Raw genomic sequence first — 121,896 nt, 5'->3', positions numbered from 1 at the left:
TATCATTATTATCATCAAAATGAGGATGAAGCCTGTGAGCCCCAGCTGGGACAACCTGATGACCTTGTATCTCCCCCAGTGCTTAGAACAGTGCTAGGCACATAGTGAGCGCTTAACAAATACCATCATTATTATTATAGTAACTGCTTAGCAAATGGCATTATTATTATTATTATTATCAAAATGAGGATGAAGACTATGAACCCCAGGTGGGACAACCTGATGACCTTGTATCTCCCCCAGCACTTAGAACAGTGCTGGGCACATAGTAAGCGCTTAATAAATGCCATTATTATTATTATTATCAAAATGAGGATGAAGCCTGTGGGCCCCAGGTGGGACAACCTGATGACTCTGTATGTCCCGCAGCACTTAGAACAGTTCTTGGCACATAGTAAGTGCTTAATAAGTGCCATTGTTATTATTATTAAAATGAGGATGAAGACTGTGAGCCCCCCGTGGGGCAACCTGATGACTTTGTATCTCCCCCAGCGCATAGAACAGTGCTGGGCACATAATAAGCGCTTAACAAATACCATCATCATTATTATTATAGTAAGTGCTTAACAAATGCCATTATTATTATTATTATTATTATTATCAAAATGAGGATGAAGACTGTGAGCCCCACGTGGGACAACCTGATGACCTTGTATCTCCCCCAGCGCTTAGAACAGTGCTTGGCACATAGTAAGGGCTTAATAAATGCCATTATTATTATCATTATTATCATCAAAATGAGGATGAAGCCTGTGAGCCCCAGATGGGACAACCTGATGACCTTGTATATCCCCCAGCGCTTAGAACAGTGCTGGGCACATAGTAAGCGCTTAATAAATGCCATTATTATTATTATTATCAAAATGAGGATGAAGCCTGTGAGCCCCAGGTGGGACAACCTGATGACTCTGTATGTCCGCAGCGCTTAGAACAGTTCTTGGCACATAGTAAGCGCTTAATAAGTGCCATTGTTATTATTATCAAAATGAGGATGAAGACTGTGAGCCCCCCGTGGGGCAACCTGATGACTTTGTATCTCCCCCAGCGCATAGAACAGTGCTGGGCACATAATAAGCGCTTAACAAATACCAAATACCATCATTATTATTATTATAGTAAGTGTTTAGCAAATGCCATTATTATTATTATTATTATCAAAATGAGGATGAAGACTATGAACCCCAGGTGGGACAACCTGATGACCTTGTATCTCCCCCAGCGCTTAGAACAGTGCTGGGCACATAGTAAGCGCTTAATAAAATGGCATTATTATTATTATTATTATTATTATTATCAAAATGAGGATGAAGCCTGTGAGCCCCAGGTGGGACAACCTGATGACCTTGCATCTCCCCCAGCGCTTAGAACAGTGCTGGGCACATAGTAAGCGCTTAATAAATGCCATTGTTATTATCATTAAAATGACCTTGTATCTCCCCCCAGCGCTTAGAACAGTGTTGGGCACCTAGTAGGCGCTTAACAAATACCGTTATTATTATTTTTATCATTATTTTATTTCTAGGTGGAGGGGCGGGATTCGAACCCACGCCCCGGGCCTCCCAAGGCCGGGCTGTTCCCACCAGGCCAGGCGGCTCCTCCAAAAAAAAAAAAAAAAAAAAAAAGAGGCGGAGCGCGGTGCGCATGCGCCCACCCAGGCTCCTGATTGGCTGAGCGCTTCGCGCCCTCCGCGGGCCCGCATCCGCTTCCGGGGCGGGCGCGCTCACTTCCGCTTCCGGGTCGCCATGAAGGTGAAGCGGCAGAAGCACGCCAAGAAGCACCTGGCCTTCTACCGCCACAACTTCGGCTTCCGGGAGCCCTACCAGCTGCTGCTGGACGGCACCTTCTGCCAGGCCGCCCTGAGGGGGCGGGTCCTGCTCCGGGAGCAGCTGCCACGCTACCTCCTGGGGCAGGTTCAGCTCTGCACTACACGGTCCGCCGACGCCGCCATCGCCGCCGGGGGGCGCGCATGCGCGCGGGGCGGTGGGAGGGGCGGGGGGGCGCATGCGCGCGGGGCGGCGGGGGGCGCATGCGCGCGAGGGCAAGGGGAGGGGGGCGGGAAGCGGGGAGGAGACGCTGCGCATGCGCGGGCAACGTTGCGTGGGGGGGGCGGTGGGGGGGAGTGTTCGTCTAATAATAATGGTGTTTATTAAGGAGGCGACTGTTATCATAGTAATGGGGCTTATCAGGAGCAGGATTATAATAATAATAATGGCGTTAGGGAGGGAAATGCTAGTATAGTCATAATTATGGTATTCATTAGGAAGAGGAGGAGAATCATAATTGTGGTGTTCATTAGGGTGAGGAGTAGAATAATGGTTTTAGGGAGGGGAGTGGTAGTAGAATCATGATTATGGGATTCATTAGGAAGAGGAGTAGAATCGTGATTATGGTACTCAGGAAGAGGAGTAGAATAATAATTGTGGTATTCATTAGGAAGAGGAGTAGAATAATAATAATAATGATGGTATTTATTAGGAAGAGGGGTATGATGGTTTTAGGGAGGGGAGTATTAGTATAGTAATAATTATGGTACCCATTAGGAAGAGGAGTATAATAATTATGGTATTAGGAAGAGGAGTATAATGATAATTATGGTATTCATTAGGAAGAGGAGTATAAACATAATTATGGTACTCGTTAGGAAGAGGAATAGAATAATAATTGTGGTATTCATCAGGAAGAGGAGTAGAATAATAAGTATGGTATTCATTAGGAAGAGGAATATAATAATAATAATAATGGTATTTATTAGGAAGAGGGGTATGATGGTTTTAGGGAGGGGAGTATTAGTATAATAATAATTATGGTGTCCATTAGGAAGAGGAGTATAATGATAATTATGGCATTCCTTAGGAAGAGGAGTATGGGTATGATAATAATTATGGTATTCATTAGGAAGAGGAGTATAATAATAATTATGGCATTCCTTAGGAAGAGGAGTATAATAATAATTATGGCATTCCTTAGGAAGAGGAGTATGGGTATGATAATAATTATGGTATTCATTAGGAAGAGGAGTATAATAATAATGGTATTCGTCAGGAAGAGGAAGTATAATAATAATGGTATTTATTAGGAAGAGGAATATAATAATGGTTTTAGGGAGGGGAGTATTAGTATGATAATAGTTATGGTATTCATTAGGAAGAGGAGTGTAATAATGATTATGGCATTCAGTAGGAAGAGGAGTATAATAATAATAATTATGGTATTCACTAGGAAGAGGAATATAATAATTATGGTATTCATTAGGAAGAGGAGTATAATATAATTATGATATTCATTAGGAAGAGGAGTATAATAATGGTTTTAGGGAGGGGAGTATTAGTATAATAATGATTATGGTATTCATTAGAAAGAGTATAATGATTATGGTATTCATTCAGAAGAGGAGCATAATAATAATTATGGTATTCATTAGAAAGAGTATAATAATAAAAATGGTATTTATTAGGAAGAGGAATATAATAATAATGGTTTTAGGGAGGGGAGTATTAGTATAATAATAATCATGGTATTCATTAGGAAGAGGAGTATAATCATAATTATGGTATTCATTAGGAAGAGGAATATAATTAATGGCTTTAGGGAGGGGAGTGTTAGTATAATAATAATTATGGCATTCATTAGGAAGAGAAGTATAATCATAATTATGGTATTAGGAAGAGGAGTATAATAATAATGGCATTAGGGAGGGTAGTATTAGTATAGTAATAATTATGGTATTCATTAGGAAGAGGAGTATAATAATAATGGTATTTATTAGGAAGAGATTACGGAGGGGAGTATTAGTATAGTGAAAATTATGGCATTCAGTAGGAAGAGCAGTACAATAATGTATTTATTAGGAAGAGGAATATAATCATAATAATGGTATCAGGGAATAATTATGATATTCACTAGGAAGAGCAGTATAATAATAATAATGGTATTTATTAGGAAGAGGAATATAATCCTAATAATGGTATCAGGGAGGGGAGTATCAGTAAAGTAATAATTTCCCAGTGGCCTGGGAGTCGGAAGGACCCGATTTTTAATTTTGCCGTACCCCGTGCTTGCCGTTTGACCTCGGTCAGTTGACTTTCCCTCCCTGTGCCCCGGCTCCCCCATCTGTAGAAGGGGGACGAAGACCGTGAGTGGCACGTGGGACCGTCCCGGGACCTCACAGCTCCCTCCGGTTAGCGCCCTGTCATCTCCCTCCCACCATTCCTCTCCAAACTCCTTGAAGGACTCCTCTACACCCAGCGCCTCAAATTCCCCGTCCTCCAGTTCCCTCCTCCTCGGCTCCCCTCCGGTCCGGCTTCCGTCCCCTTCGGTCCACGGAAACCGCCCTCTCCGAAGTCACCGGCGATCTCCTCCTCGCCCAGCCGAAAGCCTTCTGCTCCATCCTCATCCTCCTCGGCTTCTCAGCTGCCTCTGACCCTGCGGTCCCTTCTCGGGAGTCGGGATTTGAACCCACGACCTCTGACTCCAAAGCCCGGGCTCTTCCCACTGAGCCATGCTGCTTCTGTATATTCGTACAGATTTATTACTCTATTTTACTTGTACAAATTCACTATTCTATTTATTTTGTTAATGAGGTGCCTAGAGCTATAGCTGTTGAAGCAGCATGGCTCAGTGGAAAGAGCCCGGGCTTTGGAGGCAGAGGTCATGAGTTCGAATCCCGGCTCCACCCCAAGGTCTGCTGTGTGACCTTGGGCAAGTCACTTCACTTCTCCGAGCCTCAGTTCCCTCATCTGTAAAAATGGGGAGTAAGACTGAGCCCCACGTGGGACAACTTGATCACATTATATCCTCCCCCCCAGCGCTTAGAACAGTGCTTTGCACATAGTAAGCGCTTAACAAATGCCATTATTATTACTATTATAGCTGTAATTCTATTTATTCTGACGATTAAGACACCTGTCTACCTGCTTCGTTTTGTTGTCTGTCTCCCCCTTCTAGACTGTGAGCCCGTCGTCGGGTAGGGACCGTCTCTATATGTTGCCGACTTGTACTTCCCAAGTGCTTAGCACAGTGCTCTGCACACAGTAAGTGCTCAATAAATACGATTGAATGAATGAACCAATGTGCCGCAGTGACCTCATCTGTAAAATGGGGATTAAGATCACGAGCCCCATGTGGGGGAGGGACTGTGTCCAACCTGATTACCTTGTATTTCCCCCCAGTGCTTACTTAGTACAGTGCCTGACATATAGTAAGCGCTTAACAAATGCCACAATTATCAGTATTATTATAATTACCGAGTTACATTATAACTATTATGTTACAGTGTACTCTCCCAAGGGCTCTGCACTCAGTAAACGATCAATAAATACTACTGACAAACTAGCCGATCAGGCTAGACTGTGAGCCCGTTGTTGGGTAGGGACCGTCTCTATATGTTGCCGACTTGTACATCCCAAGCGCTTAGTCCAGTGCTCTGCACACAGTAAGCGCCCAATAAATACAACTGTGAAATGAGTGAACGAATGGACACAATCCATATCCCACAGTGGGGTCACGATCTCAATCCCCAGTAGAGAAGCAGCGTGGCTCAGTGGAAAGAGCCCGGGCTTTGGAGTCGGAGGTCGTGGGTTCGAATCCCGGCTCCGCCACTCAGCTGTGTGACTTTGGGCGAGCCACTTCACTTCTCTGGGCCTCAGTTCCCTCATCTGGAAAATGGGGGTGAAGACTGTGAGCCCCCTCATCACCTTGTAACCTCCCCAGTGCTCAGAACAAGTGCTCTGCACATAGTAAGCGCTTAACAAATGCCGTCATTATTATTATTATTATAGAGAAGCAGCGTGGCTCAGTGGAAAGAGCCCGGGCTTTGGAGTCAGAGTAAGCGCTTAATACATGCCATCCTTATTATTACTATTTACCCGTATATCTCTTGGGGTCGGCAGGCCATCACCGCGCTTGAGAATCACATCGCGTCGAGTGCCAGATTCTTCATTTCTGAAATAGGCACGGATCAGTTCGCCTCTCTCCTGGAAATCTCTGGGTTCTGGCGTCCACCCAACAGATTCACATTTGGGTGGAGATTATTGTAGTCCACATCACCCAATCCTCTTTAAAAGCCCATTCGAGAAGGCTTGACGATCCTTGCCGCGTTGCGGCAGAGGCACTGCCGATTTCAGATACCATATTCTTGCAAATTTGGATGAAACGTAACGATAGAGTGAAAGAAATTTCCTCGGATCCCACATCAAATTGTCTTCTTTCAAACAGTGTCTCAGAGTAGGCGGAATGGAGGGTACAGCCGTCGACGTAAATATTTACGATTTCATTTTCAATTTGCAAAGCCATCAGTCATGCTGCAGCGAGACCCAGGACATTGAGGCTCCCATCACAAATAGATGAATAGTTTGAACTGGTAATTGTGGTGTTTATTTCAATTGGCAAAGCCATCAGTCATGTTGCAGTGAGACCCAGGACATTGAGACTCCTATCATCATCATCATCGATCGTATTTATTGAGCGCTTACTATGTGCAGAGCACTGTACTAAGCGCTTGGGAAGTACAAATTGGCAACATATAGAGACCGTCCCTACCCAACAGTGGGCTCACAGTCTAAAAGACTGTCACAATCTATCACAAATAGATGAATAGTTTGAACTGGTAATTGTGGTGTTTATTAAGTGCTTTCTATGTATGAAGTGCTAGGGTCGATATCAGATAATCAGGCCGGGAACAGCTTCTGTTCCCACACGGGGTTCACAGTCTAAATAGGATGGGGAAGTAACAGTTAACTTGGATTTTTCCATCAATCTGCCCATTTTCCAGGATTTTTTATATTCTGGAATAAAGTAGAAAATGCCCACTTTGAGGCCCCCGCTTGGGAAATCTGAGACAAGGTAGATTGCGAGTACTATCGTGAAAGTATGTTGTATTCTTGTCCCAATCAGCCTAAGTTACAAGTAAAATATCCTATAAAAGTGCTTACAACTTCTGTTCTTTTTTTTTCTTCCAGATGCGTATTGAAAGAATTAGAATCTCTGGGGAAGGAGCTATATGGTGCAAAATTAATTGCCCAGAGATTTCAAGTTCGAAGTTGTTCCCATTTTAAGAATGCAGTGGGTGGATCAGAATGCCTTTTATCCATGATTGAAGCGGGAAACCCTCATCGTTATTTTGTTGCCACCCAGGTAATCCTTTTTAAAGCATCAGTAGTCTCGTTTTAATTTTCGTGCGTTGTGCCAACCGTGAAAGTGCTGCGTAAAATTAGGTGACGCTCAATCAATCAATCAATCGTATTTATTGAGCGCTTACTGTGTGCAGAGCACTGTACTAAGCGCTCGTCGGTTTTAACGTATGATGAAAAAAAGAGATTAGGTTCCCCGTTTCCTCCTCCGTCGAAATTCCCACTCAGGTATCAGTCCGTGTAAAAATCAGGTGGTGCAAGGGAGCTGCCGGACTTCATTTTACCGTCTGCAAAAAAAGGAAGTTCTGCAAGCCAAAAACATCAGGGGCAAGAAGGGTTTGGATCAGTTCACGGCCGAGCGCTCCATAATGCGTTCCCAAAGGTTTGGAGTGGGAATGGGAAAGTTAGGGGCGTTAAATGATCCGTCTGTAACGATGAAGCGCCTAAAGGTAGGATATTAAATTAGATGGACCTTGGAAATGCTATTTTTAACGTTCTGCCCGGGACGCTGGGACTCTGAAGACGATGCCGATCGTGACTTCAGTTTTGGTTGTATAGACTTAATTTCTCTCACGGAGGATCATCATCAAATCATATTTATTGAGCGCTTACTATGTGCAGAGCGCTGTACTAAGCGCTTGGGAAGTACAAATTGGCAACATATAGAGACGGTCCCTACCCAACAGTGGGCTCACAGTCTAAAAGGGAGGATAAGATGGTCAAGAGCCAGGCCTCAAGGAGACTTCCGCCTCTCTCTCATCCGGGGGAGAGGTCCCAAACCGTCATGATGATAATGATGATGATGATGATGGCATTTATTGAGCGCTTACTATGTGCAGAGCACTGTACTAAGCGCTTGGGAAGTACAAATTGGCAACATATAGAGTCCGTCCCTACCCAACAGTGGGCTCACAGTCTAAAAGGGAGGATAAGATGGTCAGGAGCCAGGCCTCAAGGAGACTTCCGCCGCTCATCCGGGGGAAGAGATCCCAAACCGTCATGATGATGATGATGATGGCATTTATTAAGCGCTTACTATGTGCAAAGCACTGTTCTAAGCGCTGGGGAAGTTACAGGGTAACTTCGTGTCTCTTAAGGGCACAAAATGTTTCAGCCTCGTCAATTAAAGAAGGAGTTTCATTTCTTTTTGTGGTAACGGCTAGTGAACAAAAGAACTCCGTTGCCTGATTCCTGTACGCTCCCGAACGTTTAGTACAGCGCACATAGTAAGCATTCATTAAGTGCCATTTATCGACTGACTGACCAAAATCCCAGACCTTTTTGTTCCTACGCGAGACTCTGTCCTCGATTGTGGGGTCTGATGAGCTGGGAGTCTGACCGATTGAAACCGCCGACTGGGGAGCCTTAGGTTTGCTCTCCGATATTCGTAATTATCAACATCATCCTCATCAATCGTATTTATTGAGTGCTTACTGTGCGCAGAGCGCTGTACTAAGCGCTTGGGAAGTACAAGTTGGCAATTATGGGTTGTAGACCCCCTACGAGAGCTTTACTGAGCTTCTAGACTGTGAGCCCGTTGTTGGGTAGGGACCGTCTCTATATGTTGCCAACTTGGACTCCCCAAGCGCTTAGTACAGTGCTCTGCACCCAGTAAGCGCTCAATAAAATACGATTGATTGATTACTGAGCACTGGGGTAGCGTGTAGACAGTTCAAGGCGGGTCATCCGCAAACCCTTGTGAGGTTTACGGTGGAAGGGAGGGAAAGAACGGGTAGCAGATCCCCATTTTGCGGGCAAGAGAAGTTAAATAATAATAATGGCATTTGCTAAGCACTTACTATGTGCGGAGCACTGTTCTAAGTGCTGGAGGGAATACAAGGTGATCAAGTTGTCCCACGTGGGGCTCACAGTCTTAATCCCCATTTTACAGATGAGATAACTGAGGCTCAGAAGTTAAGTGACTTGCCCAAGGTCACACAGCAGACATGTGGCGGAGCTGGGATTCGAACCCATGACCTCTGACTCCAAAGCCCATGCTCTTTCCACTGAGCCACGATGACTTGACCTCCGCCACTTGTCAGCTGTGTGACTCTGGCCGAGTCACTTCACTTCTCTGTGCCTCAGTTCCCTCATCCGTCAAATGGGGATTAAAACCGTGAGCCACCCCCCGTGGGACAACCCGATCACCTTGTAACCTCCCCAGCGCGCTTTGCACATAGTAAGCGCTTAATAAATGCCACTATTATTATTGACCACGGTCCATAGCAGGCAAGGAACAGAGATGGGATTAGAGCCCGGTTCCCCTAACTTCCAGGGCCATCTTGGATGCTTTTCCCGCTGCCTTAAATACTGATTTTCCCGTATCTACTCACCAGCTGGAAATAGCCAGGTGGAGAAGCTTTTCATACTCCCTCAGCCCCGGGAAGTATTAAATGACAGTAGGCGGGCTGTAATTCCTTTTCTCTGCATGTACCGTTGTCCATTGGATAGGATTTCCGTTTTCTCAGAGCTTCCCAGGATGGTGGCAGGATCCGGGAATGGGCCCGGAGGTGGTGGTTAAACCCGGCCTCCCTCCCGTCGGCTGGGCTAGTGTACGTATCGACGTGAGGGGCCATGGGATGTCCTTTTGCTATATTCTTCTTAGCCGAATATGCCAATATTATTATAAACACCCTCACGGTAATCCTATTCTTTGGTACGTATCACCTTATTCTTTTCCCTGAGTTGTCCACAATTAATTTTATAATTAAAACTACACTCCTAACGTCCTTATTTTTATGAATCCGAGCATCCTACCCACGCTTCCGCTACGATCAATTAATGCATTTATTATGAAAAAGCTTCTTACCCGTTGCACTCGTCACATGTCTTTGATTTATTACGCTCCCAACCGTACTATCAGGAACTCCCCACAAATATAAAGACATATGTCTGATAAAAGAGTTACATTGATAGCGTAAATAGTGGAGGTTAAAATCTTCTTATTTCTAGAATAAGATGGGGTCGGCAGTCCAGGCCTCCGTAAACACTCGCTCCATATAATAATAATAATAATAATAATAATAATGGCATTTGTTAAGTGCTTGCAATAATAATAATACTACTAATGATGATGGCATTTGTTAAGCGCTTGCAATAATAATAATAATGATGATGGAATTTGTTAAGCGCAATAATAATGATGATGGCATTTGTTAAGCACTTGCAATAATAAGAATAATAATGATAATGATTGATAATAATAATAATAATAATAATAATAATAATAATGATGGCATTTAAGCGCTGGGGAGGATACAAGGTGATCAGGTTGTCCCTCATGGGGTTCACGGTCTTCATCCCCATTTTACAGATGAGGGAACTGAGGCCCAGAGAAGTTAAGTGACTTGCCCTAGGTCACCCAGCTGACAATGGGTGGAGTCGGGATTTGAACCCATGACCCCTGACTCCCAAGCCCGGGCTCTTTCCATTAAGCCACGGTGGGCAGCCTCCGCGGATGAGCGTTTGATCCGTTGAAGACCCTGGGAAAAACGCCGAACGGCCCCTGTTGGGTAGGGACCGTCTCTATATGTTGCCAACTTGTACTTCCCAAGCGCTTAGTACAGTGCTCTGCCCACAGCAAGCGCTCAATAAATACGATTGAATGAATGAAATCGTCCCGTTCTGTATCGGCCTTTGATACCGTGCTGTCGTGCCGATTCCTCGTGCCGGGCCAGGGCATTCAGTCAATCAATCAATCGTATTTATTGAGCGCTTACTGTGTGCAGAGCACTGTACTAAGCGCTTGGGAAGTACAAACTGGCAACATATAGAGACAGTCCAAAAGATGCCAGCGACTCCGTCTTCCACCCGAGCCACTCAACACCCGATACGAATTTTTGTTTTGAGAGACGCGCTCGGCCGGGAAAGATTCAGTTTTGAGAAACGCATCCAGGCTGGGAAAGATTCAGTTTTGAGAAACGCATCCAAGCCGGGAAAGATTCAGTTTTTAGAAATCAATCAATGCTATGTATTTTATTGAGCGCTTACTGTGTGCAGAGCACTGTACTAAGCGCTTATCGATGATCAATAAAATACACAATCATAGCCTTAGTCAAACAAGAGAACAAAGCTACTTATCTTGGGGTCATGTCAGAATTAGCTGTCATTTACAGCCTGGTACAGGTCAACAAATCGCTTTTCAGTAAGAGTCCCTCTTACTACCAGTAAGACACTCCAAATTTTGCGTCCATTATCCTCATCATCAATCGTATTTACTGAGCGCTTACCGTGTGCAGAGCACTGTACTAAGCGCTTGGGAAGTACAAGTTGGCAACATATAGAGGCGGTCCAAAAGATGCCAGCGACTCCGTCTTCCCCGAGGACGGCAAGCCACTCAACACCCGATACGCGTTTCTGTTTCGAGGGACGCGCTCGGCCGGGAAAGAGTCAGTTTTGAGAAACGCATCCAAGCCGGGAAACGTTCAGTTTTGAGAAACGCATCCGAGCCGGGAAAGATTCAGTTTTTAGCAGTCAATCAGTGGTATTTATTTATTGAGCGCTGACTGTGTGCAGAGCACTGTACTAAGCGCTTATAGATGATCAAATAAAGTGCACAGTTATAGCCTTAGTCAAACCAGAGAACAAAGCTACTTAGCCTTCCCAGACTGAGCCCCTTCCTTCCTCTCCCCCTCGTCCCCCTCTCCATCCCCCCCATCTTACCTCCTTCCCTTCCCCACAGCACCTGTATATATGTATATATGGTTGTACATATTTATTACTCTATTTATTTTACTTCTACATATCTATTCTATTTATTTTAGTTTGTTAGTATGTTTGGTTTTGTTCTTTGTCTCCCCCTTTTAGACTGTGAGCCCACTGTTGGGTAGGGACCGTCTCTATATGTTGCCAATTTGTACTTCCCAAGCGCTTAGTACAGTGCTCTGCACATAGTAAGTGCTCAATAAATACGATTGATGATGATTACTCTATTTATTTTACTTGTACATATCTATCCTATTTATTTTATTTTGTTAGTCTGTTTGGTTTTGTTCTCTGTCTCCCCCTTTTAGACCGTGAGCCCACTGTCGGGTAGGGACTGTCTCTATATGTTGCCGATTTGTACTTCCCAAGCGCTTAGTACAGTGCTCTGCACACAGTAAGCGCTCAATAAATACGATTGATGATGATGATCTTGGGGTCGTGTCAGAATTAGCTGTCATTTACAGCCCGGTACAGGTCAACAAATCGTTTTTCAATAGGAGTCCCTCTTACTACCAGTAAGACACCCCCAATTTTGTATCCACTATCCTCATCATCAGTCGTATTTATTGAGCGCGTACCGTGTGCAGAGCACTGTACTAAGCGCTTGGGAAGTCCAAGTCGGCAACGTGTAGAGGCAGTCCCTACCCAACTGTGGGCTCACAGTCTAGAAGACGGTTCCATTAGCAACGGAACACTCCATAAACCTTAAAAAAAAAAAGAGATTTGATTTACCCACTCAACATAATCCATCTCTAGTTACTGTGTTTGAAAAAGAGGAGGTGGGTCCGAAAAAACCAGGCACGATATTCTACTTTACTGACCTGAGTTTCAATCAGACGGTAGGCCTGGGGTGAAAGTCGCGTGTAAATCCAGCTTTAAAATCACCACGGTAGGCCTGGGGTGAAAGTCGCGTGCAAATCCAACTTGAAAATCACCACCCTGTCCATTTCCCTTCGTCGTAAATTCATCCCACCGCTTAAAACGCACAAGGGAAGAACTTGGGGTTCCTTCACGGGGGTAAGGTTTGTCCCCTCGGGGTTTTGAGACGCGTCGGTTCGGGGGTGTTTTGTCGGAAGCGGCCCGCCGCGATCGCGGACGGTGACGCGCGTTGTTTTTCGCCTCGCCCAGGATCACGGCGTGTCCGCCAAAGTGAAGAGGACGCCCGGCGTCCCCCTCCTGTTTATCATCCAGAACACCATCGTCCTCGACAAGCCCTCGCCCGACTCCACGGCCTTCGTGAAGGCCGCGGCCTCGACCGGCCTGGTCTCGGACCACCAGAAGCAGATCATCGAGCGGCTGAAGGAAGAGCAGGGCCTGGGCACGGGCACCGAGCCGAAGAAGAGAAAGCGTAAAAGGGCGGGCGGCCCCAACCCCCTCAGCTGTCTGAAGAAGAAGAAGAAGAAAGCGCCGGACGCAAGCCAGCCCGCCGCCCGGAAAAATAAAAGGAAGAGAAACAGGATCCGTAATAGGGGGAAGACCCCGGCCGTACAGCCGGAGAGGCCGGCTACAGAAGCGTAATCCAGAACAAGCTGGGCTGGAACCCTTTTTGACTCTCTGTTGTAAATAAATGACATTTCTATCTGAATTCTGGCGTGAACGAGCCGGACCGGAACCCTTTTGACTCTCCGTTATAAATAAATGACATTCCCATCTGAGTTCTGGCGTGAACGAGCCGGACCGGAACCCTTTTGACTCTCCGTTGTAGATAAATGACATTTCTATCTGAATTCTGGCGTGAACGAGCCGGACCGGAACCCTTTTGACTCTCTGTTGTAAATAAATGACATTTCTATCTGAATTCTGGCATGAACAAGCCGGACCGGAACCCTTTTGACTCTCTGTTTAAATGACATTTCTATCTGAATTCTGGCATGAACGAGCCGGACCGGAACCCTTTTGACTCTCTGTTGTAAATAAATGACATTTCTATCTGAATTCTGGCGTGAACAGGCCGGACCGGAACCCTTTTGACTCTCTGTTATAAATAAATGACATTTCCATCTGAATTCTGGCGTGAACAAGCCGGACCGGAACCCTTTTGACTCTCTGTTGTAAGTAAATGACATTTCTATTTGAATTCTGGCATGAACAAGCCGGACCGGAACACTTTAGACTCTCTGTTGTAAGTAAATGACATTTCTATCTGAATTCTGGCGTGAACGAGCCGGACCGGAACCCTTTTGAGGCTGTGGCACTGTGCTTTACTCTCTGTTGTAAATAAATGACATTTCTGTTTGAATTCTGGGGTGGTACGGTGGTATTTGAGTGCTAACCGGCTGCAGGGCGCTGTGAGAGAGTGCAATACGACAGGGTTGGATGGTTTGAGTCTGTGTAACATCCAATCAATCAATTGTATTTATTGAGCGCTTACTGTGTGCAGAGCGCTGTACTAAGCGCGTGGGAAGTACAAGTTGGAATCGTGCCTCAGTCGGTGGTGTTTATTGAGTGCTTACTGTCCGCGGGGCGTCATCATCATCAATCGTATTTATTGAGCACTTACTGTGTGCAGAGCACTGTACTAAGCGCTTGGGAAGTACAAATTGGCAACATATAGAGACAGTCCCTACCCAACAGTGGGCTCACAGTCTAAAAGACTGTGTTAGGCTCCCGGGAGGGTGCGACCTATCAGGGTCGGTGGACGCGTTCCCTGCCCACGAGGAGCTTACAGTCTAGTCCAACTCGCCCGGCAATGGAAGCAAGGTAGACGCCTCAGACCGCCAGCCCGGAGCCACGGACTCGGAGTCTGAAAAGAAAATGGGGGAGGTGAGTTAGAGGCGGGGAAAGGATGAAATTAAAGTTCCGACCTGCGCCTCAGGGAACTGAGGCCCGGAGAAGTTAAGTGACTTAATAATAATGATGATGATGGCATTCATTAAGCGCTTACTATGTGCCCAGCACTGTTAATAATAATAGTAATGGCATTTATTGAGCACTTACTCTGTGCAAAGCACTGTTCTAAGCGCTGGAGAGGTTACAAGGTGATCAGGTTGTCCCACGGGGGGCTCACAGTCTTAATCCCCATTTGACAGATGAGGTCACTGAGGCCCACAGAAGTGACTTGCCCAAATAATGATGGCATTTATTAAGCGCTTACTGTGTGAAAATCACCGTTCTAAGCGCTGGAGAGGCTACCGAGTGATCAGGTTGTCCCACTGGGGGGGCTCAAAGTCCTCATCCTCATTTTACAGATGAGGGAACTGAGGCCCAGAGAAGTGAAGTGACTTGCCCAAAGTCACACAGCTGACGGTCGGCGGAGCCGGGATTTGAATCCATGACCTCTGACTCTTTCCACTGAGCCACGCTGCTTCTCTAAGTGACTCGCTGTCCCAAGGCAACCTCGGGGTACTCACCCTCTGGAGGTCAAATGCAACTTTCTAGACCGTGAGCCCGCTGTTGGGTAGGGACCGTCTCTGTATGTTGCCGACTTGGACTTCCCAAGCGCTTAGTACAGTGCTCTGCACACGGTAAGTGCTCAATAAATACGATTGAACGAATGAATGAATCTCATGACCGCCCGAGCCGGCGGGCAGAATCTAGCACGACCCAAACGGCTAGATTGACGGCCCAGGCCGGGCGTGCAGAAGGTGTCCCTCGCCCCCGTGCCGATCAAATCAGGTATGGAGGAGGGGGGGAGATTGGGTAAACTGAGGCCAGAGGCTGGAACGGCCTCGGAGCACAGGTGGTGATAAATACCCGCGGCCTCTGACCTCTGGGCAGCGGATGGACACTCGCAGCAGCTGACCGCGGCTCATCTCAGCCCGGAGGGTGAGAAGCCCACTCTGCCTGCACCAAGCGAGGAGCCGTGGGATGGGGGACTGCCCCAGCCCGGCGCTTAGAACAGTGCTCTGCACATAGTAAGCGCTTAATAAATGCCGTCATCATCATTATTATTATTATTATTATTATCCCACTGAGCGCTCGTGGGAGCCGGGCGCTTTGGCGCGGGTGTGGATCGCGGTCGTGGGTTCCTCCCACGTGGGAAATGCTCATTTCATTCATTCAGTCGTATTTATTGAGCGCCTACGGTGTGCACGGCACTGTACTAAGCGCTTGGGAAGTCCATGTTGGCAGCATATAGAGACGGTCCCTACCCAACGACGGGCTCACAGTCTAGGAGGGGGAGACGGACAGCAAAACAAAGCGCGCAGACGGGCGTCAAAATCGTCAGAACAAATAACAATGGCATTTATTAAGCGCTTACTATGTCTCAAGCACCGTTCTAAGCGCTGGGGAGGTGATCAGGTTGTCCCACGGTGGGCTCGCAGTCTTCATCCCCATTTGACAGATGAGGGAACTGAGGCCCAGAGAAGGGAAGTGACTTGCCCACAGTCACACAGCTGACAATTGGCCGAGTCGGGATTTGAACCCATGACCAGCGACTCCAAATCCCCTGCCTTTTCCACTGAGCCACGCTGCTTCTCTAGAATTAAAGCTCACGGGTGGGAAGCCAGCCGCCTCAGCACGGGCCAACAGACCCCCCCTTTTAGACTGTGAGCCCACTGTGGGGTAGGGACCGTCTCTATATGTTGCCAACTTGGACTTCCCAAGCGCTTAGTACAGTGCTCTGCACACAGTAAGCGCTCAATAAATACAATTGATTGACTGAATTAATTCCTCCTGAACGGGACCTGCACAAGTCACACATAAATATATTCCTCCCGATAGGGAAGCTCTAATATCATTAAATGATCATATTCCTCCTGAAAGGCCAGTTCGATTCGCTGTGTCCAAAATAATCAAATAATTCAATTTGCCGCGCAGAATAAATCTTCTATAGAATTCCGCCTTTCTATCCCCAATCTCTCTCACTCTGTCTTTCGCCGCGCCGATTACCAAATAAACGCCACAGGGCAGATAAGTGTCCGAGCCAGGATTAGAAACCCTGGCCTTCTGTTCAGTCCATTATTACACCATGTACTCCGATACGATCGATTGATTGATAAGCGGCGTGGCTCGGTGGAAAGAGCGCGGGCTTTGGAGTCCGAGGTCATGGGTTCAAATCCCGGCTCTGCCACTTGTCAGCTGGGTGACTTTGGGCAACTCCACTTCTCTGGGCCTCAGTTCCCTCATCTGTAAAATGGGGATGAAGACTGTGAGCCCCACGTGGGACAACCTGAGCACCTTGTAACCTCCCCAGCGCTTAGAACGGTGCTTTGCACATAGTAAGTGCTTATTAATGCTATTATTATTATTATTCTCTGGGCCTCAGTTCCCTCATCTGTACAATGGGGATGAAGACTGAGAGCCCCCCGTGGGACAACCTGATCACCTTGTAACCTCCCCAGCGCTTAGAATGGTGCTTTGCACATAATAAGTGCTTAATAAATGCCATTATTATTATTATTATTCTCTGGGCCTCAGTTCCCTCATCTGTACAATGGGGATGAAGACTGTGAGCCCCCCGTGGGACAACCTCATCACCTTGTAACCTCCCCGGCACTTAGAATGGTGCTTTGCACATAATAAGTGCTTAATAAATGCCATTATTATTATTCTTCTCTGGGCCTCAGTCCCTCATCTGTACAATGGGGATGAAGACTGTGAGCCCCCCATGGGACAACCTGATCACCTTGTAACCTCCCCAGTGCTTAGAACAGTGCTTTGCACCTGTATATACGTTTGTACATATTTATTACTCTATTTTACTTGTACATATTTATTCTATTTATTTTATTTGGCTTATATGTTTTGTTTTCCGTCTCCCCCTTCTAGACTGTGAACCCGCTGTTGGGTAGGGACCATCTCTATATGTTGCCAACTTGGACTTCCCAAGCGCTCAGCCCAGTGCTCTGCACACAGTAAGCGCTCAATAAATACGATTGAGTGAACGAACTAATCAATCAGTGCTATTTTTGCACCCAGAATAAAGGGATTTTGTTCCAACAAAGTTACCACTGCAGTTAGGAAAAGTAAGCCTTCTGTGACACTAAGTCTGGGTCAATTTGGTCTTTCCTAAAGGGCAGTGGAAGGTTGAGAAGCAGCGTGGCTCAGTGGAAAGAGCCCGGGCTTGGGAGCCAGAGGTCGTGGGTTCAAATCCCGGCTCCACCACTCGTCAGCTGTGTGACTTTGGGCAAGTGGCTTCACTTCTCTCAGTTCCCTCAACTGGAAAATGGGGATTAAGACTGAGAACCCCATGTGGGACAACCTGATCACCTTGTATCCCCCCCAGTGCTTAGAATAATAATACCATTATTATTATTATTATTCTAGACTGTGAGCCCACTGTTGGGTAGGGACCGTCTCTGTATGTTGCCAACTTGTAATAATAATAATAATAATGATGGTATTTGTTAAGCGCTTACTATGTGCAAAGCACCGTTCTAAGCGCTGGGGGGATACAAGGTGATCAGGTTGTCCCACGGGGGGCTCACAGTCTTCATCCCCGTTTTCCAGATGAGGGAACTGAGGCCCAGAGAAGTGAAGTGGCTTGCCAAGGGTCACACAGCTAAGTGGCAGAGCCGCGGTTCAAGCCCACGACCTAGTCCAGTGCTCTGCACATAGTAAGCGCTCAATAAATACGATTGATGATGATGACCTCTGACTCCCCAAGCCCGAGCTCTTCTCCCTGAGCCACGCTGCTCCTCTAGAAAATCAGGTGCCACGCGGGGCTGCGGTCTAATTAGGAGGGCGAACAAATATTTACTCCCCACTTTGCAGATGAGGGAACTGAAAGCACAGAGAAAGTGAGGTGACCTGCCCAAATGGTAGAGCCCCAGGATTAGAATCGAGGTCTCCTGACTTCCAGGCCAGCACTCTTTCCACTAGCCCCATTATTCTTCTGTCTGTTGCGCGGGCATTATGAGTTCTCTTAATAAGTAACTTTTTCAGACCCTTCAATTTCTTTTCTGAACTTCCTTTTTTTTTGCTTCAGCTGTACCTTACTCTAAGTCTTTCAGCCCATTTCCCAGCTTGGCCCTTCCTCCCACCACACACCAGAGACACCGCAGCTCTTCCCACATTCCAAGCCCTCCTAAAATCCCACCTCTTCCAAGAAGCTCTCCAGGACTGACTTCCCAGCACCCTGAGCCTCATCATCCCTTCATCCAACTGTAGCACTGGTTAACACATCTCCTGTGAGACTGTGAGCCCACTGTTGGGTAGGGACTGTCTCTATGTGTTGCCAATTTGTACTTCCCAAGCGCTTAGTACAGTGCTCTGCACATAGTAAGCGCTCAATAAATACGACTGATTGATTGATTGATCCCTTCATCCAACTGTAGCACTGGTTAACTTATCTCCTCCTCGGCACCGGTGCGTATATGCGCACACGAATATTTACTTTGGCCACTCTAGTTGTCCATATTTCTATATACTAAAATATACTGAAGTGTAAGATCTACATATGGACGGTCACTTTATTCTGTACTTCCCAGGTGCCTAGTACAGTGCACCACACCACGTGGGGCACTCAATAAAAGCTACCGCTACGAAGACTATTATGACGACTACCGTTGCGGCTACTACTATTAATGCCGCTGCTAATGCCACGACGACATCTCATTTTCTTCTCTGCCTCCTCCCTGGCTTCTTAGGTCAAGGCATCCAGGTGTCTCACAAGCTCTTTGAGGTTTTGGGAAAATTAAATTCATCTGCTGGGGTAAAAGAGTGTTCAAAAATCACCCTTTGGCCTGCCTGCCCGCAGAGACTTCCAGGGCTAATCCCGAACAAGAGAGGCGGCCATCTGAATTCTTGGGGAAGGGGTCTGGAAATCAGCAAGAGCCCTGGTCTGAACCAATTTCAATGCTAAGGTCGGACAGGGTCCTTCCCCACAGGCAAAGAGAAAGAAAAAGGAGAATAAAATGCAATTGACACGCAGGGGGAAAGATGGCAAACACGGATCACACGACCATGTTTTTTAAATGGGGGCAAAGGTAGGATAGAGAATATTCAACACGGATGGACAAAACCAAAAGTATGCAGAAAACCTGGTTACCAGAGCCGTCCCCCGCATATTACGCTGTGTCTTGGCCGGCCGAGCGGCTTCGTTGCCATTTGTAGTCAATTTTATATTCTGGTTTCTCACGATTAACAAACACTTTCCCTCCATTACAAAAAGGGGATATAGGGATGGGTTATTCTAACTCAGTCCCATCAACAAGGTACAGACGGAAAAGCAATAATCACGTTAGCAAAATGGAACCTGGAGCATGGTGGTTTCTACCGAGTTTTTTTCCCCCCTTCAGCCACATCCAATTAGGAGAAATAGCGCTTCCCAAGCGCTTAGTACGGTGCTCTGCACACAGTAAGCGCTCAATAAATACGATTGAATGAATGAATGAATGAATGGTATATAGGCCTCCACTTGATGGTACTGCCTTTTTTATTACGGGGTTTAAGCGCTTACTATACGTCAAACACTGTTCTAAGCCCTGGGCTATATATGAGTGAATTAGGTTGGACCCAATCAAGGTCCCGCTTGGGGCTCACAGTCCCAGCGCTAGAGAAGCAGCGTGGCTCAGTGGAAAGAGCCCGGGCTTTGGCGTCAGAGGTCACGGGTTCAAATCCCGGCTCCGCCAACTGTCAGCCGTGTGACTTTGGGCGAGTCACTTCACTTCTCCGGGCCTCAGTTCCCTCGTCTGGAAAATGGGGATGAAGACTGGGAGCCTCCTGGGGGACAACCTGATCACCCTCTAACCTCCCCAGCGCTTAGAACAGTGCACATAGTAAGTGCTTAATAAAAATGCCATCATTAGAACAGTGCTTTGCACATACTAAGCGCTTAATTGGTTGTACATATTATGGTTGTACATATTTATTACTCTATTTATTTTACTTGTACATATCTATCCTATTTATTTTATTTTGTTGGTATGTTTGGTTTTGTTCTCTGTCTCCCCCTTTTAGACTGTGAGCCCACTGTTGGGTAGGGACTGTCTCTATGTGTTGCCAATTTGTACTTCCCAAGCGCTTAGTACAGTGCTCTGCACATAGTAAGCGCTCAATAAATACGATTGATCGATTAATAAATGCCATCATTATTAGTATTAAGCAGGAGGGAGAACGGGAGGACTGTACTTCCCAACTTGTACTTCCTAAGCGCTTAGTACAGTGCTCTGCACACAGTAAGTGCTCAATAAATATGATTGAATGAATGAATGACCGAGGCCCAGAGAAATTAAGGGCTTTAGCCCAAGGTCAAGTGGTTGAGTCAAGATTAGAATCCAGGGCCGCTGGTTGCCGCATTTAAGCCAGATGTGAGTGTCAAACGTCCCTGGTGACTCTGCCTGGCAATGAAGTCACACCACCCTCTCCCTGTTCCCTTTATAATAATAATACTGATGGTATTTGTTAATAATAATGGCATTTGTTAATAATAATAATGGTATCTATTAAGCACTTACTATGTGCAAAGCACTGGGGAGGATACAGGGTGATCAGGTTGTCCCACGGGGGGCTCGCAGTCTTCATCCCCATTTTACAGATGAAGGAACTGAGTCCCGGAGAAGCGAAGTGACCTGCCCAAAGTCACACAGCTGACAATTGGCGGAGCCGGGATTTGAACCCATGACCTCTGACTCCAAAGCCCGGGCTCTTTCCACTGGGCCACACTGCTTTCCCAAGCGCTTACTATGTGCAAAGCACTGTTCTAATCAATCAATCGATCGTATTTATTGAGCGCTTACTGTGTGCAGAGCACTGTACTAAGTGCTTGGGAAGTACAAGTTGGCAGCATATTGAGACGGTCCCTACCCAACAATGGGCTCACAGTCTAAAAGGTGATGAGATTGTCCCACGTGGGGCTCACGGTTTTAATCCCCATTTTACAGATGAGGGAACTGATTATTATTTATTTTATTTGTACATGTTTATTCTATTTATTTTATTTTGTTAATATGTTTTGTTTCGCTCCCTGTCTCCCCCTTCTAGACCGTGAGCCCGCTGTTGGGTAGGGACCGTCTCTAGATGTTGCCAACTTGTATTTCCCAAGCGCTTAGCACAGCGCTCTGCACACAGTAAGCGATTGAATGAACTGAATGAATGAGGCACATCAATAAATACGATTGAATGAATTGAATGATGCACAGAGAAGTTAAGTGGCTTGCCCGAGGTCACACAGCTGACAAGTGGCGGAGCTGTGAAATAGGAATTTTAACAGTTAATTTTAACTTCAGGCCCCCCTCCCTTACCCGCCAAGGCCAGATTTGGCGGCACATAGGAGCCACAGACACCCGTGGACACAATTTTAATTATCAGGTGATGCGGGGGATGACCGGGGGGAAGAGGTTGCCTGGTGGCTAAGGAGAAGCGAAAATCTAAGAGATGAACGCCGACAAATTAATGGTGGAAACTGACAATGTACACTGTCAATTTATATTGATAATAGAAAAATATTCACGAAACTACTCTCTTGGAGTACACAACTGTGGTGGCCAGGGAGAAGTGAAAATCTAAGAGATGAACGCCGACAAATTAATGGTGGAATATGACAATGTACACTGTCAAATTATATTGATAATAGAAAAATATTCACAAAACTACTCTCGGAGTACACAACTGGTGGCCAGGGAGAAGCGAAAATCTAAGAGATGAACGCCGACAAATTAATGGTGGAATCTGACAATGTACACTGTCAATTTATATTGATAATAGAAAACTATTCACGAAACCACTCTCTCTCTCGGAGTACACAACTCTGGTGGCCAGGGAGAAGCGAAAATCTAAGATATGAATTGAACGCCAGCTAATTAATGGTGGAATCTGACAATGTACACTGTCAATTTATATTGACAATAGAAAAATATTCACGAAACTTCTCTCTGAGTACACAACTGGTGGCCAGGGAGAAGTGAAAATCTAAGAGATGAAGTGAACGCCGACGAATTAATCATGGAATATGACAATGTACACTGTCAATTTATACTGATAATAGAAAAATATTCACGAAACTACTCTCTCGGAGTACACAACTCTGGTGACCAGGGAGAAGTGAAAATCTAAGATATGAAGTGAATGCCGCCTAATTAATGGTGGAATCTGACAACGTACACTGTCAATTTATATTGATAATAGAAAAATATTCACGAAACTTCTTTCTGAGTACACAACTGGTGGCCAGGGAGAAGTGAAAATCTAAGAGATGAAGTGAACGCCGAAGAATTAATCATGGAATATGACAATGTACACTGTCAATTTATATTGATAATAGAAAAATATTCACGAAACTACTCTCTCGGAGTACACAACTCTGGTGACCAGGGAGAAGTGAAAATCTAAGATATGAAGTGAATGCCGCCTAATTAATGGTGGAATCTGACAACGTACACTGTCAATTTATATTGATAATAGAAAAATATTCACGAAACTTCTTTCTGAGTACACAACTGGTGGCCAGGGAGAAGTGAAAATCTAAGAGATGAAGTGAACGCCGACGAATTAATCATGGAATATGACAATGTACACTGTCAATTTATATTGATAATAGAAAAATATTCACGAAACTACTCTCTCGGAGTACACAACTCTGGTGGCCAGAGAGAAGTGAAAATCTAAGATATGAAGTGAACGCCGCCTAATTAATGGTGGAATCTGACAATGTATACTGTCAATTTATATTGATATTAGAAAAATATTCACGAAACTTCTGAGTACACAACTCTGGTGACCAGGGAGAAGCAAAAATCTAAGAGATGAAGTGAATGCCGACAAATTAATGGTGGAATCTGACAATGTATACTGTCAATTTGTATTGGTAATAGAAAAACATTCATGAAACTACTCTCTCTCTTGGAGTACACAACTCTGGTGACCAGGAAGAAGCAAAAATCTAAGAGATGAAGTGAACACCGACAAATTAATGGTGAAATCTGACAATGTACACTGTCAATTTATATTAATAGAAAAATATTCACGAAACTACTCTCTCGGAGTACACAACTGTGGTGGCCAGGGAGAAGCGAAAATCTAAGTGATGAATGCTGACAAATTAATGGTGGAATCTGACAATGTACACTGCCAACTTATATTGATAATAGAAAAATATTCACAAAACTACTCTCTCTCTCTCGGAGTACACAACTCTGGTGGCCAGGGAGAAGCGAAAATCTAAGAGATGAAGTGAACGCCGACAAATTAATGGTGGAATCTGACAATGTACACTGTTAATTTATATTGATAATAGAAAAATATTCACGAAACTACTCTCTCTCTCTCTCTCTCTCTCTCTCTCTCTCTCGGAGTACACAACTCTGGTGGCCAGGGAGAAGCGAAAATCTAAGAGATGAAGTGAACGCCGACAAATTAATGGTGGAATCTGACAATGTACACTGTCAATTTATATTGATAATAGAAAAATATTCATGAAACTACTCTCTCTCTCGGAGTACACAACTCTGAGTAATGATCAGATAATCCACATCGTATTAATACTGTTCTCAGAAAACTGGGTGAGCTCGTGGGTAGGGACCGTCTCTGCATGTTGCCGATCTGTACTTCCCAAGCGCTTAGTACAGTGCTCTGCACCCAGTAAGCGCTCAATGAATACGATCGAAGGAATGAATGTTGTATTGTACTTTGCCAAGCGCTTAGTACAGTGCTATGCACACAGTAAGCACTTAATACGATCGAATGAACGACCGGTTGCGTTGCGTTTCGATGGTATTTTCAGAAACCGCCAAGCCTGAGGACTGGCCGTCCTTTGACCAACTGTACAGATCAGGATGTCCAGTTAAAACAGAGGCTCTCCCCACGTGCACCACCGAGAATACTTCTACTTTTCCAAACTATCTTAAAAACTACGATCGGCTTAACAAAAAATAAAAAATAAAAGGAGCCATGAAAATGCCAGGAAGTTTTCAACAGCAGCTACAGCAAAACACGATCTGAGAACCACCGATTTAGCCCACGGCACGGATTTGACCCCTGCGTGAGTTTTCAAACCACAGAGAATAAAAGTTAAGAGTTGAGGTGGGTGAGTTACGCGGAACTGTATCCGGAAATCCCCAAACTGTTACATTCCCATTTCTCACTGTCATATTTCCATCTCTGCACACAGAGTAACTCAGTAAATACGACAATGAATGACACGACGGCACCATGCTTATATTCCTAATTTAGCGACAGGGAAGGCAAAGTCAGCACTTTCGTACAGCTCTTTAAATCATCATCAATCGTATTTATTGAGCGCTATGTGCAGAGCACTGTACTAAGCGCTTAAATGATACATCACAAGTTATTTATTCGTATTACTGTCTGTCTACCCCTCTAGACTGTAAGCGCGTTACGGGCAGGGGACGTCTGCTAACTGCTGCGTTGTTCCCCGCCAAGAACTTAGTACAGTGCCCTGCAAATAGTACGGGCTCAACGCCACTGATTTATTGAATTGTCTTTATGCTTTCTCTGTTTCGACCCTTCATCCGAGTTTAGAGCTGTCGATTCTGTCCAATTACGCTGAAACCCTATCCCAAATAAGAGCAAATAAAAAAATAAGGCAAGCCACTTGGCCGTTTCTCCGATTTTTCTTCCCGTTCCTTCCGTCAGCACCTCAGAGGAAAAACCAGAACGATCCCCACGGCGTTAATAACAGCTTATAACACAACTTTTATTAGAAAAGTTATACATAACACGGCATCAACTATTTTCAAGAACAATATTAAACCTGATAAGCAACAGAAACCAGACTGACAAAATGGGTAACAAGACCTAATGGCCTTTCTATAATTAAACATTCAAATTATCTACAGTGTCTTTTTACAGAGGGGAAAGACATGGTTTTACGGGCACCTCATGTTGAAAGTAAAGCTGCGGTAATGATTTGATACAATTACCTCTCATGAGATTCAATCATAACATGGTAATTACGTAGCCTCACGAATTTTTTAAAACATCTGCATGTGATTTGACAAGACTGGGTATATACTCGAGTCCCATTCTCCGAAGAGGATCGCCCACAAAAGCGCCAACAATTAAGCCGGGGCTTTTCGTGCGGATAATTCTACCCTAAAAAAGTTAAGACGTGGTTTAATAGATCAATATATTCACGTGATTTCGGGTGCTCTCTGCGCTGTTAAAAATAAGCCTTTATTTGGATTTTTCACAGGATTCCAGGTGCAGGATTTCTCTTGCAAAGCCATATTTCAAACACAGGAGTGTGCAGTATTGGGGGGGGAGAAAAGATCAATTCTAAAACCCATAATAAATATTAGAAAAGTCATAATACATTTTACACGGGGTCTTGTAATTAGGTATGACCTGGTGTGTGTAGTTCTCATCAGTTTGTCCTTTTGGTACACTTAGAGGGGAATTCTATCTTCTGATTTGCTTTTACTGCTAGGATCTGAAGGCGTACTTAAATCTTTTAAAAAAGGTGTACGGAAATCTTTAAAAAAACTGCAGTTGGGAGCTCGAGTGCAGGCTAACCCACCCAAACGAAGTAGCTGAACAAGTCTGACAGCCAAGGTAGCGGTTGAGACCGTTCGGCGTGGCCGGCCCGCAATTACCCGCTATCCAAGGCAACTCCGACGTGACGTCCCGCGGACTTACCGGGGGCATCCGAGATCCACCTGCTCGCCTCTCTTACTTAAATCCGTTCTTCTCCGGGGCTGAAACCCTGTTACTGCACTACGACTAGAAGCGCCTAAATTCCACGGTTAAGAAGAGAGTGAAAAAGACTGCAGGAGGGAAAAGAAAAAACGTTTTAGACGCCGACCGCGTTTTACGACAAAACTGACGGGCTCTTTTCTTTCCCCCCGGCGGGCCGGCCATTCGTACGCCGCGGTGGATAATGAAAGAGAATCCTTGACTTTCCAATGCTCCGCAACATGACGTGCTCCAGCACTGCACACGTCTGCTCTTGAACGGTTAAAACGGTCTGGCGTTTAACCCGGAGGTACCTGCATCTTCACCGGAACACGACAGCCCACCCCAGCAAGTTTCCCTAAAAATGACGACGGCAAATTTAAAAATATCAAAAAGTGGCGGGCGGTGGGGGGGGGGAGGAGTGGAGAAGGGGAAGAGAGAGAGACTTTGTACAGCCGATAAGATTTCAATTTCTGCAATGGCCTGGCGTGCCCTACACACGGGGGCAATACGCAATACGCCCTAGTGAAATTAACACTAGCTCCGCTGTCACCAGCCATTCAGATGATATGGAATCTGGGTCCCGGGGTGGCGATGATGTCACTGTAGGGTTCCTCCTGCGTCAGCTCGATAGCCTGCTGCTTTTTCAGTACCAAGAAGCTGTAGAATTTCGCCGCCGCCTGCTTTCTGTTCGTATTTCTGCACAAGTCAAGCAGGCTGATGGACTCCGCTCCGGTCTTAGCGAGCGCTCTCTGGAAACACAAATGAAATCCGGATTTAAGGGACCGGGTGGTCGGAGAAATCTTCCGGGAACGTCTGAGGACGGAAGCGTGACGCGGCTTATGCGGGACAAGCCGTCAGTGGTATTTCTTGAGCGTGCAAAGAACACTTTTTCTTTGGGAGAAAGGAAAAAAGAAAAAAGAAAAAGAAAAAAGAAAAAAAGGAAGAAAAAAAAGAAAAAGAAAAAAGAAAAAGAAAAAAGAAAAGAAAAGAAAAAAGTGGTATTTCTTTGAGCGTGGGAGAGAGCAACAGAGTTAGCCTCCGGTAGTTCACAGGATAGACGGGAGCAATGGAGAAACACGCGGTGTGTATGTACCCAAGTGGTCTGCCAGATTTGAAGGGGGAGGGTGGATGTGTGCATTAGGTTGGTGGTGGGAGGGAGAGATAATAATAATAATAATAATGGCATTTATTAAGCACTTACTATGTGCAAAGCACTGTTCTACGCGCTGGGGAGGTTACAAGGTGATCAGGTTGGCCCACGGGGGGCTCACAGTCTTCGCCCCCATTTTATAGATGAGGGAACTAAGGCCCAGAGAGGTTAAGTTGACTTGCCCAAAGTCACACGGCTGACAATCGGCGGAGCCGGGATTTGAACCCACGATCTCTGACTCCAAAGCCCGGGCTCTTTCCACTGAGCCGCGCTGCTTCTCTAAGAGATGAGAGATGAGGAGGCGGGACAATGAGAAGGTCGGTTTCGTGGGAGCTGGGTATGGTGGGAGGGAACTGAAGATGCGTACGAGGAAGAGGGCACCGCGACTCTACATCACTAAACACTAATTTGGGCTCAAACGTACTAATTAATTCATTCAATCGTATTGAGCACTTACTGTGGGCAGAGCACCGTACTAAGCGCTTGGGAAGTACAAGTCAGCAACATACAGAGACGGTCCCTACCCAACAACGGGCTCACAGTCTAGAAGAAATGTCTGCCTAATAAAATGTCTGTCTCCCCCCGCTTTAGACTATAAACGCATTGCGGGTAGGGAACGCGCCTACCAACTCCGTTGCACTGTCCTCTCCCAAGTGCTTGGTACAGTGCCCACGTTAAGCGCTCAATAAATACCACTGATCGATTCATCTTTCCCAGCAGGGAACTAAAGGCGTAAAAAAAAGCGCCGAGTCCTGGTATTCCTCATCATCTCAAGCTGACGCGGTACGAAAAGGAGAGTGGCCTAGGAGAAAGAGCACGGGCCTGGGTTCTAATCCCTGTTCTACCACTTGCCCGTATTTATTTGGGCAAGTCAAGGTTCCTGCGCTTTACTTTCGCCCATCTGTAAAGCAGAGATTCTGTGATGATTAACTTGTAGCTGCCCCAGTGCTTAGCACAGTGCCTGGGACACTGGGCGCGCTTAAATACCACTATTATCACCAAGTCATTTAGCGGCCGACTCCGCTCAGCCAGACAAATAAGTGCTGTTTGTGTGTTTTTTTTTCAGCGAGCCAAGCAGCATGGGACTAATTCCCTATCAGATGGCAAAATACTAAAACGTTGTAGACCACCCGAGGCGGCAAAACACCTTAGAATCATGCAAATCCGCTCTGCTCGCTATTATTAAAGACCACGATTTCGCAGCAATCGCCTTGGGACTTCTACAGGCTGCGCCTGCCTAAATATCGCAGTATAGGCTTCGGCAAACCCAGTGCAAGGAACCCCAATTTACTTTAAAAAGCCAAGTGATTGTGGCCTCCTACTCCTCCTTGCTAGTCGGCTACCTGCGTGCAAATCTCCGCACTCTCAGTTCTAACCCAAACACACAGTGAAAGCACACGTCAGGGCAGAAGGTTGCCAGGAAATTAGAAAACGCCCGCGTGACAGCACGAGCTCGTTGGGATCTACCCGTTTTAGAAAACCCCTGTGCCCACGCACATGGAAACATCTCAGAGAGGTAAAAGCCAGAGTCTTTTGTAAACCCTCGAGGAGTTTACAATCGAAAGTAATGGAATCCTAAATGAACCCCATGAGCGCTTTTAAGGTGTGCGTTCAGAGCTCTCTGGCATTCAAAACAAAAGAGCAACTAAAGCCACTCTGTACTGCGATGATGGTCTCTCAATTATGTAACTACAGATAAAATGTTACACTTTCGGTTCCGCATTTGGGTCAAGGTGAGGAAGCAAAGTTCCTAGACTCTACCAAGTTCTTCGATAATGTGAAGGATGCATTCTTGTACTGTCAAGCGCTTAGTACAGTGCTCTGCACACAGTAAGCGCTCAATAAATACGATTGATACCAAGCGAAGGAAAACACATTGTGCCCAAACATCTCTCCGGCTGCCTTAATGCACTTTATCTACACCCAAGCTAGGCCTGAAAAACATTCTTTATTTTCTAGCGCATTCTACCAAAAACACTCATTCTGCCAAACCTGAGGGTATGGCAAATTAAAGTGGCGGCCTTTTTTCCTTCCTGGGACCACAGTAAAAGCGTAGCCTTTGGGCAAAAAAAAAAAAAAGAAAATAAGAGGCCTGGTATGCTTGTCTCGTATTTAAATCATTTAGACAGTATTTTAGAATACCACCTTTGGTATCGGTGTGTGTTGCTCACGCTCATTTGCACTTCAAAATTAAGTTGTTTTGAGGTCATTTTGGATGCTGCCTGGTATGCTTGTCTCATATTTAAATCACTAAGACAGTATTTTAGAATATCACCTTTGCTATCGGTGTGTGTTGCTCACGCTCATTTGCACTTCAAAATTAAGTTGTTCTGAGGTCATTTTGGATGCTGCCTGGTATGCTTGTCTCATATTTAAATCATTTAGACAGTATTTTAGAATACCACCTTTGCTATCGGTGTGTGTTGCTCACGCTCATTTGCACTTCAAAATTAAGTTGTTTTGAGGTTATTTTGGATGCTGCTTGCTATGCTTGTCTCATATTTAAATCACTTAGACAGTATTTTAGCATATCACCTTTGCTATCGGTGTGTGTTGCTCACAGTCATCTGCACTTCAAAATTAAGTTGTTCTGAAGTCATTTTGGATGCTGCCTGGTATGCTTGTCTCATATTTAAATCATTTAGACAGTATTTTAGAATACCACCTTTGGTAGCGGTGTGTGTTGCTCACGCTCATTTGCACTTCAAAATGAAGTTGTTCTGAAGTCATTTTGGATGCTGCCTGCTATGCTTGTCTCATATTTAAATCATTTAGACGGTATTTTAGAATACCACCTTTGGTATCGGTGTGTGTTGTTCACGCTCCTTTGCACTTCAAAATTAAGTTGTTTTGAAGTCACTCTGGATGCTTGGTCACACGGATTATTGGAAAACATTGGCAGATTTTAAAAAAAACGTGAAGGAGCGCGTACCTGAAGGCCATGAAGCATTTGCTGAGTTCTTTTGTTCCACCTTCGTTCCTCTTGATCTTGATCACCACCAGCAGCATCTTCTTCCTGAAACACAAACGAGGCAGAAAAACAGCTATAAAATTCAAACGATGGTCACCTGTGAACTGTAAAATTAAATTCAGCCTTTATTTCGAATCGCACTCTCCCCCATCGCACCTGCCTCTAAACAGTAAAGGGATTGGCTGATTCGTTCATTCAGTCGGATTTATCGAGCGCTTACTGTGTGCAGAGCACTGGACTAAGCGCTTGGGAAGTACAAGTTGGCAACGTATAGAGACGGTCCCTACCCAACAGCGGGCTCACAGTCTAGAAGGGGGAGACGGGCAACAAAACAAAACATGTGGACGGGTGACAAATCAGAATAAATAGAAATAAAGCTAGATGCAAATCATTAACAAAATAAATAGAATAATAAATATGTACAAGAAAAATAGAGTAATAAATAAGAGTAATGACAAAGCAATTAGCACAAAACAGGTAACAATAAAAAACATACTGGGGTGGTGGGGAAGGAAACACAATGCTACTGATGTGGACTACTTCTGAGCAATTTAGCAGCCGGTGCTGCCACTGCAGCAGCTTAGTGGCTACAAACTGTTGTCACTTCACCTGCGTGTATTGTGATGACTTGACACCTGTCCACATGTTTTGTTTTATTGTCGGCCTCCCCTTTCTAGACTGTGAGCCCGTTGTTGGGTAGGGACCGTCTCTATCTGTTGCCAACTTGGACTTCCCAAGTGCTTAGTACAGTGCTCTGCACACAGTAAGCGCTCAACAAATACGACTGAATGAATGAGACAATGGAATAAAATTGGGTGTTGTCAAAAACCAAAAAAGAAGACACAGATGATGACATGTCTAAATATGATGGCAGATGGGAAATAGAGGACCTGAAAGAAAACAGAGTACTTGGTGACAGAGGATTAGTTTTAAAGTCAAAAGCAAAGCAACATGCCATATCAACCATGCTAACAAAACCATTTATTTTTGCTGATAAGCCTTTGATAGTTCAGTAAGTTTCGTAATTATTTAGTTTCTCATTTTTGTGTGTGAATTTTGAGGTACTTCAGTTGTTTTATGGTCATATGCCCTCGGCATCAAAGCGTGTCAATAATGGGAGGATTCTTTAAGAACATAACTCCCACATTAGATGAGAACTGAGTGTTTTTGAAAACTGTTTTTGTTGTAAAGGAAAATGATTTTCAGCTCAACTGTAATTTTATTACATCTTTTCTTTAAACTACAGACTTTAGTCTGTCACGAAATGGTAACTTAGAATATTAAAGGTCATTCAATGTATATATGTTTGTACATATGTATATATGTTTGTACATATTTATTACTCTATTTATTTATTTATTTTACTTGTACATAGCTATTCTATTTACTTTATTTTGTTAGTATGTTTGGTTTTGTTCTCTGTCTCCCCCTTTTAGACTGTGAGCCCACTGTTGGGTAGGGACTGTCTCTATATGTTGCCAATTTGTACTTCCCAAGCGCTTAGTACAGTGCTCTGCACATAGTAAGCGCTCAATAAATACGATTGATGATGATGATGATAAAATTCACTGAATAATAATAATGGTAGCATTTATTAAGCGCTTACTATGTGCAAAGCACTGTTGTAAACGATCTCCTGGCCCCCACCCCCGTTCTACAGCCATGTTTATCATGTTAGGGTCCCTGGACTATCTCTACGCGGCCAGAGGCACACAGGCAGATGCGGTCAGAGAGACGGACCCACGAAAAGGGATCGTGTTTTCACGGCAGCAGAAGCGTTCCACAGATTTCTCCAAGTTTTTGTTGAGGCAGTCCCTCCCTTTAGACTGCGAGCCCACTGTTGGGTAGGGACGGTCTCTATATGTTGCCAACTTGTACTTCCCAAGCGCCTAGTACAGTGCTCTGCACACAGTAAGCGCTCAATAAATACGATTGATTGATATTCACAGGGTGAGGGGGTCATTCAGAGGAAGCCCAGTGGAAGCAGCGTGGCTCAGTGGAAAGAGCCCGGGCTCGGGAGTCACAGGTCGTGGGTTCTAATCCGGCGCTGCCACTTGCCTGCTGTGTGACTTTGGGCAAGTCGCTTAACTTCTCTGGGCCTCAGTTCCCTCATCTGTAAAATGGGGATTAAACCTGTGAGCCCCACAAAGGACAACCTGATTACCTTGTAGCTACACCAGCGCTTAAAGCAGTGCTTGGCACATAGTAAGCGCTTAACAAATACCAACATTATTATTATTATTACGGGTTCAAACCCCAGCTCCACCAATTGTCAGCTGTGTGACGTTGGGCAAGTCACCTCACTTCTCTGGGCCTCGGTTATCTCATCTGTAAAGTGGGGACTAGGACTGTGAGCCCCCCCAGAGGGACAACCTGATCACCTTGTAACCTCCCCAGCGCTTAGAACAGTGCTTGGCACATAGTAAGCGCCTAACAAATACCAACATTATTATTATTATTATTATGGGTTCAAACCCCAGCTCCGCCAATTGTCAGCTGTGTGACTTTGGGCAAGTCACCTCACTTCTCTCGGCCTCAGTTATCTCATCTGCAAAGTGGGGACTAAGACTGTGAGGCCCCCCCGAGGGACAACCTGATCACCTTGTAACCTCCCCAGCGCTTAGAACAGTGCTATGCACACGGTAAGCACTTAATAAATGCTATTAAAAAAGATGCCACCTGCACCGGACAGCTGAAGTTCATTCTCTAACACCCAGCCCGCTTGGGCTCTTCAGGGGAATGATGAGGGGCACAGGGCTGGCACGCCAGCCTCAAGAGCCTCGGCCACTACAGTGGTGAGTATGGGTCTGTTCAGCCACAAACAAACAAAAACACCCCAATCACCATCATCATCAATTGTATTTATTGAGCGCTTACTTTGTGCAGAGCACTGTACTAAGCGCTTGGGAAGTACAAATTGGCAACGTAATGAACTCCAAGGGACTACTGTACTGTCCTAAAACAAAACAAAAACCAGCAGACTGGTGGAAGGGGAGGACAGAAACAGTCTTGCCAACCGCCACCGCGTTTAGGAAGTGGGGGGCTGGAGCCAACTGTTCGTTGCAAGTCGAGAGCTGGCCGGGCTTCGAGACCGTAAGCCCACTGTTGGGTCGGGACCGTCTCTATATGCTGCCAACTTGGACTTCCCAAGCGCTTAGTACGGTGCTCTGCAAACAGTAAGCGCTCAATCAATACGATTGAATGAATGAATGAATGAGCCTTTGACGATCACTGGAGCTTGTCACGTGAAATGCCGGCTGTGCGGACCCCGGATCCCCTGGCCAGCTACAGGGTGCCTCAGTTTCTCCTCTAGCTTTGTTTCATTTGTTTCCTTACACGTCACCTCCGGCCACGGCGGGCCTGGTCAGGGAAGGGTGGGATCTCTAGTAGGAGCAAAACAGCCTTGCAGAAGAAGCAGAGAGTGCTACCTGCTGACTAGCCCTCTTCAACAGTCCCGGATGGCTCCTTTAACACAGATTCCTGGCTCGGTGGAAAGAGCCCGGGCTTTGGAGTCGGAGGTCACGGGTTCAAATCCCGGCTCTGCCACTTTGTCAGCTGTGTGACTTTGGCCAAGTCACTTCACTTCTCTGTGCTCCAGTTACCTCATCTGGAAAATGGGGACTAGGACTGAGAGCCCCCGGTGGGACAACCTGATCACCCTGTAACCTCCCCGGCGCTTAGAACAGTGCTTCGCACATAGTAAGTGCTTAACAAATGCCATCATTAATTAATTAGTTAATTTAGAACCCAGGGCAAGCCATTAACTTGCTAAATATCTTCTGATGGCTTGAACTTCTTCGTTTATCGTAACGGAATCTAAAAACGTAGGAAGTTAATGGCTGACCCCGGTTGGGAAAATATAGGGCTCGGCCACGCCATTAAAATGGTTATCAGCTAAAATACAGCATCACCTGCATTTTCCATTTGAAAAGCCGGCCTGTTTTTTGTGTTATTAAGAGGATATAAAATGAATGAATAGTAATTCATATTGGAATTCATAGTGGAATAATGACCTACTAAAAAGACAGGAGTTTAATTGGATTCTGAATCTGAACCCACTGCCTATGTCAAATAACTAACTGTAACGATCGCCAAAAAGCAGACCCTGCTTTTACACACAAACACCACAGTGTGGTAACGGTAAATCTTCACTCTCGGCCCCCTGACAGAAGCTCCTTTCCATTTTGCAATCAGAATAAGCAGGTAGATTAAGTAACGCTCAGGCCAGAGAGTAGAATTGTGAGTTCATTTAAGGAAATCGATATACTTCCTTCTTTCAGTCTTTCAAGTGGACTACTGCTTTTTCATAATACGAAAGACAAACGCACTCAACATAAAATGGGTAGATTTCTTCAGAAACTGAGAAAACAAAGGTAATGGCATAACCTCTTGTATCACTGTGATTTACTAAGCACTTATTGTGTGCAGAGCACCGTACTAAGCGCAATACGGGTTGGCACACACAACCCCTGCCCACGAGGAGCTTCCAGTCTACAGGAAATCTGCACTAGTTTCTGTGTCTTCATAACAGAATAGAATAGGACAGCCACAAAAGTCTGACATTCGGTTTTGGTACTCTGCAACTGGCCACAATTAGAACAGCCAACTCCCGGCTCATTCTCTCCAGTTCAAGATACCTTATCCAAGGGACGAAAATATTAACAAATAGTTTGGAAAAACAACCACCGAGAGCTCTCCAACATCTTCAAGAGAGCATCTGAAATGAAACAGCAGGGCAATCGATTTGTTAGAGAATATCTTAGCGTAACACGAGAATTCTTTTTCCTACCTCTTCTTCCTCCTCCTCCTCCTTCTCTTTTTCTTTTTCCTTCTCTTTCTCGGGCAGTAGCTCTAGCTCTGGTATCAGCTGGCAGATATTTGGGGGCTCTTCCGGAGGAAGTTCCACAGGGGGCATTTCCAACTGCTGCAACGGCTGAGGCTGGGAAAAGTGGAGAGAGCGTTAAGAAGGGGGAGCTTTTGGGGAAAACAATCTTTCCACAAGGAAAATCCTAAAAAAAAAAAAACAACCAGGCAAACTGCTGAGGATCCGTCGCTCTTACAATCCTGCCAGGATGATGACTACCAACCCATTTACGTCCTTCGACGCCACTGTTTTCTAAAACAAACACTGTCCCTCATTGAGCGGATGAGAGGAAGACAGAAACGATGGCTCCTCGACCGGCAATGCTTCCACAAAATATCTAAATGCTAGAAATCCTGACACACGTTTAATCGAAACAAAAAATGATACAAAAGCTACAACACTACACCGTTAAGCCCGTTGTGGGCAGGGAATGTGTCCACCGACTCTGTTATGCTGTACTCTCCCAGGCGCTTCGTACGGTGCTCCGCACACTGCAGAAGTGCTCAATAAATCCGACTGACTGAATGGTGGGAAATTTTGCATGATAAAAGCAAAACCCTCCCAAATCCTCGAACCTTCAAAGGGAAAAAGCTAATGTCATGTAATATGGATTTTTGAACGTACCGCGCGATACACACGGAGATTTCCTGGGCGTGAGTGTTAGTCGCTGGGATCCAACTGGCCCGTATAAGGATCGGAGCCGGCAGCTGAAGCTCAGTTTCTCATAGTGTAGTTGAGAAACTGCAGAAGTGCCAGGGAGCCGCCCTTTGCGGTCGTACTTCACGCCCGCTCCGTACGCAGAGATCGGCACTAAGAATTTACTGAGTCCCTGCCTTCACAGAACAATTTCTAATCTACACGAGTACAGACCCAGGTGCTTAGGTAACACAGGAGAGGGGACTTTCTTTTTTAAGAAAAACAATCGGGGCATCAGAGTAAAGTTTGGGCCAGAGAGGGGAGTGACGGGAGGCAGGGAGAAGCAGTGTGGCCTAATGGAAAGTGTACAGGCCTGGGTTCTAATCCCGACTCCGTCACACGTCTGCTGTGTGATTTGGGGCAATTCACCGAACCTCTCTGTCCCTCAGCTACCTCATCTGTACAATGGGGATTAAGACGGCAAGAGCCACGTGGGACAGGTATTCGGCCCAATCCGACTTTCTTGTATTCACCCCCATTGCTGAGGACGGTGCTTGGCGCATAGAAAGTACTTAAATACCACAATTACCATTACTACGATCAGGTCAGCAAGGAGGCCGATGGAATAGCCTGTTACAGGCAGGGAGCGTGTCTGATAATAATAATAATGATGGCATTTGTTAAGCGCTTACGATGTGCCAAGCACTGTTCTAAGTGCTGGGGACATACAGGGTAATCAGGTTGTCCCACGTGGGGCTCACAGTCTTAATCCCCACTTTCCAGATGATGGAACTGAGGCCCAGAGAATAATAATAATAATAATAATAATAATAATAATAATGATGGCATTTATTAAGCGCTTACTATGTGCAAAACACTGTTCTAAGCGCTGGGGAGGTTACAAGGTGATCAGGTTGTCTCACGTGGGGCTCAGTCTTCATCCCCATTTTACAGATGAGGGAACTGAGGCCCAGAGAAGTGAAGTGACTCGCCCAAAGTCACACAGCTGACAAGTGGCGGAGCCAGGATTTGAACCCACGACCTCTGACTCCCAAGCCCGCACTCTTTCCAATGAACCACGCTGCTTTTCCATAACAGTTGTGATGGACTCTCCCAAGTGCTTAGCACAGTGCTGTGCACATAATCAGTGCTCGATAAATACCACTGATTCACAGTCAAGGAGGGATATGGCAAGTGCTTCATTCATTCATTCAATCGTATTTATTGCGCGCTTACTGTGTGCAGAGCACTGTACTAAACGCTTGGGAAGTACGTCGGCAACATATAGAGACGGTCCCTACCTAACAGCGGGCTCACAGTCTACAAGGGGGAGACAGACAACAAAACATATGAACAAAATAAAATAAATAGTAGTGCTTGGATAAGTGTGGCAGCAGTTTGGATGGAGAAGAAGGGCTGAATTCCAGAGATGCTACCTTAGTGCACTTATTCAATCAACGGTATGTATTAAGCGCTTATTGTGGGCAAAGCGCTTGGGAAAGGACAGTTACAACAGAGTCGGTAGACACATTCCCCACCCCCCGACTATCCCTCTCTCCCACTTGCACCCTTATTCCAGCATTAATTTTCAAGTCTTCAAAGGCTGGTGGACCTGTAAGGGACACTCCCAGCGCCATTCTCTTCGTACTCACAGGCAACGCAGGTTCTGGCTCCACTTGCTGGGCTTTGCGTTTGACTCCGGTCTGAGGTGGAGGCGGGGGCATGACGGACTCATCCAAATTGGTCCTGCTGCCCTCCATCATCGACTCCTGGAGGCGGCTCGGCTCTTCCAAAATAGGTTCATCTGCAAGACGAAGCGCGCAAGGTACATTTATGCTTTGTAGCTTGTCGGCGTGTGTTTTATTCCCGAGGCAACATTTCTCCCCACCCCATCTACAAAATGCTAAGTGTGAAATTCCCATCGCACAAGTCTATTTTCTTGGGTCAGTGAAGATACTGCAGCAGAAAGCCGATCGTCTGAATCGCGGTTACCTAGATGGTGGAGGACTGGTACCAATCCTACCTTGGATTAATTACTCAATGTTTACCAAAGTGAAAAACCACACAGGCTCCCGTCTGCCAAAGAAGCGATTTTGCTACGTGCACTAGTCTTGGTCCCAGCTGGTCGGTGTAACCTACCCTCTGCTGTTTTTAACAACAGTCCATCGTGAGACTGTTGAAACGCAACAATTTATTCCCCAATTCCCAGGCCGCGTGGCGGCTTGTGCTCGGACAGAAACAAAGCGGAGCTACGCACCGATAACGTCTCGCTGCTGCTGCTGCTGTTGCTGCTGCTGCTGCTGCTGCTCCTCTCTCGGCACCTCTGGATTTTCAAAGTCTTTGAGGAACTCATCCAGATTGTCGGCCTCGCCGCCCTTCCGCCTCTTCCGGAGGTCCTCCGGTACGAGAGGTGTGAGGCAGCGTGTGAAGAGCTGCGAGGGGAACAAAGGCCTGGGGGTTAACTGGCAAAACCCTCCGACCGCTCGGCCGCAGACTGAGCCGTCGGTCGGTGGGCTTAACTTCGGGCTCCGCATTACCTTCAGTAGTCTGTTGTTCCACAGAGGCTGAGCGGGTAAAGAAAAGAGCTTTTCCACTCCCCCGGTTTCCTTCCACATCATCAATTTCTTGGTTGGTGGTGCCAGATCCAAAGTAGTCACGATATCAGAATAATCGCTTAGCTGGGCTCTAATCGTCTTGCTATCCAGCTCTTTAACACTGTCCACAATCAGCTTCCTCTTCCGCTTGGCTTTTGTTTCCTTGACTGGGATAATTGGGAGAGGGGGGGAAAAAAAGATTCATTTAAAACTAATAAATCACCAAAGAGAGTGAGTTATATTCATTCATTCATTCATTCAATCGTTATCTATTGAGTGCTTACTGTGTGCAGAGCACTGTACTAAGCGCTTGGGAAGTACAAGTTGGCAAGTTATATGCCCGTTAGTGGCCTACCAACACGTCTGACAGACCTTGGCGCATACATTCATGCCTAATTCCCCCTCTCTTCTATTTAGTCCGGTCATTTTCTGAGTACCGGAGACCCAAACCAGTACACAGCCAAGGGTGTTCTGTTAGGGGAAGGCAGGAGGGTGTAATTTTTTTTCCTAATTAAATAATAGCTCCAAGAGCCCAGCTTTCCAAAACTGAAACATCACACAAGCACAGCTAATAGACTACAGGGGACAGTTTGATAACAATAATAGTAATGACAACAATAATAATGATGGAATTTGTTAAGCGCTTACTATGTGCCAAGCACTGTTCTAAGCGCCGGGGCAGATACAAGGTGATCAGGTTGTCCCACACGGGGCTCACAGTCTTAATCCCCATTTTACAGATGAGGTAACTGAGGCACAGAGCAGTTAAGTGACTTCCGCTGACAAGTGGCAGAGCCAGGATTAGAACCCATAACCTCTGACTCTCCAGCCCGTTCTCTTTCCACTAAGCCATGCTGCTTCTCTATTTTAGACTGTGAGCCCACTGTTGGGTAGGGACTGTCTCTATATGTTGCCAACTTGTACTTCCCAAGCGCCTAGTACAGTGCTCTGCACACAGTAAGCGCTCAATAAATACGATTGATGATGATGATGATGATGATAAGTCTTCTTGATAAGTCTAGAAGTCTTGATAAGACTTCTTGGTAAGTCTATTAAGTGCGTATACCGCCACCACCCCCCCCGCCCCGCCCCTCACATGCACACTGTGAGCCCACTGTTGGGTAGGGACCGTCTCTATACGTTGCCAACTTGTACTTCCCAAGCGCTTAGTACAGTGCTCTGCACACAGCAGCGCTCAATAAATACGATTGAATGAATGAATGAATGACTGCACACACGCACCTGGAAAAACTCTGGCCTAGAATATAAATAGCTAGCTGTAATTTCAAAGCTCTAGTAAAATTCTCACTGGGGTGGATACATAATAATAATAATGGTAGCATTTATTAAGCGCTTACTACGTGCAAAGCACTGTTCTAAGCGCTGGGGAGGTTACAAGGTGATGAGGCTGGCCCACGGGGGGGCTCACAGTCTTCATCCCCACTTTACAGATGAGGGAACTGAGGCCCAGAGAAGTGAAGGACTTGCCCCAAGTCACACAGCTGACAAGTGGCGGAGCCGGAATTTGAACCCATGCCCTCTGACTCCAAAGCCCGGGCTCTTTCCACTGAGCCACGCTACCGAGAACAGGAAAACTGATAAGCCCACCCATTTGACAAATCCACTGTATTTGGAGAGAGATCACTGCACGCACATTGTGCCCTATTTATGCTCTGAGACCTACCAATGAAGCAACTACGAGCTTCTGGCTCGCTCTTTTCCTGACAAAACCATTAACAGTGCCCACCACCGAGCATCTCCCATTTGGCTGGCTGGGTGGAGGCATACTGCCGGGGAAGACGGAGGTGCCAGAGGTAACGGTAGGAGGTTTCAGAGAGAAGACGGGCAGAAAAACAACTCCTCGGCTCCCGAAGCGGAGGGGGAGAAGGTTTGCTCAGTCCCTGAAAATCACCACCTGGGGAACGGTGTTGCTCAGAGACAGACATACCTCGAATCTGGTCATCCTAGCCCTGGGACCGCAGAAAGAGAGAGAAATAGGGGCATGTTCCTTGGACTGGGGGCAAACGGGTACGATGTAGTCATTCCCCCCCACCAAGTACCCTCCCCAATAGTCCTAAAGATTGGCTTGGTGTCGGGGTGAGGAGAAGGGCAGGTGGAAAGACAGGAGAGATCCAGAAGTCCCTCACAATTCACTGTAGGCTTAGGTCAGGCCCCCTGTAAGCCTGCAAGAAGTGGCTTGAGGAGAACTAAGTCACGGTAAACCCACCAAGGGATTAAGAGGGATTAAGATTTAGATTAAGAATCTAAAAAGGGATTTTTTAGACTGTGAGCCCACTGCTGGGTAGGGACTGTCTCTATATGTTGCCAATTTGTACTTCCCAAGCGCTTAGTACAGTGCTCTGCACATAGTAAGCGCTCAATAAATACGATTGATGATGAGGATGATGATTAAGAAAAAGGCCGTCAGCCACAGGAATCCTCTATCAGGCAACAAAGGATCTAAGAAAAGTCAGGGTTTGCCTCAGGTATCTGGTGGGGGAGTGCTATTGTGCACGTCGTCTCATGACTTCTAGACTGTGAGCCCGCTGTTGGGTAGGGACCGTCTCTCTATGTTGCCAACTTGGACTTCCCAAGCGCTTAGTACAGTGCTCTGCACCCAGTAAGCGCTCAATAAATACGACTGAATGAATGAATGGATGGATGAGCGTGCCTACAGCTGATAAGCTAATGTTAACCAGGATAACTAGGAATCAAGACAGACTTGGGCGTAGGGGATAAAGAGGACGACTTTACTCTTCTACCCTCTAACTGTTCTTCCTGCAAACGGTCCACCTGGGAGCCTTTCAGAGCACCTGACTTGGTTCATTTAATACGAACAGATGCTTACAGTATAAAATGTCTCTCGGGAAGTGGATTCCCCAACCCATCTAGGGCAAGCCAAGGGCAGGCAGTCTAGATTTTGGTAGGCAGGGGTGGGGAAATGATCCATGCCACTCTCCCACATTAGGTGAAAAACTGGGATTGAAATTTACAAACCATGAACAAATTTGGGTTGCGTTTCACTATTTGGATGACCGCATCCCTCCGTGGTCCCGTGGCGAGGATGACCCGATAAGAGATATGTCTGTTTTTGAGTAACACCGTTCCCCAGATGGTGATTTTCAGTGGCTGAGCAAACCTCCCCCACTACCCTGATAGCTGAGGAGTTGTTTTTTTCTACATGTCTTCTCTCTGTATGGCATGTTTTTCTTCAGAAATGCCACTTCTTTCCAATGTCTGCGAATAAAGCCGCATACACGGTTGAAATTGCAGCTGCCTTTTGGCACACTAGACATCATAAAGACAACTGTTTAGGTTATCAGACTGCAGCGCCGATTCAACTTAACACTGCAAATTTGGTTTAGGGATGAGGGTTCGATTTTGGAACAATAATGACGGCCCCCACACACAAGAATTATAAAAACAAAAACCCAAAAGAATTCCAAATTGCTTACAAAAAGGGAAAGAAAATCCCAGGAAAAAATATCTGCGGGGCACTGAAGGGCGGTGCCTTCTTGTAACCACATTCCAAAATACCTGATTCTTTTGACAACAGCAGATACTGAGGATAGTAAGAATCAGGCAAAATGGGCTACACCTTCCCCATCATCCTCCCGCTCCAAATTTTTCCCAAGGGACCAATTTCAACAGGTGGAAAAAAAACCACACGCTTTAGTCCAACCTTCTCTGAGCAGCTGCTGCTTAAGATGCCACTAAATAACTTCAAGTCCCCCCAGGCTACTGCAATTCAGCGACATAATGTAAATTCCTTTGTAAAAATTACTGCGTCATTTCAGCGTCCTGCTCCTTTGGAGAGCCTCTCTTTCACATTCAAGGACGGTACTCACCTACTCTAGAGTTTCTAAGTTCCCCAGGACCAAAAGGAGTCAAAACCTGTGGTTTACTCACCAGTGATATCGATGGGTTCCAGAGCAAAAGCTTCCTCTTCGTTTGGAACGAGAGTTGTCTGGTCAGTCATAGTTGGTAGCGGTTCAACTGGATCTACTGAATCTGGACTGTCCGGTCCACCCACTGGGAGAAAAAAAGGTACCAAAATGAATATTTTTGCTGACGCATCTATCTCGTTCAAGTTTCATCCCGAGTGCATTTAATTCTCTTCTTGCACGTTGGTATTCCTGCCATCCTCCAGCCGATTCTTGGGACGCTGCCGCTTTTACACGCCCCTGCCTCACTGAAGAGGAGTACCGTTTCTGCATCTCGGATCTTTAATCATGCCGAATATTGTGATGAGGGATGAGCATTCTGCTGGGAGTGGGGGTGGAGACGACACATAACCTAGCAAGCTGTATCCAAAATGTCAGCCGTCTACTCTCCAGACCTTTAGCTCCTATTCGGTCAATGGTTCCCAGAACGTGACTTTCCCATAGCGTAAGGTTCTTCAAGAACACCAATACCATGGGATAGCGGAGAAGATTGTGTAGTGTTCAAAACGGGATAGGGACGGATGTTAGCTGGAGGCAAGTTTTATGACTATTTTAGAGCCAAATATTCACTCCGTCCCTTATGTAAAAAAAAGAAATGTACAACAGTACGAAGAAGTAGCGTGCCTTCCGCATTCCAACCCTCACTGCAGAAACGTGTACTTGTCCTCATCACTAACAGGGTCAGATGGAGCAGGAAAAGGACTAGAAAAGTTTTATTAACAATCGCACTAATCCATCGCCTCGTCGGACAGAAGCACAGATCCCGGCCCTAATCCGCTTGAATCCACCCTCCACATTTGCTTCCAACACCGGACAAAGGATAGGAAACTTGGTATTAATTTAAATAACGAAAATCCTCACTTGACACATTGTCATCGTCGTCCAGATCATCGTGTGCTGGTTGTTCTGGCATCATCACTCCTCCTTCAGACAGGGCAGGAGGGTCATCAAAGATTCCTCCGTCATTATTACTGATAAGTTTGTCATCTGAAAGGATGAAGGAATATTCCGTTGTCGGCATTTATTTTCAAATGGCATTTGCACGGCGCTTACTACGCGCCAGGCACTGTACTGAACTCAGCCTGGTCAGGCTGGACACAGGTTCCACGTGGGGCTCACGGTTTTAACCTCCAATTTACAGATGAAGTAGCTGAGGCCAACAGAAGCGACTTGCCCAAGGTGTTTAAGCAGCCCAGTGGCAGGGACGGGATTAGAACCCAGGTCCCCTGTCTCCCAAGTCTGTGCTCTTTCCACTAGCCTACACCGCTTCTCAGTTTAAGCTTACAATCCTGTGAGCTCATCTTTGATAGTAGTAAAAGAATTTCAGTAAATCTAAAGTTCAGTCTACTGCCACAGATAAGAACAGCTAGATACAAGCATGTGTCACCATCCACTGAAGCGGCGTTCCTAAAAAGGGCAAAGTGAAATTAAGCCACTTAAAGCTACAGTCCCACCCCTGTCAAAAGCAGCGCTGAGGGAGATAAATTACTCGCTAGATCATCCTTCTCAATCAATCAATCAATCAATCGTATTTATTGAGCGCTTACTATGTGCAGAGCACCGTACTAAGCGCTTGGGAAGTACAAATTGGCATCACATAGAGACAGTCCCTACCCAACAGTGGGCTCACAGTCTAAAAGGGGGAGACAGAGAACTGAACCAAACATACCAACAAAATAAAATAAGTAGGATAGAAATGTACAAGTAAAATAAATAAATAAATAAATAAATAGAGTAATAAATATGTACAACCATATATACATATATACAGGTGCTGTGGGGAAGGGAAGGAGGTAAGACGGGGGGATGGAGAGGGGGACGAGGGGGAGAGGAAAGAAGGGGCTCAGTCTGGGAAGGCCTCCTGGAGGAGGTGAGCTCTCAGCAGGGCCTTGAAGGGAGGAAGAGAGCTAGCTTGGCGGATGGGCAGAGGGAGGGCATTCCAGGCCCGGGGGATGACGTGGGCCGGGGGTCGATGGCGGGACAGGCGAGAAGGAAGCCTGGCATGTACGAAAGTCATTCGTTCAATTGTATTTATTGAGCGCTTACTGTGTGCAGGGCCCTGTACTAAGCCCTTGGGAAGTACAAGTTGGCAGCATATAGAGACGGTCCCTACCCAACAGCGGGCTCACAGTCTAGAAGTCATTTACAGTCATTTACGATGAGGTATGCCTGTGCTCCTTGCAGAATGCAGGCTCTACCAGAGACTAACAAATATCTGAAGGGTTTTTAAAAATGGTACTTAGGCGCTTACTATACACTGGGTACTGTACAAAGCACCGGGATAGATACAAGCTACTAAGGCCGGACACGGTCTACGGCCCGCACGGGGCTCACGGTCTCACCCCCGTTTCACAGATGAGGTAAGTGAGGCCCGGAGAACCGAAGCGACCCGCCCAAGCTCACACAGCAGACAAGTGGCGGAGCCGGAATTAGAACCCAGGCCCGCTCCGGTGGTACTTACCCAGAATACCACCGTCATTTCCCTCTCCAAAATTGTCATCTTTGTACTGGTCTTCGTATTCCAGGTGGTTGATCTTCTCATTCAGGTGACTGGTGCTCTGCTCCGGTTCCAGTAAGAGGTTGGACGCGCTGGTGCTTACCAACATGTCATCATCCTCAAACGCACTACCTTCTCGCATCATCTCACGATCATCCATTCCAAAATCACCTGTGAGAATTCGGTTAAAATTAGGACTAGTTTTGATAGGTCTATAATAGGAGAGGAGAAAAATCTGTCCAGTGACTTTCTGAAGCCAGACTAAATAATAGATATTATAATTCTATAATCACAGCATGTACCCTGACATTAAAGTTTTATTTTTACATTTCAAAACGAAACTATTACTAATTTGAAGGCGAGGACGCATTCTGATATGGAATTCCCTACCTACCACTTAGCTCATTAGAGGTATTTACACATTGTAAACCGCGAGCAGAGGCAAAAAGTAGGTATCTGGGCACTCCTAATATAGATAAAGATGTGGTTCCTGTCCTTGAAATGCTTACAGAGTATTTCCTTCATTAAAAAGGGCCAAGAAAACCTTACAATCTATTGGATTGCTACTCCTGTAGAAATATAGCCCTCGGTACCATGTATTTTCTGTTCTAAAATATACAGTGCATTTCTGAGACTTGAAATACGAATATGGCCAAAAATCAAGTCACTGAACTTTGTGGAATACCAGGCTAAAAATTCAAAATCTTGCCTAAATGCAGTCCACTGTGACAAAAACTTGAAAAAAAATCTAGTAAATATGTGAAGCAAAGGTCTGTACACAAGAAGCACACAAAACCTTGTGGACGATGAAAATGTGTACTTCTTAAAGATTTACTAACATTTTTGCCAACAAAGACATCTGATTTCAGCTTGTACTTCCCAAGCGCTTAGTACAGTGCTCTGCACACAGTAAGCGCTCAATAAATACGATTGAATGAATGAATTTCTTGACCAAGTTTTTTTGGCTCTGTTTTAAATCTCCTCCCTCCATTACCCTGTTAAATCTTGGTTAGCAAATGACTTTGTTCAATCTTAGAACCCAAAAAATGCTTAATACTACAATGGAAAATGTTTTACCAAAATCATTTTCTTGGAGGATACTGATGTTTCCAACTTCTTCTCGCATTGTAATCTCCTCCACTCTACTCTGGTTCAAACTGAATTGTTGAGCCACATCAATGTCACTTAAAAAATAAAAAGTTAAAATCATTAGGCAACAATCTTTACCACGCTAATATCGGCACTGACCGAGTGCTCAGTTGGTACAAGGCACTGCACCAGGCTTTCGGAAAACATGAAACAAATTAGTGACACCTTCCCTCCCCCAGTTGGTGTAAATTCCTTTACAAAAATGTGGTAAGAGACATAAAAACTATTTAGCAAAAGGGCAGTCTATGATAAATAACTGCAAATAATAATAATAAGTACAACTGAAAAAAAATGTATAAACAAGAGTGCTAAGGACAAATAGTGCTCCAGCACTTAGAACAGTGCTTGGCACATAGTAAGCGCTTAATACCCAAATTATTATTATTATAAATATAAGTTAGTTCATAAGGGCTTTATGCACACCACATCTTGGTTGCCCATCCATAGTAAAACTAATGTCACAACTAAAAGCATCATAATGTAGACCCAAAGAGCCATATACATTTAGTTCTCAATGTGGTGGGGAGAAAGGTAAAGTTCTTGACAAATCCAAAATAGGAAAACCCACATTTCAAGTATGCCCACCAATACTGTGTGCAAATCCACAATCGTGCCTTCCAACATCACATTCTACCCAGATAAAATGGAATGCAGCTGGAAAAGCGTTTGCTAATCCACTATCCAAAATGCAGAACGGAAGAACTGAATGCATATAATTCCTTTAGAGAAACAATTCTGAATTTGTACTACGCAGCACTTTGCCATAAATTGACTTAGTACAAGGAGACAGGGCTCCCCACCACCCCCCGACCAGTACCGAGAATATACATTAAAAGTTCTTGAATGTATGAGTGCTCACTCAAAACACACAAAAAAAAAAATGAAAAAGAAAATCTTACTCTAGGTCAGGCAATGGCTGGTCAAAATCATGAAATTCCTCAGGTAAGGTAATTGCATTATAAGCTGCTTCTCTGTTTTCCTCAGGCAAGTCAACCACTCCTAAAACATAGGAAGTTCCAAATTTTCCATTTAGATCCTCCCCAAGAAGCATTTTCAATGGGAAAACACGGTAAACAGCGTGGACAAAGTTATTCCAAGTACCAAAAGAAGAATACATCTCAAGGTTTTCAAAACAGGTTCATCTGCAAGACAAATCTGTATATATGCTTGTACAGATTTATCACTCTATTTTACTTGTACACATTTACTATTTATTTGGTTAATGATGTGCATTTAAGGAGCAGCATGGCTCAGTGGAAAGAGCCCGGGCTTTGGAGTCAGAGGTCATGGGTTCAAACCCCGGCTCCGCCAATTGTCAGCTGTGTGACTTCGGGCAGGGCACTTCACTTCTCCGGGCCTCAGTTCCCTCATCTGTCAAATGGGGATTAAGACTGTGAGCCCCCCATGGTACAATCTGATCACCTTGTAACCTCCCCAGCGCACAGAACAGTGCTCTGCACATAGTAAGCGCTTAATAAATGCCATTTTTATCATTATTGTTGTTGTTAAATCACACAAGGGAGATGCGCCGGCCCTTATCAGACAGTGACATCTTTTAGGTTCAGTTTCTCCTTGGGTTAAAAGCATTTTACCAAGGCATTAATCCCACCACCGGAAACTCCTGATGCGTTGTAGAGGGTGTGTACGTGAGCACAGCTGCAACCCTCAAAATGCGGGGATGTCCACCTGCTGATGCGAGTTCCCCAGGCTTTCCCAAGCGTGGCCTTCAGCTCACTTCTGCTCTATACCTCAGCGGCCTACAAATACAAACCCTACCCCTCACCCCCGGCTTGTCCCACCCTGTGGGTGCCAAGCACCAGAGAGAGGTGATACAGAGAGGCTGAGAACTACTGAGGTGTCATCAGTCTTGCCACCAATTTTTCTGGAACAGTATCCCATCGCTATTGGCATTTTGCTCCCTGGACCAACGGTACGACCTGAAGACGTCCTACGGTGCCATGACTGTGCTACATGCTTGCTAAAACCGCGCTGTAAATGAAGGCACGGAATCAGCACGAGCGGAAAAAAAATTCACTCTGAGAAAAACGAGTATTCATTCCCCAAATCAACTTCATGATCTTTAAACAACCTTGGAATTAGCAAAACGTTTTTACTTATTAAAAAAAAAAAGTAAGTTTAAATGCTGGGGATAGAAGCAGGGGAATGCTGAAATTGAGTGCTACAGATTATGAAGTAGAATACAGGGCACTATTAAGACCAGTACAACTTTCATTCCCTACTCTTCGTGACAGCACGTTATTAAAAGATTAATCTTATCAATTATATAATCATCTGTTTGCTCACCACAGACTGCATCAACACTTCAAACGAGAAACTAGTATTTAAGAGACCTAATGTAGTTTAAAGACTATTAACACGTGCCGGTAATTTTCAATAGATGTATCGAAGCATTTAATCAAGTGAAATAGCTTTTAGCAATAATGTATTTAGAGGATTTCTGTGCTACACTTTCTTGAAGGATTTAAGAAAGAGAAGGAAGCCGAACAACCCCATAAAATATAAATATTAGTAAACCTGGAGCTACAATGTCTATGTATGAGTGCTACGTATATGTCTATGTTACACAGACATAGCTATGATCTCAAATAGACACACACACACCCCACAATCCCCAGTGGCATATTTAGTGGCAGACAATTGGCTCTAATTTCATTTTAATAATAGTGGTACTCGTTAAGTACTTACTCTGCATCAAGTACCGTACTAAGTACAGTACTGTACTAAGCACTGAAGTAGTTTTAAGATAATCAGGCCAGACACAGACCTAATGACATCCTTTCTTCCTTTCAACTCATTACTCAAGAGAAAGAGGAAATAAATGTAGACTGATTACTTCTTTAATTCTTCAAGTGCCACCAAACTGAGGGAACAATTAGCTTTCTTTTGCTGGAAGCGAGAGTAGAGTTTAAGGCAGATCAACGCTATTCTAGATTTCTTTTATTCAAATATACAAATCATTTGAGACATCGGAAGGGTTTCAGTACCTGGACGAAAAGCCATCTTTATCTTAATGAATGCCTCATTACAGTCTGCAAGGAGATATTTGGCTTTTCTGTGATAGATTCTAACTACTCCCAACAAAAGATGTCCTGAAGTTCGAAGTGCCATCTTGACCTGTAAATAAAACACAGACATCGCCATATATAACAGACACAATGAATTTTACGGATGGAGAGATCACAGCAGAGGAAATGCCAATCTGCAGAACAGGTTGGTATTAGCCAGGATCTACGATGGTTCAGGGCAGACTTTCATTCACCCGGCCTCCGAATTCATTTGGAATATTCTGAAAGGGAACTCGTTTTTAGCCATTAGGGTGGGGGCAGAGTTAAGCTCTAGTCGGGGACTGGGCAGGGGAAGTTTTTGAGTTTGGAGTCTGCACAGAATGCAAATTGCAGGTCAGGCTCCTATCTCTCAGATACAGCCAAAACGAGCTGAATACGGTTATACATCTGGGACAAAAAGGAAGGCTTGTGTGGGTTAATTTGGGCCCGAATTTAACACCGACCGGTGTCAGTTTCTCCGCTTTCCCCACGTAGCCAAACCTGGACACACCCCCACGCCCTGAGACAGACTTCTAGGTAGGCGACAGCCATCGAGAGCTGTAGAGTTATCTCGCCAACCTCTCCTTCACCTTCTGCGTTGCGATCTATTTGTGTGACTAAATCCTGATTTTAATCCTGACCGTGGGTCGATCAGGGCAGCTGGGGTCTGTGCAGAACTTGGATTCGGATCCCGGGTGGAGTTCCTCGTTCCAAGGCTTCCCGAGACGGCTTTAAACAAGAGCGACTGTTCCCGGTCTGCGGGTAAACAGCAAAGTGGCTTCCAATCCAAGCCAAAGCTGTGAAACTCCTCATTACCACTGTTCATCTGAAGCTAGATGCAAATCACTTCCCCATCACAAACAATACCAAAGTGGGTAAAATATTACCTTGGGCGAGATGATACTCTCCACACTGCTCTCCAGATTACACTCAAATACGTGGGCTTTGGTCAGCTTCTTGTCCCAATGGGCCGCCAGCCAAATTTTGGCCAGCGGCCCTCGCTTACTCAGAACAAAATGAGCGTAGAACATGGTCCCAAAAGAAGTGGAAACGAGTCGTCAACCTGACGGAATAAAAATGACAAGTCACACGAAATGCCCCCGTGTCGGATCCATAGTCCGCAAACCAACAGCGCGTGTCTCGGAGTGGCCTGAAGAAAACACGTTCACCTGTATTCTTCGCTATCCACCTTCCTGCCTAGAAATCTGCCTGACATCACAATTTTCCCCATTAACTTATGAGCAATCAAGAACAGATTAATCATCTAAACCCCCGTTAAATCTTTTGTTATTTTTCTGAAAGCATATTTCTCACGGCAGATTCTACGCCCGATGGCATAAGCCTAAAGCACTGGGGGCCGTGTCTACACAAAACTGTCTATTTCCCTCTAAGTTTCAATTTTATACATTCACCCTGCTCAAGTCTTTGATGATTCTATAGATGTAAATCACATCCTCTTAGCCTTCTTTTCAAACAGAAGAATCCCATCTTTTCATCCTTGGACAAAAAGCCGAACCAACTCTCCCATCATTCTGACTGTCTACCGAAGACTTCTTTCCCACATCTTCGTCCTAGCCTGGAACGCTCTCCCCCTCCGCATATGCCAGGCCACCACTCTCTCCAACTTCAAATCAATCAATCAATCGTATTTATTGAGCACTTACTGTGTGCAGAGCACTGTACTAAGCGCTTGGGAAGTACAAGTTGGCAACATATAGAGATGGTCCTTACCCAACAGTGGGCTCACAGTCTAGAACTTCAAAGCATTACTATGGTCACAACTCCTCCAGAGGCCTTCCCCGATTAAGCCTTCTTTTCCCCAGCTTGCTCTCCCTTCTGTTGTCCTTTGGACAACTTGATATTCACCCCACCCACAACCCCACAGCACTTACATACATATCTTCAAATTGTATATCATATAAATGCCTGTTTCCCCCCCTAGACTCTCAGCTCGTTATAGGCAGGGAACGCGTTTGCTAATTTTGTTCTACTGGACTCTCCCAAGGACTCAGTACAGTTCTCTGCACATAGTGCACTCAATAAATATGACTAAGATGTCGCGACTAGAAGAACAGCAGGAAAAATTCCAGTTATCGTGGTTGTATTTTCAATTCCCTTCTTCCTGAGGATGTTCAGCATTTAGCTTTCTCTGCTGCTTTCTCAATGATTTTTAGGGAATATTAACCACAACATTATCTTTTCCCTATAATGTTCCGGGCTCATCAATCTATAGGGGTACTTTTGATGGTTTTCTTTTCCCCTAGCTGACCTTACAGATTCCGTATATGTGATGTGAGACCTTCTCTACTACAGCCCAGCATGTTCACTTTGCTCCTCTAACGCCAACCTGCTAAACCACGATCATCTGCCTTGCCATCTAGCTCTCGCCCTGGCCTCCCTGTTCATATCCTATATACCATCACTCACCCCACCTTCAAACGCCTATTAAATTAAAATAAAAAAAAGCAAACCCCTTCCTAAGCCCTCATGTCTCCCTTGCATTTGGATCTGCATCCTTTAAACACTCGATATTCACCCCACCTCAGTCCCAAGGTACTAACGTACATATCCATAATTTATTTTAGTGTCTGGCTCACCTCTAGAATATAAGCTACTCGTGGGCAGAGAACGTGTCTACCGACCGTTAGTTTGTACTCTTCCAAGTGCTTCGTACAGTGCTCTGCACACAGTATAATTAACTGAAATGCCATGTTGATGGAAATAACTGAAACAAGTCACACGTACACCTGGAGATTTCACTGTGCAATCCCTTCTCTGAATGCTTACAAAAAAAATAAAAATTTACCTAAGCACAGATCCTCGGAGGCCCACTACCTAAACTTCTCTAGAGTGGTTAACTACTGCCCTTTGTTTCTTTTTAGACGGCTTCCTAGTCAAAAGGTAAGATTATTCTGTTTTTTGGAACTATGTCAGACTTCAAAGACTATGTCAGAATTCAAAGCCCTTAGCCTTCTCAAGAATTTAAGATTTTGAGACTAAAATTGAATCAACTGTATTTACTGAGTGCTCACAACATGCAGAGCACTGTGCTAAACACCTGAGAGAATACTACAGAATTAGCAGACACGTTCCTTGCACACAATGAGCTTACAGCCCAGAAGGGGAGACAGACATTAATATGAACAAATAAGTAATCAGTAATACATGATTTAAAGATATGTACATAAGTGCTGTGGGGTTGGGGGAGTATCAGGTAACCAAAGGTCACAATTTATAAAGCTCTATAGCAAACCATCCATTTTCTGTGAAACAATGAAAGAATTTCATGTCATAAATTTGGAGCACAAGAAGAACCCTAACACTCATGAGGTGGAGCCCAATGAGGGAACAAGCAGAATGAGCAGAAACAATCAAAATGAATGGAAATCCACCCAATTTTTCCATTTTAAAGTTTTGTTTTCCAAGAAATGTTTCTAAAGCACTTGCATAGTGAACGTTTTTGATTTCCGAAATGTGTCTTCTCACCATGATAGAGTTGAAATGGATCTTTCAGGTATAAATTTGGAGAAGCAGCGCGGCTCAGTGGAAAGAGCACGGGCTTTGGAGTCAGAGGTCATGGGTTCAAATCCCAGCTCCACCAATTGTCAGCTGGGTACTTTGGGCAAGTCACTTCACTTCTCTGGGCCTCAGTTACCTCATCTGTAAAATGGGGATGAAGACTGGGAGCCCCCCGTGGGACAGCCTGATCACCTTGTAACCTCCCCAGCGCTGAGAACAGTGCTTTGCACATAGCAAGCGCTTAATAAATGTCATTATTATTATTATTATTATTGTCCAGGCCCCCCTCTAGACTGTCAGCTGGTTGTGGGCAGAGAACGTGACTGCCAACTCTGTTGTACTATACTCTCCCAAGCGCTTAATACGGCAGTGCTCCGCAAGTAGTAAGTGCTCAATACATCCCACGGATGCTGCTGATGACCCCAGGGACTACCCTGAGGGATAAAATACGAGGTAGCCTATGACCGTAAACAAAAGATGCGTTTACAGAGAAAGACACTTGGGTATACTAAATGAAAAACCCAAGAGGAACAATGCTCACACATGTTTGAGATCACACGTGCAAAACATGAGAATGACTGCGGATGAAAAATCTGACCAACTCTCCGGTGTTTCAGTCCCCCAAAGCCCCTACCTGATCATTTCCTTACTGGGAGGTTACAATGCAGACATTTCTTTAAATATTTCATGAGGGGTCGTGGTGAAGAATTCGCTACTGAGGAGTCCCCATCGTAAACTAAAGCAGAAAGCAGAGTTTGTGCTTCTGCGCGATTCAAAATAGCAGCCTGCAAAACTTGGAGGGCTGTGCACAGCATTCATTTTCACCTCTGCCCAATAATTTAAAAATTCACCCGAAGTAATCTCTCACGTTAATTCACTCTCAACTAATACACACTACCATATTTTTGATTAAGGCTGCCTTTGTCGACGAATACGCTCAACTGCCCGTACAACTTTTACTGGCCCTGCCCAAACTTATAAATATAACTTTAGCCTCTCCTCACGAGCTCAGGTCACTGCAGAAAGGGAACACAAGCTATTTCAGCAAACAAAAAGCGTAAACGAAAAGGTACGAGATTTAGTTTGAACCTGCTGATTGATATCTCAGGTTACGCATATGAAAAGATTTGCCTGGCTGTATAGAAATCTAACCTGGAAAAAGAACCTGCTGATTTGAAAAATGAATGCAGTAGACAGTTGCAGCTATGCCCTTAATGCTAATTCCTCTAGTATTTTGCTGCTACTCTATCAGAGATGAGAGAATTTAATGCTTGGTACAAAGGTCCACTCTAGATGAAGAAGGGGTTGGTAATTGGGAGTCTTTTATCATCTTAATGTGAGAGGTTCCAAATTTCATTAAATGTATCAAATCACATGCCTTTAAGTGATCAAAATCTGAGTGCGATCTCTACTACTGAAGGCAATTTCCTTCTCGTGTCCCTTGTTTAAAATTGTGCGTCTTGTTCCTTTTCCACTCACAATAAGAGGGATTTAGCTGAGACCAACAGAGATGAGGTCAGATAACTTCTTCTAGGTTAGGGTGAGATCTAGCTTGTACTAAATATGCCCCCCGCCAGGGTCCAGTTCTGGGTCCCCTTCTATTCTCCATCTACACCCAATCCCTTGGAGAACTCATTCGCTCACATGGTCTCAACGACGCTCTCTATGCGGACGATACCCACGTGGACACGTCCAGCCCTGATCTCTCTCCTCCTCTGCAGCCTCACATTTCCTCTGGCCTTCAGGACATCTCGACTTGGCTGTCCCGCTGACGCATCAAGCTTAACGTGCCGAACTCTTCACCTTTCCACCCAAACCCTGTCCTTCCCAAGACTTCACCCATCACTGTAGAGAGCACCCTCATCTACCCTGTCTCACTAGCCCATAACCTTGGTGTTATCCTTGACTCTCTCATTCAACCCACACATTCTACGTGTTACCAAGTTCTGTCGGATCTACCTTCGCAACAATGCTAAAATCCGCCCTCTTCTCTTCATCCAAAATGCTACCCACGTTAACCCAAGCATCTATCGTATCCTAGCTTAATTACTACATCAGCCTCCTTGCTGACCTTCCTGCCTCCTGTCTCTCCCCACTGAAGTCCACACTTCACTCTGCTGCCAGAATCATTTTTACACAGCAACGTTCAGGCCATATTTTCCCACTTTCATCTCCAGAAACTCCTTATGATCGTCTTTAAAGCCCACAATCGCATGCCCGCTCCAACCTCATCTCGCTGCTCTCCTACCACAATCCACCCCGCACACTTCACACCTCTGTCAACCTATTCACAGTATCTCAATCTCGTCTATCTCACTGCATCTGGCCTGGCCTCCCTCTTCCTATCTGACAATGACTCTCCCCACCTTCAAAGCCTTATTGAAGGCACATCTCCTCCAAGAGACCTATTCTAAGCCCTCCTTTCCTCTTCTCCCACTCCCTTGTACTTGTTATTTACCCCTCCCTCAGTCCCACGGCACTTGTGAACGTATCTGTAATTTACTTATATCAATGCCAGCTCCTCCCCTACCCCCCATCCTTTTTATTTATTAAGTGCTTACTACGCGCCAGGCACTGTACTAAGCTCTGGGTAAATAAAAGCTGATCAGGTTGGACATAGTCTAAGTCCCACACGGGGCTCTCAGTCTCAATCCCCATTTTACAGATGAGGTAACTGAGGCCCTGAAAAGTTATGACTTTTCTAGACTGCGGGTCAAGAATGTGTCTACTGACTCCATTACGTTGTACTCTCCCAAGCACTAGTGCAGCGCTCGATAAATGATTGAGTCAACAAAGTTTTTAAAAATATAACTAGCAAAGTTTGAGAACACAGCCCCACATTCACACAAGAGAAATCTACCTGGAGGACACTAGCTGTGGTGGAGAATTTCAGAGGAGCTTGGTCACGGCAAGAGTCTTACACATTAACTCTTTGGAGACGGTAATCTTTACATTGCCTACAGGACTTTAATTATAATGATAATGGCATTTATTAAGCACTTACCAAGGAGTGTATTGAACTCTGGGGTAGATACAAGATCATCAGGTTCCTCATGGGGTGCTCACAGTCTAGGAGGGAGAACAGGTACTGACTCTCCATTTTACAGATGAGGGAACTGAGGCAAAGTGAAATCAAGTGACTTGCCCAAAGTCACACAGCGGATAAGTGACGGAGTTGGGGCTAGAACCTCGGGCTCCTGATTCCCACACTCACACTCCTTCTACTAAGCAACGACGCTTCTGAACAAGCTATGCTTGATTGAACTTCGACTGCTGGTTTGTTTCAATGGCATCTGAACCAAAGAGGACTGAGTGACATGCCTGACTTTCTGATCAAAAGGTGAACCTGAGATAAAGACTATTTCAGTCCTGTCAGCGATGTCAGTTTAGTTTCCAATTGATCTGACACTTATAGGGGGTTTCAATTAATCATAAACCGAATGGGATCAGTCATTTTTAAAAGCACACGTTTCATTTCTTCTATTTTCATCTAAGTTCGGCATGAAAACCAACAAAAGTAGATCATCAAAATGTTAAGAACCTACACCCTAGTTTAAGGAAATGTACCGGTGGCCGTTACTCGCAAACGCAACACAGGGGCGGCTCTGCCGCTTGTTGGCTGTGTGACTTTGGGCACGTCACTTGACTTCTCTGTGCCTCAGTCACCTCGTCTGTAAAACGGGGACTGGGACTGTGAGCCCCACGGGGGACAGCGTGGCTCGGTGGAAAGAGAACGGGCTTTGGAGTCACAGGGTCATGGCTTCAAATCCCGGCTCCACCAATTGTCAGCTGTGTGACTCTGGGCAAGTCACTTAACTTCTCTGGGCCTCAGTTGCCTCATTTGTAGAATGGGGATTAAGACTGTGAGCCCCCCCTGGGACAACCTGATCACCTTGTAACCTCCCCCAGCGCTTAGAACAGTGCTTTGCACATAGTATAAATGCCATCATCATCATCATTATTATTATTATTATTATCTCAGTGCTTAAAACAGTGCTTGGCACATAGTAAGCGCTTAAATACCATCATCACATTATTATGACTCACTTTAGGATAGAGAAATGTTGTACGTTACTAGGTTACGACATATTCCAAAAGTTCGTCATAATCAACATTTAGATTGTTGAAACACGTACCATTATTGGGTAGGGACTGTCTCTATATGTTGCCAATCTGTACTTCCCAAGCGCTTAGTACAGTGCTCTGCACATAGTAAGCGCTCAATAAATACGATTGATGATGATGATGATTACAAAGCCCTTCAGATTTCTACTCTGTTCCAATCACACACACAGTTACAGTGTGGAATTCAACTTAACAAAATGGGACGGTTCATTTCAATGACGCCTGGACAATTTTTAAATCTCCTGGAAGATCTTCACAGTAGAAAGCTCTCACTTTCAGTGGTCTCAAAGGGAGGACTAGAGTGATTTTCCTATGAAAATCACTTAATTTTGAAAATTAATCAATGTTCTCTACTGAGCTTACTGGGTGGAGAGCACTTGGGAGAGTTGTTGCTGCTGTCTTCCGCTGCGGAGTCGTGTCCGACCCATAGCGACGTCACAGACACATCTCTCCCAGAATGGCCCACCTCCATCTGCAATCGTTCTGGTAGCGAAGCCATAGTTTTCTTGGTCAAAATATGCAAGTGGTTCACCATGGCCTCCCTCCGCTAGAAATGGGATGGGTAGGCCTCTGCTTGACTCTCCCTCCCATAGCGGAGACTGGTAGAGGACTGGAAACCCTTCAGTTGCAACCATAAGAGGGGACTTGGGAGAGTACAATACAGTAAGTACTACGTAGACTGGGAGCAACACGGGAGGACGGGAACCGTGTCCCACTTAATCGATCTGTATCTACCCCGGTGCTCGGAACGGTATTTGACCCGATAGTAAGCACTTAAATACCACAAAAAAGTTGGTAGATATGTTCCCTGCCATGCCTTCTGAAGGACGTCTGGTGGAAGATGAAATTTAAATATTGCTGAACAGTTAGAGATCCAGAAAATGGCATATTCCCCTCTAAGATTTTAAAAATTCCACAAACGTGCTTTCAGAGTTTGCTTCCATATCCAAAATCCAGCGCTTAGAACAGTGCTTAATAAATGCCATAAAAAATAAACCACCTAGGTGGTTCACTACCACTGCTACTTTACAGATCACACCCACGGTCGTATTTAAGGCCTCACCTGTGTTTCTAAGTTTTATGTTAAAATTCAGTATGTCCAACGTTCAATGCTAATTAGCATTTTTTTATTCCTTATAATTTTCTTAGACCGTACCAATTTTACCTGCGATATAATAAATTCCGCCCTAACTGGTAACCGGGAACTAAATAATGCCTCTTTATAAACACTTCCAAATTTTGGCAAATCAAAGGTAAAGATGCAATGACTCTCAAGGATAAGCGCTCACTAACATCTACAATACAGACTTCACAATCAGAAAAGAACTCTCAGTTTAACACTATTCTGGAATTGTTTAAGTTCCAACAGAATAATCTGTCCTCAGTTTTGACCAATTAGACAAGAGTTTGGTCCAGGCACAAAATTTCCCTACCGCTATTTACTTTACACATTACAAGTTTTCCTTCCCTTCATTAAACTTTTAGACTGTGAGCCCACTCTTTTAGACTGTGAGCCCACTGTTGGGTAGGGACTGTCTCTATATGTTGCCAACTTGTACTTCCCAAGTGCTTAGTACAGTGCTCTGCACACAGTACGAGCTCAATAAATACGATTGATTGATTAAACTCATTCCATTTAAATACCTTGGAACAGATGATTCGGAAGAATGCGTTGCAATTTACGCCGAAAAGACAGTCAGAGGTGTCCTATGTAGCAACCTCTTTCGGTTTCCTTAGTTCGCATAAAAAAATTACATCACTTTTTTGAACTGTGTAGTCGCATAAATAACTTTCACTCTTCATTAGTTGTGCCTAAATATTCGGTCCAACCTGTCTACAGATGTTACAACTTCAAATCAAGACTTCAGAAAACCTAGCAATTACTGTTTACGGAAATGACACCCAGTGAATTCACCGTTCCACCTATTCAGTCACCAAAAGTTTACATCACAATGGTGAAACATTTTTTCACCAATTCCAGCTCTACATTTTATCTCCACGTGCTCCAAGTTGACATGGTACTTTAAGCTCGTTGTGGGAAGAGACTGTGTCTACTGATGATGATGATGGCATTTATTAAGTGCTTACTATGTGCAAAGCACTGTTCTAAGCGCTGATCTACTGCACTCACCCAGGCGCCTAGTTCAGGGCTCTGCACAGAGTAACAGCTCAATAAATACAATGGAATGAAACCAATGATTCCCCTTGGGAGAAAAATGAGGAAAGGGAAAAGTTTTCAAGCCAACAGGGCAGTTTATGGATGAGAAAAGAGTGAGAAAAAGTACCGTTGAAAGCAGGCTACCAAGTGTTACAGTTGTCCAACAAAGCACACCTTCCTTTTCACACCTGACTGACCCCTGAAAAGGGTTCTTTTTTTTTGGGGGGGGGGGTCTGATGGGCATCCGTCCCCGCCCCCCAATTCTGTAGCCACCCACAGCAGCCCAAACACCGCTGGCATCGCTCCTGAGATGTCACAAGACAAAACCTTCCCACCTGTTGGGATACAGCTGAGCCGCTGCAAATAATAATAATAATAATAATACTGACATTTATTAAGCACTTACAATGTGCAAAGCACTGTTCTAAGCGCTGGGGAGGTTACAAGGTGATCAGGTTGTCCCACGGGGGGCTCACAGTCTTCATCCCCATTTTCCGGATGAGGGAACTGAGGCCCAGAGAAGTGAGGTGACTTGCCCAAAGTCACACACAGCTGGCGACTGGTAGAGCCGGGACTTGAACCCATGACCTCTGACTCCAAAGCCCGTGCTCTTTCCACTGAGCCACGCTGCTTCTCTAATAATAGTGACATTTATTAAGCGCTAACTATGTGCAAAGTACTGTTCTAAGCGCCGGGGAGGTTACATGGTGATCAGGAGGCCCCACGGTGGGGGGGGCAGACAGTCTTCACCCCCATTTTCCAGATGAGGGAACTGAGACCCAAAGAAGTGAAGTGACTTGCCCAAAGTCACACAGCTGACAAGTGATGGAGCTGGGATTTGAACCCGTGACCCCTGACTCCAAAGCCCTTGCTCTTTCCACTGAGCCACACTGCTTCTCTAATAATAATGTAATTTATTAAGCGCTATGTGCAAAGTACTGCTCTAAGCGCCGGGGAGGTTACAGGGTGATCAGGTTACCCCACAGGGGGGCTCACAGTCTTCACCCCCATTTTCCGGATGAGGGAACTGAGGCCCAGTGAAGTGATTGGCCCAAAGTCACACACAGCTGACGAATGGCAGAGCCGGGATTTGAACCCATGACCTCTGACTCCAAAGCCCGTGCTTTTTCCACTGAGCCACGCTGCTTCTCTAATAATAATGGCATTTATTAAGTGCTAACTATGTGCAAAGTACTGTTCTAAGCGCCGGGGAGGTTATACGGTGATCAGGTTGCCCCACGGGGGGGCTCAGTGTTCACCCCCATTTTCCGGATGAGGGAACTGAGGCCCAGAGAAGTGAAGTGACTGGCTCAAAGTCACACACAGCTGACAACTGGCAGAGGCAGGATTTGAACCCGTGACCTCTGACTCCAAAGCCCGGGTTCTTTCCCCTGAGCCACGCTGCTTCGAGTTTCCAGTGTCTTTCCAGGGCCGAAAATTGAATAGCCTCTGGCTAAAAGTGGGAAAACCACTCCTGGAAGGATGAAGGCGAGTCTCCCTACACGGGGACGGACGTCTCTCGGAAACCCTGATATGTGCCCACCTCGCTCTCCCCGCTACACCACCTGGCCCGACTTAGAAAAGTACTTGGCACCTAGTAAGTGCTTAACAAGTACCATAATCACTATTATTTCAATCGCATTTATTGAGCGCTTACTGTGTGCAGAGCACTGTACTTTCTAGACTGTGAGCCCACTGTTGGGAAGGGACCGTCTCTAGATGTTGCCAACTTGGACTTCCCAAGCTCTTAGTACAGTGCTCTGCACACAGTAAGCGCTCAATAAATACGACTGAATGAATGAATAAGCACTTGGGAAGTCCAAGTTGGCAACATATAGAGACGGTCCCAACCCAACAGTGGGCTCACAGTCTAGTTATAACATTATTAGTTATCATGACCCTCTCCCCACCAGGCCCGACTTGGAGTAGTGCTTGGCCCGTAATAAGCGCTTAACAAGTACCACAGTAATAATAATACTAATTATTATGATCATTCATTCATTCAATCGTATTTCCTGGGTGCTTACTGCGTGCAGAGCACTGTACTAAGCGCTTGGGAAGTCCAAGTTGGCAACATATAGAGACGGTCCCCGCCCAACAACGGGCTCACAGTCTCACCAGGCCCCCGCTCCCTCCCCTAAACACCACGAGGCCCAACTTGGAAGAGTGTTTGGCACACAGTAAGCGCTTAATAAGTACCATATAATTATCATTATTAGGACCCTCTCCCCTCCGGACCCCCGACCCCTTCCCCCCTACACCACCAGACCTGACTTAGAAGAGTGCTTGGCATACAGTAAGCGTAAGCAGCGTGGCTCGGGGAAAGGGCCCAGGCTTCGGAGCCAGAGGTCATGGGATCAAATCCTGCCTCCGCCACTTGCCCGCTGTGTGACTTTGGGCAAGTCACTTCACTTCTCTGGGCCTCACTTGCCTCATCTGGAAAATGGGGATGAAGACTGTGAGCCCCCCGTGGGCCAACCTGGTCGCCTTGTAACCTCCCCAGCGCTTAGATCAATGCTCTGCACATTGTAAGCGCTGAACAGATACCATTATTATTATTATTTTTTTATTATTCTTAATTGTCAGCTGGGTGACTTTGGGCAAGTCACAACTTCTCTGGGCCTCAGTGACCTCATCAGTAGGATTAAGGTCCGTGGGTCAACCTGATCACCTTGCATACTCCCCGGCGCTTAGAACAGTGCTTTGCACATAGTAAGCGCTTATCAAACACCATCATTATTATTAATTGTCAGCTGGGTGACTTTGGGCAAGTCACTACACTTCTCTGTGCCTCAGTTCCTCATCTGTAAGATGGGGATGAAGACTGTGAGCCCCCGTGGGACAACCTCATCACCTTGTAACCTCCCCAGCACTTAGAACAATGCTTTGCATATAGTAAGCGCTTAACAAGTACCATCATTATTATTATTATTATCATCAGCTGTGTGACTCTGGACAAGTCACTTCACTGGGCCTCAGTTCCCTCATCTATGAAATGGGGATGAAGATTGTGAGCCCCCCGTGGGACAAACTGATCACCTTATAACCGCCCCAGCGCTTAGAACAGGGCTTTGCACATATTTCGGCAAGTCACTTAACTTCTCTGGGCCTCAGTTACCTCATCCATAAAATGGGGATGAAGACTGTGAGCCCCCCGTGGGACAACCTCATCACCTTGTAACCTCCCCAGCGCTTAGAACAGTGCTTGGCACTTAGAGAAGCAGCGTGGTTCAGTGGAAAGAGCCCGGGCTTTGGAGTCGGAGGTCATGGGTTCAAATCTCGGCTCCACCAATTGCCAGCTGTGTGACTGTGGGCAAGTCACTTCACTTCACTGGGCCGCAGTTCCCTCATCTGTAAAATGGGGATTAAGACTGTGAGCCCCCGTGGGACAACCTGATCACCTTGTAACCTCCCCAGCGCTTACAACAGTGCTTGGCACGTATTTCGGCAAATCACTTCACTTCTCTGTGCCTCAGTTCCCTCATCTGTAAAATGGGGATTAAGACTGTGAGCAACCCGTGGGACAACCTCACCACCTTGTAACCGCCCCAGCGCTTAGAACAGCGGTTTGCATGTAGTAAGCACTTAATAAATGCCATCATTATTATTATAATTATTACGGTAATAATCATTACTATTATTATTCTGAGCCTGTCCCCAGCAGGGCCCCAACCCCCTCCTCCCCAACTTGGGACGGTGCTTAGCCCAGAGTAAGCGCTTAACAAGTACCATTCATTCATTCAATCGTATTTATTGAGCGCTTACTGTGTGCAGAGCACTGTACTAAGCGCTTGGGAAGTCCAAGTTGGCAACACCTAGAGACGGTTCCTACCCAACAGCGGGCGCACAGTCTAGGAGGGGGAGACAGACAACAGACCAAAACACATCAACAAACTGAAATAAATAGAATAAGCACATACAACTAAAATAAGTAAAAACACTTGAGGTCCCACGGAGATTTGAACTCAGATCGCTGGATTCGGAGTCCAGAGTGCTAACGTTTGTACGTATTTATTACTCTATTTATTTATTTCATTTGTACATATTTATTTTATTTTGATAATATGCTTACATATTTATTACTCTATTTATTTATTGTATTTGTACATATTTATTCTGTTAATGTTTTGTGTTGTTGCCTGTCTCCCCCGCCTAGACTGTGAGCCCGCTGTTGGGTAGGGACTGTCTCTGGATGTTGCCAACTTGGACTTCCCAGGCGCTTAGTCCAGTGCTCTGCACACAGTAAGCACTCAATAAATAGCAATGAATGAATGAATGAATGAATAAAATCCCAGTTCATTTTGCTCGTCTGGAATTGTAGGAATAAATACTTATGTTCGAAATGGATTTTTCTAGACTGTGAGCCCGCTGTTGGGTAGGGACCGTCTCTGGATGTTGCCAACTTGGACTTCCCAAGCGCTTAGTCCAGCGCTCTGCACACAGTAAGCGCTCAATAAATACGACTGAATGAATGAATGAATAAAAGCCCAGTTCATTTTGCTCGTCCGGAATTGTAGGAATAAATACTAATGATCGAAATGGATTCTTATGTTCTTATTCTCATGCTGCCAACTTGTACTTCCCAAGCGCTTAGTCCAGTGCTCTGCACACAGTTAGCGCTCAATAAATACGATTGAATGAATGAATGCAGAGCACTGTACTAAGCACCGGGGAAGTCCAAGTCGGCAACATCTAGAGCCGGTCCCTACCCAACAGCGGGCTCACAGTCTAGAAGGGGGAGACAGGCAACAACACAAAACATATTAACAAAATAAAATAAATAGAATAAATATGTACCAATAAAATGAATAAATAATTATCCATTATACAGATCCTCTCCTCACCATATCCAGTGCTTAGACAGTGCTTCGCACGTAGACACTTAACCAATACCATCATTATTATTATTATTATTGTTTAGCCCAGAGCAAGCGCTTAACAAGTACCACCACAATAATACTAATAATTATCCATTATACAGATCCCCTCCTCACCAGATCCAGCGCCTAGAACAGTGCTTTGCACATAGTAGGCGCTTAACAAATTCCATCATTATTATTATTACTGCTTAGCCCAGAGGAAGCGCTTAACAAGCAGCACCATAATAATACTGATAATTATCCATTATACATATACAGATCCCCTCCTCACCAGATCCAGCGGTTAGAACAGTGCTTTGCACATAGTAGGCGCTTAACAAATACCATCATCATTATTATTACTATTGCTTGGCCCAGAGTAAGCGCTTAACAAGTAGCACCATAAAATACTAACAATTATCCATTATACAGATCCCCTCCTCACCACATCCAGCGCTTAGACAGTGCTTTGTACATAGTAGGCGCTTAACAAATTCCATTATTATTATTATTATTATTATTATTGCTTGGCCCAGAGTAAGTGCTTAACAAGTAGCACCGTAATAGTACTGATAATTATCCATTATACAGATCCCCTCCTCACCAGATCCAGCGCTTAGACAGTGCTTTGCACATAGTAGGCGCTTAACAAATACCATCATTATTATTATTATTGCTTAGCCCAGAGCGAGTGCTTAACAAGTACCACCACAATAATACTAATAACTATGCATTATACGGATCCCCTCCTCACCAGATCCAGCGCTTAGAACAGTGCTTGGCACAGAGTAGGCGCTTGACAAATTCCATCATTATTATGATTATTGCTTAGCCCAGAGTAAGCGCTTAAGAAGCAGCACCATAACAATACTAATAATTATGCATTATGCGGATCCCCTCCTCACCAGATCCAGCGGTTAGAACAGTGTTTGGCACATAGTAGGCGCTTAACAAATACCATCATCATTATTATTATTGCTTAGCCCAGAGTTAGCACTTAACAAGTAGCACCATAAAATACTAATAATTGTAGGCGCTTAACAAATACCATCATTATTACTAATCAATCAATTGCATTTTGTATAATAATTGTATTATTATTGCTGAGCCCAGAGTAAGTGCTTAACAAGTAGCACCATAACAATACTAATAATTCTCCATTATACAGATCCCCTCACCAGTCCCAGCGATTAGAACAGTGCATTGCGCATAGTAGGCACTTAACAAATACCATCATCATTATTATTATTGCTTAGCCCAGAATAAGCGCTTAACAAGCTGCACCATAATAATACTAATAATCATCCATTATACAGATCCCCTCCTCACCACATCCAGTGCTTAGACAGTGCTTGGCACATAGCAGGCGCTTAACAAATACCATCATCATTATTATTACTGCTTAGCCCAGAGTAAGCGCTTAACAAGAAGCACCGTAATAATACTAATAATTATGCATTATACGGATCCCCTCCTCACCAGATCCAGCGCTTAGAACAGTGCTTGGCACACAGTTGGCGCTTAACAAATTCCATCATTATTATTATTATTGCTTAACCCAGAGCAAGCGCTTAAGTACCACCATAACGATACTAATAACTATGCATTATACGGATCCCCTCCTCACCAGATCCAGCGCTTAGAACAGTGCTTGGCACACAGTTGGCACTTAACAAATACCATCATTATTATTATTATTGCTTAGCCTAGAGTAAGCGCTTAACAAGTAGCACCGTAAAATACTAATAATTGTCCATCATACATATCCCCTCCTCACCAGATCCAGCGGTTAGAACAGTGCTTGGCACATAGTAGGCGCTTAACAAATACCATCATTATTATTGCTTAGCCCAGAATAAGCGCTTAACAAGTAGCACCATAATAATACTTATAATTATCCATTTTACATATCCCCTCCTCACCAGATCCAGCGGTTAGAACAGTGCTTGGCACAGAGTAGGCGCTTAACAAATACCGTCATTATTATTATTACTTAGCCTAGAGTAAGCACTTAACAAGCAGCACCACAATAATACTGATAATTATCCATTATACAGATCCCCTCCTCCCCAGACCCAGTGCTTAGAACAGTGCTTGGCACATAGTAGGCGCTTAACAAATACCATCATTATTATTATTATTACTTAGGCCAGAGCCAGCGCTTAACAAGTAGGACCATAAAATACTAATAATTATCCATTATACGGATCCCCTCCTCACCACATCCAGGGCTTAGACAGTGTTTTGCACATAGTAGGCACTTAACAAATACCATCATTATTATTATTATTGCTTAGCCCAGAGCAAGTGCTTAACAAGTACCACCACAATAATACTAATAATTATCCATTATACAGATCCCCTCACCAGATCCAGCGCTTAGAACAGTGCTTGGCACAGAGTAGGCGCTTGACAAATTCCATCATTATTATTATTATTGCTTAGCCCAGAGCAAGCGCTTAAGTACCACCATAACGACACTAATAATTATCCATTATACGGATCCCCTCCTCACCAGATCCAGCGCTTAGAACAGTGCTTGGCACATAGTAGGCGCTTAACAAATACCATCATCATTATTATTATTGCTTGGCCCAGAGTAAGCGCTTAACAAGTAGCACCATAATAATACTGATAATTATCCATTATACAGATCCCCTCCTCACCAGGCCCAGCAGTTAGAACAGTGTTTGGCACATAGTAGGCGCTTAACAAATACCATCACCATTATTATTATTGCTTTGCCCAGAGTAAGCGCTTAACAAGTAGCACCGTAATAATACTAATAACTATGCATTATACGGATCCCCTCCTCACCAGATCCATCGCTTAGAACAGTGCTTGGCACATAGTGGGCGCTTAACAAATACCATCATCATCATTATTATTGCTTAGCCCAGAGTAAGCGCTTAACAAGTAGCACCATAAAATACTAATAATTACCTATTATACAGATCCCCTCCTCACCACATCCAGCGGTTAGAACAGTGCTTGGCACATAGTAGGCGCATAACAAATACCACCATTATTATTATTATTGCTTAGCTCAGAGTAAGCGCTTAACAAGTAGCACCGTAACACTGATAATTACCCATTATACAGATCCCCTCCTCACCACATCCAGGGCTTAGACAGTGCTTTGCACATAGTAGGCGCTTAACAAATACCATTATTATTATTAATTATTATTGCTTAGCCCAGAGCAAGTGCTTAACAAGTACCACCACAATAATTCTAATAATTATCCATTACACAGATCCCCTCCTCACCAGTCCCAGCGCTTAGAACAGTGCTTGGCACACAGCAGTTGCTTAACAAACGCCATCATTATCATCACTATTATTACTTAGCCCAGAGTAAGCGCTTAAGAAGCAGCACCATAACAATACTAATAACTATGCATTATACGGATCCCCTCCTCACCAGATTCAGCGCTTAGAACAGTGCTTGGCACATAGTAGGCGCTTAACAAATACCATCATTATTATTACTATTGCTTGGCCCAGAGTAAGCGCTTAACAAGTAGCACCATAAAATACTAATAATTGTCCATTATACAGATCCCCTCCTCACCACATCCAGCGGTTAGAACAGTGCTTGGCACAGAGTAGGCGCACAACAAGTACCACCATTATTATTATTATTGCTTAGCCCAGAGTCAGCGCTTAACAAGTAGCACCATAACAGTACTGATAATTCTCCATTATACAGATCCCCTCCTCACCAGATCCAGGGGTTAGAACAGTGCTTGGCACATAGTAGGCGCTTAACAAATACCACCATTATTATTATCATTGCTTAGCTCAGAGTAAGCGCTTAACGAGTAGCAACATAATACCGATAATTACCCATTATACAGATCCCCTAATCACCAGATTCAGCGCTTAGAACAGTGCTTGGCACATAGTAGGCGCTTAACAAATACCATCATTATTATTATTGCTGAGCCCAGGGTAAGCGCTTAGCAAGCAGCACCATAATAATACTGATAATTATCCATTATACAGATCCCCTCCTCACCAGGCCCAGCGCTTAGAACAGTGCTTGGCACACGGCAGGCGCTTAACAAATACCATCATTATTATTATTACTTAGCCTAGAGTAAGCGCTTAACAAGCAGCACCATAATAACACTGATAATTATCCATTTTACAGATCCCCTCCTCACCAGATCCAGCGCTTAGAACAGTGCTTTGCACACAGTAGGCACTTAACAAATTCCATCATTATTATTATTATCGCTTGGCCCAGAGTAAGCGCTTAACAAGTAGCACCATAATACTAATAATTATTCATTATACAGGTCCCTTCCTCACCAGGCCCAGCGGTTAGAACAGTGCTTGGCACATAGCAGGCGCTTAACAAAAACCACCATTATTATTATGATTATTGCTTAGCCCAGAGTAAGCGCTTAACAAGTAACACCGTAAAATACTAATAATCGTCCATTATACAGATCCCCTCCTCACCAGATCCAGCGGTTAGAACAGTGCTTGGCACATAGTAGGCGCATAACAAATACCATCCTTATTATTATTATTGCTTAGCCCAGAGTCAGCGCTTAACAAGTAGCACCATAACAGTACTGATAATTCTCCATTATACAGATCCCCTCCTCACCAGATCCAGCGGTTAGAACAGTGCTCGGCACATAGTAGGCGCTTAACAAATACCACCATTATTATTATCATTGCTTAGCTCAGAGTAAGCGCTTAACGAGTAGCACCATAATACCGATAATTACCCATTATACAGATCCCCTAATCACCAGATTCAGCGCTTAGAACAGTGCTTGGCACATAGTAGGCGCTTAACAAATACCATCATTATTATTATTGCTGAGCCCAGGGTAAGCGCTTAACAAGCAGCCCCATAACAATACTGATAATTATCCATTATACAGATCCCCTAATCACCAGATTCAGCGGTTAGAACAGTGCTTGGCACATAGTAGGCGCTTAACAAATACCATCATCATCATTATTATTGCTTAGCCCATAGTAAGCGCTCAAGAAGCAGCACCATAACAATACTAATAATTACGCATTATGCGGATCCCCTCCTCACCACATCCAGCGCTTAGAACAGTGCTTGGCACACAGTAGGCGCTTAGCAAATACCATCATCATCGTTACTACTGCTTGGCCCAGAGTCAGCGCTTAACAAGCAGCACCACAATAATCACCAATCGTATTTATTGAGCGCTCGCTATGTGCAGGGCACTGTACTAAGCGCTTGCAGTAACAATAACAGTAACAATTACGCATTACCCACCACAATAATAATAATAATAATAGTAATAATTAGGCATTAGACAGATCCCCTCCTCACCAGGCCCAGCGCTTGGAGGAGTGAGTGGCACCCGGGAAGCACATCACTACCATGATTGATGATGATGATGATGATGGTGGTGAAGTGCTCACTATGTGCCAAGCGCTCTCCCCCATCTGTGTGTGTGTGTGTGTGTGTGTGTGTCCCCATCCCTCCCTCCCTGCTGACCTGCGGGTCCTCGGGGGGTCCGTGGGCAGGAGGCGGGGACCCTGAGGCGAGGCGAGGCGGGCGGCCTCCTCCTCGTCGTCGTCCTCGTCCTCCTCCCGCTGTGGCCCGCTCCCCTCACGTTCCCTCACGCCAACAAGATGGCGGCGGGGCGGGGCGCGGGTCGCGCGCCCGCCCGCGGCTCTTCCGGCCGCCCAAACCCGCCGTTCAAATCGGCAGGATGTTTACCGTCAAAAATGGGGGGCCCCCGCGCGCATGCGCCGGCACCTCCCGCCGGGGACGCAACGGCGCACGCGCACTCGCCCCCCCAACCGTCGGACAAGAGGCGGCGCATGCGCGCTCTCCCCCTCCGCCAACCTTCGGACCGGAAGCGGCGCACGCGCAGTCGCCCCCCTTCCCCGCCCTCTCCACTCGTCAACCCTCGGACCCGAGGCGGCGCATGCGCACTCCTCCCCCCGTCGCCAACCTTCCGACCCGAGGCGGCGCACGCGCACTCGTCCTCCCCCGCCCCTCTCCCCGTTGGCCAACCTTCGGACCGGAGGCGGCGCACGCGCACTGACGCGTCCTCCCCCCCCCCCCGACGCTCTTCCCATTCGCCAACCCACGGACGGGAGGCGGCGCACGCGCACTCGCCCGCCCTCCCGCCCCTTTTCCCCATTTGCCAATCCGCGGACTGTATGTGGCGCATGCGCACTCGTCCCCCTCCTCCCCACCGCGCTCCCCCACTTCGCCAACCTTCGGACAGGCAGGGGCGCACGCGCACTCGCCCCTCTCCCCGCTCTCCCCATTGGCCAACCCTCGGACAGGAAGCGGCGCACGCGCACTCGCCCCCGCCCCCCCCCATTCGCCAACCGTCGGACGGGATGCGGCGCATGCGCACTCGCCCGTCCTCCTCTCCCCCCTCCCATTCGTCAACCCGGAAGCGGCGCATGCGCACTCGCCCGTCTCGCACGCGCAGACTTCCTTAACCTCCTCCTCCAGTCCGCCCTCCCCGGCGAGCCATTGCTCCACAGCTAGAGCATGCGCAGAAGGCCTCCGGAGAGTCACTAGGGCGCATGCGCTAAGGCCTCAGCCTGTGCCTGGGCTGCTCAGTGCGTGGGGGACCGGCGCTAAATAATAATAATAATAATAATAAATAATAATAATAATGATAATAATAACAATAAATATAATAATGGCATTTGTTAATGTCTTACTGTGTGCAAAGCACTGGGAAGGATACAAGGTGATCCCCCCTCCATCCCCCCATCTTACCTCCTTCCCTTCCCCACAGCACCTCTATATATGTATATATGCTTGTACATATTTATTACTCTATTTATTTATTTTACTTGTACATATCTATTCTATTTTATTTTGTTAGTATGTTTGGTTTTGTTCTCTGTCTCCCCCTTTTAGACTGTGAGCCCACTGTTGGGTAGGGACTGTCTCTATATGTTGCCAATTTGTACTTCCCAAGCGCTTAGTACAGTGCTCTGCACACAGTAAGCGCTCAATAAATACGATTGATGATGATGATGATGATGATCAGGCTGTCCCACTGGGGGCTCACAGTCCTCATCCCCATTTTACAGCTGAGGGAACTGAGGCCCAGAGAAGTGAAGTGACTTAATAATAATAATAATGATGGCATTGATTAAGCGCTTACTATGTGCAAAACACTGTTCTAAGCGCTGAGGAGGTTACAGAGTGATCTGGTTGTCCCACGGGGGGCTCACAGTCTTCATCCCCGTTTTACAGATGAGGGAATTGAGTCCCAGAGACGTGAAGTGACTTAATAATAATAATGATGATGGTATTTATTAAACACTATGTGCAAAGCACTGTTCTAAGCACTGAGGAGGTTATAGAGTGATCTGGTTGTCCCACGGGGGGCTCACAGTCTTCATCCCCGTTTTACAGATGAGGGAACTGAGGCCCAGAGATGTGAAGTGACAATAATAATAATGATGATGGCATTTATTAAGCACTTACTATGTGCAAAGCACTCTTCTAAGCACTGGGGAGGTTACAGAGTGACCCAGTTGTCCCACGGGGGGCTCTCAGTCTTCATCAATCAATCAATCAATCAATCAATCGTATTTATTGAGCGCTTACTATGTGCAGAGCACTGTACTAAGCGCTTGGGAAGTACAAATTGGCATCACATAGAGACAGTCCCTACCCGATAGTGGGCTCGCAGTCTAAAAGGGGGAGACAGAGAACAGAACCAAACATACCAACAAAATAAAATAAGTAGGATAGAAATGTACAAGTAAAATAAATAAATAAATAAATAAACAGAGTAATAAATATGTACAACCATATATACATATATACAGGTGCTGTGGGGAGGGGAAGGCGGTAAGGCGGGGGGATGGAGAGGGGGACGAGGGGGAGAGGAAAGAAGGGGCTCAATCTGGGAAGGCCTCCTGGAGGAGGTGAGCTCTCAGCAGGGCCTTGAAGGGAGGAAGAGAGCTAGCTTGGCGGATGGGCAGAGGGAGGGCATTCCAGGCCCGGGGGATGACGTGGGCCGGGGGTCGATGGCGGGACAGGCGAGAGCGAGGTACAGTGAGGAGATTAGTGGTGGAGGAGCGGAGGGTGCGGGCTGGGCAGTAGAAGGAGAGAAGGGAGGTGAGGTAGGAGGGGGCGAGGTGATGGACAGCCTTGAAGCCCAGGGTGAGGAGTTTCTGCCTGATGCGCAGATTGATCGGTAGCCATTGGAGGTTTTTGAGGAGGGGAGTGATATGTCCAGAGCGCTTCTGGACAAAGATAATCCGGGCAGCAGCATGAAGTATGGATTGAAGTGGAGAGAGACACGAGGATGGGAGATCAGAGAGAAGGCTAGTGCAGTAGTCCAGACAGGATAGGATGAGAGCTTGAATTAGCAGGGTAGCGGTTTGGATGGAGAGGAAAGGGCGGATCTTGGCAATGTTGCGGAGCTGAGACCGGCAGGTTTTGGTGACGGCTTGGATGTGAGGGGTGAATGAGAGAGCGGAGTCGAGGATGACACCAAGGTTGCGGGCTTGTGAGACGGGAAGGATGGTAGTGCCGTCAACAGAGATGGGAAAGTCAGGGAGAGGACAAGGTTTGGGAGGGAAGACAAGGAGCTCAGTCTTCGACATGTTGAGCTTTAGGTGGCGGGCGGACATCCAGATGGAGATGTCCTGAAGGCAGGAGGAGATGCGAGCCTGGAGGGAGGGGGAGAGAGCAGGGGCAGAGATGTAGATCTGGGTGTCATCAGCGTAGAGGTGATAGTTGAAGCCGTGGGAGCGAATGAGGTCACCAAGGGAGTGAGTGTAGATTGAGAACAGAAGGGGACCAAGCACTGAACCTTGGGGAACTCCCACAGTAAGAGGATGGGAGGGGGAGGAGGAGCCTGCAAAAGAGACTGAGAAAGAACGACCGGAGAGATAAGAGGAGAACCAGGAGAGGACGGAGTCTGTGAAGCCAAGGTCAGATAACGTGTTGAGGAGAAGGGGGTGGTCCACAGTGTCAAAGGCAGCTGAGAGGTCGAGGAGGATTAGGACAGAGTATGAGCCGTTGGATTTGGCAAGCAGGAGGTCATTGGTGACCTTTGAGAGCGCAGTTTCCGTGGAATGAAGGGGACGGAAGCCAGACTGGAGGGGGTCGAGGAGAGAGTTGTTGTTGATGTTGTCTTCATCCCCATTTTACAAATGAGGTAACAGGCTCAGAGAAGTTGTGACAATAACAATAATAATGATGGCATTTATTAAGTGCTTACTATGTGCAAAGCACTGTTCTAAGCTCTGGGGAGGATACAAAGTGATACGGCTGTCCCACGGGGGGCTCACAGTCTTCACCCCCATTTTACAGATGCGGGAACTGAGGCCCAGAGAAGTGAAGTGACTTGCCCAAAGTCACACAGTTGACAAGTGGCGGAGCTGGGATAAGAACCCACAACCTCTGACTCCCAAGCCCGGGCTCTTTCCATTGAGCCACCCTGCTTCGCTAGTGGTAGAGCACTGGAAATTCTCCAGTTGTGATCATCATCATCATCATCAATCGTATTTATTGAGCGCTTACTATGTGCAGAGCACTGTACTAAGCGCTTGGGAAGTACAAATTGGCAACATATAGATCCTTAGAGGGGCTAATACATATCCGTAATATATTTATTTATTCCAAATATCTGTTGCTCTTTCTAGACTGTCACGATTACTGTGGTTAGGGAACACGTCTACCAACTCTGTTGTATTGTGCTCTCCCAAACACTTCGTACTGTGCTCTACACACAGTAAGCGCTCAGTAAATACCGTTGATCGTGATTGTGATTGATTCCCTGGCCCTCAAAGGGATCACAATTTAAAAGGAGTTGCACTGTTTTCTTAATATGCAGGATTCAAGGAGGGCAGAGCCTTAAAGTTTGCCTCAAATTAGAGAATCGAATTGACATAGGGGTACTGTTGGAAAATTTTCTGGTTAGGCAAGAACACATTCAATCAATCAATCAATCGTATTTATTGAGCGCTTACTGTGTGCAGAGCACTGTACTAAGCACTTGGGAAGTACAAGTTGGCAACATCTAGAGACAGTCCCTACCCAACAGTGGGCTCACAGTCAAGAAGGGGGAGACAGAGAACAAAACCAAACATATTAACAAAATAAAATAAATAGAATAGATATGTTAGATAGATAGATAGATAGATAGATAGATAGATAGATAGATAGATAGAATAGATAGAATAGAATAGATATATCCCACTCCGCCGTCAGCTATGTGACTTTGGGCAAGTCACTTCACTTCTCTGGGCCTCAGTTCCCTCATCTGTAAAATGGGGGTGAAGACTGTGAGCCCCCCGGGGGACAACCTGACCACCTTGTAACCTCCCCAGCGCTTAGAACAGTGCTTTGCACATAGGAAGCGCTTAATAAATGCTATCATCATATGTACAAGTAAAATAAATAAACACATTCAAAACAGAGCTGGAATTGGAAGCAAAACTCCCTTCCAAAGAGAAGGTTTCTCACCATAGAATCAGCCAAATTAATATGTTTGTACATGTTTATTACTCTATTTATTTATTTATTTATTTTGCTTGTACATATTTATTCTATTTATTTTATTTTGTTAGTATGTTTGGTTTTGTTCTCTGTCTCCCTCTTGTAGACTGTGAGCCCACTGTTGGGTAGGGACTGTCTCTATATGTTGCCAACTTGTACTTCCCAAGCGCTTAGTACAGTGCTCTGCACACAGTAAGCGCTCAATAAATACAATTGATTGATTGATTGATGGCCACTCAAGTTCTTTAGCTCGTCCTCCTAGACTGTAAGCTCGTTACGGGCAGGGAACATGTCCGCCAACTCTGTTACCTTATATTGTATTCCCCCAAGCACTTAGTACATTGCTCTGCGTAGAGTAAGCACTCAATAAATACTGTTGCTGAAGCTCTATGGAAAACTTCATTTTGGAATTAACAACCATCCTCTCCCAGAGACAGTAATCCGTTGTAATTGAGATGAAAAAGACACCGAAGAATAGAGACAACTTTTACCACTCCTGTTTCAATTCTAGGGCTGCTTTTGCCCCAAACGAGGAACTATTTCTATTTCTTTTATTTGGTTTATATGTTTTGTTTTGTTGTCTGTCTCCCCCTTCTAGACCGGGAGCCCGCTGTTGGGTAGGGACCGTCTCTAGATGTTGCCAACTTGTTGCCAACGGTGCTCTGCACACAATAAGCGACAGTGCTCCGGCGCTTAGAACAGTGCTCTGCACATAGTAAGCGCTTAACAAATGCCATTATTATCATTATTATTATTAATAGATACGATTGAATGAATGAATGAATTTCTCTTACCCTAGATAACCTCTGCCTAACATCCTGAAGTGACCTCACTGTGTGACGTGAATTATTTCTCCATTTTCCTGCTGTCAAACAGTTGCTTGAAAGGATTTGCCCCTTGTTCACATGGTAACTTTTAGAGGCACCACTCTAATTCAAAAAAACCAAAAAACCCACTCAAACTATTCCGTCTAATGAACGAGGCCCGGTGAGGAGGTGAGAGGCAGAGGAGCGGAGGGTGCGGGCTGGGCCGGAGAAGGAGAGAAGGGAGGTGAGGTAGGAGGGGAAGAGGTGATGGACAGAACTTGAAGCCGAGGGTGAGGAGTTTTTGCTTGATTTGTAGTTTGACAGGCAACCATTGGAGATTTTTGAGGAGGGGAATGACATGCCCAGAGCGTTTCTGTACAAAGATAATCCGGGCAGCAGAGTGAAGTAGAGACTGAAGCGGGGAGAGACAGGAGGATGGGAGATCAGAAAGGAGGCTGATACAGTTTTGTCTTGTTGTCCGTCTCCCCCTTCTAGACTGTGAGCCCACTGTTGGGTAGGGACCGTCTCTATATGTTACCAACTTGTACTTCCTGAGCGCTTAGTACAGTCCTCTGCCCACAGTAAGCGCTCAATAAATACGATTGAATGAATGAAAGGGGGGAGAAAGGGCTTGGCAACAAACCCGTAAAGGAAGATAACAGTAATAGCATTTATTGAGCGCTTTCTGTGTGCAGAGCCTTGCATTAAGCGCTGGGAAATACCCAGGTGAGAATTAGACCTGATACCTGTCCGTCGGGACTCACAATCTCAAAATAGGGGAGAGGGGAACTGGTGACAGACACATCAGATAATCAGGGTTCTCATCCTTGCTCTGCCACATGTCCGCTGTGTGACCTCGGGCAAGTCCCTTAACTTCTCTGTGCCTCAGGCGCCTCATCTGTAAAATGGGGATGAAGACTGTGAGCCCTATGTGGGCAGGGACCGTGTCCAACCTAAGCGCCTGACACAGAGTAAGTGCTTAACAAATACCATAAAAACAACAAAAAAAAAACAATAAGAACACAGAAACAACACAAAAGACAAGGATGGGAATACATACAAAAATAAAATCAAACAGACATAAGGGTGGGCAAGCCATTTAATGTTTCTGTGCCTCAGTTTCCTCACTTATAAATGGGAATTAAATCTCACTCCCTCCTTTTAGACTGTGAACCCTGTTAATTTCTTTATTTCATTTGTACATATTTATTCTATTTATTTTATTTTGTTAATATGTTTTGTTTTGTTCTCTGTCTCTCCCTTCTAGACTGCGAGCCCACTGTTGGGTGGGGACCGTCTGTATACGTTGCCAACTTGGACTTCCCAAGCACTTAGTTTGTACTTATTTATTACTCTATTTATTTATTTATTTTACTTGTACATATCTATTCTATTTATTTTATTTTGTTAGTATGTTTGGTTTTGTTCTCTGCCTCCCCCTTTTAGACTGTGAGCCCACTGTTGGGTAGGGACTGTCTCTCTATGTTGCCAACTTGTACTTCCCAAGCACTTAGTACAGTGCTCTGCACACACTAAGCGCTCAATAAATGCGATTGATTGATTGATTAGTACAGTGCTCTGCACACAGTAATCGCTCAATAAATACAATTGAATGAATGAATGAATGACAAGGATCTGACCTGACTATCTTCTGTCTTCCTCATTGCTTAGTACGGGGCTCGGCATAGCGTTAAGCGTTTAACAATCAATCAATCAATCAATCAATTGTATCTATTGAGTGCTTACTGTGTGCAGAGCACTGTACTAAGCGCTTGGGAAGTACAAGTCGGCAACACACAGAGACAGTCCCTACCCAACAGCGGGCTCACAGTCTAGAAGGGGGAGACAGAGAACAAAACCAAACATACTAACAAAATAAAATAAATAGAATAGATATGTACAAGTAAGATAAATAAATAAATAAATAGAATAATAAATATGTCCAAACATATATACAAATATACAGGTGCTGTGGGGAAGGGAAGGAGGAAAGATGGGGGAGATGGAGAGGGGGACGAGGGGGAGAGGAAGGAAGGGGCTCAGTCTGGAAAGGCCTCCTGGAGGAGGTGAGCTCTCAGTAGGGCCTTGAAGGGAGGAACAGGTGCAACAATTCTCATCATTATTATTAACAAAGTTTCCATCCGGTTTCTCCGCCTTTTCAATTCTCACTCACCGCTCCTTGGTCGCACTCTTCACTCCTCCTGCCTCTCCCCTGCTCTTGCTGTTCATTTTGTCCTTGACCTAAAACTTCCTTCCCCAGTAAATCCTGCAGACCTCAGTCCCTCCCACCTCCCAAGCCCCCCTAAAATCCTCTCTGTTCCGACAACTCTTCCCTGACTGATTATCAGCATCCCAAATGATCAACCCTTCAGCTATCTTTTATTTTTTTAATAGTATTTCTTAAGTACTTAGTATGAGCCAGGCGCTTGGGGTAGAGACAAACAAATCGGGTTGGACACAGTTGCTGTCCCACCTGGGGCCCCCGTTTTACAGAGGAGGTAACTGAGGCACAGCAAAATCAATCAATCAATCAATCGTATTTATTGAGTGCTTACTGTGTGCAGAGCACTGTACTACGTGCTTGGGAAGTACAAGATGGCAACATATAGAGACAGTCCCTACCCAACAGTGGGCTCACAGTCTAAAAGGGGGAGACAGAGAACAAAACCAAACATACTAACAAAATAAAATAAATAGAATAGATATTGCCTTGGCCAAGATCACACAGCAGACGAACGGCGGAGCCGGGATTAGAACTCACGTCCTTTGGACTCTCAGGCCTGTGCTCTACCGCTAAGCCGCCGGGAAAATTTGGGGTCATTTGTAATTTGGAAAATTCACTGGATGTTTCCCAGATAACTTGAGACTCTTGAACGAAACCAGTCCTACCACTGATCCCTGAGAGATTATTATTGTTTTTATTATTGTTATCGAATAGAAGCGCTTACTACGTGTCGAGCATGCATTCATTCATTCAATCGTATTTATTTAGCGCTTACTGTGTGCAGAGCACTGTACTAAGCGCTTGGGAAGTACACGTCGAGCAGCGTTCTAAGCACCGGCGTAGGTGCAAGTTAATTGGGTAGGGACCGTCTCTATCTGTTTCCGACTCGTACTTCCCAAGCGCTTAGTACAGGGCTCTGCACACAGTAAGCGCTCAATAAATACGATTGAATGAATGAAAGGTGGGGAATTCCACTGTTTACATTTCTCTATCCGGAAAAGTGGCCTTTGAGCTCTACTCTTCATATCTGATTTATCTATCTTCTAGACTGTAAGCCCACTGTTGGGTAGGGACCGTCTCTATATGTTGCCAACTTGGACTTCCCAAGCGCTTAATACAGTGCTCTGCACACACTAAGCGCTCAATAAATACGATTGATTGATTGATTGATTTTTCTAGCCAGCTTTCTATCTATCCCAGAAGATTCCCAACATTTTCATTATCATTTAGTGTTTTGAAGTCTTTGTTGGGGAATCTTATCAAAACCCTTTTGCAATTCTATAACAAATGCCATTATTATTATAAGGCGCCCCGAGCCGCACTTGATTTGTGAGGCTTGATTTCCTCTTCCATCAACCGCGCTGTTCCCTCCCCATCCGTACTGCGTTTTCCTCAGCGCCCGCTGCCCTGAAACCTCATTAAAGATTCGAGAAATCTGACTCGCCTTTCCCAAACTCCAGGATCGTGTCTGATGACGTTCCTTGGAGGTTGGGATTCTAGTTTTTATTAAGTGCCTTCTGAGTGCGTTCGTGTGACAGTGTGGTGGAGGAGGTCACCGAGCGTTTTGGCTGTGGAGGGGTGTTGTCCACTAGCGGACTTGACATTACTGACTCCATTTTGTGTATGCTGACAGTCACCCTCTGTTTTGTGCAGGCCGAGAGAACAATTCCTTTTTTTTTTGTATTTTATCCAAGGCTCGGCAACAGATGTCTTCAAGACCAGTAACAAGTATCTATGCAAAGCCATAGGGCAGATAAAAACAACCTGCACGAGGCAGTGAGAACAGAGAATAATGAGAATTTATAACATCCTGTCGGTCCTAATTGGATTCCTGAAATTCCCAAATGCTCCGCTCCCATGTTGCTGTAACTCAATAAAAGAAACAGTGAGAATGGGATCGGGGCTGCTTGTCACTCGTACCTCTCCCGGGAGGTGAACGGGCAGGTGACCACTTTCCTTCCGCTTAGTACAGTGCTCTGCACACAGTAAGCGCTCTATAAATACGATTGATTGATTGATTGATTGATTGATTGATTTTCTGCTGTATCTGAACTCATGTCTCCGAGTCACTTTTCCTATCTGCGTCACCACCTTGGGTACACCAACTCTGTGGCCAATTTACACCGATTTACTTATTTTGCACCCTACTTGTCGATAACAAGGGGAAGGGAGGGGATTAAGACTGTGAGCCCCCCAGGGACAACCTGATCCCCTTGTATCCTCCCCAGTGCTTAGAACAGTGCTTTGCACATAGTAAGCGCTTAACAAATACCACCATTATTATTATTTATCATTAAGGGGAGGTCTTCTCGGCCCTATGGTGGAGAAAGCAATGGCCCGGAAGACACTTCTGGGGCAGCTGAAATAATAATAATAATAATAATGATGATATTTGTTAAGCACTTACTATGTGCCAAGCACTGTTCTAAGCGCTGAAATCCTAGCGGCCCGTGGCACACGAGGGCACCGTCCTTCTTAAGGCTACCGATTTTCCTCGTACACAACTTGCTGATGAAAAATAACAATACAAGACTCCTTCCGGGCCCTGTAATTCATTCACTCATTCATTCAATCGTATTTATTGAGCGCTTACTGTGTGCAGAGCACTGCACCAAGCACTCGGGAAGTACAAGTCGGCAATATATAGAGAAGGTCCCTACCCAACAACGGGCTCCCAATGTAGAAGGGGGAGCCGGACAACAAAACAAAGCATGTGGACAGGTGTCAAGTCATCAGGACAAATAGAATTAAAGCTAAATGCACATAATTGACAAAATAAATAGAATATGTACAAGTAAAATAGAGTGAATCTGTACAAACATATATACAGGTGCTGTGGGGAGGGGAAGGAGGGAGGGCGGGGGGGATGGGGAGGAGGAGAGGAAAAAGGGGGCTCAGTCTGGGAAGGCCTCTTGGAGGAGGTGAGCTCTCAGTAGGGATTTGAAGGGAGGAAGAGAGCTAGCTTGGCGGATGTGCAGAGGGAGGGCATTCCAGGCCCGGGGGAGGACGGGGGCCGGGGGTCGACGGCGGGAAAGGCGAGAGCGAGGTACAGTGAGGAGATTAGTGGCGGAGGAGCGGAGGGTGCGGGCTGGGCTGGCTTAGTGGAAAGAGCCCAGGCTTGGGAGTCAGAGGTCAAGGGTTCTAATCCCGCCTCTGCCACTCGTCAGCTGGGTGACTTCAGGCAAGTCACTTCACTTCTCTGGGCCTCAGTCCCCTCATCTGGAAAATGGGGATGAAGACTGTGAGCCCCACGTGGGACAACCTGATCACCTTGTACCTACCTCAGAGTTTAGAACAGTGCTTGGCACATACTAAGCGCTTAATAAAATGCCATCATCATTATTATAACACCCTTATAATAACACTCTTATAATAATAAACACTCTAGTTTTATACTTAGTAGTCGCTCTTTCAACCCAGTATTTTCTCTCGGCTTGCAGCTTCACCACACGCCGTATTTGCCTCCAAGGTATGTGCGCTGGCAGTGTGGCTCCTGTCGGCTTAGCATGAGGCAGAAGGATGGGGATTAATCAGGAGATGCCTCTCCGTGAGAAAAGTGGAGGCAACTAGAGGTGGTGGGTTCTAATCCCACCTCCGCCACTTATCAGCTGTGTGACTTTGGGCAAGTCACTTCACTTCTCTGGGCCTCAGTTCTCTCATCTGGAAAATGGGGATGAAGACTGTGAGCCCCACGTGGCACAACCTGATCACCTTGTACCTACCTCAGAGTTTAGAACAGTGCTTGGCACATACTAAGCGCTTAATGAATGCCATCATTATTATTATAACACTCTAGTTTTATACTTAGTAGTCGCTCTTTCGACCCAGTATTTTCTCTCGGCTTCCAGCTTCACCACACGCTGTTTTTGCCTCCAAGGCACGTGCGCTGGCAATGTGGTGCCTGTCGGCTTAGCGTGACGGCGGCGGAAGGTTGGGGATTAATCAGGAGATGCCTCTCCACAAGCAGAGTGGAGGCAATTAGAGGTGGTGGGTTCTAATCCCGACTCCACCACTTATCAGCTGTGTGACTTTGGGCAAGTCACTTTTCTGGGCCTCAGTTCCCTCATCTGGAAAATGGGGATTAAGATTGTGTGCCCCATGTGGGACACCTGATTGCCTTGTATTCCCCCAGCACTTAGAACAGTGCTTTGAACATACTAAGTGCTTAACAAATACCATAATTATTAATTACTCTGCCCTCAAAGCCTTATAGGAAGCACATCTCCTCCAAGAGGCCTTCCCTGGCTAAGCCCTCATTTTCTCTTCTCCCACTCCCTTCTGTGCCACCCGTTTAGTCACCCCTCCATCAGCCCCACAACACTTATGTCCATATCCTCATTTTTAAATTTATATTAATGCCTGTCTCCCTCTCTAGGCCATAAGCTCGCCTTGGGCAGGGAGCGTGTCCACCAACTCTGGTATATTGCTCTCTCCAAAGCGCTTAGTACAGTGCTCTGCCCACAGTAAGCGCTCAATAAATACGATTGATGAAATACCATCGATTGAGTGGTCATGGTTGTGGCAGCAGCGGCAGCTCACAAGGCTGGGGGGCTTTTCCCTGGGGGAGTTTGGGACCACCTTAGCCTGAGACCAGGGCTACAGCCCCTGTGTTAATCCAACTCTGCCTGGAGAATTCATTCATTTATTCATTCAATGGTATTTATTGAGCGCTTACTGTGTGCAGAGCACTGTACTAAGCACTTGGGAAGTACAGGTTGGCAACATATAGAGACGGTCCCTACCCAACAGTGGGCTCACAGTCTAGAAATGTGACTGTTTAAAAACGGAGGGACAGTTCTTGGTCGCAAATTTAGGATCTAAGTATAAAATTCCATTTTGAAACAGACTGGAAGCTCCTCGAGACTGGGGAATGCATTTTAATAATAATAATAATGATGGCATTTGTTAAGCGCTTGCGATGTGCAAAGCACTGTTCGAAGCTCCGGGGTGATCAGGTGGTTCCACATGGGGCTCACAGTCTTAATCCCCATTTGACAGATGAGGTGACTGAGGCACAGAGGAGTTAAGCCACTTGCCCAAAGTCACACATCCGACAAGTGGCGGGGCCGGGATTTGAACCCGTGACCTCGGACTCCTCTGACTTCTACTTCAATTTTATGTTCCCAGGTTCTGCCTGGCAAAATCATTTCCTCAGCCTTATTGACACCCGAGCCGGTCACCCTGGTCGGTTGTTCCAGACGTTTAACTCCCTCCTCAGCCCCCCTGTCGCCCACCTCCTCCATCCCTCCCTTTGGCCTGGAACGCCCTCCTTTCTCACGTCTGACGATTATTTTCCCCCATTTCAAAGCCTTATTGAAGGCCCATCTTCCCCAAGACCCCTTCCCCGACTAAGCCCCCCTTTCCTCTTCTCCCACTCCCTTCTGCATCCCTCTGTTCTCCCCTCCTCCCAGTCCCCCAGCACTTATGTACCGATCTGTAATTTATTTATTTATACTGTATATATACTTATATATACTGTATATTATATTTGACTGTCTCCTTCTCTATACTGAGCTTGCTGTGGGCAGGAATGTGTCTGTTAGTGTTATATTGCACTCTCCCCAGCTCTTCGTACAGTGCTCAGCACACAGTAAATGCTCAATAGATAAGACTGAATGAATGACTTAGCTGCTCTAGACTGAGCTTGCTGTGGGCGGGAATGTGTCTGTTTAGTTCATTCATTCATTCAATCGTATTTATTGAGCGCTTACTGTGCGCAGAGCACTGGACTAAGCGCTCGGGAAGTGCAAGTTGGCAACATATAGAGACGGTCCCTACCCAACAGAGGGCTCACAGTCTACAAGGGGGAGACAGACAACAAAACATATTCACAAAATAAAATAAATAGAATAAATATGGACAAATAAAATAAATAGAGTAATAAATCCGTACAAACATATATACAGGTGCTGTGGGGAGGAGAAGGAGGTAAGGCGGGGGGGATGGGGAGAGGAAGGAGGGGGCTCAGTCTGGCAAGGCCTCCTGGAGGAGGTGAGCTCTCAGTAGGGATGGGGGAAGGAAACGTGGTCAGAAGGAAAGGTAGAAAATAAGTGAGTCTGGAGAATTTATCTCAGGAATTCTCGATGAATTTGCTGCTGGCAAACACCCGGTGCGGGTGTGGGCTAGTGTTTAGTGTTATATTGCACTCCCTTCTGCGTCCCCCTGATCCTCTCCCTCTGTTCTCCCCTCCTCCCAGTCCCCCAGCACTTATGTACAGATCTGTAATTTATTGATTTACACTAGTGACCGTCTCCTTCTCTAGACTGAGCTCGCTGTGGCCGGGAATATGTCTGTTTAGTGTTATATTGCACTCTCCCAAGCTCTTCATACAGTGCTCTGCACACGGTAAATGCTCAATAGATATGACCGAATGAATGACTTAGCTGCTGTCCCTCCACTACAATAGTAGGCGCCGTCAGGGTGGTTGGGAGAGGGAGAATTGGTTGGAGTGGGGAGTAAGGGAAGCCACAGGGGCTTTGAGCACCTTGCAAGACTCAGATCAATTATAAGTGCTCTCCATTGGCTTTTAGGCATTTCCTCTCGTGGGCAGATAGCATTTAGAAGCCCTAATGGCGAGAGATTGAGGCCTGCCACTTGACTTTCCATTGGGATCCGCCTTTGTTGCCTGAGGTGGAAGCAACCGGCATTATGGTTTCCGCCCTCCCTCCCCTCCGGGATGAGAAATACTGACAACGCACAACTCAGATGGCCAAGGGAATCCAGTGCGATGGCCTTTCGAGGATGTGGAACTCTGACAAAACTCATTCATCCATTCCATCGTATTTATTGAGCGCTTACTGTGTGCAGAGCACGGTACCAAGCGCTTGGGAAGGACAAATCGGCAACAGATGGAGACGGTCCCTACCCAACAACGGGCTCGCGGTCTAGAAGGGGGAGACAAACGACAAAACAAAACGAGTAGACAGGTGTCAGTACCATCGGAATAGAGTTATAGCTATATAGACATCATTAAGAAAATAAATATAGTAAATATGTACAAATAAAATAGAGTAATAAACTTGTACTTCCCAAGCGCTTGGTACAGTGCTCTGCACACAGTAAGCGCTCAATAAATACGATTGATGATATACAAGTGCTGTGGGGAGGAGAAGGGAGTAGGGCAAAATGATTATTTCTCTTACTTCCAAAGAGCTTGGGGGAGGGAGATTGTGCTGTCGTTCAATTAATTTTATCATGTCCTCGAATTCATCACGGGACTCCGATAAACAATCGCTTCTTTTGCTTTTCCTGAAGGTCATTTCTCTCATCTCCTTTCTCTCTCCCACTCCTCCTCTCCTCCCTTTCCCACTCCCCCCTCTCTGTTTAATCCCACAACTCAAAAGGGAGGGAAGGGTAGGGGCTCCCCTGGGAATTTTCACACTTGGTTTTCTTAGTTTGTTAGTTACTGTGTTTATTGGACTGTGTCGCGCTAAATGCTGAGGTAAATGCAAGATAATCATCATCATCATCAATCGTATTTATTGAACGCTGACTGTGTGCAGAGCACTGTACTAAGCGCTTGGGAAGTACAAGTTGGCAACATATAGAGACGGTCCCTACCCAACAGTGGGCTCACAGTCTAGAAGGGGGAGACAGACAACAAAAGAAAACATATTAACAAAATAAAATAAATAGAATAAATATGTACAAGCAAAATAAATAAATATGTACAAACATATATACATATTCATTCATTCATTCATTCAATCAAGCGCCTGGGAAGTACAAGTTGGCAACCATATAGAGACGGTCCCTACCCAACAACGGGCTCACAGTCTAGAAGGGGGAGACAGACAACAAAACAAAACATATTCACAAAATAAAACAAATGCAATAAATATGTACAAGTAAAATAAATAAATATGTACAAACATATATACATATTCATTCATTCATTCAATCAAGCACTTGTGAAGTACAAGTTGGCAACCATATAGAGACAGTCCCTACCCAACAACAGGCTCACAGTCTAGAAGGGGGAGACAGACAACAAAACAAAACATATTAACAAAATAAAACAAATACACTAAATAGTACAAGTAAAATAAATAAATATGTACAAACATATATACATATTCATTCATTCATTCAATCGACTAAGTGCTTGGGAAGTACAAGTTGGCAACCATATAGAGACGGTCCCTACCCAGCAATGGGCTCACAGTCTAGAAGGGGGAGACAGACAACAAAACAAAACATATTAACAAAATAAAACAATGCAGTAAATATGTACAAGTAAAATAAATAAATATGTACAAACATATATACATATTCATTCATTCATTCATTCAATCGCATTTACTGAGTGCTTACTGTGTGCAGAGCACTGTACTAAGTGCTTGGGAAGTACAAGTCGGCAACATGTAGAGATGGTCCCTATATAAACAAGGTCAAATGAAAGAATCCCAGTGAAGAGTTTTAATGAAGAACATTAAAATAAATATTCATTCATTCATTCATTCATTCAATCATATTTATTGAGTGCTTACTGTGTGCAGAGCACTGTACTAAGCGCTTGGGAAGTACAAGCTGGCAACATAATAGCTACAAGAGTACTAAGGAGAGGCAGGTCTCAACCTCCTCACTGTTCCAGACGGCAGTCTTTGGTTACAGTGTGCTTTAATCGATACACTAATCGGGAGTATTAATCGATTTCCTAGTGCGTGCAGAGCACTGAGAACAAGTAAGCAGCGTGGCTCAGTGGAAAGAGCCCGGGCTTTGGAGTCAGAGGTCATGGGTTCAAATCCCAGCTCCTCCACTCATCTGCTGGGTGACCTTGGGCAAGTCACCTAACTTCTCCGGGCCTCAGTTACCTCATATGTAAAATGGGGATCAAGACCCCACCCCGGGACAACCTGATCACCTTGTAACCTCTCCAGCACTTAGAACAGTGCTTTGCACATAGTAAGTGCTTAATAAATGCCATCATCATCATCAATCGTATTTATTGAGCGCTTACTATGTGCAGAGCACTGTACTAAGTGCTTGGGAAATACAAATTGGCAACACATTATTATTATTATTCTCTGGGCCTCAGTTCCCTCATCTGTAAAATGGGGATCAAGACTGTGAGCCCCCCATGGGACAACCTGATCACCTTGTAGCCTCCCCAGCGCTTAGAACAGTGCTTTGCACATAGTAAGTGCTTAATAAATGCCATTATTATAATGATGATGATGATGATGATGATCTTTCTACATCTAAGTGATGATACATCATTCTATGTACCGCTTTCTCCTGATTCAGGGATCGGATTCCCCGCATTTATCGCTGCCGATTTCAAGAACATTAATGTAAAAAAATGGAGGCAGGTTGATTGTAGCTCAGGGGGGAATAGGAGTCCCAAATTAGTTTTGTTTGTGTCCAAGCAAATTTTAAAAAAATGATGATATTTGTTAAGTGCTTACTATGTTCCAATCAATCAATCAATCGTTTTTATTGAGCGCTTACCATGTGCAGAGCACTGCACTAAGCACTTGGGGAGTACAAGTTGGCAACATATAGAGACAGTCCCTACCCAACAGTGGGCTCACAGTCTAAAAGGGAGAGACGGAGAACAAAACCAAACATACTAACAATATAAAATAAATAGAATAGATATATACAAGTAAAATAAATAAATAGAGTAATAAATATGTACAAACATATATACATATATACAGAACAGGTACTGTTCTAAGCGCTGGGGTAGATACAAGGTCGAGAAGCAACATGGCTTAGTGGAAAGAGCCCGGGTTTGGGAGTCAGAGGTCATGGGTTCTAATCCCGGCTCCGCCACTCGTCTGCTGTGTGACTTTGGGCAAGTCACTTCACTTCTCTGGGCCTCAGTTCCCTCATCTGAGGTTGGATACTGTCCCTGCCCCACACAAGGCTCACAGTCTTAATCCCCATTTCATAGACGAGATTACCGAGGCCCGGAGAAGTGAAGTGACTCGCCCAGGGTCACACAGCAATCACATTTATTGAGCGCTGACCACGTGCAGAGCACTGTACTAAGCGCTCGGGAAGTACAAGCTGGCAACATATAGAGACGGTCCCTACCCAACAGCGGGCTTTATCTCAGTTAGATTACTTACTCTACCTCCAGATCATTGGACACTTTCCTATAACTTGAGAACTTCCCAGGCTTGATTTACTGTATTTTTCTTTCATTAAAAGAAATCCAGGCTAATTGATTTTCCTAAAAAGTGGCAATAAAAAGACAAGATGAATGAAATAGATCAAAGCAGTTATTAAATAAAAGTCAAACAGAATTATACTCGGTCATGAAAAACATTTTTTCCTATAGGCAGTATATCACTGATAACACTATTCAATTCCTATTACTGTTCCATTAAGCAGGTCAGCAGGGCGTCTCTTTATTAATATCAGAAATAATTTTTCCTGGGTACCGTAATCCAATCCAGTTGTCAACAAGACAAAACTTTTACTCCAAGATCCAATAATCATAAATATCTTCAAAGTGCTTAACAGCAGAAAAAAATGGCTCGTGACAAGATGAATGCAGCTTTTAGCTTTTCTAAGTAGAAAAGTCCGGTAAAAATATAATTTTACATTGTATTCGGGCTCCGTGACTTTGTAATCTGCTGAATTGAAGGGTAATGCCATTACTGGTTCAGATGAGTAGCAGCATGCCTCAGGGAAAGAGCCCGGGCTTGGGAGTTGGAAGTCAATCAATCAATCAGTCATATTTATTGAGCACTTACTGTGTGCAGAGCACTGTACTAAGCGCCTGGGAAGTACAAGTTGGCAAGGTCGTGGGTTCCAATCCCGGCTCTGCCACTTGTCAGCTGTGTGACCTTGGGCAAGTGGCTTAACTTCTCTGTGCCTCAGTTCCCTCATCTGTAAAATGGGGATGAAGACTGGGAGCCCCACGTGGGACAACCTGATCACCTTGTATCTACCCCAGCGCTTAGAACAGTGCTTGGCACATAGTAAGCACTTAACAAATAACAACATTATTATTATTCGGCACTTAGACTGGGAGCCCACTGTTGGGTAGGGACTGTCTCTATATGTTGCCAAATTGTACTTCCCAAGCGCTTAGTACAGTGCTCTGCACACAGTAAGCGCTCAATAAATACAATTGATTGATTGATTGATTAGAAGAGTGTTTGGCATATAGTAGGCGCTTTGGGAAGCAGTGTGGCTCAGTGGAAAGAGCCCGGGCTTTGGAGTCAGAGGTCATGGGTTCAAATCCCGGCTCTGCCAATTGTCAGCTGTGTGACTTTAGGCAAGTCAGTCTGGGCCTCAGTTACCTCATCTGTAAAATGGGGATGAAGACTGTGAGCCCCCTGTGGGACAACCTGATCACCTTGTAACCTCCCCAGTGCTTAGAACAGGCACTTAGTAAACGCTTAATAAATGCCATCATTTATTATTCATCATTTATTATTTATCATTATAAATATATCATTTATTTATTATCATGATAATAATATCATTATTATTATTATTGACAGGGATTTGAGACAACTAACCACTTCTGTTAGATTAGCAATGGGAACAGTTAAAAACGAACACCTGTGGTGTGAAGTAGAAGCAATTATCCTTTCAGATTAGGGGCAATGTCTGAGTCTTGGAAATAAGGATCCCACGTTTTTCCTCTTTGAAAATAAGGATCCCACATTTTTTTTAAAAAAAAAAAAAACGTTATTTGAGCATCAGGGGTCTCTCAGAACAGGAAGCCAATAACTCTTCTGCCTCTAGAAGCCCCAGATGCTCTTTCTGATAGAATTGAATAATATTTATTAAGCGGTTACTATGGTATCGTTGCCACTGCTATGTGTCAAGTGCTTTTCACGGCTGGCTGTCTTTTCATTGCTTGAAATGAAAATAAACCGTTGCCAGGATCCCCCGGGTCATCACCTAGCACAGTGGGTGTGAAAGTTGGGCACCAAACTGAGCAGATCTTTCCAGAATATTTCTCATTTTCTATACTAGGGATCTGGGGTAAACCTGCACAAGCTATAAACTCAGTTGCTTAGCCAGCAAATTTAGTTTATGGCAAATAATCATGCCCCCTCCTATTTTTTCTCCGTTATATAGAAAACAAGATTTCTCAGCAGCTCTGAAAAATAGCTTCCCCTAATTTGTGTCGATTTCTCATTTTATTTGGGCACCTCCAAAGAGATTCCCATTTTTTTTTTTTATTTCAATTCAGGGTTTCTGCTCAATTGAAAAAACCCAGCACTGCCTTTTCATATATTTATGCCACGAGCAGCAGCGTGGCTCAGTGGAAAGAGACCGGGCTTGGGAGTCAGAGGTTGTGGGTTCTAATCCCGGCTCCGTCACTTGTCTGCCGTGTGACTTTGGGCAAGTCACTTTACTTCTCTGGGCCTCAGTTACCTCATCTGTAAAATGGGGGTGGAGACTGTGAGCCCCATGTAGGACAACCTGATTATCTTGTATCCCCCCCCCAAACCAGTGCTTAGAATAGTGCTTGGCACATAGTAAGCGCTTAACAAATACCCTCATTATTATTGGAGAAGCAGTGTGGCTTAGCTTCTCTGTGCCTCAGTTCCCTCATCTGTAAAATGGGCATGGAGACTGTGAGCCTCATGTAGGACAACCTGATTACCTTGTATCCCCCCCCCCCCTCCGCAAACCAGTGCTTAGAATAGTGCTTGGCACATAGTAAGCGCTTAACAAATACCCTCATTATTATTGGAGAAGCAGTGTGGCTTAGCTTCTCTGTGCCTCAGTTCCCTCATCTGTAAAATGGGCATGAAGACTGGGAGCCCCACGTGCGACAACCTGATTACCTTGTATCTACCCCAGTGCTTAGAACAGTGCTTGGCACATAGTAAGCACTTAACAAATAACAACATTATTATTATTCAGCACTTAGAAGAGTGTTTGGCATATAGTAGGCGCTTCGGGAAGCAGCGTAGCTCAGTGGAAAGAGCCCAGGCTTGGGAGTCAGAGGTCGTGGGTTCTGATCCCGGCTCCGCCACTTGTCAGCTGTGTGACGTTGGGCAAGTCACTTCACTTCTCTGGGCCTCAGTTTACCTCATCTTTAAAATGGGGGTTCATTCATTCATTCATTCAATCGTATTTACTGAGCACTTACTGTGTGCAGAGCACTGGACTAAGCGCTTGGGAAGCCCAAGTTGGCAACACATAGAGACGGTCCCTGCCCAACAGCGGGCTCACAGTCTAGAAGGGGGAGACAGACAACAAAACAAAACATATTAACAAAATAAAATAAATAAAATAAATATGTACAAGTAAAATAAATAAATAAATAGCATAATAAATACGTATAAACATATATACATATATACAGGTATATGATATATGATATACAGGTATATGATATACATATCATACAGGATGATGACTGTGAGCCCCACGTGGGACAACCTGATTACTTTGTATCCACCCTAGTGCTTAGACAGTGCTTGGCACACAGTAAGCACTTAACAAATATCATTATTATTATTATTATTATTATTATTATTATTATTGATGTCTGTTCACTTGTCCTGATGTCTGTCTCCCCTCTTCTAGACTGCGAGCCCAGTGTTGGGTAGAGATTGTCACTATTTGTTGTGGAATTATACTTTCCCAGAGTTTAGTACAGTGCTCTGCACGCAGTAAGCGCTCAATAAATATGATTGATTGATTGATTGATTGTATGAATCAGATGCTTCTGCCCCAGATCATTCCATCTTAGTAATGTTGGTTCACTGGGGAACACCGAATACATATTTTATAACCTGTCAGAAACTGTAAGCTCCTAAGAGGGTAGAGATCACAGCTACTAACTCTGCTGCATTGCACTTTCCCAAGTGTTTAGTAGGAGGCCCCATGCACTCTTCTTGTTCCTTGTCCCTTGTCTAGTCCATAATCCTTCCTTCTATGTAATAATAATATTTGTTAAGCGCTTACTATGTGCAAAGCACTGTTCTAAGCGCTGAGGAGGCTACAGGGTGATCAGGTTGTCCCACGGCGGGTGCTCACAGTTTTAATCCCCATTTTACAGATGAGGGATCTGAGGCCCAGAGAAGTGAAGTGACTGGCCCAGAGTCACACAGCTGACAGTTGGAGGAGCCGGGATTTGAACCCACGACCTCTGACTCCAAAGCCCGGGCTCTTTCCACTGAGCCACGCTGCTTATCTCTCTTCTCATGCCTTTTCTCCCTTTTTACCAGTGACTGATGGACTGCAAACTCCGCACACACTTCTGGACTGGTCTAGTTTCCATTTAGGCCCTCGACAGGTCGGGCCTTTCTCGTGCCCATTTGTGGTGTTGGTTAAGGACGGGAGATTAGACTTGCCCACTGGCCTGAAGGGAGAGGCTGGCATCACCCCTTTAATAATTTTGGTATTTGATAAGCGCTTACGATGCGCCAAGCGCTGTTCTAAGCACCGGGGAGGATGCTATTATTTATCGGGGATTTAATGCTTTAAATCAATCAATCAATCAATCATATTTATTGAGCGCTTACCTTGTGCAGAGCACTGTACTAAGCGCTTGGGAAGTGCAAGTTGGCAACATCTAGAGACAGTCCCTACCCAACAGTGGGCTCACAGTCTAAAAGGGGGAGACAGAGAACAAAACCAAACGTACTAACAAAATAAAATAGAATAGATATGTACAATTAAAATATTTCTATTTCTATATCTAAAATAGAATAGATATGTACAATTAAAATAAATACATAGAGTAATAAATATGTACAAACATATATACATATATACAGCATATATAGTATATATACAATGTATGTATAATACATATGCAATGGCTTTAAAGCCATTGGCAAGGAGCTCCTGTTTGATGCAGAGGAGGAGGGGCAGCCACTGGAGGTTTGTGAGGTGTGGGAAGATGTGGACTGAACATTTTTTAAGAAAAATGATCCCTGCAGCAGAGTGAAGTGTGGACTGGAGTGGGAAGAGACAGGAGGCATGGAGGCCGGAGTCAAGGCGGGACAGGATAAGCGCTTGGATCAGCAGAGTAACAGTTTGGATGGAGCAGACGGGGCGGATTTCAGCAGCGCTGTGAAAGTACAACTGACAGGATTCGGAGGCAGATTGGATATGTGGGTGGAATATAATGATCATAATTTTGGTTTTTGTTAAGCGCTTACTATGTGCCAAGCACTGTTCTAAGCCCTGGGGGAGATACAAGGTAATCGGCCGTCCCACGTGGGGCTCACAGTCTCAATCCCCATTTTCCAGATAAGGGAACTGAGTCACAGAGAAGTTGAGTGGCTTGCCCAAAGTCACACAGCTGACAAGTGGCGGAGCTGGGATTAGAATCCACAACCTCTGACTCCCAAGTCCGGGCTCTTTCCACTAAGCCACGCTGCTTCTCCAATAATGATGAGGGTATTTGTTAAGTGCTTATTATGTGCCAAGCACTGTTCTAAGCGCTGGGGTGGATACAAGTTAATCAGGTTGTCCTACATGGGGATCACAGTCTCCATCCCCATTTTCCAGATGAGGTAACCGAGGCCCAGAGAAGTAATGTGACTTGCCCAACGTCACACAGCAGACAAGTGGTGGACCCAGGATTCGAACCCATGACCTCTGACTCCCAAGTCCGGGCTCTTTCCACTAAGCCACACTGCTTCTCCAATAATGATGAGGGTATTTGTTATGTGCTTACTATGTGCCAAGCACTGTTCTAAGCGCTGGGGTGGATACAAGGTAATCAGGTTGTCCTACATGGGGCTCACAGTCTCCATCCCCATTTTCCAGATGAGGTAACCGAGGGCCAGAGAAGTAAAGTGACTTGCCCAACGTCACACAGCAGACAAGTGGCAGAACCGGGATTTGAACCCACGACCTCTGACTCCCAAGCCCGGGCTCTTTCCACTGAGCCACGCTGCTGCTCTATTGAGGAAGATGAGTTGAGGACAACACCAAGGTTGCGCACTTCTGAGGTAAGAAGCACGGTGACATTGTCTACAGTGAAGGGAAAGACAGTGGGAGGCCAGGGTTTGGGGGAGAAGATGGGAAGTTCTGTTTCGGACATGTCAAGTTGGAGGTGGCGGTGGGACAAGCGCTTAGTACAGTGCTCTGCACACAGTAAGCGCTCAATAAATACAATTGAATGAATGACATCGGGGTAGAGATGTCCTAAAGGCCGGAGGAAATGCCGGCCTTCTAGACTGTGAGCCCACTGTTGGGTAGGGACCGTCTCTGTGCGTTGCCGACTTGTACTTCCCAAGCGCTTAGTACAGTGCTCTGCACACAGTAAGCGCTCAATAAATACGATTGATTGATTGATTGAAATGCCAGAGGGCGGAGAAGGAGAGAGGTCAGGGCTGAAGAGGTAGATTTGGAAATCATCCGCTTAGAGATGGTAGTCGAGCAGACGAGGTCTCCAACCATCTGAGGTTTATGAAGCGTGGGGAGACGGACATAGAACGACATTTTAGAGACGTTTATAGAGAAGCAGCGTGGCTCAGTGGAAAAAGCCCGGGCTTTGGAGTCAGAGGTCGTGGGTTCGAATCTGGCTCCGCCAATTGTCAGCTGTGTGACTTTGGGCTAGTCACTTCACTTCTCTGGGCCTCATCTGGAAAATAGGGATTAAGACTGTGAGCCCCCAGTGGGGCAACCTGATGACCTTGTAACCTCCCCAGCGCTTAGAACAGTGCTTTGTACATATTAAGCGCTTAATAAGTACCATTATTATTATTATTATTATGTTGGACGAATGATCCTAGCAGAAGAGTGAAGTATGACCTGGAGAGGGGGGAGGCTGGAGGCGGGGAGGTCAGCAAGGAGGCTGACGCAGAAGTCGAAGTGAGATACGGAAAGTGGCTTCCTGATCTCAATCAATCAATCAATCAATCAATCAATCAATCAATCGTATTTATTGAGCTCTTACTGTGTGCAGAGCACTGTACTAAGCGCTTGGGAAGTACAAATTGGCAACATATAGCGACAGTCCCTACCCAACAGTGGGCTCACAGTCGCATAGTTTAACACTCTTTAAAGGAACTTCACCCTAAAAATCGAATATATTTCATCCATGTCACCTCTTTCAGCAAGTATTCCTTAGGGAATATTGAGAATGCTTCCTAAGCTACTTGCATTTTATAAAGAAAATGAACAGCTACAATGAATACACTTATTTATGTACGTGTTTAATTTACTGCTTGGATACACTCAACATTTTGTTCTGCCTCCTGAAGTCTACGAATCCGGAAATGCACTAGAGAAAATGCAGGGCCGACAACCAATCTGTCCTTTTCTGAGGTGTTTTGGAGCATTCTTTAAGTGGGATCTTAATAGAAAAGCCTGAAATGTAAGTGTATTTATAATGTAAAACACCGATAATGAGATGAGGAGCTTTTCTGTTGTGGAAACAAAGCCGCAGTAACGTCCTCGGATACTGAACGGGGAGACTGAAATCGCACCGCACTGTAGGAATCTTTTCAGATTCCCTACTAATTCAAGCAGTTAGTCGTTCCCCGACTTTCATTTGGTGGTTGGGAAAAATATTAAAATCCCTAAGAATGATTGCAGCTCGTGAGGGCCAGGGACTGTGTCTAAACCTGCATTTCCTTTTCCTGCGCTTAGTACAGTGCTCTGCATCCAGTGAGTGCTTAATAAATACCATTGCTCGTATCATGGGGAGAGTGCACAAAACATAAAGCAAGGAAACCGCTTACCATAATCATCATCGATGATATATATTGAGCATTTGCTGCGTACTAAAGCGCTTGGGAGAGTACAATACAACATTGTTTGTTCGTTAATTCAGTCATCAATCAATCGTATTTATTGAGTGCTTACTGTGTGCAGAGCACTGTACTAAGCGCTTGGGAAGTACAAATCGGCAACATATAGAGACGGTCCCTACTCAACAATGGGCTCACGGTCTAGCGGGGGGAGACAGACAACAAAACAAAACATGCGGACAGGTGTCAAGTCATCAGAATAAGTAGAATTATAGCTATATACACATCATTAATAAAAATAAATAGAGTAATAAATAGGTACAAGTCGGCAACATATAGAGATGGTCCCTACCCAACAACCGGCTCACAGTCTAGAAGGGGGAGACAGGCAACAACACAAAACATATTAACAAAATAAAATAAATAGAATAAGTATGTACAAATAAAATAAATAAATAAATAGAGTAATAAATCCGCACAAACATATGTACATATATACAGGTGCTGTGGGGAGGGGAAGGGGAGGAAGGGGAGAGGAAGAGGGCAACAATTGCCCTCCCAAGCTAGAAATACCCATAGGGGTGATGATTTAATCACTATTTCTGAAATTCTATTGCATTAGATTTTGCAAAAATGATAAAAGAGGTATAGAAGCGAGTCGAATACAATCTATACAGCATGCCGTGTGGCCTAGTGGAAATAATAATTAGGGTATTAAAGAGCCCGGGCCCGGGAGTCGGAAGACCTGAGTTCTGGTCCCAGCTCCGCTGCTTATACTGATAATAATAATTATGGTATTTGTTAAGCGCTTACTATGTACAACACATTGTACTAAGCGTTGGGGCGTATACAAGCAAATCGGGTTGGACGCGGTCCCTGTCCCACGTGGGGCTCACAGACTCAAATCCCCATTTTACAGATGAGGGAACTGAGGCCCAGAGAAGTGAAGTGACTTGCCCAAGGGCACACAGCAGACAAGTGGCACAACCGGGATTAGAACCCATGACCTTCTGACTCCCAGGCCCAATAATAATAATAATAATGATTATGATGACATTTGTTAAGCGCTTACTATGTGCAAAGCACTGTTCTAAATGCTGGGGGGAGGGGGGAATACAAGGTGATCAGATTGTCCCACGTGGCGCTCACAGTCTTAATCCCCATTTTACAGATGAGGGAACTGAGGCCCAGAGAAGTGAAGTGACTTGCCCAAGGTCACACAGCTGACAAGTGGCGGGGTCGGGATTAGAACCCACAACCTCTGACTCCCAAGCCCAGGCTCTTTCCGCTGAGCCACGCTGCTTCTCCAATGCTCTATCCTCTAGGCCATGCTGCTTCTCATTTGTATCTGCTCATCTGCTGTGTGACCTTAGGCAAGTCGCTTCACTTCTCTGGGCCTCAGTTACCCCAACCAACTGTAAAATGGAGATTGAGACTGTGAGCCCCACATGGGACAGGGACTATGTCCGACTTGATTTGCTCGCATCTACCCCAGCCCTTAGTACAATGCCTCACACATAGTAAGCTCTTAACAAATAATAATAATAATAATAATAATGATGGCATTTGTTAAGCGCTTACTATGTGCAGAGCACTGTTCTATGCGCTGAGCATCGTCATTATTATTATTATTATTATCATTATTATTATTATTATTATCTGTAGTAGAGCAGACGCTCACTCATTTCTTTATATCCACCAGCAGCCTGAAGGTATACCGGGGTCCTGTCCCCCTTTGACATCCATCTCCAACCCGATTTGCTTGCATCTCCCCCAGCGCTTAGTACAATGCCTCACACATAGTAAGTGCTTAACAAATACCATCATTATTATTATTATTATTATTATTATTATTATTGTTATTATTATTATCTGTAGTAGAGCAGACGCTCACACTTTTCTTTATATCCACTAGCAGCCTGAAGGTATATTGGGGTCATTTCCCCCTTTGACATCCGTCTCCAACCCAATTTGCTTGCATCCACTCCAGCGCTTAGTACAATGCCTCACATGTAGTAAGCGCTTAACAAATACCCTCTTCATTATTATTATTATTATTATGTGTAGTAGAGCAGATGCTCACATGTTTCTTTATATCCACCAGCAGCCTGAAGGTATACTGGGGTCCTGTCCCCCTTTGACATCCGTCCCCAACCCGATTTGCTTGCATCTCCCCCAGCGCTTAGTACAATGCCTCACACATAGTAAGTGCTTAACAAATACCCTCGTCATTATTATTATTATTATTATTATTATTATCTGTAGTAGAGCAGACGCTCACGCGTTTCTTTATATCCACCAGCAGCCTGAAGGTATACTGGGGTCCTGTCCCCCTTTGATATCCATCTCCAACCCGATTTGCTTGCATCTCCCCCAGTGCTTAGTACAATGCCTCACACATATTAAGTGCTTAACAAATACCCTCGTCATTATTATTATTATTATTATTATTATTATTATTATTATTATCTGTAGTAGAGCAGATGCTCACGTGTTTCTTTATATCCACCAGCAGCCTGAAGGTATAATGGGGTCATGTCCCTCTTTGACATCCGTCCTTTCGTATCAGCAGACGCGGACGACTGCTACTGATATGTAGGAAAGAAAAATAGAGTCTGTGCAGATGATTGAGCCACATCGAGGCCCATCCAATTTCACAGTAAGTGCCCTGCCCTCCAACTCGCTGCCGCTGATGGCTGACATTTCAGACGATCCGGGCTCCAATAACATCCTCACACCCTCACGCCCTCGCCGCTCTAAAAGGATCCACGGAATTTATTGTTCTGTAAAACCCTTTTGTCTCTTTTTATGTTGGTTATTAACTAAGGCCATTTCACTAGGGAGATTTATTTAGCTTAAAATGGACTGAAATTACTCGCATGAATGAACTACATTATGGGTGAAATTCCGCATCCATCATCGAGGAGGGATTTCAACAATAACAAGGTGACGGAGCCCGGAAGGGTCGGCCTTGGGATGTTTTTCTTTTCGATGGGGCTTCGCGTTCACTCTTCAGATGAAACGGTGGCCCAACTTCTAGACCGTGAGCCCACTGTTGGGTAGGGACCGTCTCTATATGTTGCCAACTTGTACTTCCCAAGAGCTTAGTACAGTGCTCTGCACACAGTAAGCGCTCAATAAATACGACTGAATGAATGAACTTGGGATGTGGTTGTCAACAGGCTAAATAAAATAGAAAAATCGTTCCCTTGTCCAAATGGGCACATAACCTTGGGCCTGGAATGCCCTCCCTCTGCCCATCCGCCAAGCTAGCTCTCTTCCTCCCTTCAAGGCCCTATTGAGAGCTCACCTCCTCCAGGAGGCCTTCCCAGACTGAGCCCCTTCCTTCCTCTCCCCTTCGTCCCCCTCTCCACCCCCCCATCTTACCTCCTTCCCTTCCCCACAGCACCTGTATATATGTATATATGCTTGTACATATTTGTTACTCTATTTATTTATTTAACTTGTACATATCTATTCTATTTATTTCATTTTGTTAGTATATTTGGTTTTGTTCTCTGTCTCCCCCTTTTAGACTGTGAGCCCACTGTTGGGTAGGGACTGTCTCTATATGTTGCCAACTTGTACTTCCCGAGCGCTTAGTACAGTGCTCTGCACACAGTAAGCGCTCAATAAATACGATTGATGATGATGATGATGATGATACAAAGTGATCAGGTTGTCCCACGGGGGACTCACAATCTTCATCCCCATTTTCCAGATGAGGGAACTGAGGCCCAGAGAAGTGAAGCGACTTGCCCAAAGTCACACAGCTGACAATTGGTGGAGCCGGAATTTGAACCCATGACCTCTGACTCCCAAGCCCGGGCTCTTTCCACTGAGCCACACTGCTTCTCGATTGCAGATGGAGGTGGGGCGTTCTGGAGGAGACATATCCTTGGCGTCGCTCTGGGTTGGAGAGGATGCCACGGCATAAGATGACACGACAATAACCATACCCTGCAAACGACGCAACAAAAAACCAGCGGAACAATGGCCAGCCGGTAATAATAATAATCATGCTAATAATAGTGATAATTATGATATCTGTTAAGCGCTTACTATGTGCCAAGCACTGGGGTAGACACAAGCTAATCAGGTTGTCCCACATGGGGCTCACAGTTTTAATCCCCATTTGACAGATGAGGTAACTGAGGCACAGAGAAGTTAAGCGACTTGCCCAAGGTCACATAGCAGACAAGTGGCAGAGCTGGGATTAGAACCCGTGTCCTCCGACTCCCATGCCCATCCTCTTTCTACTAAACCACGCTCCTTCACGGCTTGGAAAGACTCCACAGGCTCATGTCCATATTTTATGATTTTATATCGATGTCTGGTCCCCGCCTTTGACGGTAAGCTCATTGTGGGCAGGGAATGTGTCGACCAATTCCTTCTCCCCAGTCTCGTTGGCGACCTCTTATCCCTGTCCTACCTCTGGCCCGTAATAATAATAATAATAATAATAATAATGACATTTATTAAGCGCTTACTATGTGCAAAGCACTGTTCTAAGCGCTGGGGAGGTTACAAGGGGATCAGGTTGTCCCACGGAGGGCTCACAGTTTTAATCCCCATTTAACGCCCTCCCTCTTCATTATCCAACAGATGATCATTCATAGAAGCAGCATGGCTCAGTGGAAAGAGCACGGGCTTTGGAGTCAGAGGTCATGGGTTCAAATCCCGGCTCCGCCACTTGTCAGCTGTGTGACTTTGGGCAAGTCACTTCACTTCTCTGGACCTCAGTTCCCTCATCTGTAAAATGGGGATGAAGACTGTGAGCCCCACGTGGGACAACCTGATTACCTTGTATCTACCCCAGCGCTTAGAACAGTGCTTTGCACATAGTAAGCGCTTAGCAAATACCAACATTATTATTATTATTACTATTATTATTATTATTATTCCCTCCACCCCTTAAAAGCCTGTATTAAATGCACATCTCCTCCGAGAAGTCTTCCCTGCCTAAGCCTGAATTTCCTTTTCACCCACTCCCTTCCGCTCACCCTTTGGATTCACACCCTTTCTTCACCCCTCCCTCAGCCTCACAGCACATATATATATATATAATTGATTTATTTATATTACTGTCTGTATCTCCCTCTAGACTGTAAGGTCATAGCGAGCAGGGACTGAACCTGCCATCTCTGCTATACTGTACTCTCCCAAGTGCTTAGTACAGTGCTCTGCACACAGTGCTCAATAAAAACAATGATTGATTAGTTGATTGAAAAGAAATATATGTTTATATGAGTCCGTATGTCTACATTCATGCCTTTTTATGCATACACACACACATTCATTTTCGCCGCGGCTTGCACTTAGGTTGCTTCGAATTCATCAAGAAGACTTTTATCAAGAGAGTTGAGGGGAAGGGAGGGGTGGAGGAAAGGGAGAGAAAAGCACTTGTCTCTAGAAATAAAGAACCAAGTGTTCAGCCAGTGAATCTTGCTGATTAAAATCTACTGGCTGACTTCTGTAGGCTGCAGTTATAATTAACTTTCTTCTATTTCATTAGGATTTGTGACGGCTCAGCATTTGGGGAGCATGGACTTCAGATCTGCAATAATAACACTATTTATCTTCCGTAAGGCACGGTTTGGCTTGGTGGATAACGACGGGGCAAGGGTAGCCTCCGGATTTCATCCACTTGCAATTTCTTTTTGTCTTTTAAGAAAAGGAGCTTTTGGAAAAATAATAATTCAGGGGAATTTCTAAAGTGCAAACACCTATTGGGAGAACGGTTTCTTTTGAAGAGACTGGTTCATAGATTTTTAGCTTTTTTAGGCAACCGCATGGAATGAACTGTCCTTCTTGGGGTGGTTTTTCTGTCCATGTAAGCGTCCGCAGGCAGTGACAGACAGCAGCAGGCTAGCGCTTGGCACATAGTAAGCGGTTAACAAATATCAGAATTATTATTATTATCTAACTGCATTTGGGACCATCCTTCTTCCTCTCCTCCCCCCAACTCCCCACACACTCCTCCATCCATCCTGCCAGCCTCATGGACCACCCATGTCTTTAGTTGTTCCCGGGAAAGAGAAGCCAAAGAGGATTTTTGAAGAAACTGATCTCTCTGATCCCAGGGCCTGAACAATTGTGGCATTTGTTAAGCTCTTACTATTTGCCAGGCGCTGTACTAAACACTGGGGTAGGTGACGATGATGATGATGATGATAGAGAAGCAGCGTGGCTCGGTGGAATGAAAAAAATGAAATGAAAAGAAATGAAAGGAATGAATGAAAGAGCCCGGGCTTTGTAGTCGGAGGTCACAGGTTCAAATCCCGGCTCCCCCAATTGTCAGCTGTGTGACTTTGGGCGAGTCACTTCAGTCAATCAATCAATCATATTTATTGAGCGCTTACTGTGTGCAGAGCACTGTACTTCACTTCTCCGTGCCTCAGTTACCTCATCTGTAAAATGGGGATTAAGACTGTGAGCCCCCCGTGGGACAACTTGATCACCTTGTAACCTCCCCAGTGCTTAGAACAGTGCTTTGCACATAGTAAGCGCTTAATAAATGCCATTATTATTATAACAATAATAATAGTACTAATAATAATTGATTAATTCATTCAATTGTATTTATTGAGATCTTACGGTGAGCAAAGTGCTTGGGAGAGTACTATATAACAACAGCCACATTCTCTGCCCACAACGAGCTCGCAGTCTAGAGGGGGAGATGGACATTAATATACCTAAATAAATAAATAATAATAAATGATAGTGGCATTTGTCAAGCGCTTACTATGTGCCAGGCACTATAATAAACGCTTTTAGACTGTGAGCCCACTGTTGTGTAGGGACTGTCTCTATATGTTGTCGACTTGAACTTCCCAAGAGCTTAGTACAATGCTCTGCACATAGTAAGCGCTCAATAAATACGATTGACTGATTGATTGATTGATTGATTGGGGTATATACAAACAAATCGGGTTGAACACAGTCCTTGTCCCACATGGGGCTCACATTCTCAATCCCCATTTTCCAGGTGAGGTAACTGAGGCCCAGAGGAGTGAAGTGACTTGCCCAAGGTCACACAGCGGGCAAGTGGCAGAGCTGGGATTAGAACCCGTGGCTCAGTGGAAAGAGCCCGGGCTTTGGAGTCAGAGGTCATGGGTTCAAATCCCAGCTCTGCCAATTGTCAGCTGTGTGACTTTGGACAAGTCACTTCACTTCTCTGCGCCTCAGTTCCCTCATCTGGAAAATGGGGATGAAGACTGTGAGTCCTTGTAACCTCCCTAGTGCTTAGAACAGTGCTTTGTATGTAGTAAGTGCTGAATAAATGCCATTATTATTATTATTGTGTGGAGAGCTGACAGCATCACTGTTCCTATTCTGTTTTCCCAACTGGAGCAGGTTTGGCAGGGAGCAAAGATCTCGGAGCTCGGGAAGTCCACGTTATACTCTTCATGCCGGTAAATACGGAAATGGGTCCTAAACCACGGACATCTTCTCTGCATCTCAAACCCCAGAAACCAGCATGAAGCGAATCGAGAGGCTATCCTGAAGTAGGTTTACCAGGCATTCTCTGAACTCAGCTGAACCCAGGATGAAATGCAACAGCTGATGAGTTGCCAAAGACAAAGCCGAGCTGCAAATGGGCCGTCGTGTCAGATATTCCATTTTCTCGACAGTGTATCGGTGGAAACGGGGTCCATCTGGTGAGCATGGGCACTCCTGATCAATTTGCTTTTCAACTTTCCCCCCTAGCTCCTTAATCAACACCTCTGGAGTCCACCCCTTCCTCTCCATCCTTACTGCGACCACTCTGGTCTCAGCGCTTATTATATCTCACCTCAACTAAGGCATCGACCTCCTCGTGGATCTCCCAGCCTCTCCAATCCGCACTTCACTTTGCTGCCTAGATCATCTTTCCGAAAATTCAGTCTGCAAACGTCCTCCCACTCCTCAAAAGCCCCAATGGTTGCCCTTCCAATGATTGCCTCAGACTCCTCGTCTGACTTTAAGGCTCTCAATCAGCTCGCCCCCTCTCACCTAACCTCAATCATCACTCGTTATAGCTCAGCTCACACATTTCGCTCCTCTAAAACCAGCCGATTTACCATTCCTCAATCTCATCTTTCTTGTCGCCGACCCCTTACCAAATCCTTCCTCCGGCTTGGATCTCTTTTCCCATCTTCAAAGCCCTACTGAATTCACCCATCCAAGAGGCCTTCCCTATTTACCCTTTCATTTCCCTCTTCTCCCTCCCTTCTGTGTCATCTATCTTCACCCCTTAAGCACTTTGACACTGACCCTAACCCAACCCCCCAGCATTTATGTACAAATCCTTACACTCTGCCACTTTCCTATCTAATTTCCTTCAGTATCTCTCTCCCTGACTAGATTGCAGAGACGCAGCGTGGTTTTATGTACAAATCCTTACACTCTGCCGCTTTTCTAACTGTAATTTCCCTCAGTATCTCTCTCCCTGACTAGATTGCAGAGACGCAGCATGGTTTTATGTACAAATCCTTACACTCTGCCGCTTTCCTAACTGTAATTTCCTTCAGTCTCTCTCTCCCTGACTAGATTGCAGAGACGCAATGTGGTTTTATGTACAAATCCTTTCACTTTGCCACTTTCCTAACTGAAATTTCCTTCAGTATCTGTCTCCCTGATGAGACTGAAGAGACGCAGCGTGGTTTAGTAGAAAGAGCACGGGCTTGGGGGGCGGAGGTCGTGGGTTCTAATCCAGGCTCTGCCACTTGTCAATCAATCAATCAATCAATCATATTTATTGAGTGCTTACTGTGTGCAGAGCCTGTACTAAGTTGGTTGTCAGCTGTGTGACTTTGGGCAGTTTATCTGTGCCTCAGTTACTTCATCTGTAAAATGGGGATTAAGACCGTGAGCCCCACGTGGGACAACCTGCTTACCTTGTATCTACCCCAGAGCTTAGAACAGTGCTTGGCATGTAGTAAGTGCTTAACAAATGTCATTGTGTTTATTGTTGTAAACTCCTTGAGAGCAGAAATCGCGTCTACCAACAATATTGCGTTGTAATAATAATAATAATATGGTATTTGTTAAGCGCTTACTATGTGCCAAGCACTATTCTAAGCTCTGTACTTGCCCAAGTATCTTGTATAGTGTTCTGTGCATGGCTTGATGGAAAGAGCCCAGACTTGGGAGTCAGAGGTCGTGGGTTCTAATCCCAGTTCTAATCCCGGCTCCACCACTTGTCAGCTGTGTGACTTTGGGCAAGTCACTTCACTTCTCGGTGGCTTAGTTCCCTCATCTGTAAAATGGGGATGAAGACTGGGAGCCCCACGTGGGACAACCTGATTACCTTGTTTCTACCCTAGTGCTTAGAATCAATCAATCAATCGCATTTATTGAACGCTTACTGTGTGCAGAGCACTGTACTAAGTGCTTGGGAAGTACAAGTTGGTGCAAAGTAAGTGCTTAACAAATACCAGCATTATTATTATTATTATTATTATTATAAGCATTCAAGAAATACCACTTACCGATTTATCCAGCACCTCCCATCAATGCCTCCTTACTATTTTATCTGCAGTCCTCCTTATCTGTACTCCTTTGTGTTTTTTCTTCCTCTCCCACCCACGTTGGCAAGGTCCTTTCCTTGTTTAAGCTGCCTCCCTGCTCCACCTTTCTCTCAGCAATTCCTAGAGGAGGGAATTGCTGTGGTGCGACAACCATTACACGTGACAGATTTCAAGGGGAAGATCTTTAAACTGTCAGGACGCTCGCTCGCTCTCTAAATCCAGATTCAGCCGAGAAGGATAAAGTCCCGTCAAGGTCAGTCTTGATAGGACTGTAAAGCTTTATAAGGAACCGAAGGCAAACGCTGATGGAATGGAAATGAAATACGCTCAGTGTGTTCCAAACTGATCTGGTCTTTCTCGGCCTCTCTCGATCGCATCCCTCTCATTCATTCATTCAATCGTATTTATTGAGTGCTTACTGTGTGCAGAGCACTGTACTAAGCGCTTGGGAAGTACAACTTGGCAACAGATAGAGGCGGTCCCTACCCACCCTTTTGGCCTTGCCCTTCTCAGCCTCATCCTTCTCAGCCCCTCCCTCTTATTTATTATTATTATTATTGTTAATAATTGGTATTTGTTGAGTGCTTACTACGTGCCGGGCAATGATGACAATAATAATAATGGCATTTTTTAAGAGCTTACTATGGGCCAGGTTCTGTACTCATTCATTCATTCGATCGCATTTATTGAGCGCTTACTGTGTGCAGAGCACTGTACTAAGTGCTTGGGAAGTACAAGTTGGCAACATATAGAGACGGTCCCTACCCAACAGCAGGCTCACAGTGTAGAAGGATGAGACAGGCAACAAAACAAAACATATTAACAAAATAAAATAAATAGAATAAATATGTACAAATAAAATAAATAAATAGAGTAATAAATACGTACAAACATATATACACATATGCAGGTGCTGTGGGGAGGGGAAGGAGTACTAAGGGAAGGAGTACTAATCGCTGGAGTGGATATAGTCTTCTAGACTGTGAGCCCACTGCTGGGCTGTCACAAGGGACAGGGGTCGCCTCAGACCCACACTTCTCCCTTCCATCCAGGCGTATGTAAGGGTGAATGCTCCTCTCCTCCCTTTTACCGTTCTCGAAAACATGCTGAGGGGTCAACTGAGCCCCGAAGGCACTGGTTACCCATGGAGAGGCACTAGAAGGTTTGTGGAAGCCAAGACACTTCCTTCCCTTCCTGGAAATGGTGCCCATTTGGAGATCTTACCTGTTTTTAATAATAATAATAATGGTAGTCATTAAGCGCTTACTATGTGCAAAGCACTGTTCTAAGTGCTGGGGAGGTTACAAGGTGATCAGGTTGTCCCATGGGGGGCTCACAGGCTTAATCCCCATTTTACAGATGAGGGAACTGAGGCACAGAGAAGCAGTGTGGCTCAGTGGAAAGAGCCCGGGCTTTGGAGTCAAAGGTCAGGGGTTCAAATCCCAGCTCTACCAATTGTCAGCTGTGTGACTTTAGGCAAGTCACTTCACTTCTCTGGGCCTCAGTTCCCTCATCTGTAAAATGGGGATGAAGACTGTGAGCCCCCCATGGGACAACCTGATCACCTTTTAACCTCTCCAGCGCTTAGAACAGTGCTTTGCACATAGTAAGTGCTTAATAAATGCTATTATTATTATTAAGTGACTTGCCCAGAGTCACACAGCTGACAATTGGCGGAGCTAGGATTTGAACCCATGACCTCTGACTCCAAAGCCCGGGCTCTTTCCACTGAGCCACGCTTTTAAGCCTTGAGCGAAGCGGTGTTGTCTCAAGAGACATTCACTTAATTAGGGTCCATTGTTTCCCAGCGCTTAGAACAGTGCTTTGCACATAGTAAGTGCTTAATAAATGCTATTATTATTATTATTATTATTATTATTATTATTATTATTATTAAGTGACTTGCCCAGAGTCACACAGCTGACAATTGGCGGAGCTGGAATTTGAACCCATGACCTCTGACTCCAAAGCCCGGGCTCTTTCCACTGAACCACGCTTTTAAGCCTTGAGCGAAGCGGTGTTGTCTCAAGAGACGTTCACTTAATTAGGGTCCATCGTTTCCCAGCGCTTAGAACAGTGCTTTGCACATAGTAAGCGCTTAATAAATGCCATCATTATTATTATTATTATTAACGAGATGCGCTATCAGATTAAAATCCCAAATTTATGCTGCTGCCAACCGCAAAATAAGTCGGGATAATGGGTGAGCCGGTAAATCTGTTTATTGTCCTAGGACATTGTTCATTTTCGACTGCCATCAGGGTGACATCACTCAGCGAGACCGCGTAATTGTCTTTGAATGTTTTAAAAGGTGAAATTCAGCCTTGTGGAAATTAAAGAGAATATTTCAGGGCTGTGGTGAGAGGAGGCTGAGAGTTAGAGACAGTAAAATGAAATTTCTGTCCGTAAACCCACAGCGAAGCTGCTGAGGATTAAGTGGCGGCGGAGAGAGTAATAACCTGAAATCGGGGGAAGCGTCTTTCTCATCTCATTTTTCACGGAGTAGCCATTCCTTCTTTACTGGCAGTAGTTCATCTGCCCACTCTCCCACTGGAAACAGTAAAGCGGTGATGATTCCAATCCGAGATATTCAATCAATCCTATTTATTGAGCGCTTACTGTGTGCAGAGCTAGCAAGGCAGAGAAGACAAGCCCTGATGGTGGGTGGGAGAAGATTTCTTTACTTAGAATTCACCCAGTGCTATTTATTGAGCTCCTGTGTGCAGAACACTCTACTAACTCCTTAGGAGAGCTCACCAGAAGCCAAAGACACAGTCTTCAATCAATCAATCAATCAATCAATCGTATTTATTGAGCACTTACTGTGTGCAGAGCACTGTACTAAGCGCTTGGGAAGTCCAAGTTGGCAACATATAGAGACGGTCCCTACCCAACGGTGGGCTCACAGTCTAGAAGGGGGAGACAGAGAACAAAACAAAACATATTAACAAAATAAAATAGAATAAATATGCACAAGTAAAATAAATAAACAGAGTAATAACTACGTACAAACAGAAGTCAACGTATCACCTGAAGAGTCACGGGCCCTCAGTGAAAATGAGAATTATTTCAATCAATTAATCAATAATACTTATTGAGCCCTCACCCCGGGTAGAGAGCACTGGCACTAGGGACATCCTAAAGTTGGTAGACATGATCTCTTCCCTCAGGAGTTTATAATCTATCGGGGCTTATTACAATGCTCTGCACACGGTAAGTGCTCAATAAATACAATTTAACGAAAGTATAGATTGTCCCTGGCTGCACTGGTTATCTTGTTATCCACAGTGCCTTTCTCTACTTTCCTCTCTCAATAAATCAACTGTATTTATTGAATAGTTACTACGTGCAAAGCACCGTACTAAGCTCTTGGGTGAGTAAACTAAGCGCTTAGTACAGTGCTCTGCACACGGTATGCGCTCAGTAAATACAATTTAATGAAAGTATAGATTGTCCCTGGCTGCACTGGTTATCTTGTTATCCACAGTGCCTTTCTCTACTTTCCCCTCTCAATAAATCGACTGTATTTATTGAGTAGTTACTACATGCAGAACACCGTACTAAGCTCTTGGGCGAGTAAACTAAGCGCTTAGTACAGTGCTCTGCACACGGTAAGCACTCAATAAATACAATTTAATGAAAGTATAGATTGTCCCTGGCTACCGGTTATCTTGTTATCCACAGTGCCTTTCTCTACTTTCCTCTAGCAATAAATCAACTGTATTTATTGAGTAGTTACTATGTGCAGAGCACCGTACTAAGCTCTTGGGCGAGTAAACTAAGCGCTTAGTACAGTGCTCTGCACACGGTAAGCGCTCAGTAAATACAATTTAACGAAAGTATAGATTGTCCCTGGCTGTACTGGTTACCTTGTTATCCACAGTGCCTTTCTCTACTTTCCCCTCTCAATAAATCGACTGTATTTATTGAGTAGTTACTACACGCAGAGCACCGTACTAAGCTCTTGGGCGAGTAAACTAAGCGCTTAGTACAGTGCTCTGCACACGGTAAGCGCTCAATAAATACAATTTAATGAAAGTATAGATTGTCCCTGGCTACCGGTTATCTTGTTATCCACAGTGCCTTTCTCTACTTTCCTCTAGCAATAAATCAACTGTATTTATTGAGTAGTTACTATGTGCAGAGCACCATACTAAGCTCTTGGGCGAGTAAACTAAGCGCTTAGTACAGTGCTCTGCACACGGTAAGCGCTCAGTAAATACAATTTAACGAAAGTATAGATTGTCCCTGGCTGTACTGGTTACCTTGTTATCCACAGTGCCTTTCTCTACTTTCCCCTCTCAATAAATCGACTGTATTTATTGAGTAGTTACTACACGCAGAGCACCGTACTAAGCTCTTGGGCGAGTAAACTAAGCGCTTAGTACAGTGCTCTGCACACGGTAAGCGCTCAATAAATACAATTTAATGAAAGTATAGATTATCCCTGGCTACCGGTTATCTTGTTATCCACAGTGCCTTTCTCTACTTTCCTCTAGCAATAAATCAACTGTATTTATTGAGTAGTTACTATGTGCAGAGCACCGTACTAAGCTCTTGGGCGAGTAAACTAAGCGCTTAGTACAGTGCTCTGCACACGGTAAGCGCTCAGTAAATACAATTTAACGAAAGTATAGATTGTCCCTGGCTGTACTGGTTACCTTGTTATCCACAGTGCCTTTCTCTACTTTCCCCTCTCAATAAATCGACTGTATTTATTGAGTAGTTACTACACGCAGAGCACCGTACTAAGCTCTTGGGCGAGTAAACTAAGCGCTTAGTACAGTGCTCTGCACACAGTAAGCGCTCAATAAATACAATTTAACAAAAGTATTGATTGTCCCTGGCTGCACTGGTTACCTTGTTATCCATAGTGCCTTTCTCTACTTTCCTCTTGCAATAAATCGACTGTATTTATTGAGTAGTTACTACGTGCAGAGCACCGTACTAAGCTCTTGGCGAGTAAACTAAGCGCTTAGTACAGTGCTCTGCACACAGTAAGCGCTCAACAAATACGATTGAATGAATGAATAAACTATAACAGAGTCGGTAGACCTGTTCCCTGCCCACGAGGAATTTACAGTCTAGAGGGGGAGGTAGGCATTAATGTGAATAAATAAATTACAGATATCAGTCAATCAACTGTATTTATTGAGAACAGTGCTTCGCACATAGTAAGCACTTCAATCAATCGTATTTATTGAGCGCTTACTGTGTGCAGCGCACTGTACTAAGCGCTTGGGAAGTACAAGTTGGCAACATATAGAGACGGTCCCTACCCAACAGCGGGCTTACAGTCTAGAAGGGGCTTAACAAACGCCATCATTATTATTACCATGTGCAGAGCACTGTACTAAGTGCTTGGTAGAGGACAAAATAACAGAGCAGGGAGACACATTCCCGGCTTACAAGGAGCTTGCATTCGTGCTCTGCACACAGTAGGCGCTCAATAAATACGAATGAATGAATGAATGAATGAATAAATGAATGAATGAATTCAATCGTATTTACTGAGCACTTACTGTGTGCAGAGCACTGTACTAAGTGCAGGTCTAGAGGGGGGCTTACGTGAATGCTGTGGGGCTGAAGGAGGGGTGAATAAAGGGAGCAAGGGTGATGCCGGTTTTTGTCCTGGCCTTCTGGAAGGCTCTGCTCGAATTCATTCCTTCATTCAATCGTATTTATTGAGCGCTTACTGTGTGCAGAGCACTGTACTAAGCGCTTGGGTAGTCCAAGTTGGCAACATATAGAGACGGTCCCTACCCAACAGCGGGCTCACAGTCTCGAAGACATCCCCTCCCTGAGGGCGGGGGTCAAACACACCAACTCCATCACATTTTATTTTCCCGACCACGTAGTAGAGTGTTCTGCCCATAGTAAGCACTCCATAACCACCGGTGCTTGTGTGTAAATACGCTTATAATCCAGCCTTATAGGAAGCAGCATGGCCTCGTGGAAAGAGCGTGGGCCTGGGTTCTAATTCTGCCTTTGAGAGAAGCAGCGTGGCTCAGTGGAAAAAACACAGGCTTTGGAGTCAGAGGTCACGGGTTCAAATCCCAGCTCCACCAACTGTCAGCTGTGTGACTTTGGGCAAGTCACTTCACTTCTCTGGGCCTCAGTTCCCTCATCTGGAAAATGGGGATTAAGACTCTAAGGCCCCCGTGGGACAACCTGATCACCTTGTAACCTCCCCAGCACTTAGAACAGTGCTTTGCACATAGTAAGTACTTAATAAATGCCATTATTATTATTATTATTATTATTATTATTATTGTTTGCCACTTGCCTGCCATGTGACCTCTTGTGAGTCACTTAATTTCTCTGTGCCTCACCTGTAAAATGGGGACTCAGTACCTCTTCTAGACTGTGAGCCCACTGTTGGGTAGGGACTGTCTCTATTTGTTGCCAACTTGTACTTCCCAAGCGCTTAGTACAGTGCTCTGCACACAGTAAGTGCTCAATAAATATGATTGATTGATTGATTGATTGATTGATTCTCCCTCCTTCTTAGTCTGTGAGCCCCTTGTGGGGGTGAGTCTATGACTGCCCACAGCACTTGTATATATTTGTACAGGTTTATTACTCTATTTATTTTATTTGTGCATATTTACTATTCTATTTATTTGGTTAATGGTGTGCATCCAGCTTTACTTCTATTTATTCTGATGACTTGACACCTGTCCACATGTTTTGTTTTGTTTTGTTGTCCGTCTCCCCCTTCTAGACTGTGAGCCCGCTGTTGGGTAGGGACCGTCTCTAGATGTTGCCAACTTGCACTTCCCAAGCACTTAGTACAGTGCTCTGCACACAATAAGTGCTCAATAAATACGATTGAATGAATGAATGAATGACTGGACTGACTTGTATCCACCTCAGCTCCTAGAGCAGTGCATGACGCGTTGTCGACACTTAACAAATACCATAAAAAAATGACTAACTCCTACTTAATTCATTCATTCATTCAATCGTATTTACTGAGCGCTTACTGTGTGCAGAGCACTGTACTAAGCGCTTGGGAAGTACAAGTTGTCAATCAATCAATCGATCAATCGTATTTATTGAGCGCTTACTGTGTGCAGAGCACTGTACTAAGCGCTTGGGAAGTACAAGTTGGCAACATCTAGAGACGGTCCCTACCCAACAGCGGGCTCACAGTCTAGAAGGGGGAGACAGACAACAAAACAGAACAAAACGTATTAAAAAAATCAAATAAATGGAATAGTAAATATGTACAAGTAAAATAAATAGAGTAATAAATCTGTACAAGCATATATACAGGTGCTGTGGGGAGGGGAAGGAGGTAAGGCCGGGGGGGGGGATGATGGGGAGGGGGATCCTACTTAATGCAGGATCACGTCTCATTTTCTTTTCCTCATCTGACATGGGAATCTTAAAACATAACAGGATTATCTTTCTTTAAAGAACCTAAGGGAGAAAAAATCCCTTTTTCAACAATCGTTGCTGTGACATTGTATTTAAAACATGGACAGATGCTGCCATCTTGTGTTGTTAGAAAGGTGCTTAGTAGCTGCAAATCCAGCTGGTCCCTTTCCACTGTCTTTTTCTTTTTTATGTCATTTATTCCAGCGCTTAGAACAGTGCTTTGCACATAGTAAGCGCTTAATAAAGGCCATCATTATTATGTGTTAGAAAGGTGCTTAGTAGCTGCCAATCCAACTGGTCCTTTTCCACTGTCTTGTCCTTTTTATGGCGTTTATTCCAGCGCTTAGATCAGTGCTTTGCACATAGTAAGCGCTTAATAAATGCCATCATTATTGTGTGTTAGAAAGGCGCTTAGTAGCTACAAATCCAGCTGATCCTTTTCCACTGTCTTTTTCTTTTTTATGGCATTTATTCCAGCGCTTAGAACAGTGCTTTGCACATAGTAAGCGCTTAATAAATGCCATCATTATTCTGTGTTAGAAAGGTGCTTAGTAGCTACAAATCCGGCTGTTTTTTTTTTTCCCACTGTCTTGTCTTTTTTATGGCGTTTATTCCAGCGCTTAGAACAGTGCTTTGCACATAGTAAGCGCTTAATAAATGCCATCATTATTATGTGTTAAAAAGGCGCTTAGTAGCTGCAAATCCAGCTGGTCCTTTTCCACTGTCTTCTCTTTTTTATGACATTAATTCCAGCGCTTAGAACAGCGCTTTGCACATAGTAAGCGCTTAATAAATGTCATCATTATTATGTGTTAGAAAGGCGCTTAGTAGCTACAAATCCAGCTGGTCCTTTTCCCCTGTCTTGTCTTTTTTATGGCGTTTATTCCAGCGCTTAGAACAGTGCTTTGCACATAGTAAGCGCTTAATAAATGCCATCATTATTATGTGTTAGAAAGGTGCTTGGTAGCTACAAATCCAGCTGGTCCTTTTCCACTGACTTTTTCTTTTTTGTGGCATTTATTCCAGCGCTTAGAACAGTGCTTTGCACATAGTAAGCGCTTAATAAATGCCATCATTATTGTGTGTTAGAAAGGCGCTTAGTAGGTACAAATCCAGCTGATCCTTTTCCACCGTCTTGTCTTTTTTATGGCATTAATTCCAGCGCTTAGAACAGTGCTTTGCACATAGTAAGCGCTTAGTAAATACCATCATTATCGTGAGTTAGAAAGGCGCTTAGTAGCTACAAATCCAGCTGGTCCCTTTCCACCGTCTTGTCTTTTTTATGGCATTTATTCCAACGCTTAGATCAGTGCGTTGCACATAGTAAGCGCTTAATAAATGGCATCATTATTGCGTGTTAGAAAGGTGCTTAGTAGGTACAAATCCAGCTGGTCCTTTTCCACCGTCTTGTCTTTTTTATGTCATTTATTCCAGCACTTAGAACAGTGCTTTGCATATAGTAAGCGCTTAATAAATGCCATCATTATTCTGTGTTAGGTGCTTAGTAGCTACAAATCCAGCTGGTCCCTTTCCACTGTCTTGTCCTTTTTTATGGCATTTATTCCAGCGCTTAGATCAGTGTTTTGCACATAGTAAGCGCTTAAAAAATGCCATCTTTATTGTGTGTTAGAAAGGCGCTTAGTAGCTACAAATCCAGCTGGTCCTTTTCCACTGTCTTGTCCTTTTTATGACATTAATTCCAGCGCTTAGAACAGCGCTTTGCACATAGTAAGCGCTTAAAAAATGCCATCATTATTGTGTGTTAGAAAGGCGCTTAGTAGCTATAAGTCCAGCTGGTCCTTTTCCCCTGACTTGTCTTTTTAATGGCATTTATTCCAGCGCTTAGATCAGTGCTTTGCACATAGTAAGCGCTTAATAAATGCCATCATTATTCTGTGTTAGAAAGGTGCTTATTACCTACAAATCCAGCTGGCCCTTTTCCCCTGTCTTGTCTTATTTATGGCGTTTATTCCAGCGCTTAGAACAGTGCTTTGCACATAGTAAGCGCTTAATAAATGCCATCATTATTATGTGTTAGAAAGGTGCTTAGTAGCTACAAATCCAGCTGGTCCTTTTCCACTGACTTTTTCTTTTTTGTGGCATTTATTCCAGCGCTTAGAACAGTGCTTTGCACATAGTAAGCGCTTAATAAATGCCATCATTATTGTGTGTTAGAAAGGCGCTTAGTAGCTACAAATCCAGCTGGTCCTTTTCCACTGTCTTGTATTTTTATGGCATTTATTCCAGCGCTTAGAACAGTGCTTTGCACATAGTAAGCGCTTAGTAAATACCATCATTATCGTGAGTTAGAAAGGTGCTTAGTAGCTACAACTCCAGCTGATCCTTTTCCACTGTCTTGTATTTTTTATGGCATTTATTCCAGCGCTTAGAGCAGTGCTTTGCACAAAGTGCATGCTTAAAAATGCCATCATTATTATGTGTTAGAAAGGCGCTTAGTAGCTACAAATCCAGCTGGTCCTTTTCCACTGTCTTGCCTTTTTTGTGGCATTTATTCCAGCGCTTAGAACAGTGCTTTGCACATCGTAAGAGCTTACATTATTATGTGTTAGAAAGGCGCTTAGTAGCTACAAATCCAGCTGGTCCTTTTCCACTGTCTTGTATTTTTTATGGCATTTATTCCAGCGCTTAGATCAGTGTTTTGCACATAGTAAGGGCTTAATAAATGCCATCATTATTATTATTAAGCACGTACTATGTGCAAAGCACTGTTCTAAGCGCTGGGGAGGTTACAAAGTGATCAGGTTGACCCACGGGGGTGGGGAGCTCACAGTCTTCATCCCCTAGAGAAGCAGCGTGGCTCAGTGGAAAGAGCCCGGGCTTGGGAGTCAGAGGTCATGGGTTCTAATCCCAGTTCTGCCACTTAATAATAATAATGATGGCATTTGTTATAATAATGACATTTATTAAGCGCTTACTATGTGCAAAGCACTGTTCTAAGTGCTGGGGAAGATACAAGGTGATCAGGTTGTCCCACGTGGGGCTCACAACCTTCATCCCCATTTTACAGATGAGATCACTGAGGCTCCGAGAAGTTAAGTGACTTGCCCAAGGTCACATAGCAGACATGTGGCAGAGCGGGATTCGAACCCATGACCTCTGACTCCAAAGCCCATTCTCTTTCCACTGAGCCGCGCTGCTTCTACTTGTCAGCTGTGCGACTTTGGGCAAGTCACTTAACTTCTCTGTGCCTCAGTTACCTCATCTGGAAAATGGGGATGAAGACTGTGAGCCCCACGTCAGACAACCTGATTCCCTTGTAACCTCCCAGCGCTTAGAACAGTGCTTTGCACATTGTAAGGGCTTAATGAATGCCATTATTATTATTATTATTGTATCCTCCAGCGCTTAGAACAGTGCTTGGCACATAGTAAGGGCTTAACAAATGCCATCATTATTATTATTATCTGTAATAATAGTAGTAATAATAATGGCATTTGTAAAGCACTTACTATGTGCCAAGCACTGTTCTAAGCGCTGGGGGGGATACAAGGTGATGAGGTTGTCCCACGCGGGGCTCACAGTCTTAATCCCCATTTTACAGATGAGGTAAGTGAGGCCCAGAGAAGCGAAGTGACTTGCCCAAAGTCACACAGCTGACACGTGGCAGAGCCGGGATTTGAACCCATGACCTCTGACTCCCAAGCCCGGGCTCTTTCCACTGAACCACACTGCTTCTCTAAGCACCTGCCTTGCAGCTCGCTGCTGTCTTGGATACCCTCCTGATAGCTCTGAGTGAAATAAATGAAAAAAAAAACCAAGTTATTGAATCTAACTAGATTTAAGATGCCGATTCCCTGGCCAGTGCCCACTCTGCTGTGGATGTCAGTGTTTGCTTTCTAAAAATCAATCAATCACTCAATGTCGTATTTATTGAGCGCTTACTGTGTGCAGAGCACTGTACTAAGCGCTTGGAAAGTACAAGTTGGCGACATATAGAGACAGGTCCCTACCCAACAGTGGGGTCACAGTCTAAAAGGGGGAGACAGAGAACAAAACCAATCATACTAACAAAATAAAATAAATAGAATAGATATGTACAAGTAAAATAAATAAATAGATAGTTTATAAATAAAATAAATAAATAGTAAAATAAATAAATATGTACAAACACATACACAGAAAAATATATAAAAAGAAGGTGATCCTGGCCCCTACTTATTTCTTTTTGGCCTCAGGCATTGCCCTTTAGAAGTGTTGGAGAGGAGATGGTTTGACTAACACATAATTCCCTCCCAAATGACAGTTCCAGGAAGCCAAATGGCACCCAAATGGCTCACTGGCAATAATGCAGTCCAAAAGCACAGAAGCCGAACCACTGAACAACTCCACTTTGCCGACCTTTTCCGTGTCACCAAAGAGGAAACACCACTTACGTTGGACCTCCGCGACACCCCCTTTCGAAGCTGAGCTGGGAAACTAATGAACATCAAGGAGACAAGCCATCTGCTACTTAATTTACTTATTACCTGGACTCGGTAGCTAATTGAGGACTGTTTGCCCTCCCCATCCCCCCCGCCTTACCTCCTTCAGTCAATCAATCGTATTTATTGAGCGCTTACTCAATAAATGCAGAGCACTGGACTAAGCGCTTGGGAAGTCCAAGTTGGCAACATATAGAGACGGTTCCTGCCCAACAGCGGGCTCACAGTCTAGAAGGGGGAGTTGGTGCTAAATAGTAATGAGGCCGTGTGACCCTAGGGCAAGTCACTTCACTTCTCTGAGCCTCCGTCCCCTCATCTGGAAAATAATAATAATAATGATGGCATTTATTAAGCGCTTACTATGTGGAAAGCACTGTTCTAAGCACTGAGGGGGGGGGTGTTACAAGGTGATGAGGTTGTCCCACTGGGGGCCCACAGTCTTCATCTCCATTTTGCAGATGAGGGAACTGAGGCCCAGAGAAAAGTGAAGTGACTTGCCCAAAGTCACACAGCTGAAATACTATTGATTGACCTTCATTTCATTTAGGGAATCCAGATAAGTTGCATGAGTGCCCTTTGTCTATACTACTCATTCATTCACTCATTCATTCAATCATATTGCTTGAGCACTTATTCTATTGTCTGACTCCCCCCTTCTATTATTATTGTTATTATTATTGTTGTTGTTGTTGTTGTTTATTAGTTAAGTGCTTACCATGTGCCAAGCTGGATAATCGGGTTGTCCCACGTGGGGCTCCCAGTTTTCATCCTGGGACGATTCATCCTCATCGTTTTTCAGATGAGGGAACTGAGGCCCAGAGAAGTTAACTGGCTTGCCAAAATCACGCAGCAGTCAAGTGGCAGAGCCGGGATTAGAACCCACAACCTGAGAAGCAGCGTGGCTCAGTGGAAAGAGCCCGGGCTTGGGAGTCAGAGGTCGTGGGTTCTAATCCCGGCTCCGCCACTTGTCAGCTGTGTGAGTTTGGGCAAATCACTTCACTTCTCTGGGCCTCAGTTACCTCCTCTAGAAAATGGGGATTTCATTCATTCAATCGTATTTATTGAGTGCTTACTGTGTGCAGATCACTGTACTAAGCGCTTGGGAAGTACAAGTTGGCAACATATAGAGACGGTCCCTACCCAACAGTGGGCTCACAGTCTAGAAGGGGGAGACAGATAACAAAACAAAACATATTAACAAAATAAAATAAATAGAATAGATATGTACAAGTAAAATAAATAAACAGAGTAATAAATAGATATGTACAAGTAAAATAAATAAATAAACAGAGTAATAAATCCATACAAACATATATACATATATGCAGGTGCTGTGGGGAGGGAAAGGAGGTAAGACGGGGGGATGGGAGGGGGAGGAGGGGGAGGAGGGGGAGAGGAAGAAGGGGGCTCAGTCTGGGAAGGCCTCCTGGAGGAGGATTCATTCAATCATATTTATTGAGCACTTACTATGTGCAGAGCACTACACTAAGCGCTTGGGAAGTAAGTACTGGGGTAGATACAAGTTAATCAGGCTGGACACAATCCCTGTCCTACGTGGAGCTAACAACCTAAGTAGGAGAGAAAGCAGGTATTTAATTCCCATTTTACAATTGAGGAAAGTGAGGCACAACAAAGTGACTTGCCCAAGGCCACACGGAAAACACTTGGCAGAGTCAGGATTAGAACCCAGGTCCTCTGACTCCAAGGCCCATGATCTTTCCCCTAGGCCAAATGTTTCTCCGTTCTTCGTCCGACCCAGTGCTAATTTCTCCAGCCCTGAGAAGTTAAGATCAGAAACCCTGAAACTCACTTGTTAGGAGGCCAGGGAGAAGCGACAACTTCGGTGACCCTTAATTTGTCCGGACAAATTAAGTCCGGACAAATTAAGTCTCGGGAAGTCAAGCCCAGACCTCACGCTGATAGTTTTCCGGCAGTACTGCTCTCCTGATCTTCCTTTTCACTGGCTCTTTGTTGTTCTCCTTTAATTGCCAAATGAAAGACAGGAAAGAGAAGAGCTGGAGCTTGGTCAGAGAGGATTTTCAGCTCAAAGAGATGGTTTCTCTCCGGGGTGGGCAAACCCGATTTGCCATTCTGTTTCAACTCCCGATGTCCTTGGATGCCAATTACGGCCATTTAAGCCAGCCCTGCGTCCTTTCCAAAGACAGCCACGGTCGCCGGACAGAATGGCCCGAGTGTTTCGCCGATATCTGGACTCGTGGCATTAGGGGGATTCCTTCTCTAAATTAGAGTGACATTCAAGAAGAGACTAATCTCTGAATTTTACCTCGGCTCCAACACCATGGAGCCCAAAGTTTCCAATTCAATGCTCCTTTCCAAAGACAGCCAGAGTCATTGGACAGAATGGCCCGAGTGTTTCGCCAATATCTGGACTTGTGGCATTTGGGGGATTCCTTCTCTAAATTAGAGTGACATTCAAGAAGAGACTAATCTCTGAATTTTACCTCAGCTCCGAGACCATGGAGCCCAAAGTCTCCAATCAGTGTATGCTTTGGATCCTCACCCTAACGGGCTCGTCATCTGAATTTTAGATTTTCAGTTCCGCGAAGCCCGTCGGGGTCAACTTAGTGGACCTGTAGCGAGGCGGCAACGTACCGCAGTGTTTCGTTGCCACAGATGTAATGTAAATGCAGTCTCCCAGGACCAAATTCAGCCTTTAGTAAGAAGAATAGATGGTACGGTTACGTAGGCTGACGTTTTGAGCGGAAGATTGAGGGAATTCTCTTTATTCATTCATTCAGTCGTATTTATTGAGCGCTTACTGTGTGCAGAGCACTGTACTAAGTGCTTGGGAAGTACAAGTATGACTGATAACCGCTTATGCTGAGCTATATTTTCATAGCTAAGTATGCCTACGTCAATTTGAATCTTCTCTTACACGGACTGCTGAGCAATAGCGGAATATTTTTTAGGGGAAAGTGAAATGTCAGTTTCTTCCTTAACCCTTTAAACACTTACCAGATACCAGCTTGTAACAGGAAATTAACCTTCCAGAATTCAGAACTCTCTTTCATAGCTTTTGGACATTGGGAGTATGCTCTTCTGTAAGGTAAATCAGTCAATTGTAAGGCTGGAGTCTTACAATACAGTCGCACACAGTAAGCGCTCAATAAGTACGATTGATTGATTGATTAGAGAGTCAGAAACCACTGTGTTTTTTGCAGAAGTGTGCATGATTGAAGGGCCAATGGTTAAGTGGATTTGTACTGATGTTTTGATTGTAAACTCCCAGAGGGCAGGGGTCATGTTTTCCTTCTACCATTTTTAGACTTCAGATCATTCAGCACAGGGTTTTGGGGGCTATTGATGATGAACACAGAAATGGCATTTTAGGACGGTGTAGTGAATCGAACACGGGCCAGGGAATCAGAAGGTCATGGGTTCTAATCCTCGCTCCACCACTTGTCTGTTGTGAGACCTTGGGCAAGTCACTTCACTTCTCTGTGCCTCAGTTATGTCATCTGTAAAATGGGGATTAAGGCTGTGAGCCCCACTTGGGACGGGGGCTGTGTCCAGCCCGATTTGCTTGCATTCACCTGTCTTCATGTTTTGTTCTAGACTGTGAGCCCGTTGTTGGGTAGGGACCGTTTCTATATGTTGCCAACTTGTACTTCCCAAGCGCTTAGTACAGTGTTCTGTACACAGTCAGTGCTCAATAAATACGATTGAATGAATGAATGAATGGTTAGTACAATGCCTGGCACACAGTGAGCACTTAACAAATACCATTATTATTGAGAACCAGCATGGCGTAGTTTATAGAGGCACAGGCATGGGTGTCAAGGTCGTGGGCTCTAATCCCGGCTCTGCCCTCTGCCTGCTGTGTCTCCTTGGGCCGGTCACTTATCTTCTCTGTGCCTCAGTTACCTCATCTGTAAAATGGGGATTGGAGCTGTGCATCCAATGTGGGACAGGGGCTGCGTCCAACCCGACTGGCTTATAGACTGTATGACTGTATGGCTTCTAGACTGTGGGCCCACTGTTGGGTAGGGACTGTCTCTATATGTTGCCAACTTGTACTTCCCAAGCGCTTAGTACAGTACTCTGCACACAGTAAGCGCTCAATAAATACGACTGAATGAATGAATTGAATGAATATCCACCCCAGTGTTTAGTACAGTGCTTGCCCACAGTAAACACTTAACAAATACCGCAATTATTATCACTGTTTTCCAGGCATTGTATTATGTGCTGCAGTAGATACAAGCTAACCAGGTTGGATTAGGTCCATGTCCCACACAGTCTTAACCCCCATTTTACAGATGAGATCATCGAGGCACCGAGAAGTGAAATGACTTCACCAGGGTCAAACAGCAGACGAGTGTCAGAGCCAGGATTTTAACCCAGGTCTTCCTGATTCCCAGATCCATGCTCTATCCAATAGTCCACGTATCTAGAGAATCCAATCATCAGGAGATAACCTTAAACCCTAGGGGGATAGAAGAAAAAAAATGAAATTGTGAATTTGATCCTTCCCGTGATCCCCTGGTCCCTGGAGTCAAGCCAGGCAGTTCCGCTCCGTAAATCGCTCCCGAAAGAGGCCGAGGAACACTGCCGTGCTAAGCTCCTAGCATCGATCCCAGATAGGGATACGACTGGGGTCAACGCTCGGACGCTTAGTTCAAATTCACATCCATTTCTTAAGAGTAAAACTATTTTATTTTGTTAATATGTTTTGGTTTGTTGTCTGTCTCCCCCTTCTAGACTGTGAGCCCGCTGTTGGGTAGGGACCGTCTCTATACGTTGCCAACTTGTACTTCCCGAATGCTTAGTCCAGTGCTCTGCACACAGTAAGCGCTCAATAAATACGATTGAATGAATGAATGAATGTACCGTGCCGTCACAGGAAGGATCAAATTCAGTGCAACCTTTCTGCTCTAGCTTCCGTGAGCTAAAGCTGTAGATTTTTGTGTTCCTCGTCGGTACTGGAGAACAAATGTGGGTAAAGCATAGGCCTGGGAGTACAGAATCTAACGCCAGGTGTGGATTACAAAGAATAAAATCAATCGATCAATCATATTCGTTGTGCAGAGCACTGTACTAAGTGCTTGGGAGAGTATAATACAGAGCACTGCAGAGTACAGAACAGGAATCCCTAAATTGCAACTCAAATCAGTCGAGAACAGACAGCATAACACATTTGGCAATATGTATGTTGGCTAAAGGAGTCTTTTGGGTAGTCCAGAAATATTTCAAACTCCTAGAGACTGCTGGAGTAAATCCCACCAGAGGACACTATTATAAGATTTCGTACGGCAAGGGAAAATCACTGCAAGTAAATCTCCATCTCTCACAAAGAGTGATGCTTTATATATCAAAATGGGTCTTCTTTTCATATGGGTCTCTGAGACAGACTAATCTTTCCTCTGGATCTAGTATTCATAGCTCCGTGAGACAGCTATCCATAAATATCTCTGGCTACCTCGGCGAGGCTCTGAAACGAACGTCTGACGCGATAAGCAATAACTATAATCCCCGGACAATATCGATTTT

General features: G+C 44.9%; 2 protein-coding genes across 3 annotated transcripts; one reads left to right on the top strand and one right to left on the bottom strand.

The window, feature by feature from the left end:
* The first annotated feature begins 1,742 nt into the window (after positions 1–1,742).
* On the top strand, positions 1,743–14,070 carry UTP23 (UTP23 small subunit processome component). The gene is made up of 3 exons (XM_038745974.1): positions 1,743–1,930; positions 6,957–7,131; positions 12,960–14,070. Exons 1-3 carry the CDS (start codon positions 1,743–1,745, stop codon positions 13,347–13,349), a joined length of 753 nt encoding a protein of 250 aa, XP_038601902.1. The 3' UTR covers positions 13,350–14,070.
* Positions 14,071–25,347: 11,277 nt separating this feature from the next.
* On the bottom strand, positions 25,348–69,514 carry RAD21 (RAD21 cohesin complex component). Of its 2 annotated transcripts, none has more exons than XM_038745105.1 (14): positions 69,379–69,514; positions 50,106–50,281; positions 49,159–49,288; positions 47,053–47,152; positions 46,082–46,188; positions 44,969–45,175; positions 43,369–43,494; positions 42,473–42,595; positions 38,507–38,730; positions 38,227–38,401; positions 37,622–37,773; positions 35,259–35,408; positions 30,431–30,514; positions 25,348–27,097 (listed from the first exon to the last, which is right to left on the bottom strand). In XM_038745105.1, the coding sequence occupies exons 2-14, from the start codon at positions 50,247–50,249 to the stop codon at positions 26,906–26,908; spliced, it is 1,914 nt and encodes a 637-aa protein (XP_038601033.1). In that variant the 5' UTR covers positions 50,250–50,281; positions 69,379–69,514; the 3' UTR covers positions 25,348–26,905. The 2 variants fall into 2 exon arrangements, with proteins under 2 accessions (XP_038601033.1, XP_038601034.1); XM_038745106.1 differs by lacking the exon at positions 69,379–69,514 and adding an exon at positions 58,507–58,679.
* Between the last annotated feature and the right edge of the window lie 52,382 nt (positions 69,515–121,896).

The sequence above is a fragment of the Tachyglossus aculeatus genome, chromosome 4 (assembly GCF_015852505.1).
Source record: "Tachyglossus aculeatus isolate mTacAcu1 chromosome 4, mTacAcu1.pri, whole genome shotgun sequence".
NCBI lineage: Eukaryota > Metazoa > Chordata > Mammalia > Monotremata > Tachyglossidae > Tachyglossus > Tachyglossus aculeatus.
Note: the sequence above shows the minus strand (reverse complement) of the source record. Positions and strands in the feature narration are given on the sequence as shown.

Bases quoted from the DNA above. Each gene is read 5' to 3' on its own strand.
- UTP23 (XM_038745974.1), top strand. From the start codon at position 1,743: ATGAAGGTGAAGCGGCAGAAGCACGCCAAGAAGCACCTGGCCTTCTAC. The intron at 1,931-6,956 runs GTCCGCCGACGC...TTTTTCTTCCAG, and splicing joins GTTCAGCTCTGCACTACACG to ATGCGTATTGAAAGAATTAG. The intron at 7,132-12,959 runs GTAATCCTTTTT...CGCCTCGCCCAG, and splicing joins GTTATTTTGTTGCCACCCAG to GATCACGGCGTGTCCGCCAA.
- RAD21 (XM_038745105.1), bottom strand. From the start codon at position 50,249: ATGTTCTACGCTCATTTTGTTCTGAGTAAGCGAGGGCCGCTGGCCAAA. The intron at 46,189-47,052 runs GTAAGATTTTCT...TTATTTTTTAAG, and splicing joins CAGCCATTGCCTGACCTAGA to TGACATTGATGTGGCTCAAC. The intron at 38,731-42,472 runs GTGAGTAAACCA...CAATTATCCCAG, and splicing joins GGAACCCATCGATATCACTG to TCAAGGAAACAAAAGCCAAG.